Source organism: Gnatocerus cornutus, chromosome 4, assembly GCF_029298725.1.
Source record: "Gnatocerus cornutus isolate USDA-ARS CGAHR chromosome 4, icGnaCorn1.1, whole genome shotgun sequence".
NCBI classification, from domain to species: domain Eukaryota; kingdom Metazoa; phylum Arthropoda; class Insecta; order Coleoptera; family Tenebrionidae; genus Gnatocerus; species Gnatocerus cornutus.
In genome coordinates this window covers 20,473,334-20,598,596 of record NC_142236.1, presented here as the reverse complement: position 1 = coordinate 20,598,596, position 125,263 = coordinate 20,473,334, and the positions used below count along the sequence as shown (strand labels likewise).

General features: G+C 34.9%; 8 protein-coding genes across 11 annotated transcripts; 5 read left to right on the top strand and 3 right to left on the bottom strand.

The window, feature by feature from the left end:
• Positions 1–13,399: 13,399 nt before the first annotated feature.
• LOC148176660 (methylthioribose-1-phosphate isomerase) lies at positions 13,400–17,472 on the bottom strand. The gene is made up of 5 exons (XM_088034535.1): positions 17,341–17,472; positions 17,058–17,293; positions 13,881–14,253; positions 13,638–13,839; positions 13,400–13,593 (listed from the first exon to the last, which is right to left on the bottom strand). The coding sequence occupies exons 1-5, from the start codon at positions 17,470–17,472 to the stop codon at positions 13,475–13,477; spliced, it is 1,062 nt and encodes a 353-aa protein (XP_087890661.1). The 3' UTR covers positions 13,400–13,474.
• A 250-nt stretch (positions 17,473–17,722) lies between these two features.
• On the top strand, positions 17,723–28,306 carry emei (transmembrane protein 161-like emei). Its single transcript, XM_088034524.1, has 9 exons — positions 17,723–17,814; positions 17,864–18,220; positions 18,269–18,348; positions 21,454–21,669; positions 21,720–21,836; positions 21,890–22,030; positions 22,078–22,252; positions 27,819–28,073; positions 28,120–28,306. Exons 1-9 carry the CDS (start codon positions 17,812–17,814, stop codon positions 28,237–28,239), a joined length of 1,464 nt encoding a protein of 487 aa, XP_087890650.1. The 5' UTR covers positions 17,723–17,811; the 3' UTR covers positions 28,240–28,306.
• A 273-nt stretch (positions 28,307–28,579) lies between these two features.
• Positions 28,580–40,283, top strand: LOC148176658 (uncharacterized). The gene is made up of 3 exons (XM_088034234.1): positions 28,580–28,907; positions 35,243–40,043; positions 40,099–40,283. Exons 1-3 carry the CDS (start codon positions 28,905–28,907, stop codon positions 40,134–40,136), a joined length of 4,842 nt encoding a protein of 1,613 aa, XP_087890360.1. The 5' UTR covers positions 28,580–28,904; the 3' UTR covers positions 40,137–40,283.
• A 4,750-nt stretch (positions 40,284–45,033) lies between these two features.
• On the top strand, positions 45,034–49,838 carry LOC148176657 (heat shock 70 kDa protein cognate 4). Its single transcript, XM_088034236.1, has 3 exons — positions 45,034–45,164; positions 45,240–45,444; positions 47,965–49,838. Exons 2-3 carry the CDS (start codon positions 45,240–45,242, stop codon positions 49,707–49,709), a joined length of 1,950 nt encoding a protein of 649 aa, XP_087890362.1. The 5' UTR covers positions 45,034–45,164; the 3' UTR covers positions 49,710–49,838.
• Positions 49,839–52,500: 2,662 nt separating this feature from the next.
• On the top strand, positions 52,501–58,438 carry LOC148176656 (uncharacterized). The gene is given in 5 exon segments (XM_088035163.1): positions 52,501–52,584; positions 53,233–53,292; positions 53,345–54,703; positions 54,831–55,320; positions 55,323–58,438. Coding segments are annotated over 5 exon segments (5,109 nt in total).
• Positions 58,439–62,658: 4,220 nt separating this feature from the next.
• LOC148176655 (uncharacterized) lies at positions 62,659–82,305 on the top strand. Of its 4 annotated transcripts, none has more exons than XM_088034241.1 (9): positions 62,659–62,787; positions 62,953–63,164; positions 63,212–63,355; positions 63,404–63,565; positions 68,167–68,346; positions 68,630–68,761; positions 77,519–77,739; positions 81,844–81,867; positions 82,002–82,305. In XM_088034241.1, the coding sequence occupies exons 2-9, from the start codon at positions 63,002–63,004 to the stop codon at positions 82,080–82,082; spliced, it is 1,107 nt and encodes a 368-aa protein (XP_087890367.1). In that variant the 5' UTR covers positions 62,659–62,787; positions 62,953–63,001; the 3' UTR covers positions 82,083–82,305. The 4 variants fall into 4 exon arrangements, with proteins under 4 accessions (XP_087890367.1, XP_087890365.1, XP_087890368.1 ...); XM_088034239.1 differs by having other exon boundaries at positions 68,630–68,836; XM_088034242.1 differs by lacking the exon at positions 68,630–68,761.
• Positions 82,306–94,787: 12,482 nt separating this feature from the next.
• Positions 94,788–103,282, bottom strand: LOC148176654 (uncharacterized). The gene is made up of 3 exons (XM_088035162.1): positions 103,194–103,282; positions 100,677–100,751; positions 94,788–100,624 (listed from the first exon to the last, which is right to left on the bottom strand). The coding sequence occupies exons 1-3, from the start codon at positions 103,200–103,202 to the stop codon at positions 95,171–95,173; spliced, it is 5,538 nt and encodes a 1,845-aa protein (XP_087891288.1). The 5' UTR covers positions 103,203–103,282; the 3' UTR covers positions 94,788–95,170.
• Positions 103,283–111,123: 7,841 nt separating this feature from the next.
• LOC148176653 (uncharacterized) lies at positions 111,124–124,840 on the bottom strand. Its single transcript, XM_088035161.1, has 3 exons — positions 124,748–124,840; positions 119,032–119,106; positions 111,124–118,980 (listed from the first exon to the last, which is right to left on the bottom strand). The coding sequence occupies exons 1-3, from the start codon at positions 124,838–124,840 to the stop codon at positions 113,566–113,568; spliced, it is 5,583 nt and encodes a 1,860-aa protein (XP_087891287.1). The 3' UTR covers positions 111,124–113,565.
• Between the last annotated feature and the right edge of the window lie 423 nt (positions 124,841–125,263).

Genomic DNA, 125,263 nt, shown 5'->3' with positions numbered 1-125,263 from the left:
TTAACAGTCAATCTGACTGAGCGAGCCGAGTCGTTACTCGAAATTGTTCATTTTTCCTTGTGATTTAATGTCCAATTGGAACAGTCAATAATTAAAAAATCTCAAAGTAATCGGAATTCGGTGAAAATATGACTAAGATTCAGGACCGTATCAGACAATTTTGAGGCAAAATGTTTAACAGTCAGTCTGACAGACAGTGCTACCAACATGCTCCAATATTTTCGTTGGGCAAATCTGACAAAACTTGGGAAACTATATTGGTTTTCAAGGTCATATAAAGTCACGAGCACTAGCGAGCCGAGTCGTTACTCGAAATTGTTCATTTTTCCTTGTGATTTAATGTCCAATTGGAACAGTCAATAATTAAAAAATCTCAAAGTAATCGGAATTCGGTGAAAATATGACTAAGATTCAGGACCGTATCAGACAATTTTGAGGCAAAATGTTTAACAGTCAGTCTGACAGACAGTGCTACCAACATGCTCCAATATTTTCGTGGTGCAAATCTGACAAAACTTGGGAAACTATATTGGTTTTCAAGGTCATATAAAGTCACGAGCACTAGCGAGCCGAGTCGTTACTCGAAATTGTTCATTTTTCCTTATGATTGAATGCCTAATTGGAACAGTAATTAATTAAAAAATCTCAAAGTAATCGAAATTCGGTGAAAGTATGACTAAGATTCAGGACCGTATCAGACAATTTTGAGGCAAAATGTTTAACAGTCAGTCTGACAGACAGTGCTACCAACATGCTCCAATATTTTCGTAGTGCAAATCTGACAAAACTTGTCAAACTATATTGGTTTTCAAGGTCATATAAAGTCACGAGCACTAGCGAGCCGAGTCGTTACTCGAAATTGTTCATTTTTCCTTATGATTGAATGCCTAATTGGAACAGTAATTAATTAAAAAATCTCAAAATAATCGGAATTTGGTGAAAATATGACTAAGATTCAGGACCGTATCAGACAATTTTGAGGCAAAATGTTTAACAGTCAGTCTGACAGACAGTGCTACCAACATGCTCCAATATTTTCGTGGTGCAAATCTGACAAAACTTGGGAAACTATATTGGTTTTCAAGGTCATATAAAGTCACGAGCACTAGCGAGCCGAGTCGTTACTCGAAATTGTTCATTTTTCCTTGTGATTTAATGTCTAATTGGAACAGTCAATAATTAAAAAATCTCAAAGTAATCGAAATTCGGTGAAAGTATGACTAAGATTCAGGACCGTATCAGACAATTTTGAGGCAAAATGTTTAACAGTCAGTCTGACAGACAGTGCTACCAACATGCTCCAATATTTTCGTAGTGCAAATCTGACAAAACTTGTCAAACTATATTGGTTTTCAAGGTCATATAAAGTCACGAGCACTAGCGAGCCGAGTCGTTACTCGAAATTGTTCATTTTTCCTTATGATTGAATGCCTAATTGGAACAGTAATTAATTAAAAAATCTCAAAATAATCGGAATTTGGTGAAAATATGACTAAGATTCAGGACCGTATCAGACAATTTTGAGGCAAAATGTTTAACAGTCAGTCTGACAGACAGTGCTACCAACATGCTCCAATATTTTCGTGGTGCAAATCTGACAAAACTTGGGAAACTATATTGGTTTTCAAGGTCATATAAAGTCACGAGCACTAGCGAGCCGAGTCGTTACTCGAAATTGTTCATTTTTCCTTGTGATTTAATCCCTAATTGGAACAGTCAATAATTAAAAAATCTCAAAGTAATCGAAATTCGGTGAAAGTATGACTAAGATTCAGGACCGTATCAGACAATTTTGAGGCAAAATGTTTAACAGTCAGTCTGACAGACAGTGCTACCAACATGCTCCAATATTTTCGTAGTGCAAATCTGACAAAACTTGTCAAACTATATTGGTTTTCAAGGTCATATAAAGTCACGAGCACTAGCGAGCCGAGTCGTTACTCGAAATTGTTCATTTTTCCTTATGATTGAATGCCTAATTGGAACAGTAATTAATTAAAAAATCTCAAAATAATCGGAATTTGGTGAAAATATGACTAAGATTCAGGACCGTATCAGACAATTTTGAGGCAAAATGTTTAACAGTCAGTCTGACAGACAGTGCTACCAACATGCTCCAATATTTTCGTGGTGCAAATCTGACAAAACTTGGGAAACTATATTGGTTTTCAAGGTCATATAAAGTCACGAGCACTAGCGAGCCGAGTCGTTACTCGAAATTGTTCATTTTTCCTTGTGATTTAATGTCTAATTGGAACAGTCAATAATTAAAAAATCTCAAAGTAATCGGAATTCGGTGAAAATATGACTAAGATTCAGGACCGTATCAGACAATTTTGAGGCAAAATGTTTAACAGTCAGTCTGACAGACAGTGCTACCAACATGCTCCAATATTTTCGTGGTGCAAATCTGACAAAACTTGGGAAACTATATTGGTTTTCAAGGTCATATAAAGTCACGAGCACTAGCGAGCCGAGTCGTTACTCGAAATTGTTCATTTTACCTTGTGATTTAATGTCTAATTGGAACAGTCAATAATTAAAAAATGTCAAAGTAATCGGAATTCGGTGAAAATATGACTAAGATTCAGGACCGTATCAGACAATTTTGAGGCAAAATGTTTAACAGTCAGTCTGACAGACAGTGCTACCAACATGCTCCAATATTTTCGTTGGGCAAATCTGACAAAACTTGGGAAACTATATTGGTTTTCAAGGTCATATAAAGTCACGAGCACTAGCGAGCCGAGTCGTTACTCGAAATTGTTCATTTTTCCTTGTGATTGAATGCCTAATTGGAACAGTAATTAATTAAAAAATCTCAAAATAATCGGAATTTGGTGAAAATATGACTAAGATTCAGGGCCGTATCAGACAATTTTGAGGCAAAATGTTTAAAACTGTCGCATTTCTTCTCAGTTTGGTAAAATGTGATTTAAGCACAGTTAAAAAATTATTGAGCGGAAAGATTTGGGAAAAAATAGTCTAGGACGGGATTGCACGAAATTGGGCCCAAAATCTGAGGGTTTAAAATTGTAAAATTTGGTATGACTGACAGTATTTGTGATTTTGAGTGTCCATTGTTACAAACTCTATTAACAAACAGAGGCGGGCTTTGAAAATAATGGAAGTATTATTAAACTTCCAGGACCGTATTGAAAAATACTTGACCCCCTATCTTCACACGACTTACATCTTAAATTCTGGCAAAAATCAGAAATGGGCCCAACCTTTTTAGATTTAAAATAGCACATTTTTTATTAAAATTCCAAGGTCGGATTACCGTTAAAAATTCTAAAATTTGTTCTTTTGATGGTTTGTAATTATAAAACTTATAAATAAGTAGAAAAATCTCTTAAAAACAAAGACGGGCTCTAAATTTTTATCAGAGTTTGAGGGCCGTATTAAAAAAATTTTAACCCTAACTTTTACGTGATTAAAGTTATTCAGTTCTGGCGGAAATCAGACATTTTGGCGTCAAAATAGTAAAAATTTTATTAAATTCCAGGGTCGGATTTCTGTTCAAAATTGTAAAATTTGATTTAACTGTGACATTATTTGCGATTTAGAGCCCATAATTACAAAACTTATAAGTAAATCGAAAAATTTCCAAAAAAACAGAGTCGGGCTCTGAAAATAATGGCATTTTTATTAGATTTTTAGGGCCGTATTAAAGAATTCTTGACTCAAATTTTTGCACGATCAAAATTATTAGATTTTGACAGAATTCAGGGACGGGCTCTACATTTTTGGCGTCAAAATAGTAAAAATTGTATTAAAATTCCAGGGTCGGATTGTTCAAAATTCGAAAATTTGGTCTGACTGACATGATTTGCGATTTAGAGAGCCCATAATTCGAAAACTTATATGTAACCTGAAAAATCTCCAAGAAAAAACAGAGTCGGGCTCTGAAAATAATCGAATTTTTATTAGATTTTCAGAGCCGTATTAAAGAATTCGTGGCTCAAACTTGTGCACGATGAAAATTGTTAAATTCTGTTAGAAGTCAGGGACGAGCTCTACATTTTTGACGTCAAAATAGTATAAATTTTATTACAATTCCAGGGTCGGATTTCTGTTCAAAATTGTAAAATTTGATTTGACTGTGTCATTATTTGCGATTTAGAGAGCCCATAACTACAAAACTTATAAGTAAATCGAAAATTTTCAAAAAAAACAGAGTCGGGCTCTGAAAATAATGAAATTTTAATTAGATTTTTAGGGTCGTATTAAAGAATTCTTAACTCAAATTTTTGCACGATCGAAATTGTTAGATTCTGGCAGAAGTCAGGGACGGGGTCTACATTTTTGGCGTCAAAATAGTATAAATTTTATTAAAATTCCAGGGTCGGATTTCTGTTCAAAATTGTAAAATTTGATTTAACTGTGTCATTATTTGCGATTTAGAGAGCCCATAATTACAAAACTTATAAGTAAATCGAAAAATCTCCAGAAAATAGAAACGAGCTCTGAAAATAATGGGATTAGTATTAAACTTCCAGGGCCGTATCAAAAAATACATGACCCAAACTTTTACACGATCAACATTGTTAAAGTTCTGGTAGAAATCAGAGATGGGCCTAAAATTTTACGTTTCATAATAGTATGAATTTGATTCAAACTCCAGGGTCGGATTACAAATTAATTAATTAATTATTTTGTTAGTTTGCTCGATTTGATAAATAATTACTTAATTGAGACGTTCGTTGGAGTGATCAAATCGAGCAAACTAACAAACGGAAAAATTTAAAAAAAAACCAGAAACGAACTGTGAAGTTTTAGTTTTAGAATTATATAACTTTCATTGAAATTGCAGGAGTGGTTTAGGAAATATTAGGGCCGCTTGCAAAACTGTTAAATTTCTTGTTATTTCGACTGCACGTGAATTTGAGTTGCTATAATTGGGAAAATAATAATCGGAAAAATTAAAAAAAAATCAGAGATGGACTATGAACTTTTGACTTTAAAGTTATATAATTGCCATCAAAATTCCAGGACCATAATAGGAAATATTGGGCCCAATCCCAAAACCGTTAAACTTCAGGTTTTTTTCACATGACGTGAGTTTAAGTTGCTGTAACTGATAAACTAACCAATGGAAATTTTCTAAAGAAATCAGAGAGGGACTCTGAAGATTTGGTTTCGAAGTTATATAACTGTTACTGAAATTCCAGGACCATATTAGGAAATATTGCGCCCAATCTCAAAACCGTTAAATTTCTAGTTATTTTACTAGAGCCAAGTTTAACTTGCTGTAATTGGAAAATTAACTAACGGAAAAAATTGAAAGAATACAGAAGAGGACTGTAAAGTTTTGGCTTCAAAATTGTATAACTGTCAATGAAATTCCAGGACCGTGTTAGAAAATATTGGGCCCAAATGCCAAATTGTTAAATTTCTTATATTTTTGACTATATGTGACTTTGAGTGACTATAACCGGAAGACCAACAACCAGAAAAATCTCAAATAAATCAGAGACGGACTTTGACTATTTGGCTTTAAAATGCTACAAGTGTCATTTTAATCACAGGGGGGGCTTAAAAATAAATGGCACTAAACTCTGACTCCAACAAAATTATGAAATATTTTGTAACTTCCATTACCCAGATATGAGTGGTCATAACTAAGCAACTAAGACTTCTAAAAATATGAAAGAAAGCAGAGACGGACTCTTAATGTTTGGCTTTAAAATGATGTGACAATCACGACCGTATTATACAATTTGGGGCCCAAATAGTCACTCCTTCAAATTATTAAAATACATCCATAAAAAGAATAATTGTGAGATTATCAGATGAGCACTTTGAATTTTTGACTTTAAAATGATGACGCAATATTTACAAAATGGCGGATTTTTCAAAATGGTGTCGAAAAATATGTACACTTTGGGATTTGAAGGTTTTGGAAATTAAAATAAGTTGGCACCAATGAATTTTTGACTTTAAAATGATGACGCAATATTTACAAAATGGCGGATTATTTAAAATGGTGTCGAAAAAATGTACATTTTGGGATTTGCATGAGGTTTTGGAAATTAAAATAAGTTGGCACCATTGAATTTTTGACTTTAAAATGATGATGCAATATTTACAAAATGGCGGATTTTTCAAAATGGTGTCGAAAAATATGTACACTTTGGGATTTGAAGGAGGTTTTGGAAATTAAAATAAGTTGGCACCATTGAATTTTTGACTTTAAAATGATGACGCAATATTTACAAAATGGCGGATTTTTCAAAATGACGTCGAAAAAATGTACACTTTGGGATTTGTAGGAGGTTTTGGAATTTAAAATAAGTTGGAACCACTGTTTATTAGTTTTGACACTTCAGAACGGCCCGTCAACGATCCCAGCTTTGCACACGTATAAATTAGTGTTTACCCTCAAACTGTCATAATTTGACATAACAAACACGGTTACCAACACATAAAAAAAAATAATGATCCCCCGCGTTTGTCACGGGAATTTTATTCGTCTTTCAATGAAAGTTATTCATTTCTTTCATCCCAGGAAAACGCAACCTACTTGGATTTTTACCAACATTGGCTTGCTGCCGACAAAATCAGTCATTGACACTTAAACATTTGAAAGCTGTCATTGTCTTTTGTTTTAATTTAACCCAACAAAATTGCCTCTATCGCCTCTTTTGTTCCGCTGACTGACAACAACTTGGCATTGTGCGTCCAAACGAATTTGAACCAACTTTAGAATGTAAATTAACCGTAAAACGTACAAGAATAGGCGGCCAAGAGCTGCCCTAAATTTAGCCGCACTCGACAAAGTGAATAAAAATATTTCCCACACGCATCTTTCCGAAATCCATACGAGAATCTTCGGTTCAGTCACCTTCTTTCTTATTTTGCAAACTTTGACGGGTTATATAATCGCGCCAACAGTTGCTGGGATAAATCACGATCGGTTTCGGGCGGACGCCGCATAAGAATTGTATTTTTAGAGGTGTCGGTGAAGACAGCGAAAGAAGCGACTTTGGAGGAGCTCCAATTCGAGCGCGAGGTGAAAAACTGATTGGAAAGATAATTGGGAGAAAGTGACACAATTGCACGTTTCTGTTTTATTGAAGAGTTCGCGTGTCGCTTAGGCAACCAGTAATGACTCGGGGGTAAAATCGCGATTTTGCGGTCTTGGTGCGCAAAATACTGCCTAGAGCGCGGGGATTTAAATAAAATTGAATTACAAAATGAGAAAGGAAGAGGGGAGAGAATCCTCAAAAATAACGAATTTTTTTTCCAGTGTCATTTTATTGTTTCCAGGTCCGTACTTTGACCCAAATCGTATGTCCTTCAAAATTATTAAATTTCTTGTAAAACGTGAATGAGAAAATCTAGAAAAAATCAGAGATTGGGTTTAAAATGATCTAACTCTCTTTGAAATTCCAGGACAGGATTAGAAAATATTAGGCCCAATTGCAAAACCGTTAAATTTCTAGTTATTTTTACTTGGCGTGAGTTTAAGTTGCTATAACTGAGCAACGGAAAAATTTGAAAGAACTCAGAGACGGACTCTGCAGATTTAGCTTTAAAACTATATAACTGTCGTGGAAATTCCAGGACCGGATTGCAAAATATTAGGCCCAATTGCAAAACTGTCAAATTTCTAGTTATTTTCTTCAGACGTGAGTTTGAGTTGCTATAACTGGAAATAAAACAAACTAAAAAAATTAAAAGAAATCACAGGTCGAGTCTGAAGATTTAGTTGTAAAATTCTACAAATGTCATTGAAATTTCAGAACCGGATTAGAAAATATTAGGTCTAATTGCAAAAGCATTACATTTCTAGTTATTTTCACTAGACGTGAGTTTAAGTTGGTTTAATTGAGAAACAAAGCAACGGAAAAAAATGAAAGAAATCATAGACGGACTCTGAAGATTTAGTTTTAAAATCATTTAACTTTTATTGAAATTCCAGGGCAGGATTAGAAAATTTTAGGCCCAGTTACAAAACCGTTGAATTTCTAGTTATTTTTACTTGACTTGAATTTAAATTGCTGTAACTGAGAAACTAAGCAACGGAACGATTTGAAACAAATCCAATATGGACTCTAAAGATTCAGCTTTAAAATGATTTAACTCTCATTAAAATTCCAGAATTGGATTAAAAAATATTAGGCCCAATTGCTAAAACGTTAAATTTCTAGTTATTTTTACTTGACGTGAGTTTAAGTTGCTATAACTGAGAAACTAAGCAAAGGAAAAATTTGAAATAAATCAGAGACGGACTCTGCAGATTTAGCTTTAAAACTATATAACTGTCGTGGAAATTCCAGGACCGGATTGCAAAATATTAGGCCCAATCGCAAAACTGTCAAATTTCTAGTTATTTTTTTCAGACGTGAGTTTGAGTTGCTATAACTGGAAATAAAACAAACTAAAAAAATTAAAAGAAATCACAGGTCAAGTCTGAAGATTTAGTTGTAAAATTCTACAACTGTCATTGAAATTTCAGAACCGGATTAGAAAATATTAGGTCTAATTGCAAAAACATTACATTTCTAGTTATTTTCACTAGACGTGAGTTTAAGTTGGTATAATTGAGAAACCAAGCAACGGAAAAAATTGAAAGAAATCATAGACGGACTCTGAAGATTTAGCTTTAAAATGATTTAACTTTTATTGAAATTCCAGGGCAGGATTAGAAAATTTTAGGCCCAGTTACAAAACCGTTGAATTTCTAGTTATTTTTACTTGACTTGAATTTAAATTGCTGTAACTGAGAAACTACGGAACGATTTGAAACAAATCCAATATGGACTCTAAAGATTCAGCTTTAAAATGATTTAACTCTCATTAAAATTCCAGAATTGGATTAAAAAATATTAGGCCCAATTGCTAAAACGTTAAATTTCTAGTTATTTTTACTTGACGTGAGTTTAAGTTGCTATAACTGAGAAACTAAGCAACGGAAAAATTTGAAATAAATCAGAGACGGACTCTGCAGATTTAGCTTTAAAACTATATAACTGTCGTGGAAATTCCAGCACCGGATTACAAAATATTAGGCCTAATTGCAAAACTGTTAAATTTCTGGTTATTTTCTTTAGACGTGAATTTGAGTTGCTATAACTGGAAAACAAACAAACTAAAAAAATTGAAAGAAATCACAGGTCGAGTCTGAAGATTTAGTTGTAAAATTCTACAACTGTCATTGAAATTTCAGAACCGGATTAGAAAATATTAGGTCTAATTGCAAAAGCATTACATTTCTAGTTATTTTCACTAGACGTGAGTTTAAGTTGGTATAATTGAGAAACCAAGCAACGGAAAAAATTGAAAGAAATCATAGACGGACTCTGAAGATTTAGCTTTAAAATGATTTAACTTTTATTGAAATTCCAGGGCAGGATTAGAAAATTTTAGGCCCAGTTACAAAACCGTTGAATTTCTAGTTATTTTTACTTGACTTGAATTTAAATTGCTGTAACAGAAACTACGGAACGATTTGAAACAAATCCAATATGGACTCTAAAGATTCAGCTTTAAAATGATTTAACTCTCATTAAAATTCCAGAATTGGATTAAAAAATATTAGGCCCAATTGCTAAAACGTTAAATTTCTAGTTATTTTTACTTGACGTGAGTTTAAGTTGCTATAACTGAGAAACTAAGCAACGGAAAAATTTGAAATAAATCAGAGACGGACTCTGCAGATTTAGCTTTAAAACTATATAACTGTCGTGGAAATTCCAGGACCGGATTACAAAATATTAGGCCTAATTGCAAAACTGTTAAATTTCTGGTTATTTTCTTTAGACGTGAATTTGAGTTGCTATAACTGGAAAACAAACAAACTAAAAAAATTGAAAGAAATCACAGGTCGAGTCTGAAGATTTAGTTGTAAAATTCTACAACTGTCATTGAAATTTCAGAACCGGAATAGAAAATATTAGGTCTAATTGCAGAAGCATTAAATTTCTAGTTATTTTCACTAGTACGTGAGTTTAAGTTGGTATAAATGAGAAACCAAGCAACGGAAAAAATTGAAAGAAATCATAGACGGACTCTGAAGATTTAGCTTTAAAATGATTTAACTTTTATTAACATTCCAGGGCAAAATTAGTTCAGTTGCAAAACCCTTTGAATTTCTAGTTATTTTTTCTTGACTTGAGTTTAAGTTGCTGTAACTGAGAAACTAACAAAAATAGCGATTTGAAAGAATCCAATATAGACTCTAAAGATGCAGCTTTAAAATGGTTTAACTTTCATTGAAATTCCAGAATCAGATTAAAAAATATTGGCCCAATTGCAAAACCGTTAAATTTCTAGTTACTTTTACTTGACTTGAGTTTAAGTTGCTATAACTGAGCAACTAAGCAACGAAAAAATTTGAAAGAACTCAGAGACGGACTCTGCAGATTTAGCTTTAAAACTATATAACTGTCGTGGAAATTCCAGGACCGGATTACAAAATATTAGGCCCGATTGCAAAACTGTCAAATTTCTAGTTATTTTCTTTAAACGTGAGTTTGAATTGCTATAACTGGAAAACAAACAAACTAAAAAATTTGGAAGAAATCACAGGTCAAGTCTGAAGATTTAGTTGTAAAATTCTACAACTGTCATTGAAATTTCAGAACCGGATTAGAAAATATTAGGTCTAATTGCAAAAGCATTACATTTCTAGTTATTTTCACTAGACGTGAGTTTAAGTTGGTATAATTGAGAAGCTAAGCAACGAAAAAATTTGAAAGAACTCAGAGACGGACTCTGCAGATTTAGCTTTAAAACTATATAACTGTCGTGGAAATTCCAGGACCGGATTACAAAATATTAGGCCCGATTGCAAAACTGTCAAATTTCTAGTTATTTTCTTTAGACGTGAGTTTGAATTGCTATAACTGGAAAACAAACAAACTAAAAAATTTGAAAGAAATCAAAGGTGGAGTCTGAAGATTTAGTTGTAAAATTCTACAATTGTCATTGAAATTTCAGAATCGGATTAGAAAATATTAGGCCCAATTGCTAAACCGTTTAATTTCTAGTTATTTTCTTTAAACGTGAGTTTGAGTTGCTATAACTGGAAAACAAACAAACTAAAAAAATTGAAAGAAATCACAGGTCGAGTCTGAAGATTTAGTTGTAAAATTCGAGTCACGAGCACTAGCGAGCCGAGTCGTTACTCGAAATTGTTCATTTTTCCTTGTAATTTAATGCCTAATTGGAACAGTAATTAATTAAACAATCTCAAAATAATCGAAGGAAAGCGATGGAATTCGGTGATATTTTCTAAGATTCAGGGCCGTATCAGACAATTTTGAGGCAAATATTTAAAATTGTTGCATTTCTTCTTAGTTTGGTAAAATGTGATTTTGAGCACAGCTAAAAAATTATTGAGCGGAAAATTAATATTAACAAACAAAAATGGAAATATTATTAAACTTTCAGGACCGTATTGAAAAATACTTGACCCCCTACCTTCACACGACTAACATTCTTGAATTCTGACAAAAATCAGAAATGGGCCCAATCTTTTTGGATTTAAAATAGTACATTTTTTATTAAAATAACAGGGTCGGATTACCGTTAAAAATTCTAAAATTAGATCTTTTGAGGGTTTGTAATTATAAAACTATACAAATAAGTAGAAACATCTCTAAAAAACAGAGGCGGCCTCTGAAAATAATGGAATTTTTATCAGAGTTTCAGGGCCGTGTTAAAAAATTCTTAACCCTAACTTTTACATGTTTAAAATTGTTAAATTCTGGCAGAAATCGAACTCTACATTTTGGCGTTAAAATAGTAAAAATTTCATTAAATTCCAGGGTCGGATTTCTGTTCAAAATTGTAAAATTTGATTTAACTGTGACATTATTTGCGATTTAGAGCCCATAATTACAAAATTTATAAGTAAATCGAAAAATTTTCAAAAAAAAACAGAGTCGGGCTCGGAAAATAATGGAATTTTTATTAGATTTTCAGGGCCGTATTGAAGAATTCTTGGCTCAAACTTGTGTACGATCAAAATTGTTAAATTCTGGCAGTAGTCAGGGACGGGCTCTACATTTTTGGCGTCAAAGTAGTAAAAATTTCATTAAAGTTCCAGGGTCGGATTTTTGTTCAAAATACGAAAATTTGGTCTGACTGTGTCATTATTTCCGACTTAGAGGGCCCATAATTACAAAACTTATAAGTAAATCGAAAAATTTCCAAAAAAGCAGAGTGGGGCTCTGAAAATAATAGAATTTTTATTAGATTTTCAGGGCCGTATTGAAGAATACTTGGCTCAAATTTTTGCAGAAGCAAAATTGTTAGATTCTGGCTGAAGTCAGGGTCGGGGTCTACATTTTTGGCGTCAAAATAGTAAAAATTTCATTAAAATTCCAGGGTCGAATTATCGTTCAAAATTGTAAAATTTGCAATTTTAGGGGTCCATAATTACAAAATTTATAAGTAAACAATAAAATCTCCAAAAAACAGAGACGGGCTCTGAAAATAATGGGATTATTAATGAAACTTCGAGGGCCGTATCAAAAAATACACGATTAACATTGTTAAAATTCTGGTAGAAATTATAGATGCGCCTACAATTTTAGGCTTCATGATAGTATGAATTTGATTTAAATTACAGTTATTATTACATTTAAATTAGTTAGTATTACATTTAAATTACAATTAAAAAAATTTGAAAGAAATCAGAGATCGACTTTCAAAATTTCGCTTTAAACTTATATAATAGTCATTGAAATTCCAGGTCCGTGTTAGAAAATAGTAAACCGAATTGTAAAACTGTCAAATTTCTAGTTATTTTCACTAGACGTGAATTTAAATTTAAAAGAAAACGCAGAAGTTTTGGCTTTAGAATTATAAAACAAAACTTTTTTGGTGATCGCTTATTGAAAAAAATCACCAAAAAAATAAAATTGGTACAAAGGTGGTTATGCAACCAAAAATACGACACCAAAGTGAGGTTATGTGTACGATGTGTCCGCAGTTGCGTGTGTAATTGGTTGCCTATAATGAACACATTAAATCATTTATTAATGCATGATTTCAGTCGACAAATCATGCATTAATAGTAGCATAATAAATAGTTTTTACATCAATTTCACACAACAGAATTCTTGAAATATCTGTTTTTTAAATTTACCTTTAAAATTAGGGCAAAACCTTTGAAAAATATTAATTTTAACTTTTTTAAGGATACATTGAAAAACTTAACTTTTTAAAAAGACCGTTACAAACAGGGGTAAAATGCTTAAAAAACAAAGTGTTCTGAAGGGGCCTTACTAGTTGTCAAAATTGTCAATTTTTTGTTATTTTAATAAAATATCTCAAAAAAGTCAGGGCCGTACTGTTAGCACCGGATTAGAAAACATCGAGTCTGAACGAAATTTGCGCCCTAGTCAGACAAAACGCTCTTCGTCGCGCGGGAAATTCAAATACAATAATTAAAACCTTGTATTAAAATACCAGGAAATAGCAAAATACATAATATACAAGTAAAATTTCTCGAAAACTGTTAATCCTGCTGGAACTGCTTCTGAATTTCTTGTGGCCGGAAGACTCCTTTCTCTGTGATGATCCCCGCGATCAAACTCGCAGGAGTCACATCAAACGCGGGATTCCAACAACTAATTCCTGCAGCAAAAGGAGTTATAAAGGAAATCAGCGAGTGGATTCACCTTTGGCCGCAATTCTATGCTCCCCCACGTGCGTCATCTCGTGATCCGGCCGCTCCTCGATGACGATATGATCCCCACTCAAAATCTTCATATCAATGGACGTAAAAGGGGCGGCGATGTAAAACGGCACCCCATGGAACTTCGCCAAGACCGCGATTTGATACGTTCCTATCTTATTCGCCGTGTCTCCATTCGCTGCAACCTTAAAAGACAGTTTCGAGGAGGAGAGCAGCAAAGAGTTACCCGATCGGCCCCCACGACGACGGCGGAGATGCTGCGCGTCTTCATCAGCGCCGCCACCATGCTGTCCACGATGAGGGTGGCGGGGATCTTCTCGTGGACGAGCTCGTAGGCGGTGAGGCGGGCGCCTTGGTTGTACGGGCGCGTTTCGGTGCAGTAGACGTGCTCGAGGCGCTTGAGCTCGTGGAGGCGGCGGATGACGCCGAGGGCGGTGCCGTAGCCGGCGGTGGCTAACGAGCCGGTGTTGCAGTGCGTGAGGAGGCGGACGAGGTTGTCGCCGGGGACGCCGGAGAGGATTTCCAGGGCGCCGAAGTTGCCGATGGCTTTGTTGTCGGCGATGTCTTTGCTGAGCATGGCTTCGATTGCGCTGATGAAGCTGCAAAATTCATGCAGTGACTTTAATGTCTCTAAAACCAACAAACTTCTAAACTGGTTAAGGTCACACAATAGAGGAGAGCGTTAGCGAGCCGAGTAGTTACTTAACTATTCAGAACCGTCTTTGGAATTTTTGACTGACCATAACTGGATGACGGACAAGAAGAAAAATCTAGAAGAATGCAGAGGTGGACTCTGAAGATTTGGCTTCAAAATAGTATTAATGTCATTGTAATTCCAGGTCTGTATTAGGAAATTTTGGGCCCGATTTAAAAAATACCAAATTTCTAGTTATTTTCACTAGACGTGAGTTTAAGTTGGTACAACTGGAAAACTAACAATCGGAAAATTTTGAAAAAAAAATCAGAGAAGGACTGTGACGTTTTGGCTTCAAATTTATATAACTGTCATTGAAATTCCAGGAGCCTATTAGGAAATATTAGGCCCAATCTCAAAACCGTTACAGTTATTTTGACTAGACGTGAATTTAAGTTGGTATGACTGGAAAACTAACAATCGAAAAAAATTGAAAAAAAACAGGGATGGACTGTGAAGTTTTGTCTTGAAAATTATATAATTGCCATTTAAATTCCAGGACTGTATTAGGAATTATTTTACCCAATTTGGAAACCTCTAAATTTGAAGTTATTTTTACTAAATGTGAGTTTAAGTTACTACAACCAGATGAAACTATCCTGCAGAAAAATTTGAAAAAAAATCAGAGACGGACTGTGACGTTTTGGCTTCAAAATTATATAACTTTCATTGAAATTCCAGGACCGTATTTGAAAATATTGAACCCGATCTAAAATCCGTTAAATTTCTAGTTATTTTCACTAGATGTGAGTTCAAGTTACTACAACTGGGAAACTAACCCGCAGAAAAATGTGAAAAAAAGTCAGAGAGGGACTGCGAAGTTTCAGCTTAAAAATGATATAACTTTTATTAAAATTCCAGGACCATATTTGAAAATATTGGGCCCTACTTGGAAACCACAAAATTTCTAGTCATTTTTACTAGACGTGAGTTTAAGTTGGTATAACTTGAAAACTAACAATCGTAAAAATTTGAAAAAAAAAATCAGAGACGGACTGTGACGTTTTGGCTTCAAATTTATATAACTGTCATTGAAATTCCAGGGGCCTATTAGGAAATATTAGGCCCAATCTCAAAACCGTTAAATTTTTAGTTATTTTCACAAGACGTGAGTGTAAGTTGGTACAACTGGGAAACGAGCCAGCGGAAAAATTTGAAATAAATCAGAATTGACTGCGAATTTTCAGCTTCAAAATTATATAACTTTCATTGAAATTCCAGAATCATATTAGGAAATATTGGGCAAAATCTCAAAACTGTTAAATTTCTAGTTATTTTCACTAGACCTAGTTTAAGTTGGTATAACTGAAAAACTAGTAATCAAAAAAATTTGAAAAGAAACGGAATTAGACTGTGAAATTTTAGCTTCAAAATGATATAACTTTCATTGAAAGTCCAGGACCATATTAGGAAATATTGGGCCCAATCTCAAAACCGTTAAATTTCTAGTTATTTTCACAAGACGTGAGTGTAAGTTGGTACAACTGGAAAACGAACCAGCTGAAAAATTTAAAAACAATCAAAGATGGACTGTGAATTTTTAGCTTCAAAATTATATAACTTTCATTGAAATTCCAGGACCAAATTTGGAAATATTGAGCCCAACTTGAGAATCACCAAATTCTAGTTATTTTCACTAGACCTGAGTTTAAGTTGGTATAACTGAAAAACTAGTAATGAAAAAAATCGGAGATAGACTGTGAAGTTTTAGCTTGAAAATTATACAACTTTCATTGAAATTCCAGGATCTTATTAGGAAATATTTGGCCCAATCTCAAAACTGTTAAATTTCTAGTTATTTTCACAAAACGTGAGTTTAAGTTGCTATAACTGGAAAATTAACCAACTGAAAAATTTGAAAAAAATCAGAGATGGCCTGTGAAGGTTTGTAAAAATTACTGAAAAGTTTTAGCTTCAAAATGATATAACTTTCAGTTAAATTCCAGGACCATATTTGGAAATATTGGGCCCAACTTGAAAACCACGAAATTTAAGTTTAAGTTGCTGTAACTGGAAAACCAACAAACGGAAAAAATTGAATGATATCCAGGTATGGACTCTGAAGATTTAGCTGTAAAGTTATATACTTGTCATTAAAATTCCAGGACCGGATTAGAAAATATTAGAGCAAATTACAACACCCTTAAATTTCTAGTTATTTACACTAGACGAGAGTTTAAGCTATAACTGGGAAACTAACAAACGAAAAATATTGACAGAAATCAGAGATGGACTGTGAAGTTTTGACTTTAAAGTTGTATAACTGTCATTCAAATTCCAGGCCCGTACTAGAAAATATTGGGCCCAATTACCAAATTGGTAAATTTCTAGTCATTTTGACTACATGTGACTTTAAGTTACCATTCCTGGGAGACCAACAACCGAAAAAGTCTCAAATAAATCAGAGGCGGACTTTAAACATTCAGCTTTAAAATAATAGGACTGTCATTGTAATTCCAAGGTTGGATTGGACAATAATGGGCCTAAATTGTGACTCCTTGAAAATTGTAACTTCTCTGACTTTAAGTGGTCATAACTGGGGGACTAATAATTCAAAAAATATGAAAGAAAGCAGAGACGGACTCTGTAAATTTGACTTTACAATGATGTGACTTTCGCTGAAATCACACACAATTTGCAGGACCGGCTTAGAAAGTATTTAGTCTAAACACAAACACCAAGTTTTGACAGCCAGTGCTACCAACTCACTTCGTCCTCATCTCCTCCAACGCCACCGCCTCATCCTCGTGCAACTTATTCGCCAACGTGATCAGCTCGTCCGCCGCTATCTTCATGTTCACCGCCGTGGGCCTCGAAGACACCAAATAATTCAACTTCCCCTCGACATCCTGCCGCAAGTCCTTCTTCGACGCGTAACTCTGACCCCGCAGCTCCACCGCCAGACTCAAACAGCCGACAATCGCGATCGCCGGGGCCCCCCTAACCTAGAAAAGCTCGATTTTCACCGGCGCTGCGTCCTCTCTTCACATACCTGCATTTTATTGATCACTTTCCAGCCATCCTCCACTCCTTTCACTTGCACGTATTTGGACTGCGCCGGCAGCAGCAGCTGATCGAGGATCTCCAGCGCGTTGGCCTCGTACTTGATAGCCCTCAGAGACATGTCTGCCCTAACCTCAAAGTGGCAACTGCGGTCATGTGGTTCTCCGTGGTGAATCTGCAAGAAAACGACGAATGGCGCGGTGCTAGCTTTGCGTTATCACCGAATTGAGATTAATTACGCGACCGGAAACGGCGCTCCAACTGTCATTGGGGCCGCGTCGCCGGAAGTGGGACTCGCGATTTCGCCGGTAATTTGATTGATTTTCGACTGTTTTCGTTGCACCATTGATATTATGTAAAGTTTCGTGGCTAAAAATACGACCATTTATAGGTTAGGTCCGCTATAAATAAAAACTCTCGGAACCAGCATGGCTTAGTTCGGTACAAGAATCACGAGAAAATGGTGAGTTTTGGGGGTTTTCCTTCGTTTTTTCGCAAGGGGGCTGTTGCAGGCGCTGCTGGGGGCTCAGTTGGTCATCACGCTGGTGATGATCAGCGTGATCCAGAAGTTGGGGCAGCACTGGTCGTTCGCGAGGTGGCTGCTGTGCTCCACGGGGCTCATGAGGTATTTGTACCCCACGGACGCGGAGTTGAGGCAGTTGGCGAGCATCCCCAAGACGAAGAAAGGGGGCAAAGCGCAGGCGAACGGGAAGGCGGCCGAGACGTTCCACATCCCCAGGAGTTTGGATGTGGCGCTGGAGACGGCCAAAGTGACGAGACTGGACGTGGTGCATCTTAGGTATTACGCGGAGTACCAGTGGCTGGTGGATTTCACAGTCTACGCGGTCGTCGTCTACGTTATTAGTGAGGTATTTATGCGATTTTTGGAATTGTTGTTTGTGTATCAAGCGTTGTAGGTCTACCAGACGTGGTTTCCGCTCAAGGATGAGGTCAATTTGAGCATGATGTGGTGCGGACTCGTCCTGCTGTTCTCAGTGTATCCTTTATTTATACTCACTATCGCAGTTGGCCTGGGGTTATCGTGACGTCATAAAACAGTACTACCAACTTTGGTCAGGCGAGCGGCAGCGAGCCGAGTAGTTACTTAACTGGGAAAGTCTAGGAGAAGGCAGAGATTGAGATTACAGGGTCGGATTTGCCCAATGACCAGCAACAGAAACGTCACAACAGGACCGGACTGCAATATTGTTAATTTTTCTACTTTGACGTTTGGGTGGTTATAATTGGAAAATTAAAACACAGAAAAAATTTGAGCGGGATCGACTGAAATTTTGGCTTCAAAATTTTCAATTTTTTCCATTGGTTCATTTTCTAGTTATACCAAACCAACACGTTTAGTGAAAATAACTAGAAATTTAACGATTTTGAGAATGGGCCCAAAATTTCCTAATATGGTCCTGGAATTATCTAATGACGGTTATATAACACTTTGACGTTTGGGTGGTTATAAATGTAAGATTAAAACACAGAAAAAATTAGAGAGAGACTTTGAAAATTTGACTTCAAAATGGTGTAACTGTCATTACACCAGGACTGTATTAGAAAATATTGGACCGAATTGCAATTTTCTTAAATTTCTGTGTGGCTTCAAGTTCGTAAACTAATTAACGAAAAATGTTCAAATTTTTGTTTAAATTGCTGCAATTGCAATCAGAGATGGACTGTGAAGTTTTAGCTTCGAAATTATCTAACTGTCATTAAAGTTCCAGGACCATATTAGGAAATATTAGGCCCAATTTCGAAACCCTTTAATTTCTAGTTATTTTGACTTTACGCCAGTTTAAGTTGCGATAACTGGGAAATTAACCAACGAAAAAGTTTGAAAGAATTCAGAGATGAACTCCCAATATTTAGCTTTAAATTTATATAATTTTCTTTGGAATTTCAGACCCGTGTTAGAAAATTTTGGGCCGAATTGTAAAACTGTCAAATTTCGAGTTACTTTTGGTTGACGTGTGTTTTAACTTGCTATAACTGGAGAAGTAACCGACGGAAAATTTTTAAAGAATTCAGAGATGGACTCTGAAGATTTAGCTTTAAAATTATATAATTATCATTAAAATTTCAGGCCCGTGTTAAATATTATTGGGCCCATTTGCAAAACTGTCAAATTCCTAGTTATTTTTTTAGACGTTAGTTTAAGTTGCTGCAACTGGCAAACTAACCAACCGAAAAATTTTAAAGAATTCAGAGATGGACTCTCAAAATTTAGCTTTAAACTTACATAATTGTCATTGAAATTCCAGACCCGTGTTAGAAAATATTGAGCCGAATTGTAAAACTGTCACATTTCGAGTTATTTTTTGTTGACGTGTGTTCAAGTTGGTATAACTGGAGAAGTAACAGGCGGAAAAATTTGAAAGAACACAGAGGTGGACTCTGAAAATTTGCGTACTTTTATTGAGATTACAGGGTCGGATTTGTCCCATGACCAGCAACAGAAACAGTCAGAGTTGGACTCTTATTATGGATGTAGAAATTCGAGGACCGGACTGTAAAATTCTAATTTTTCTACTTTGACGTTTGGGTGGTTCTAATTAAAAAAATAAAACAGAAAAAAATTGAGAGATCGACTAAGACATTTTGACTTTAAAATTTTAAAATTTTTTCGTTGATCAAGTTTCCCAGTTACGCCCACGTCTTGTGAAAATAAGAATTTTAACGGTTTTGAGATTGGGCCTAATATTTCCTAATATGGTCCTGAAATTTCAATGACAATTAAATAATTTTGAAGCCAAAACTTCACAGTCCATCTCTGATTTTTTTAAATTTTTTTCCATTTATAACAACTTAACTTCTCGTTTAGTGAAAATAACTTGGAATTTAACGGTTTTGAAAATGGGCCCAATATTTCCTAATATGGTCCTGGAGTTTTAATGGCAGTTATATAATACTTTGACGTTTGGGTGATTATTTATGGAAAATTAAAACACGGAAAAAATTAGAGAAAATTAAAACTCTTAAAATTTAACTTAAAAATAGTGTAACTGTCATTGTTACACCAGGACTGTATTAGAAAATATTGGACCGAATTGCAATTTTCTTATATTTTGTATTATTTTTAGCAGATGTGGCTTCAAGTTGGTATAACTGGCAAACTAATTAACGAAAAATGTTCAAAGACATCAAAGACGGACTCTGGAGATTTGGCTTTAAATTTATGTAATTATCATGGTAATTCCAGGCCCGTGTTAAAAACTATTAAGCCCATTTGCAAAACTGTCACATTTCTAGTTATTTTCACTAGACGCGTGTTTAAATTGCTACAACTGGAAAACTAACGAACGGAAAAATTTGAAAGAAATCAGAGATGGACTGTGAAGTTTTGGCTTCGAAATTATCTAACTGTCATTAAAATTCCAGGACCATATTAGGAATTATTGGGCCCAATTTCGAAACCCTTAAATTTCTTGTTATTTTGAGTCGACGCCAGTTTAAATTGCGGTAACTGGGAAACTAACTAACGGAAAAAATTGAAAGGATTCAGAGATGGACTCTTGAGATTTAGCTTTAAACGTACATAACTGCCATTGAAATTCCAGGGTCGTGTTAGAAAATATTGGACCGAATTTTTAAAAATTTTTTATTATTTTTAGTAGATGTGGCTTCAAGTTAGTATAACTGACAAACAATTGAACAAAAAATGTTTAAAGACATCAGAGACGAACTCTGAAGATTTAGCTTTAAAATTATGTAATTATCATTGAAATTCCAGGCCCGTGTTAAGTATTATTGGGCCCATTTGAAAAACTGTCACATTTCTAGATATTTTCACTAGACTAACCAACGAAAAAATTTGAAAAAAATCATAGGTGGACTGTGAACTTTTGGCTTTGAAATTAACGAACTGTCATTGAAATTCCAGGACCATATTAGGAAAAATTGGGCCCAATTGCCAATTTCTTGTCATTTTGACTCTACGTGACTTTGAGTGACTATAACTGGGAGACCAACAACCGGAAAAAATTCAAATAAATCAGAGACGGACTTTGAAGATTTATCTATAAAACAATACAAGTGTCATTGTCGAAGCTCCTAATTGAATTGTAAATAATCAAAATCTTCCTTAACGTGGCCCCAGAAAACTGCTGCTAAGTCTCACCGTGCAGTACTTCAAGGGGGAGGAATCCGTGGGGGAGCGCTCCACCTGCATCGTCATGGGGTTCACTTACCTCCTTATCGCAATGATGATTTTGATTGTGGACGAGAATACTCTAGAATTGGGGCTGGAGGAGGCGTACAACAGTTTTAACAACAGCGCATCGACGTTCCTCACCAAACAGGGCCTCAATTCTTCGTAAGTTTGTTTTGTTTGTGTTGCTAGTAGCCATCTTGATTATTTTCCAGCGGCCCCGCGTCGAAAATCGTCCTCAAGTTCTTCATAGCTCTCTGGTGCGGAATCCTCGGCGCGCTCTTCACCTTCCCCGGACTCCGCGTGGCGAAAATGCACTGGGATTTGCTCAAGTAAGGCGCTCCGCCCCTTGAACAACCCCCAGTTTACCCTCCTCTTCTTCTAGGTACTTCAGAGAGCGCAAACTGGTTCAAATCGTGTTGAACATCAGCTTCGCCCTCCCGTTCGTCTTGGTCGTCTTCTGGATCAAACCGGTCGCGAGGACTTATTTAACAGTGCGGGTTTTCTCGGGGATGACTGGACCACTGTAAGTCCAAATTTTGGGGGTTGAAGTACCGAAATGGGTTTTTCCAGTTTGACTCCGCACGGCTTCGAGACTCTGAGGATCGTCAGTATTGTTGGTACGGCTGTTTTTAAGTTGGTACTCATGCCGTGGTACCTCCAGGCCTACTTGGATATGGCCTACAATAGGACGCAGGAACAGAAGAAGGAGGCTGGGAGGATTACCAACATTGAGTACCAAAAAAAGGTAGGCGGCGTTACAGAAAAACAATTGAAGAATGAGTGTTATCAAGATCTCCTTGAAAGTCATGGCCTATTTCATTTTTTTTTAAATTCGGTTTTCCAACGCCTGATGTACAGTCGCCGGGAAAAAATATGTCGTTTGATTGGTCTATTTTACGTTCTACATTTTTTTGTTCGGGACTGTATAAAAAGAGGGGATAATTAACAGAAAATCTAAATTATCACAATAACCACTGAACTAACAAATTTTAATAAATGACCGAAAATGGCGGATGCTAAAACTGACGATTTTGAATAAAAAATTCCAATTTTTGCTCTCTAGTTTCGAAAAAAATAAGTCTATTTTCTTGGACTTTTGACCCATTTGGATGTGGAAACGAGGATTTATTAAAATAACCACAGAATTAACAAAACTACGCGTTTTCAAAATTGACCAAAAATGGTGAACGCTAAAAAGTGTCGATTTTGAATAAAAAATTCCTATTTTGCTTCTCAAGCTTCGAATCTAAAAAATAAGTCGATTTTCTTGTACTTTTGACTTATTTGAATGTAGAAACGAGCAAATATTGAAATAACCACAGAATTAACAAAACTACGATTTTTCAAAAATGACCGAAAAATATGGGCACTAAAAAATGTCTATTTTCAAGAAAAAATTCCAATTTTAGTTCTCAAGCTTCGAATCTAAAAAACAAGTCGATTTTCTTGTACTTTTAGCCCATTTGGACGTAGAAACGAGGGTTGATTGAAATAATCACAGAATTAACAAAACTACGAATTTTTAAAAATTACCGAAAATTGTGGACGCTAAAAAGTGTCGATTTTCAATAAAAAATTCCAATTTTGGTTCTCAATGTTCGAATCTACAAAATAAGTCGATTTTCCTCTATTTTTAACCCATTTGGACGTAGAAACGAAGATTTATTGAAATAACCACAGAATTAACAAAACTACGAATTTTCAAAAATTACCGAAAATTGTGGACGCTAGAAAGTGTCGATTTTGAATAAAAAATTCCTTCTTTGCTTCTCAAGCTTTGAATCTAAAAAATAAGTCTATTTTCTTGAACTTCTAACTCATTTGGACGTAGAAACCAGGAATTGTTAAATTAACCACAGAATTAACAAAACTGCAAATTTTCAAAAATGAACGCAAATTGGGAACGCTAAAAAGTGTTGATTTTCAATAAAAAAATCCAATTTTGGTTCTCAAGGTTCGAATCTACAAAATAAGTCGATTTTCCTGTGCTTTTAATCCATTTGGACGTAGAAACGAGGATTTATGAAAATAACCACAGAATTAACAAAACTAAGAATTTTCAAAAATGACCGAAAATTGGGGACACTAAAAAGTGTCGATTTTCAATAAAAAATTTCTATTTTGCTTCTCAAGCTTCGAATCTAAAAAATAAGTCGATTTTCTTAAACTCCTAACTCATTTGGACGTAGAAACCAGGAATTGTTAAATTAACCACAGAATTAACAAAACTGCAAATTTTCAAAAATGAACGAAAATTGGGAACGCTAAAAAGTGGCGATTTTCAATAAAAAAATCCAATTTTGGTTCTCAAGGTTCGAATCTACAAAATAAGTCGATTTTCTTGTACTTTTAACCCATTTGCACGTAGAAACGAGGAATTGTTAAAATAACCACAGAATTGACAAAACTACGAATTTTCAAAAATTGCCGAAAATTGGGGACACTACAAAGAGTCGATTTTGAATAAAAAATTTCAATTTTGGTTCACCAGCTTCGAATCTAAAAAATAAGTCGATTTTCCTGTACTTTTAACCCATTTGGACGTAGAAACGAGGATTTATTTAAATAACCACAGAATTAACAAAACTACGAATTTTCAAAAATTACCGAAAATTGTGGACGCTAGAAAGTGTCGATTTTGAATAAAAAATTCCTATTTTGCTTCTCAAGCTTCGAATCTAAAAAATAAGTCGAATTTCTTGAACTTCTAACTCATTTGGACGTAGAAACCAGGAATTGTTAAATTAACCACAGAATTAACAAAACTACAAATTTTCAAAAATGAACGAAAATTGGGAACGCTAAAAAGTGTCGATTTTCAATAAAAAAATCCAATTTTGCTTCTCAAGATTGGAATCTAAAAAATAAGTCGATTTTCTTGAACTTCCAACTTATTTGGACGTAGAAACTAGGATTTATTTAAATAACCACAGAATTAACAAAACTACGAATTTTCAAAAATGACCGAAAATGGTGGACGCTAAAAACTGACGATTTTGAATAAAAAAATCCATTTTTAGCTCTCAAGCTTCGAATCTAAAAAATAAATCAATTTTCCTGTACTTTTAATCCATTTGGACGTAGAAACAAGGAATTGTTGAAATAACCACAGAATTAACAAAACTACAAATTTTCAAAAATGATCGAAAATGGTGGACGCTAAAAAGTGTCGATTTTCAATAAAAAATTCCAATTTTTTTTCTCAAGCTTCGAATCTAAAAAATAAGCCGATTTTCTTGTACTTGTGACCCATTTGGACGTAGAATCGAGGATTTATTGAAATAACCACAGAATTAACAAAAATACGAATTTTCTAAAATGACCGAAAATTGTGGGCATTAAAAATTGTCTATTTTTAATAAAAAATTCCAGTTTTGATTCTCTAGCTTCGAATCTACAAAATAAATCGATTTTCTTGTACTTTTAACCCATTTGGATGTGGAAACGAGGAATCTTTAAAATAACCACAGAACTAACCAAACTACGAATTTTCAAAATTGACCGAAAATTGTGGACGTTAAAAAGTGTCGATTTTGAATAAAAAATTCCAATTTTGGTTCTCAAGGTTCGAATCTACAAAATAAGTCGATTTTCCTGTACTTTTAACCTATTTGGGCGTAGAAACGAGGATTTATTGAAATAACCACAGAATTAACAAAACTACGAATTTTCAAAATTGACCAAAAATGGTGAACGCTAAAAAGTGTCGATTTTCAATAGAAAATTCCAATTTCGGCTCTCAAGGTTCGAATCTACAAAATAAGTCGATTTTCTTGTGCTTTTAACCCATTTGGACGTAGAAACGAGGAATTGTTAAAATGAGCACAGAATTAACGAAACTACGAATTTTCAAAAATTATCGAAAATTATGGACGCTAAAAAGTGTCGATTTTGAATAAAAAATTCCAATTTCGGCTCTCAAGGTTCGAATCTAAAAAAGGAGTTGATTTCCCTAAGCTTTTAACCCATTTGGACGTAGAAACGAGGAATTGTTGAAATAACCACAGAATTAACAAAACTACGATTTTCCAAAAATGCCCGAAAATAGTGGACGCTAAAATGTGTCGATTTTGAATAAAAAATTCCAATTTTGGTTCTGAAGCTTCGAATTTCAAAAATAAGTCGTTTTTCTCGTTTATTTAACCCATTTGGATGTGGAAACGAGGAATTGTTGAAATAACCACTGAATTAACCAAACTACGAATTTTCAAAGTTGACCGAAAATGGTGGACGCTAAAAAGTGTCGATTTTCAATAAAAAAATTCCAATTTTGGCTATCAAGCTTCAAATCTCAAAAATAAGTCGTTTTTCTCGTACATTCAACCCATTTGTATGTGAAAACGAGGATTTATTGTAATAATCACAGAATTAACAAAAATACGAATTTTCTAAATTGACCGAAAATTGTGGGCATTAAAAAATGTCTATTTTTAATAAAAAATTCCAGTTTTGATTCTCAAGCCTACAATCTACAAAATAAGTCGATTTTCTTGTACATTTTACCCATTTGGACGTAGAAACGAGAAATTATTAAAATAACCACAGAATTAATTAAACTACGATTTTTTAAAAATGACCGAAAATTTTGAGCACTAAAAAATGTCTATTTTCAATAAAAAAAATCCAATTTTGGTTCTCAAGCTTCGAATCTACAAAATAAGTCGATTTTTCTGTACTTTTAACCCATTTGGACGTAGAAATGAGGATTTATTAAAATAACCACAGAATTAACAAATCTATGAATTTTCAAAAATGACCAACAATTTGGGACGCTAAAAGTGTCGATTTTCAATAAAAAATTCCAATTTTGGTTCTCAAGGGTTAAATTAATTAATTAAAATTAAAATTAATTAATTAATAATTAAAAAATAAGTCGATTTTCTTGTACTTTTGACCCATTTGGACGTAGAAACGAGTATTTATTTAAATAACCACAGAATTAACAAAAATACGTGCTTTCAAAAATGACCGAAAATGGTGGATGCTAAAAACTGACGATTTTGAATAAAAAAAACATTTTTAGCTCTCAAGCTTCGAATCTAAAAAAATAAGTCGATTTTTCTGTACTTTTAATCCATTTGGACGTAAAAACAAAGAATTGTTGAAATAACCACAGAATTAACAAAACTACAAATTTTCAAAAATGACCGAAAATCGTGGACGCGAAAAAGTGTCGATAAAAAAATTCCAATTTTGGCTATCAAGCTTCGAATCTAAAAAATAAGTCAATCGAATCTACAAAATAAGTCGATTTTCTTGTATTTTAACCCATTTGGATGTGGAAACGAGGAATTTTTAAAATAACCACAGAACTAACCAAACTACGAATTTTCAAAATTGACCGAAAATTGTGGATGTTAAAAAGTGTTGATTTTGAATAAAAAATTCCAATTTTGGTTTTCAAGGTTCGAATCTACAAAATAAGTCGATTTTCCTGTACTTTTAACCCATTTCGACGTAGAAACAAGAATTTATTGAAATAACCACAGAATTAACAAAACTACAAATTTTCAAAAATGACCGAAAATGGAGGACGCCAAAAAGTGGCAATTTTCAACAAAAAAATTCCAATTGTAGTTCTCAAGCTTCGAATCTAAAAAATAAGTCGATTTTCTTGTAATTTTGTCCCATTTGGACGTAGAAACAAGGAATAGTTGAAATAACAACAGAATTAACAAAAATACGAATTTTCAAAAATGACCAAAAATTGTGGGCATTAAAAAAATGTCTATTTTTAATAAAAAATTCCAGTCTTGATTCTCAAGCTTCGAATCTACAAAATAAGTCGATTTTCTTGTACTTTTAACCCATTTGGACGTAGAAATGAGGATTTATTGAAATAACCACAGAATTAATAAAAATACGAATTTTCGAAAATGACCGAAAATGGAGGACGCTAAAAAGTGTCGATTTTAAATGAAAAAATTCTAATTTTGGTTCTTAAGCTTCGAATCTAAAAGATAAGTCGTTTTTTACGTACATTTAACCTACTTGGACGCAGAAACGAAGAATTATTAAAATAACCACAGAATTAACAAAACTACGAATTTTCAAAAATGGCCGAAAATGGCGGATGCCAGTGTCGATTTTGAATAAAAAAATTCCAATTTTGGTTCTCAAGCTTTGAATCAATTTTTGTTAAAGAATTCTTTCTACATTCTAGAAAAATATTCTGAGAAATATCTAAAAAGAAAATCTTAAAAATGCAATAAAAATTGAGAGAATTTTAGGAAAATTCGAAAAAAATTTAACGCCCAAAATTTTTCTCCTCGACTGTATAAAAATAATGAATACTAAAGCCCAAATTAAAGATTGCAGCCGTCTTCTACTACCTCTGCGTGGTAACCCTCCAGTACATCATCCCCATCATCATGTGCCTCGTCCTCTCCTTCATGTACAAGACTTTGGGGGAGTACACCTGGAGCGGCCTCTTCAAAGACCCCCCCGACCCCAACGAGTGTCCTCTCAGCCCCCCAGCGCCCAAATCTCTAGACCCCTTCAGTTCATCCGAATCAATCATCCAATCAGCCGCGGAGTTTCATCTGGCACTCGAGAATTTAAAAGCGGTGAGTCCCAAAAACTCCCTTTTTTATACTCAACGTCTTTTTTCAGGTGTTTTCGGCCGAAGTCTTCAGGGGGCTGTTGGGGTTTTCGACGTGGTGGTGTTGTTTTGTGTACTTTGCTACGACCTCCGTGGGGCTCATTTACCAGACGTACTTTTCCGTGATGTAAGGATTTTTTATTGTAGGGTTGGTATTTGTTTGAAATAAAGTGGACAAGAAAAAGTATAGTTTGTGAACGGATTGCTTCAATTCGTTGGTTAATTTTCCTAATCATGCAAAGGTTGACAAAATAAATTTATTGAATTAAAAAAAAAGTGAAATTTTGATGGAACTGGGTAATTTTCAGTGACATGTTATAATATACCTAGACGGTGAAAAGCTGGTGGTGGGGGTAGAAATCCGTGTTCCTAACATGGGCCATGTTTAAAAAATCAACATTGTGTAACTCTGCTAACAGCCAATCACATAGCAGTATTTTAAATTTGGCGCCTACAAAAATTCTCGCCAGGAAAAATAGTGTTGTGGTCGGCCTAAGACGTTCAATTTTTTCGTTATTAAGGAAGAAATAAAATTTAAAACAAAGATTATTGTTCAACGTTAAAAATGTAAAAATAAAGTTTTAGTTTTACCGCTTTTAACGAGAGATAAGATTAGATTCGATTAGTCGAGTTGTGTTTTATATCAGTCGGCTTAGTCAGTCGGTTTCGGATGATAAACTGTGCACAATGTCTGAACATGATTTTCTCCCAACAAAAAAGAAAACAGTAACTAAAACCACAGGCCTATTTCGGGGAATCTAAGGAATTAACGACCCCATCAAGTTCGACATCAACAATGGTAACGTTTTTACTTGTATTACAGATGGAAAGATGTAAAAAGGCCTAAACAAACGGATGCGCATTAGCAAATCGCGTTAATGCTCATGCGCCAGAGAACATCTGATGTGATGCAGTGGCGTCGTGTCAACACTAACATTGGTTCTAAAATAAAACCACAATTATGGGACGTGATTATAATTTAGAAACTACGCCCAAGGTTTAAAAATCTTATTTTAGATAATTTTTAGAAACCTTTGCACTCTGATTCCGTAATAGATATTTGCGGGAATGTTCATTCAAACAGTCCGTCTGTGACGCCTATGGTTGGGAACCCCGTCAAATGTCAAAAATACCCCTCTACCATGCGCATGTTTGGGTTTATTTAGATATTTCTAACTATAATTATATTTAACTATAAAAATTTTGTATACACTCTTGAAAATAGCTTTTTTGGCCACATGAATTGTAAACGTCAAATTAACATTCAAATTACATCTTCGGAAACATTATATTTACAGCGCCCTCCTGGACGTTTAAAGTCCGTTTTTTTATTAAAAAAAACACCAACACCGCACTCTCCCACCACTTTACAACCGGCAACATCGTCGATGGTGATTTTTTGGTCATAAAATCAAATAGGTTAGCTGCCTAATTGACAATTTGATTACACAAAACGGCCTTTCAGGCTGTGCCGAGTCTTTTCACTATTAAATCCTTTGATTTGCAATCTAACAGGCTGTAAAAGAAACGTGTTTGACGTTGCCTAATTTTCCGAAATGTCAAAAATTTGACAACTATTTTTTCACCAAAAATCTCCCTAGGCAACGTTGCCGGTTGTAATGCAGGGGAAGATTGCGGTGTTGGTGGTTTTAAAAAAAAAACGGACTTTACACACGCCGTCGTCCGCTCTTCAGATGCGTTTATAAATTAAAATCATTTTACCATAATGAAGATTGATCACCAAAGTGATATTTACCTAAATTATTATCTCAATTAAGACAATATTTCTATTTTTAATTTCATATTGAAACATTTTTTATACAGCGCCATCTTGTGTAATTTTTGTGCACCAACGACAGAATTGACAGATGGCATAGAGTAAACACATATAGAGGAATCATGCTTATGGGAGATTTGTAACGAGCCAACTTTTGCAAACTTGACAATTTTGTGCTTAAAAAATAGTACCGTTACAGTTATCTGTAATAGATCGGTAGCAAACCCAAAAACGGACGGTACTAAACAAAGATAGATTATTCGGAAAAGCGTTTATCGAATAATATGCTGACGATTCAATTCCTGGTATCGGTTTTATTGCAGGATTGTTTTCGTTTCTTTTTTTAAACAAAATTATTTGATAAGCTGAAAAGCACTACAAAAATCTTTGTCTCTACTTATAAAGGGAACTAAAATCAAATCACATAATATACTCCTCATTTATTTTGAAAGCCGCATTTCAAGGTCATAATTTGTGAAAATTGTGGAGCTCTACGGCAAATTTGAGAAGATTTATCCATTGAATTGAACATAAACGAGTACTGGAACACCCAAAGACCTGTTCGTGATTGTTTTCAATACATAAATCCTCTTAAATTTGTCGTAAAGCTCCACAACTGTCACAAATTATGACCTTGAAATGCGGAATTCAAAATAAATGAGGAGTAACAATTTTTATTTCAACTTTTTGTAAATACATACACTTTCAATACTACATTGAATTATATTATATCGTATACATAAAGTAACAACTACACTAAATTACACAAACCATATTTTTGGATCGATGGTAAAACATTCTTACTTTTACGTTTATAATAATTTATTTCGTGTACGAACTAAACAAACCTAATTACCTATATCTTAAAAAATATATAAACACTTAATTATGAATGAATTTACAAAATGTTATTTATGAGTAACATTCTTAATTTTACGTTGGACTTGTTTTGCATCTGTTTCACTAGACGATTTTGAAATACTGAACAACTTCTAAACCTGTCAACCTGATGGAATTGTCACAATTTGTTTTATTTTTTTAAAATCCTTTAATATTTGATAAATGAGGTTCTCTGCTTGTAACTTGGTAATAGATTTTTAACATTTTTTTAACAATTTGATAAGTGTCGATCCGAGGCCTAGTGAGATATTTGATCGAACTGTCACTGTAGTCTCTATTAAGTATAAGCAATTCATTAGTATCAATCTCTTGTTCATTAGCCAGTGTTAATTTAGTTCTGCAATTATTGCATTTAAATTTTTTTATAGACCGTTGTATTACAAAACCAGCTACATAATTAACTGAGCAGGTTTCTAAGTTTGGAATATTGATAGTTTCATCTGTATTATGAGATTCGGAAGACGATGAAGATGAAAAATGTGTGGAAATATTTATTTCCGATTCCTGAGAATATTCTTCAAAATCACTTTCAGTTGCTTTACTGTCAAAGTTATCTGATTTGAACATGTAAACATCTTCATCGTTTTCACAGTTAGAGCTTTCAGTAGATTTATTTAAAGACGCTGAAATTATAGTTTGTAGTGCAAGCCGAAAATGTTTTGTTGAAGGATTTGGATCGAATCCTCTCTTTTGCCTAATTTGGGAAAACAAATTTTCCAACGGGTCTTGATTTAGACGACTTGTAAGCAGATATCTTTATTATCACGCCATAAAGTTAGTATCCCTTTTATTGATTGAATTAAACCATCGAAACAATATGGTCTGTTTTTCTCTACAGTCCACGTTTTAATCCATTTTACTGCACTTTCCAAATTATTTTCAACTTGTGGATTTTCATCAGAAAAAGCACATTTAATTGGGTTTCTGTCAAATTTAAATTTAGAATTCAAATTGTCAAAAATATCGTTAATTTTTAATAAAAAATCTGCTGTTGCTTCACCTGATTTTGACTTTAACTCTTTTGTCGCAATACAAGTATTCATTGCCGATGAAAATCGTCTACTAAATATCTGCGCTGCCAGTGACACACTCATTTTTTGAAAATTGTTAGGAGAAATATGTTTGGGCGTAATTTTTGTTATTGAATCGGACAAAATACTCCTCTTATTAATGTTATATATTTCAACTACATCGTTCCAAGATACGCATTTAGAATCACAAATGATATCACGTTTCAACATGTAGCATTTAAGTTTTTAAATGTAGATTTGGGGTAGTAACCCTAGTAATTAAAAATTAAAATAATCCCTTTTTCGAACGTTGTTTACTTTAAGATGGTGAGATCGAGCAGGTTCTCACAAAAATATAAACATACAGCCTCAAGTGGCCGGAGTCCGTGCCTAATCAGCGAAATTTATGCGTCTGGGACCCATAAAAATCTAGTGAAGGGCTGGGAACATGTAAGTTTTAGGGAAGAATTCATTATGTAAAGAAATTTTCATTACATTTTTTTTTTTGTGTAAAAGGGGCGTTACCGTTTTAATTACATTTATTAATCTACTCAATCAAAGACTACCAATCTTACTTTACGATGTCAGGATTAAATGTGTCAGCTGAGCGCCTTGCCAGGACTTGTCAGAATTTGATGTCAAAGAGGCCAGCCAGGATGATGTACTTTTACAGGAAATTATTCCTGTTGAATAAAACGACTGTGAGCAATCTACCCTCGAAATAACGGACATTAGTGAATATGTGATAATTGGCCTTAAACAATTTTGACATGAAGTCACTCATTAACTTTAACTTTAAGAGACAACTGTTAACTTTAATCATTGACTATTTAATTTATTCGTTCGATTGAGCTCTGCCCAGGTTGGATACAAAGAGGACCTTTCCGACTAGTACGGCGCTGTGCAATGGTGTGAGGAGATCACGCTGCACACCGGCCCACGTACTATCGTAGCAACTAGTAGTACTTGACACGTGCAATGGTACAATGTGTTGATGACAGATGCTGGAAGTGGCAGACTGCTGACACCGGTCCTTCTCTTGTCCTGCTGCTGATGACCACCACATTTCCATTCGCTAACACACATTGTACCCGGCCCAAGCTACTAATCTCAAAGTTACGTCATCGAGATGTGCAATGACCACCAAAATACATAGATAATGATGGCATCCCAAATAACAAACTCCTTGTCCAAAGACTCCCGCATTTTAAGCACACAGACAGAGTCTACTAACAGCTAGTTCTCAAATGGAATAGTCCGAAATGTGCAATGGTTACGAGGAGGTCATACTACACAACCCTATCACGCTGCGCAACCCTTTCGCTACTATCCATCCTCAAATGGAGCAGTCCGAAACGTGCAATGATTACGAGGAGGTCGTACTACACAACCCTATCACGCTGCGTAATCCTTTCGCTACTGTCCAACGTCAAATGGGGAGTGCAATGGGCCTTCCGCCCAGTCCCATTGACCACAACAAAACAATACAATCGTCACACCACATATGACACAAAACAGTCTTGGGGGCGTGCAATGATTATAAATCTCCCAAGAACTGCCCCAGCTGCCGTCAGGATTCATGGAAAGACGGCAGTCTAATAATTTAGCTTGACATGTCAAGGCTCAACCTCAATTTGAAATTATTAATTCGATATCTGCATTAATTACTCAAATTTGGCCAATCACGTATACCAAAACACTTTGACAACTCTTAAACATTTAGTCCAATTGTGATTACAATTCTAATTAGCATCATTTAAATTAGAACGGACTCACCAAATTGTTGTCTTCAATTAAAAACAGCTAAATCCACAATTATCACCAATTCGACACTCAAAAATATCACATAACAACGAGGAAGATTTGCTCAATGATTTGACTCACTACTCAGTGAGATTCAACTCACCTTAATCAATTAAAGTCGCACAATCGGAATTATTTCAACTTTACTCAACGCTGGTTGAATTCAGACTAATGAATTCTTCCCTAAAACTTACATGTTCCCAGCCCTTCACTAGATTTTTATGGGTCCCAGACGCATAAATTTCGCTGATTAGGCACGGACTCCGGCCACTTGAGGCTGTATGTTTATATTTTTGTGAGAACCTGCTCGATCTCACCATCTTAAAGTAAACAACGTTCGAAAAAGGGATTATTTTAATTTTTAATTACTAGGGGTTACTACCCCAAATCTACATTTAAAAACTTAAATGCTACACGATATTGGTTAATGACTGTTAATGACTCAAGAGTGTACCAGCAAGGCATTAAAGCTTATTTTGAAGTTTTGGCCTTTTTAGAGGTCTCTGAATTTCAACATTTCAATTTAGTTACAGACCGTCCAAACTAAATGTGAATAAACACGCGCATAGAAAAGGACAGTCGCTACCATAGGCGTCGAGAATAGGAAATTTGAAGTCATAATAAAGTTGCAGTTGCAGGCTTTCGCAGACAACAAGAAAAAAACTCTTAAGATGAGTAGTTTTGATTGCGCGTTTTTTAATTTATAATTTAAAGGTGCCATTAGTAAAGGTTTGAAAACGTGTAAATGAAAAATTATAGTGTTATGCTTCTCATAACACGACGCCACTGCCACTACTAAACGCGGCGAACAGCTGATTTGCGAGACTGCGTATTGTGAAATTTGTTGGTGCGCATCCGTTTGTTTGTTCACATTTAGTTTGGATGGGCAATAACATTGTTCGCTAGGCGGATTTAGTGTCGCCCCCTGGATGTTAGTGGGTTCGTTTTGTTACAAAATTTAACATTGGACGATTCCTCTATATGTGTTTACTCTATGCAGATGGGGAAATTTATAATTCAGATGACAGTTCTCATGAATTTTGAAAAACCCAATTATTATTTAAACGTTTTTCGGCCTTCATAAGTTCATAAGCCTTTTTTTCTGGGACTCTTTGTAGGTATATTTAGAAGTAAAAATTCGTTCAAATTCTGCTGTTTTAGGATCAAAACTGAAAAAACAAAATTTCATAGACAAAAGGAATTATTTTGACTATTCAAAAGAAAAAATTTCTAAAAATTATATTTTTTGTCCGAAAATTTTGTAATTTAGCACAGTAGACGACTAGATCTAAAATGATAGCGCTACAAAGCTAGAAAATTTAATAGAATTCTGTTGAAGTTTTTTGTTCATTCAAAAAATGGAGATTTCAAAAAAATCACATTTATGCTCTAAAATTTCGAGTTGTCACAATTATTATTGAACCACTAGTAGTAGTAGTAACTGCTCCAAATTCTGCTGTTTTGGGATCAAAATTATATCATAGAGCTCAATTTTTCTTTAAATCTCAAAGTGATCCTAAGATTTTTGGTAAATTATTCTAAAATTTCTTTACTCTCTAAAGATATTTTTGGTGGCCAACACCACGACAATATAAATCGCCAAAACCTCCATATTAACTGAGTATTTTTGTTATCTATTTTCAGGAACAGTTTTCTAAACGTCCCGGTACTGCCAATTTAGGCACAGAGTACGAAAAATTAATGTCTGGATTATACGCTTTGAAACTGAGCCTCGATGATGATGTCGCTGACTTCAAAATGACTGCAAACAATCAAGAATGCGGTGACTTTGATGACATAGAAATCAAAGTCTCGTATAGAAATGGTTTGAAAAGAAGGTTTATGTTTCAACTTAAACACAGCCAGAATAAAAGAGTTATAAAGCTGAGTCAATTAAAAGGCGAAAAAGGAAATTTTTCTGTTAGCAGGTATTTGAAATCAGTTTCAAGTATTCATGATGAGACAAAAGTTTGCATTCTTTGTACCAACAGTGCAGTTTGTTTAGATGATTCGATTTTATCAGGCAATTTTGTGGTCAAACGATGTTATTATAATCTTGATAAAGGATATTTTCTGTTCAACACAGCGACAGCACCAGAAAGTTCGATTTTTCAGTTTACATCCATCGAAACAGATGCAGTATTTTATCTGTTTGCACAACAATACAGTGTAAATGATATCGAGTTTCATTTAAAAAACATGTTGTCATATCTATTGGTACGTGACATTTATAGTTCTCTCATTTATTATTTAAGTAAATGGTGGAGCCTGAATAATGTTCTGGACAAGCATGATTTTATTGCGAAACTCTCTGAGCTCGCTCTTTCTCCATACATTCAATGCCTTTCGAATAAGATATCCACTCCAGCAACAGAAAGTATCAAAAAAGCAGTTATGCTTGCCGAAATGACAATTGTATCAAACGATGAAAATGTTATTCAAAATATTTGGGATCTTAATGAACTCAAAGGTGTTAATCAACTAATAAACAAGTTTGCACTGAATAGAAACGACGTTTTAACAATCTCGAAAATGTTTTGGTTTATTGATGACGTACCTCTTGTCGTGAAGATCGACGAGACTAACAAAACAACAGTGAACTGTGTCATGAAACTACTGAAAAGAGATTTGCAGAACAAAAAAATTGTTCTGATTGGTGAAGTGGCGAGACAAGATTTTACCAATTGGATTCTTTTCGAAAAACTTTCGGACGTAATATGCGAAATTTTTACAAACGAGATGCGCTGTCAAATCAACGAAGACGTTGTAAGTCTCCAGCAGCTCATTGAACAAGACCGCTCCTTTCTAGACAGCTTAACTGTCTCAGATTTATTAAAATTATCCGAAGTTCCTTATTACGTCATTCCCCTAGAAAAAGAAAAGATTTCTGACCATTACATCCCAAGATCGTTGTCATTAAATTACATTTCCTTTAAATATCTGGAAACGGTCGCTGAATCGACTCTAATCTTCATCGACTCTGTGGAAAAGATTGAAGCTTTCGCACTGAAACTCAAACGCTTTAATCTGATTCAACTTGAAGACCGCGAGAAAGAAGAAACCAAACACACTTCTTCCTGCAGCCCCGAAGTTCTAAAACTGTACGTCTCAACAAAAAAATGCTCGTCCGAAGATTTTCGAGAAATTGTCGTCACAAATCCGGGCAAAGTCAGTTACCACCATTTTCGTTTCGTTGACGAAGAGAACTTGGAATGGCTCAAAACCAACAGTCCAGTGGATGATTTACAACAGTTTCGCTCAAAGAGAACTGCTCTCAAGAACGAGAGCTCATTCTACCACCAAGACACCGGAAACAACATCAATCTGATCAGTGGAGACTCCGGGATGGGCAAATCCGAACTCTTAAAGCACTTGAAAAACAACTACAAACTTCGCACCGTGACTTTGTTCCTCGAGCCGAAAATCATCGAAAAACTCGCTGGTTGTGCTTCCATGCATGGGTTTCTCGACATGGTGGTGGACTTGAAATTCAACCAGCACAGCAGTTTTGACAAGAAAGTGTTGAAGTTGTACATCAAAGAAGGTAAAGCGGCGTTCTTTTGGGATGCTTTGGACGAAGTCAGCTCGAAAACTCTCGACGCGGTTGTGCGCGTTATTCGCGAAGTTGCCAACACTGGGTGCGTGCAGTGGTTGAGTTGCAGAACGAATCTGAAAGCACGTCTTCAAAGAGAATTGAGCGTCCTCGCCCGACGATTGTGCCAATTTGATGAAAACGACCAAACTGAATATTTGCGACTTCGACTTCCAAATATTACGCCAGAGTTGACTACAAAAATTCAAAATTCTCTTAGGACAATCAAACAGGGTGAAGTCTTGGAGACGCCTCTTCAAATCTTCATGGTCGCTGAAGTCATGAGTCAGAATTTGGAAACTGATCTGGAGGTCTTGGACAGTGTCATGATCCTCACAGACTTGTACCAAAAGTTCTTGGAGAAAAAGTTTGACGATTTCTTTCGAGAGCGCGCCAGAATCGACCAGTCGAATCAGAGTTTGAAGAAAATTCTACGCACGTATAAAAACACAATTTGTGAGAAGTACCAAGAAGCAGCTTTGTTGCTGCTGGCTGTGGACGTGTCCAACAAATTTAACATTCGTTGTGACAAGTTTTTACTTGATATTCAAGAAGAGAAGGACGATATTGGTCTAATCACTGAAATTCAAGATGAGAAGGTTCCGCGTTTCCTCCACATCTCTTGGGCGGAATACTTTGTCGCAAAGTTCTTTGTTGATCAAGCTCATGAAATTCTCCAATTTAAAGAGTTTTTGTTTAACGAGAAGAACACAAACGTGCGACTCTTTTTCGATTTGCTGATGAGTAACAGTTCGGAACACAGAGCTGTTCTTTATAAAGACATCAATTTGCTTAAAACTTCAACAAAGAACCTCAACGAGCTACGAGACGAAGGTGGAAGAACTTTGCTGCATTTCGCATGTGCGTGGGGTCAAAGGTATCCTCCTCTGGCGGTGCAACAAGAAGACAGTGTCCTCACAGTCGACGACACAAACGATTCCATCATAACACCGGAAACTGAAGAATACAAGCAAGTGTTGTCTTACTTGTTGCAAAAGTGTGATCCAACACAAAAGGACGATCTCCTCCAAGAAACACCACTAAACTACGCCAGGAATGCCAACTGCTTGTTTGCTCAATTGAAAACAATTCAAAAGTTGGGCAAAGGGTTGTTTCAGAGTACCAATAGAGAAGTTGTGCCAAAGAGTACCAATAGAGAAGTTGTGCCAAAGAGTACCAATAGAGAAGTTGTGCCAAAGAGTACCAATAGAGAAGTTGTGCCAATCACTGCAAGACCGCCACAGCTAAGAATTGCGAACATTGAAGAAGACAGCGAACACGAAGATTTCACAGTGGCGGCGAATATTTTGTACTACTCAGTCAAATTAGGCTACGACGAAGCCTTCGACTGCTGCAGGCACGTGCCGTACATTAAGACCAAAAGAGACAATCTCTCCATTCTGCATCTGGCGGTCAAATTCGATCGAGAGAACTTTCTGCGAAGACTCTTGAACATTGAAATTTACCGCGAAAAAATTAACGAAAGAAACACGCACGGGGAAACCATCCTCTTCAAGGCTTGTGAGTACGGGCGCACCACTTTACTTCCTTTGCTGTTGATGAACGGGGCGGACCGTGACATTGCCAGAAACGACGGTTGGTCCGTTCTTCACATCGCTTGTCACAGAGGACATCTTGAGATAGTTGCAAAGCTGGTAGAAGACGGAGAAAATATAAAAGAAGCTGCGAACGACGACACGACACCTCTTCATGTCGCTTGCTCGAGCGAACAGGTGGAAATTGTGGAGTTTTTGCTCAGCAAAGGAGCCGAGGCTAATGGCTGTAAACGAGGAGGATGGACGCCTCTTCACGTGGCTGCGGAACAGAAAAGCGAAAACTGCGTTGAACTCCTGCTTAGCCACCACGCTGAAGTTAATAAAGCCGCTGAGAATGGAAACACGCCGCTTCATCAAGCTTGTCAAAAAGGCCATTTGAGGATATGCCAGGTGCTACTCGACCGCGGAGCAGACAGCAGCAAAAGAGGACACGATGGAGCGGCACCCCTCCACGTTGCGTGTCAATATGGCCACGTTGAAGTCGTCAAGCTGTTGATCGCAAACAACAACAGAATTGATTTTGTTGACGACAAAGGAAGAACACCTCTTTTTGTAGCCTGCGAAAACGGTTATGAAGAAATTGCCATCGTTCTCATTGACAATGGGGCTTCTGTTGATCGGCAAACAAGCGATGGTAGAACACCTCTTCACGCCGCCTGTGAAAAACAAAACGAAAACATTATCGGGCTGCTTTTATCCAAAAGCGCCAACTTCGTTCCTGACAACAGTGAAGACACACCTCTGCATTTGGTCTGTAAAAATGGAAGCGATGCAATTGTGGAAATCTTCCTCAACCACCCCCAAGTACAAGTAGACCAGAAAGCACAAGATCTAGCTTGTCAACATGGTCACACCAGCATCGTTCAGCGTTTCTTACCTTTCATTAGTCAAAGTTTGACTTTGGGAAAAACAACACCTCTTCATACAGCGTGTCGCTACGGTCAATACGAAAATCTGGAGGTTTTGCTTACTTCCCAAATTCCCCAAGTTTCGGACGAAAATGGTCAAACTCCTCTCCACATCGCGTGCCGTGAAGGACACGTGCAAATTGCAGAACTGTTGATAGCAAAAGATGCACAAGTAAACGCCACAGACAACGAAGGAAACACTCCGCTTCACCTTGCCGCTCGAGAAGGACGATTAGCCTGTGTTAAACTCCTTTTGGATAAAAACGCTGATGTTAACACCGTCACCGGAAATGGCAGTTCGGCTACGAAATTGGCTTCCAGGAATGGACACGACGAGGTGGTCAAAGTGTTGAGTGAATTCAGAAGCAAAGGTGTCGTCAGCAAATATGGTATGTCTTCTGTTTTTTTTTGTAGTGATTACACTCAAAATCGTTTGTTTTTCAGTGCTTGACGTAGAAAGGGACCAAACTTCGTCAAGTTAGTGCGGCGCTGGATGGAATGAAAGCCAAATCTTAATTTTAAGCAGACGAAGAATTACTTTGTACATTGACTCTATAATTACAAATACGTGTAACTATGTTTTATGAACCCTCGTTGTAATGTAAATTGTAACGTTTTAAAATTAAAATTATCTGTAACCATATAATACAGTACTCTCGTTCTATAGATATGTAGGAGACTTGGCCACGCCACATGTGAGTTGGTGAAAAAGTTATTCCAAATCAGATACAAAGAAGTGAGGATGTTAAAACAGAGAAATAGAAAATTAGTTAGTAAAAAAATCTCTGCAGAAGGTTGTTGGCGCATTTAAAGTCTAATTAATTCAATTTTGGTAAGTATTCATGATTTAAAAATTTAAATAATACATACTTGAGCTAAATTCATTGCATTTTCTTTAAAGTTTGTGTCAACATAAGAAAATAAGATCAAGAGTAAATTAACAAGTCCTTGAACGAAATAATTCAAAAAAGTACACGTAATTCATTGCAATATTTCGAAATTATGTTTACCCAGACAAACCAATCATGAACTTCGGAAAAATTTGCATAAGACTGATTTTTTGCGTGGGCCTTCATTCTATTCTACCACTTTAAAATATAAAATTGAGTAATAGTTTATCTAAAATAGGTGAAAGCACAGTTTTGATTGTCTCCAAAATGTTACATTTTGGTCTCCATCACCGTCTTTAGAAGCAACTTTGACACTTAATAATATTAAGATCTGCTTTCTCTAGTGTGATAAGAATAATTTAGTTATCAAGAAGGTTAGATTGCACTATTTGAGCAATTATTTGTCTACAAAATGACAAAAAAGTGTGTTTCATGTGAATGAAGTTGTTGACTGAAGGTAAAATTTTTGATGTAAACAGAGTGTCCTAGAATATATGACCTACAGAGCAAGGGAGGGTGCCAACAGCTGATGGTAAATTTCAAAACAAAAATTGATTAACTTTAATAGTATTCGAGAAAAGATAAAGAAATAGCAACCAATCCTAGAAGCTTATTCTAGAGATGGAGTAAAATATCCTAGGCAACGAGAGTACAATGTTTATCTGACAAATGAATGATAGCATCTGTCCATAGTTACCGATTTTCAAATTCTGTTTAAATTCGGAATTATTAACTACCGTTTTTTCGTCTTAACTCGATTATTTTGTGAGCTAGAAAATTTTTGTTTCGAAATTTTGGTTCAGAATTGTTGCCTCCATAAGCCTTTTTTCTCTGGGTCATGAGTTCTGGGACATCCTGTATAAGAGAATACTTTAAAGACCTTAGAACTGCTCTTAGAATTGACAGATTCATGAAAATTTAACTTTTTTTTCATACGTACTTGTAAATGAATATTTCTCAGAATCGATTTTGAACAGAGAAGTTTTACTTTGCTGCTCGTAAATCACTTCTCTACCTGGACAAATTTCCATAGAAATGCAAATTATTTCTTACTAATTTATTATTTATTAATTTTGTTACATTAATAAAGAATCAATTTTTTGTTACATCATGGTCACCAAAATTAAATGTAAAATTACAATGAAGAGCGGAATTAATGTTTGTAGGTAAATCAACAATTTCATTATTTTTTGGAATTTCGCCGAGTTTCTTCTTGCTTCTTCTTGCTCGTCAAATAAATTCAAATGCACACAAATGTGGGTTTCGATTTTTCAACTGATATGGAGTGCGGACACTACCGCCTGTAGAGTATGCAACCTCCCACTCTGGAGGATCAACAAACCATTTAAAAACCATTTAAATACCATTGAAAGCGTTGTTTAGATGCAGTATTTAATTATTTTTGACTGTGTTTTTACTATGGTTGGGTTTAAATCTTTTAATATGTATTATCTATACTGCCATTGAGTAGTAATTGTGTATTTTAGGACACTTTTGGCGGAATTAGTGGTCAAGAAACGCCAACGAATGACGACTTTCCAAATTTGCTATTTTAAAAATCGCAAAAAAAAAGTTACAAGCGTTTGTCGTTGACAATGAAAATTAAAATAAAATTGAAATATCTACAGATTAGACGAAAAATAACACAATGCTTTGTACTTTAAATGAATCAGCTTTTATCTTCCTAAATTTTAGACGAAAGAAATTGAAAATGAAAGATTGTCCACGAGTTTTTGAATAAAGTGAACTTTTCCTTGGTGTTGGACATCTTCGATTTTAAAAAAAAATTGCTCCGAATACATTCCTTACAAAATTTCAACTTAAAATTCTTATTTCGATTTTTTTTTAAATATTAAAATCTTTAAATTCGATCGTTAATTATTATCGATAATGAAATATTATTATTTTGTTCATTTCTGCTAAATAAATGATTTTCTTTATTATTTAGTTCGCATAAAATTATACTTAATGGGAACTCAAAATGTAAAGTTAAAAGTGGTTCCAAATTGTGTAAGAAAGCATAGACAACATGTATACCAAAGCTCATTATTATCGGTCCACTCATTAAAAAGTTAAGTTGGCAGCAGCCCCTAGCGATTTTTATCAATAATAGTTGGCAGCAATAGCGTTTGACCTTGGTCAAAGCTAATCGTCTTGCGGAAGGTTGCCAAAACTTGTTAAATCTCTATTAAAACCATTCTTTTGCATTAAATTTTCAATTAATTATTGATTAAAACACCCAACTTTGACAATGTGTTAACCTCAAAAATCGCTACATTCAATTTTCCCCTAATTTTCTCCCTAAAGAATTGAAAGCCTGATTTACACCCAAGAATTTTCGAAAATTTACACAGGAGAATGGACTGATAGCAATGAGCCGCACTTTATGTACTGAAGAATTCATGGCTCATTTTGGTTCGCCAATTATTATACCATGTAATACTGCTTAAAAGAACTGTATGTGATAAAATAAAAATTGGAAAATTTTCGTTTAAAAACTCCTCATTCTCATTTGGTATAAATGAATTTAAAACTCAATTCTAAGCAACTTCTCTTAGAATAATACCTAACTTTTAGTATCATCATGGATTTAGCAAAGTTGCATATAAATATCCCTAAAAAAAAACTTTACGATTTTATCAAAATTTAACTTAATAAGCCAAAAATTAGTAGATACCAGCTTGTATTCTGGCTGAAATTAAACATTAACCATTCACTGATCAAAATTATCATTAAGGCAATTCATTTTAAGAAGTTGCAACCCAACTACAATACAAAAAATAATTAAATACTGCATCTAAATAACTCTTTCAATGGATTTAAATGGACCGACACGGTTTGTTGATCCTCCAGAGTGGGGGGTTGCATACTTTACAGGCGCAGAGTTACTTAAAAAAAAACAGTTCAAGTTGTGGTTTTAAGTCTGAAAATCTTTGACACAAAACCACAACTAAAAAGTTATTGACGTAAGCGACAAAATAATCGTGAACGTAGCTATATTCACTATGACAACAAAGCGGCAAAATAGTGCTAAACAGGAATTCCAAAGCCCCTTTGATGCTAGAAACATTTCTGTACCGAGAGCAAAAATCGACCAACTCCAAAATTCGTATTTTTTCAACATATTTGGCTGCTACAGTTAAATGCAGAAAGTAATAAACACACTTTTTTTAATAATATAAAACACAAAAGGCTTTAATTATAAACAAAATATTAAAAAATTGAACAACAGAGAGATATCATAAATGGCGTAAATGGAGTTAGTTTGTTTTCCTTCTAAACGATTGTGGCTTAGTTTGGAAATGCTAATACCTAACCTCATTTTCTTCTTCAAATAATTTTTATCTAACTTAATATAAAGTGAATATCAAATATTTCTCAATATAATTTGCTGATAGAAAATGCTTACAGGTCCTAATGCTTGAAATTGTTATGTCACTACTCTTATTTTATTTAAGTAAAAGTTTTGGCAAATTTTTATCATTTTAACAATGACGTAGCAACAAAATACGCAAAACAACATTGAAAAATCAAACAATAACAAACTAATTAACAAAAAAACTCTTTTGCACGGCTACTTTGATTTAAGAATGGAGTTAATCATTTTATGCTCTCAATGGAGGATGGAGTTAATACTTTTTCTAATTTGTATTTTTGCGATATATTGTTTTTTTAGGTTTTTTTTCGTATCATTGCAAACACAATGTTTTCGCTCTCAAGTACAGATTTATAAACACCTCGTATATGCAACCCACATCTCATACAACTCAGACAGGTGGCATCAATACAACCGATTTTTCTTCCTCGTGTTTTCATTCTTAGAGCCACAATTCCCACTGGAATTGTCAACAGTTGGAAAGCAATTTCTGCAAGAAGTTCGCAGCAAAAACGACAAACTCAGAAACACGTGTTACATTTCCATCTTCACTTTCCAAAGAAGGAAAACTTTGCAAGTCACTTATCAGGCGCCGGACGCAAATCCTCCCAATCAATGACTAATAAACTAAAATTACCCAGTTCGCCCAAAACTAATATTTTATTCAAACTCTTCCACGTGGGAAACCTCCACAGCACCGTAACCTTGCCCCAGGTCCACGTGCAACACGTGGAAGTTATCGACACCACTTCGACCTTCGAACTGTGACGAAAATCGCAATGATTCGCAGAAATGCCTCAGCTCCATCGAAATTTCGCGATTTGATCGGACCAAAACGGCTTTGAGTTTCAAATTGGGGGGATTTCGCGCCAAATTACCAATGAAGTTGGCGCTTTTCTCACCGTGGAGATGGAACGAGGAATTGATGGAAGCACGCCGAGGGGATTGTTTGTAAAATTACCAAACGATTTTTCACGTGTTTAGAACGGAAGTTCCGGTTGTACGGTCCCTGGAAAAAATTCCCAAAAACCTTGACGTTTCCGGGAAGTTTCTAGACCACGCGCGTCAGCCAATCACACGCACGGCAGCTGCGCTCTCATTGGTCGCGCGGTGGAATCTTCTAGAAACATCATTGACCCCGTATAAAGCCGGCCATTTGTGATTTCCGGCGATTCCAGTGCTGTAGCTCGACAAGATAACACGAAATTTTCAAGACTTGACCACCGACTTACACACAACTCAAGGTAAGACTCTTCACCCTTAAAATCTCGACGAATCGCTCGCTAACGCGTCATTCTAACCCCCTTTTTGCTGTACAGATGGCTAAAGCACCCGCAGTTGGTATCGATCTGGGCACGACTTACTCCTGCGTTGGAGTTTTCCAGCATGGAAAGGTGGAGATCATCGCCAACGATCAAGGAAACCGCACGACTCCTTCCTATGTTGCATTTACAGACACGGAGCGTCTCATTGGAGACGCCGCCAAGAACCAAGTGGCCATGAACCCCAATAACACAATTTTTGGTGAGTCACCGCAGTTTTAAACCCGTTTTTTGTGGCAAATCGATGGTGACCTTGAGCACGGGCTCGGTTGGGGAATTTCACGTTGGGCGTGTACCCGCCATTTTGTGAGGTTAGGTGGAGAGCATGAATGCGGAAATCGTCACGTTTTCGGCCAATCAGACACTCGCTCGGCATCACGTGACGCCGCCAAATTTGGCCAAAATCTTGAATTTTTCCAATGGAAGGTCACTTCAAGTATACAGCGTGGCTCACTACTTTGCGTAGGAACACGTAATTGCAATTTCAACATTTTATCTTGCGATTAGATAGCGTTTATCAGAAATGTGTGAAACGTAGTAATCTTATTAGCATGCTTTCAATGTAAAATGACCAATCGCGTGAATCACTCTGTATATTCATTCAAGAGTGGGGTCAATTATTTTTCAAGTTGGCTGTTGTACTATGAACGGATCTCTTGACATCTGTGAGTCATTTGATGTTTTTATGTCAAGTTCGCAAAGTGCCAGCCTACTTGATTAATCTATTGATTACTGTGTTTTGTTATTCCTTGGAGGATTTTCTTGTTTCTTTATGTTGGATCAGATTTTTTCCAGTTGTTTCTCTTCATTTCTACTTATTTTGATCTTACATCTTCTTTTTCTTCACTGTTTAGAACTTTTTTTGTCTTTTAGATGTGGTTGCTTTTTGCAGTAGTTACATCCTTTTTGATTTTTTAGACTTTCAAGTTAATTAATTTTTCTTATTCTTCAGATTTACTAAATTTTGTAGATTCTGGATTAGCTATTTTTTTTAGATTTTCTTAATTATTACTTTTAATGTGAATTGATTATTGATTTTGTGCTTTTCTTTGTTTATTTTTTATTTGGATATTTTGCTTGTTTCTACCTTTTCTGGTTACCACTCTTTGGAAATTTCTTTTTTTTTTGCTATTTTGTTACATTTTAGAGCTTTTTCTTGTTTTCGAATTTATTTTGATTCAGTCAAATCGCAGTTATTGGAATTTTTATTGAATTTTCTCCTTACAGATGCCTTTTTCTTAATTTTTGTTTATTTTGAGCATTTATTTTGATTCTATTTAATCACTTTTTAGTTTTTTACATATTTCTTTACTCTTTGGAGCTTTTTTTTGTACGTATTTCTTCGAGTTTTTTTTTGATTATTTGTGATTATTTGATATTTTTATATATTTTTTTTGCATATTTAGTTGAATCTTAGAGTGGATTTTATTTGTTATTTTTTAAATTTTTGCCAAATTGCAGTTGTTGGATCTGTGTTGATTTCTCTCGTTTTTACAAATGCGTTTGTTCGTTTCTTGTGGCTGTTTCTAACTTTTTTTTGTTATTCTTTTCATTGTTCTTCAGCTATTTTACTCTTCTTTGCATGTTTCTCCAAGTCTTAATTTTATTGTTTGGATTATTTGCTACTGTTTGATCTTCTTATGGAATTTTATTCATTTTCTTTTGTCTATTTTGTTAGTTTTTAGAGTACCTTTTTCTTGTTTTTTTGACTTTTGATTCTGTCAAATCGCAATTGTTAGGTCTTTGTTTTTACAAATGCGTTTCTGTTCTTTTCTTGTACCTTTCCTTTTTATTCTTTAACTATTTTACTACTCTTTGGAGTGTTTTTTACGTTTCTCCACGCTTTGAAGTCTTATTTCCATTCTTTCTTTGGGATTCTTTTGATTATTTGCGATTGTTTGATCTTTTTATGATGTTTTTGTAATTCTTTTTTAGCTATTTTGTTGGTTTTTAGAGTAGCTTTTTCTTGTTTTTTTTTTTACTTTTTGTCAAATCGCAGTTGTTGGATCTTTGTTGATTTTTCTCGTTTTTTAACACATGCGTTTCTGTTCTTTACTCTTTGCTTTTTTAATACATTTTCTTCTTTTTCACATTGTTCTTTAGCTGTTTTACTATTTTTTGGAGTCTTCTTTGCATGTTTCTTGGAGCCTTGTTTTCATTTTTTCTTTGGGATTCTTTTGATTATTTGCGATTTTGATCCTCTTCTGAACTTTTTTTGCCTGTTTTGTTAGTTTTTAGAGGAACTTTTTCTTGTTTTTTGAGTTTTTTTTAATCTTTGAAGTTATTTCGTGACTTGATTTTTTTTAGTTTTTGCAAATGTTATTCCGTTTTTAGATTTTTTTTATTCTCCGCAATTCATTCTTTCCTTCTGGTGCCTTTCTTCTTATTATCTTTAAGCTATTTTACCACTCTTTGGTGTCTTATACTAATTTCTTTCCTCTTTTTGTTTGTTTAAATTCATTTAACTGGTCTGATAGTACTTGTATTCTTTTTCGTTATTTTCTCAGTTTTTCGTTTTGTTGCTCTTAATCTATACACAGTGACCACTAAACCATCTCTGCCACGTGATTCCCACCCCTTAAAATGATGAGATTAAATGTCACGCCAGACTAGAGTTTATGAGCTACTTTGTGATTATTTAAACGTCTGAAACAAATTTTATTCCCATTTTGATGACTCTTGATTGTTGAGCATTTTTTTAACATTTTGTTTCTTCTTCCAGATGCCAAACGTCTTATTGGGCGTCGTTTCGATGACCCCGCCATCCAAGGCGACATGAAACACTGGCCCTTCGAAGTACTCAACGACGGCGGCAAACCAAAAATCAAAGTAGAATACAAAGGCGAAGGCAAATCCTTCTACCCTGAAGAAGTCAGTTCCATGGTCTTGACAAAAATGAAGGAAACCGCCGAGGCATACTTGGGCAAGAACGTGACGAACGCCGTCATCACCGTCCCGGCGTACTTCAACGACTCCCAAAGACAAGCAACCAAAGATGCTGGTACCATTTCGGGCCTCCAAGTCTTGCGTATCATCAATGAACCCACTGCCGCCGCCATCGCGTATGGTTTAGATAAGAAAGGAACCGGGGAGAGGAACGTGTTGATTTTCGATCTGGGCGGCGGTACCTTCGATGTCTCCATCCTGACCATCGAAGATGGGATCTTTGAGGTCAAGTCCACTGCTGGTGATACTCACTTGGGCGGTGAAGATTTCGACAACCGCATGGTCAACCACTTCGTGCAGGAGTTCAAGAGGAAGTACAAGAAGGATTTGACGTCGAATAAGAGGGCGCTGCGTCGTCTCCGCACGTCGTGCGAAAGAGCGAAACGGACTCTGTCGTCGTCGACGCAAGCCAGCATCGAAATCGACTCTTTGTTCGAAGGAATCGATTTCTACACCTCCATCACCAGAGCGAGATTCGAAGAGTTGAACGCCGATCTCTTCAGATCCACCATGGAGCCCGTAGAGAAGTCCATCAGAGACGCAAAGATGGACAAGTCGCAGATCCACGACATCGTCCTCGTCGGAGGGTCGACACGTATCCCCAAAGTACAAAAACTCCTCCAAGACTTCTTCAACGGGAAGGAGCTCAACAAGAGTATCAACCCCGATGAGGCCGTGGCGTACGGCGCCGCCGTCCAAGCCGCCATTTTGCACGGGGACAAGTCCGAGGAAGTCCAAGATCTGTTGCTGCTCGACGTCACTCCCTTGTCGTTGGGTATCGAGACCGCCGGTGGGGTCATGACGGCGCTGATCAAACGCAACACGACCATCCCGACCAAGCAGACGCAGACGTTCACCACGTACTCGGACAACCAACCTGGAGTACTCATCCAAGTGTACGAAGGTGAACGTGCCATGACGAAGGACAATAACTTGTTGGGGAAGTTCGAACTCACCGGCATCCCCCCGGCACCTAGAGGAGTTCCTCAGATTGAGGTGACGTTCGATATCGACGCCAACGGCATCTTGAACGTCACCGCCGTCGAGAAGAGCACCAACAAGGAGAACAAGATCACCATCACCAACGACAAGGGCCGACTGAGCAAGGAGGACATCGAGCGCATGGTCAACGAGGCGGAGAAGTACCGCAACGAAGACGAGAAGCAGAAGAGCACCATTTCGGCCAAGAATGGGTTGGAGTCGTACTGCTTCAACATCAAGAGCACCATGGAAGACGAGAAGGTGAAGGATAAGATCTCCGAGTCGGAAAGGAACAGCATCATGGAGAAGTGCAACGAAGTTATCGCCTGGTTAGACGCCAACCAGTTGGCCGAGAAGGAAGAGTATGAACACAAACAGAAGGAATTGGAGAACTTGTGCAATCCCATCATCACCAAGTTGTACCAGGGAGCTGGGGCGCCTCCTGGTGGCATGCCTGGATTCCCAGGCGCTGGAGGTGCCGCTCCGGGTGCTGCACCTGGAGCTGGCGGCGCCGGACCAACCATCGAGGAAGTAGATTAAATTGTTTCCATTCCATTTTTTTACTTCAAGTCAGTATTAATTTGACAAGTTTTGAATTGAGTTTGTTTCAAATACCACCCAGTGTTTGGCTCTACTACAGTTTTCTCAAATAAATCGTTTTGGAATCCATTTTTTGGCTTTTATTTCACTTTTCATGAATAAGTAGGAACAAATACCTAGAAGGAGGCTTTGACTTTGAATAGATTTCAGGTTTCAACTTTCAATTCTAGGTTGGAAGTGTGAACTTTTATTTGAGGTTAATATAACAAATTCCAACTAAAAGCAACAGCCTAGAAGCCTAAACAAGGATTCAAATGTAGTCAGCCTGGTTTCCAAAATTTACTTAAAGTTTTTTCAGGTTGCAGATTTCAAATTCGAGGTTTTTAGCTTCCACTTGTGTCTACTGCGTAAAAACCAACCTAGATAATTAAGGTTTTAATCAACGTACTTTACTTTTTAGGTTGCAGGTTTCAACTTTCAAGTCTAGTTTTTAAAGTTTGATATTACATTAGGTTTCAAGTTTCAAAACCTGTCTATTCAATTTTCGCTGTCAGGCGGCATTTCCATCATTACTCTAGGTTCTAACCCACAAGTCACTTTCTAGGTTTTAGGTTTTGACTTGGTGGGTTTTAATACAAACAACTTTGATCGTCTAGGTTTCAGGTTTCGTAGTTTTATAATTGCAATTTTACAATCAGGTTTTGGGCAACAACCTAGATAATTTAGGCTTTATATTTATTTCTTAGGTTTGGCAATTCTTTTCAATTTTTGTTAGGATTCTAGGCAACCTTAACCTTCCAAGTAAGAAATCCAACTTTAGGTTTCGAACTTCAAAATTTCTTCGTTCTTGGGGTTTGATAGGTTTTAAACCTAAAACTTTAACGTTTAAGGTTTCAAATATGTAAGTTTAGATAAAGTCGAGGTTTTATGTTTTAAATAGAAATCGGAAGCAAACTGTGGCACATACTACTTACTGATGACTGAATTATCTAGATAGCTAGTTAACGCTTTTGTTTTGTTTAAACGTCATGTTGAAGGCGTCATTTTGTTTTTGTTTATTTTTGCATCACATTGTCACTTAAAAAAACATCAAATATATTATTTGTCTTTATTTTCATTTAAATTTTTTTTATGATTGTCCGGGATGCAAATTTTTTCAAAATTTTTATTCCAAGGCCTATCGTTTTGGTGAATTTAAATCTATAGGTATGAAATTTGGAAAGGTTGGACTTCTTTACTTGATCTTTATATGTGCAAAAAGACAAAATTGTACAGTGCAATTCTTTAGTGATTTTTGTGTTCTATTGTTGTCGGTGTTCACATTCCTAGTTGCACCCTGAGAGCTGATCTAACACTCGGCATAAAAAAAATTTGGAGTACATGAAATTTTGGACGCCTAGTTTAGAATTTTTTATTGGGGAATTTTGAATGTAAGGCCTGCATTTTCGTAATTTCGTAATTACTTGCCTGAAGTTGTTTTTCATGTTACCAGTGGATAAAATTATAGAAGAAAGAAATACAGATTTTAATAAATTTTATTCTTTGCAAAATGCAAAATTTTCAAATTTGCATTCTAATTTTCTTAATTTTCTTTAATTTTTAAACCATACACATGAAATTTAGGGCAGGTGCTAGCTTTAAGTTGCCTTTCATTGGTACTAAATGGACAAAAATATAGACTAAAAATTCAGGTTCTAGGAATTATTATTAAGATCTGTCGTTTTCACAATTTTTAAACCAGAAACTTGAAATTTAGGGAAATTATTCCTTTTGAGTTGTTTTTTAATTGCACCAAAGGAAAAAATAATAAAACAAAAAATACAGGTTTAAAAAAAAATCCAACAAAATAAAAATTTTCAAAATTTTATTATAAAACGCCTGTTATTTTCGTAATTTTTAAACCAGTAATATATAATTTGAAAAAATTATTCTTCTTGAGCTTTTTTTTTAATTGTTTGGGAACACAGAACACTAGTTAAAAAAAATATATTTAGGAATATTGCATTCAATACCTCTTAATTTCGTCATTTTTAAACCACAGAGTTGAAATTTGGAGAGGCTGCTGCTTATTTTTAGTTCTGTGGTTGTGTTATAGGGCAAAATTATGCGATAAAAAATTTAGAAATTTTTATTCATGAAAGGGTCAAACATTTTCAAAATTTTGAATCTAATACCTGTAATTTTGCAATTTTTAAACCAGAGACGTGGAATTTGGGGAAATTACTCGTCTTGAGTTGCTTTTTAATTGGGGCAAAAGACAAAATTATGGAACAAAAAATACATGTTTAAAAAAAATCAAAATTGAATTTTTTTCCTATATAGTTATCATTTTGTAATTTGGTGTGTCTAAAACAGAATCGTGACTTATAAATTCCCAAAATTTTGATTCTTTAGGGCAAAAATTGTTTAATTTACAAACCTGAATAAAAAGTTTTGTGAAAATTTGCACCCTAATTACAATCCCGTTTTGTCAAATTTCTAAGTAAATCTAATAAATAAATAATAAATTAATAATAATAAGTAATTTATTAGAAGTTTTTTACACAAAAAACTCTCTCAAACAATGCTAAAGCGATAATTAAAAGTTTGATGATGATCAATAAATTAAGCTTTAATAAGCGCTCTCTTTGAATGCAGGAAAACATTTTATATTTAGCGATTTTCGTTAAAATTTAATTTGATATTGTTGTTTGTTCTTGTTATCTTTGTTGAAGTTTTTAATCACTTTTTGAATTTTTGACTTTTAACGTTTGTATGGTGATGAGCCAACATCGGCTTAAAATCGTCCGTTATGGAGGGCAACGAAAGCGAGTTTATTCCAAATGAAGAAGAGCAAAGTGAAAAAGTGCAATATCATAATCAATCAGCAAATGAGGTAGGTGGTTTTCTGTTTATTTTTTATTTCAATTGTGCATTTTTTAACGGGTAAATAGCTAAAGTATGTAACGAAGGCTAATAGCTATTAGATGCGAGTGAAAGACACTATTTTATCTACGGCCCTATCAGTATAGCCTCGATTACATCCCAGGGTACTCCTAGTTAAATTAGTTTGAACGTTTGTCCGAAAAGGACATAGAACTTTCACTAATGGGCGCTATGGCCAAAAAATTACGTTAAAATTTGGCAATGCTGCTCCACACTTTCTTAATTTTCTGTTAAATAAAATTGTTACCCAAATAGAGTTTGATCGTTTAAAAACGAAATCTTCTATCTTAATTAAAAAAAGCACAAAATTCGTTTTGGTTTTCAACTTTGAGCTAAGGAACGATTTAGCTGGAACAGCAGCATGGGTATCATGGGCGCCTTTTCTTCATCACCTTGTATATATTTCAAAATTCGGGGATTCCAAGTTCAGTAGTTCAAATATGAAATAAAATAAAGATTTGTCGTTTCCCTGCCAAAATACATATTTCAGTTTAAATGGTCGTAGATAAAGCATAGTATTACACTTGCACGTTATGACCCTTATGCTTGACTCGCCCGTAGATTGAGGCTACTATTTTGTATTTTCTTTCATTTCTAGAAGAGTAACCTGGATAGTGTAAAAACAGAATCAGACACCGATGGATTTCTTTTTCCAGATGTAAGCAAAAACTATGTAATTTTTTCCTAATTCCAAGCTGTTTGAATTTTAGGAATTTGAGAAACGAAGTGGCACCACTGACCGTGGAAAAGACTACGAACACATTTATATAACACAGTTAATTTTAAAACTGATAAAAAGCGACCAAATTGAAGACTTTCGTCTTTCATCAAATGATGAGAGATTTGGGGCGTTCGATGATGTTGTGGTTGAAATAAAATATAAAAACAAGAAAAACACAGAAATCTACGCTTTCCAGTTGAAACACGGGAAAAAATGTCTACGAACGAGTGGTTTAAGTAACCCAAGTTCCAAAAGCGGCGATTTTAATTTAGCCAAATATTTGAAAGATTTCCATGAGAAAATTCAATGTATGCAAAGACCTATAAAACTGATTCTATTCACCAATAGACTTGTAAGTTTGGATAAAACGACTATTATTGTTCCTGGTAATGAGGAGGAGTTTGCGATGGAAATTTCTGAAGGAAAATGTGATGATTTATTTACAACGTCCACAGAAGGGCGATGTTTTGTATTCAAAGAAGCGAAAAGCGAATTGTTTTTTCGAAATTTAACGTTGTACACAGACCAAGCAAAAGTTTCTGATTTAGAAAAGGATACACTAAACAAAGACTTTATTTTCAACTGGAGTATGAAAGAAGGCAACAAATTGAAGCTCAACAAAGCATTTTTAAAAACACAACTGTTTCTGTGCGTTTCTTCAGTAATGATCGCACCATTGTTGTTTTCAGACGAAGGATTAAAAGAAGAAGAGAGAGTTTTCCAAGAGTGTGTTAAAATTTTTGACGTTACACTATTCCACAAAAAGAGTTGTAACAGATTGGAAACGATGTGGAGAGATGGTTTGAAAGGGTATTCGCTAGAAAAAGCAAAAACTGAAGATTTAATACAAAGACATTCTCTTCAAATAGACAAAATATCCCACGAAACTCTTAAGCAGAAGAACCAAGAAGTAAGCAAACTTTTGTGGATTCTAAACTTATGTCCTCTACTTGTGAAAAGTTGTCCACAAATATCCAAAGCAATAGAAATCTGCACTCCAAAAGCTGTCATCGTTCTGTACGATAGCGACACCTTTATTCCAACATTGCCAGCATTTCGGACACTCTCAGATTTAACAGTGCACTCCTCAATATACGAAGAAGTCATAAACATGTTTCACTACACGATCGAAGGCCAAAAACCGGAACTTTTGAAACATATCACTGAAAACTTTTCTGTAAATCTTACAACTGATGATTTACTTCTCATGGTTGATGGTCCTTTGCAGATCGGTGAACCCAAACAAGACCTTCCTCCTTGTCACACTGAACGAAAACTCTCCAAGATTTTAATAGACTCCCAGTTTTTGACAACAATAGATTGTCAAACCATCGCTGTCATCAGCTGCGTCAAGAATCCTGAAGAACTCCACTTTACGATGACTAAAATTAACGAATATTTTCGAATACGAGAACAACATCTGCTTTACCGAGAATGAGTGGTCAGAAGGGGACTTTAACACGTTCTGTTCTAAGAACAAGTCAAAAACAGTCTACCAATTTAAGTATTTCAATCGCAAATGTCTAGAATGGATACGCAGCAACATAAAAAGGAGCTGCTTTAGTGACGGATTTGCAGAAGTCAAGAAGTTTCGCCTAGAAGATGAGTACAACCCTGATAACATTAACGAAATATTAATGTTAAATGAGCGAGAGAATTCTATCAATATCATCTGTGCTAATCCCGGAATGGGTAAGAGCACATTAGCTCATAGCTTAAAGAAAAACTGTTCTTCGTTGATTTGGACGGTCGTTATTACTGCTCGGAACCACGCTGGTCATTTTACGCGTCATGGGCCAGACGTGGAAAAGTTTATGGAATACCTAGCCAACCAAGACGTACCAGAAACACTTAAAGTTTTCGTGAAAGAAAAACAACTTCGAATCATCTGGGACGGTCTCGATGAAGTTTCCGACAAAACTTTGAATGTTCTTTTGAGTTTGATAGAAGAGGTGTCCAAGAGAGGCTCAAGCAATGGCTAACTTCACGAAACAATTTGAAGAACAAACTGGAAAATTATTTCAACGTTTTCGCTAGACACATCATGGAGTTTAACGAAGAAGAACAAGAAACGTACATTAGAAATCGACTGAAGATGACTTCAGAAAAGATAATCACATCAATTCGATCCAATATTCAGAGCTACTCTAACACGGATATCCTTGGAGTTCCTTTACAAATCTACATCTTGACCGAAATCATTTCTAATAACCAATCGAAGTATTTGGAGCAACTGGGGGGCATTTTCACATTGCTGGATCTCTACAAAAGTTTTGTTGAAGAAAATTTGAAAATTTTTTATGTTGATAAAAAGGAACAAAACATCAACAACGAGCTCAATCGAAAAGAATTTGAAAACGAGAAGAACTACACGATACGCTGTTACAAAAAAATTGCGTTCAACGTACATTTCAGACAGTCGTACAGTTGGATTGTTGACAGGTTGACAGGTCAAAGCAGTGATCGAGAAGTGGAGCGATTTATAAAAAACATACAAGCAGAGAAAGATAACTACGGATTTATTAATAAAGCAATAAGTGCAAATGACGTAGAGTTCACCCACAATTCCTATGGTGAGTTCTTCGCCGCTTGGTATCTCTTTGACAATAATCCAGAGAAGACGAGAGACGTTGGTTTTATACAAAACGACAGATACAATAATATTCGCTGTTTTCTGGATTTGATGTTGACGAAAGATTCAAAGGCTTCTTTGGCTGTGTTGTACAAGAATTTTTCCTTGATTAGCCAGTGCAATAAAGAGGACTTGGCTTACAAAGATAAGATGAGCCGTTCTGTCCTTGAATTATCCTGCGCTTGGAGCAAACGAAACGACATGAATTTGCTTCAAGACGGTGAGCATATTCATTTCGATCCCATGGAGCTTGCCAAGAAGCAAAACAAAATTCTGGTTTACGACATTGTTCAAGACTACCGAGAGATTGTCCCATCGCAAGATCTATTCAGAAGACAGCTAATGATCTTCTTTCCGTTTTTGATCAAATGTTACGACAAACACGTTTATGGTTTTGCTAGAAGATATTTACCCACAATTCTGCATAATGCACTAAAACTTGATGACACGCTGCTGTACAGCTGCACGGAAGATTTGAAATTGTTGAGGACTGGTTATATTAAAGTGAAACCAACAGTACTTCTCTTGGGTGGGATAATTTGTAACTCCCGCAAAATTCTGACCAAGGTCATGTTAAAAGAAGAGTACCATCATGCTCTCGTGGATCATGCCGACAATGTTCTTAAAGACCTCAGTTTGAAACATCAAGAAACTCTAACGTTTGTGCTAAATCTAAAAGATGAGAACGGAAACATGCCAATCCATCACGCTTGTCGTAAAGGCAACTTTCAAGTTGTCCAGATGTTCGTAGAAAGAGGCTCCAAGATTGATATTCCTGATTCTGAAGGTTTGTTACCGATAAGTCATGTGTGCCGCAAAATCAAGAAGAACGATCTTTCTATGGACCTTTTAAACCAACTAATGATTGATAGTGTTAACACATCTGATGGGAACAACTCTTTACCGAGTCACTGGGCGTGTCAAAACCCCCATGGACGCAAAATTGTTCAACTTTTGATGGGCGGTGGAGGGAAATGGAACATCCCTGATTCAAGAGGATATCTTCCATTACATTATGCTTGCGAGAATGAAAACGGTCAAGATTTAGTACCCGTATTGCTAGATTGTGACCCTGGATGTGTGAACGTTCCTAATTTAACCAAACAGTTACCGATTCATCTCGCTTCAAAAAACCTAAGCGGAACTGACATTGTCCAATGTTTGAGAAAAAGAGGTGCTAACATTCACGCTTCTGACGAAAAGCAACGTCTTCCGATTCACTATGCTTGTCAGAATTACAACGGTACGGCAATAATACGACTTCTTATGCCTGATGGACATCAAAATCAAGCGAATGAAGATGGTTCTTTTCCTGAAACCGTCAATGCCCTCGATTCTGAAGGTCGCTCGCCTCTTCATTATGCGTGCCAACTTGAAAGAGGCCACAAAACGGTAGCTCTGCTCGTGGAGAATGGAGGCAACATCCATACACCTGATGCCAATGGTCTTCTACCGATTCATCACGCTTGCAAGAACGTCGATGGTTTTTTAACAGTCAAGTTATTGCTAAAAGAGCGCACAGTATTGGACGTCCCCGACTCAAAAGGTATGCTACCTTTGCACTATGCTTGCTTGAACATCAATGCGTACCACACAGTGAAGCTTTTGTTGGAGCAAGGGGTGAAGACTAACCTTCCAAACAACGAAGGAGTGCTACCATTGCATTACGCCTGCAAGAACAGCAATGCTTACTACACTGTACAACTGCTCCTTGACACAATGCAAGATTTCGATGTTTGCAACGATACAAATTTGTTACATTTTGCTTTACAAAATCGAAACGGTTTCAACACAACAAAGTTTCTATTGGGGAGAAACTTGAGGCTAGATGTGCCCGATCAAAATGGTTACCTCCCAATTCATATAATTTGTAAATCCAACTGGATCAACAACACAATCTTAGACATGGTACTGCAGAAGGGGGCTAAAGTGGATGTTGCCGATGGCCAAGGTATGCTGCCAATGCACCACGCCTGTGCCAACGAAGATGGTGCCACAAAAGTGGAGAAGCTGCTGCGGGTCGAAACACCACAAATCAACGTCAAAGATGGAAATGGGATGCTGCCTATACATCACGCTTGTAAGAATGAACAAGGATCTTCCATTCTACCATACCTGCTAGAAAACGGATCCTTGATTGAAGTCCCCGATGACCACGGCTATTATCCTCTGCACTACGCGTGCATGAATATTCGCAGTTGTTTTGAAATTGCACAGAAATTAATTTTTAATGGGGCAAACCTCATTGTTTATGACAAAAGCGGTTTCTTACCCGCTCATCATGCATTTCTTAACAAAAGTGGATATAAGCTTATCGACTTATTCATTAAAAAAGGTTTGAATATGCAAAGTTCAACTCGATATGATCGATGCATTGATTATGTGGGAACATTTAAAACCTTAGACGAAGTAAAACAGTCAAAATTTGTTAGGAACTTGAGGCTTTCCTAATACCTATGTATTTATCATTTTGTGTATTAATATTTACTATTGGAAATACTTCTCCATGAAGGATTTCACGCCCTTCTGGCCACCCCCTTATGTATTTACCTTACTTTAATTTTAAGATGTAAAAGATATTTAGTTGTACTGGTTAGTTGTTCAAAGTATTCAAAGTTGAAGAGAAATAAAAATTCAATTAATAACACGAATTCTTCGTCGACCCCCGAAAAAACGCAGCACGCCACTTTGAGGCGACTGAAGTGCAAACATGGTCCATCGAGCCGGATAAGTGATACTAATCAAAGAAGCCTCATCTACGAAAAGCGACTCTGAGGTCATCCGCCAAGTGAATGTTAAGCTCCTATATGTATAGGCCGAAACCTCGCTCATTTTCAATGCAAACTTAAACGATTAATGCTCGGTTTACAGAGAATTTCACGCAGAATTCAAAAGTGTGCGGATTTTTGACGTACGTCAATAAATAACCAAATTAGAAGCGTTTAAAATTGCGGATAGGAAAATTTTGTTTTCATATCTATCAACCTACAATAACTGTCAAATTGAAACAATAGAAAGATGGGGTTTTTACCACCATCTTTCTCGTGCTTTATTACCTAAAAATCCGGTCTTACATATCCCGAATGCAAAAATTTAATATTGTTTCAACCTAGAAGGTAGAGCCACTTTAGGATTAAAATGATCTGTGTTTCTTAATCTAATTCGATTGATACCTTTAGTATTTTTAAAGTAAACTTAAATTATTGAAACTCATTTTAAGCAGAATTTAACGCAGAATCTAAAACTGGGCAATGTTTTTACAAACGTCAATAAATAACCAAACTAGAAGCGTTTAAAGTTTCCGTTCAGTATCAAAGCGCCTGCTATGCGTGCAACCAGTAATACACACTCGCGTATTTTCCAACCGCTTGACGTAGCACAATGCAATTATTACCGCGAACGTTGCACTCTGCAAAAACCTACCGCAATGACCCAGTAAGCGACTGAAATTATTTCAGATCAGTTCGCTCCGGTCGTTTACCTCCTCATAAGAATATCCTGGCTTGACCCGTTTCGAGAGCAAAACAAGAATAGAATGTTAATAACGCAACAAAGAAGGCGCGATGACATTTGATGAAGTGTCATAATCGGCAGTGACAGTCGGGCTACCAACTGAAATAATCAATTCCAAGCCTGAGAAAGCCATGACGTCAATCTAAAATGACAAAATTTGGAGTGACAAATGAAAACTGACCCGGCGCCTCCACCATTTCAGCAACTACGAAATCACATATACAGGGTGACACACGTTGTTGCTTTAAGTCTGCTTAAACCAGTAATATTATATACAGGCGTACTAAAAAAACGAATCAATCAAAATGTTAGCCTACTTTCTGGCATTTCTATTTAATTTTGTTTTGAAAATTGAATGTCAAAGCTGGCATTTCTGACAACTCTTTAGAGTGCAGGACTACCAACATGTATTTTTTTGTATTCAGTCATATAATCTTCCCGGAATTTGTGACAGCGGAAGAATATACGGAGTGAACTAAGAAAAATAATCGACGAGCGAAAGAGATCCTGTTCTCACGCTTTTTTCTCGAAATAACAGTTTTTTTGATTTTACGAACGAGTCTTCACTCAATTCAGCTTTCAACACTAATATATACAGGGTGTACTAAGAAAAACAAAACAATTTACCAGCGAAGGAGGCCCAATTTTCACTTAATTATAACACTTTTTTTTAATATTGTGGTAGTTTGAAATCACAAATTAATTTTAAAGCTGTAATATATACAGAGCGGCCAATAAAGTAACGGTAATTCAGCTAGGAAACTAACCCAAACCTTACTTTCATCTCATAAACGTCCATAATAACAAAAAATGCTTAAAAGATATCGCAAAAGTAAATCAGTTTATATACATTATAATACATATACATTATGATATACACATATATGTGTCAACAGGGTCAATTAATAAAACCATTAAAACACATTTGTAAAAAAAAACATTCCCGCTTTTTTCTTACAAAAATCCACAAAACTGTTACACATTTCGTTTCATTGCAGCCCACTTGATACAATAAAATATACAGGGTGTAGCAGGAAAATGCAAACAATCAATATGCGACACTGACCCAATTCTCAACATTAGTCAAAAAACGATTTTGCGAGACATCGGAGAAAATTTTGAAACAGTATTATATACAGGGTGAGCAAATAAAAAAAATACTTTGCCATCTGGTTCCCACATTTTTCCTACAAACGTATTTACAGCTTTCGCGGGCAATTCAAATCTTCAAATCTCAATTTCAAACACTTACATATACAGGGTGAACTAAATAAAAATTAGTAAAAAGTTCCAATCGAATTCTTAAAATTGAAACGCGCGAAAGGAGCAAATTTGATTCCCATATTTTTCTCACGAATATGTTTTTACAGCCATCGCAGACAAATTAAACGTTCAGATTAGTTTCAAACACTGACATATACAGAGTGAGTCAAGAAAAACGGAAAAAGTCGCTACTTCCGCATTTTAAAATTGGTACAATTTCAATTCCAGATCCAAAAATTAAAATTTTTCAAAGTTTTAAGCTTAAATCAAATTGGAAAAAGTAGAATATACAGAGTGTACTAAAAAAACATATTCAAGGGAAACTAAATAAAAATTAATAACAACTTTCAATCAAATTTTCAAAATTGAAACAAGCAAAAGGAGCCAATTTCGAAAAGAAAACGTCGATTTTTTTATTTCCACACACCTCAATATACAAGGTGTACTATGAAAAGGCAAAATAATCGACCAGCGAAAGCGATTCTGTTGTCACATAGCTTATACTACAAATGACGAACGTTTTTCAAATTCTAAGCTTAAATAATTTTTAAAACAATTTAATATAATACTGAGCGTACCAACAAAACTAAATAATCAACCAGCAAAAGAGACTCAATTCCCACGCTTTTAAATTATAGATAATAACAAAAAAACAGTTTTTAAAATGGAGTAGTTAAAACGGTTATTTATTTAAAAAAAAATGACAATTATGTACAGGCTGTACTAGGAAAAACAATTCAAACCGTCTGCGCTTTTACACCAGAACCGCCCAAAATAACAAAAAACAATTTTTTACACGTATCACGAGTGATTGGAGTTTTGATTCAATTCTAAAACGATACGATATACAGTGTGATAAAAAAAACTTAACTTGTCACCTCTTGATTACTAACACCGACATATACAGAGTGGCCCAAGAAAAACGTTCGAAGAACTGACAGTTGGAGGTCAAAAGCATTCTGTTGTTTTAAATAAAACGTCAAAAAACAGAGTTACTAACATAGAACTTGCTTAGATTTCACTTATGTTAACTGTGAAACTAACAGGGGTACCAACCCGCTTTCAAATTATATAGAATTCTATTAGATGACAGCCAACTTCTCTCATAACCTCAAATTGTTAAACTGGTTGTGAGTACGAAAAAATTAGCAGTTTGAGGTCAAAAACAAAGTGACCAACATAGAATCGCTTCAGTTTGGGTTGGTAGCATTGTTCCAAATCAATAAACTGTCAAAAGTAAGAAAACAGAACTACCAACATGGAAAAAACGGAAGATTGAAGATGAGTTGGTAACTCTGACAGATTGAACTGTCAACAACAAACACAGCTACCAATTTTGCATGTTTTCGCATGAAACAAGTCACTACTCCGACGTGTGAGGCGATTTGATTAAACCCCACAAATCTCGAGAAATACAGAAAAACAACCTTGAAAAAGAATCAACGCCTACTGCATAAAAAAGTAAAACCACCCGGCGCATCCACCAATTAACAAAATGCCAAAAAAAATGAAAGTAACGTAACCCAATTTTGTTTCAAAATAGTTACATATACAGGTGTACAAAAAAACAAACAAGCAACGAATCGACGATAATAATTAATTGAAAAGCGACCCAATTCCCACGACTATTGATAGCAATGACGTCATTCTCAAGTGTCACAACTTAAAAATGACCAACCTTGAAACAATTTACCGCCTACTGGATCTAAAAAAGCCGCTTTTAGTTTCTCGTCGCGAATTTGCGCGAACCACCCTGTAGATGCGTTTGTTCGCTCATTGCCAATTTGTCGGCCACAAATAGTCAATTGTCCGTCGAAATCAATTTTTCCGCCCCGTAGATAATAGTAGATTCGCGCCGCGAAATAATCAAACAGCGGCTCCGGTGAGCATTTAGGCAAACTCCGGGCGTCTGCGTTGTGACCCTCCGTGACCGGCAGCTCCTCTCCACGCACTTTATAGCAGTTCAGTTGTGATAACGACTCAGTGCCGGTTAGCCGATGTTGACATCAATCGTCTGAAAGCTGGTAAGTCGTGTTTGGGGTTGACAGCGCCCCGCTGATGACCGCCAAAAGCCCCCCAAGCGGCGCTTCTATTGATCCGGGGAAGATCAGATTTGGTTACGTCGGCATGCAGTAACCAAATTTCGCTGTCCGATGATCGATAATCGCGTAAACAAAGTCGCGTTTCAGTGAAAATGCTAACGAATGACGACGAAGAGGAGCTGCCCAGCCTCTGGAGATGAAAATCTTGGCTGTTGTTGTGATGCTACTTTTCTACTCCCCTTTACCTCGACTGGGACAACGGCTGGTGCCCCCCAGGAACACGCAGAGTAGCGACGATGACGACGACGAGGAGGTGCGACAGGCGCTCAGCCACCACGAAGAAGAGGACAACGCAACGGGTAAGACCTCCAGGAGGCAGCACTTGGTCTAACTCTCTGGATTGTAGAGACGGGGCTGTACTTGGGCGCCCCCTGCGAGCACTTCTGCAGCGCCAAGCTCATCCACGTCTACTGCAGCCCCGTCAGCGGGGTGTGCGAGTGCGAGAAGGGCTACCCCGTTAAACTCAACCCTAGTACAGGGTGCGGAAAACGTGAGTTGGGGGGAGGGTGCTGCCAGACACTGAATTGGGGTGTTTTAGCGAAACGCTTAGGAGATCAGTGCTACTACAGGGAAACTTGTCGGTACACTGACGCTCATTCTGCCTGTGTGCAAGTGGACCATAATGCCATCTGTCAGTGCGAACCTGGTTACCATTTTGTGTCTATACAAAAACCGTCGAAGAGGGTTTTTTGTGCCGAGGGTAAGTTGGCAACACGTCAAATGTCACGCTGGCGTCACATAGTTTGAGGTTATGGCAGCGCCGCCATTGTTGTGTGACCTTGATCAAGCAAAGTTGGTAGCTCTGTACCAATCCATCTTCGTCACAAATACAAACGATCTTTATGTTGACGGCTCTGTTTTTGACGTTTCATTGGAAAAAACTGACATTTACTTCGAATTCGAATTGTCATTTTTTTCTTGCTTAAAATATGCAGTTTAACAATTTTAGATTATGGGGAAGCTAGCTGTCATTTCTATTGTTTTTGTGACGAGAGTAAGTTGGCAACACGTCAAATGTCACGCTGGCGTCTCATAGTTTGAGGTTATGGCAGCGCCGCCATTTTTGTGTGACCTTGATCAAGCAAAGTTGGTAGCTCTGTACCAACCGATCTTCAAACTTCAAACACAATTTCAGTTAGAATCATTTAGAACTTTTTTCATGTTGGTAAATTTGTTTTCTCATTTTAGAAAGTCACAAATACAAGCGATTTTTATGTTGGCGACTTTGTTTTTGACGTTTGATTTGAAAAAAATCAATTTTAGTTTATGGGGGAATCTAGCTGTCATTTCTATTGTTTTTGTGCCGAGGGTAAGTTGGCAACCCGTCAAATGTCACGCTGGCGTTTCATAGTTTGAGGTTATGGCAGCGCCGACATTGTGACTTTGATCATGCAAGTTGGTAGCTCTGTATTGTGAAATTGTCGACAGTTGAATCTGTCAGAGTTACCAACTCATCTTCAAATTACAAACACAATGTCAAATAGTTATTTAGAACTTTTTTCATGTTGGTAAATCTGTTTTCTTATTTTAGACAGTCACAAATAGAAGCAATTTTTATGTTGGCGGCTCTGTTTTTGACGTTTGATTGGAAAAAACTGACATTTACTTCGAATTCGAATTGTCATTTTTTTCTTGCTTAAAATATGCAGTTTAACAATTTTAGATTATGGGGAAAGCTAGCTGTCATTTCTATTGCTATAGTCACATTTTATAATAGAATTCGATACAATTTGCAAGTGTGTTGGCAGCCCTGTCGGTTTGACAGTCAACTTTGACACACAAGTGAAAGCTAAGCGATTTCTTTGTTGGTAACTTTTTTTTGACATTTTATTTAAAATAACGACTAATTTTAATCTCTAACTGTCATTTTTTCGTACAATTTGAGGTTATGAGATTTGTCAATTTATCACAGTCAATTTACTATAACAGAATTCGATAAAATTTGCAAATGTGTTGGTAGCTCTGTCGATTTGACAGTTTAATTTGACAAATAAGTAAAATTTAAACGATTTCTATGTTGGCCACTCTGTTGTTTTGACATATCATTTCCAATAACTAAAGGATTTTGACGTCCAACTTTACTATTTTCGTACGATAATGAGCCAATTTGACAATTTGAGGTTATGGAAGAAGACGGCTATCACTTCTATTATTATCATAGCCAAGTTTTTAATAGAATTTGATGAAATTTGCATGTGTGTTGGTAGCCCTGTCGGTTTGACAGTTACCTTTGACACACAAGTGAAAACTAATTTCTATATTGGTAACTTTGTTTTTTGACATTTCATTTAAAACAACGAATGATTATGACCAACAACTGTCATTTTGACAATTTGAGGTTGTGGAAGAGTGAGCTGTCATTTCTATTATTATCACATTCAATTTACAAATAGGATTCTATAAAATGTGCAAGTGTGTTGGTAGACCTGTCGGTTTGATAGTTAAGTTTGACACATAAGTGAAAACTAAGCGATTTCTATGTCAGCCACTCTGTTTTTTTTACATATTATATCAAATAACAGAAGGATTTTGACGTCCAACTGTTTTTTTTATCGTACAATAATACGTCAGTTTGACAATTTGAGGTTATGGTAGAGGTGGGCTGTCATTGTTATTATCATAGTCAAGTTTTTAATTGAATTTAATTGACAGTTAACTTTGACATATAAGTGAAAACTAAGCGATTTCTATGTTGGTAACTTTGGTTTTTGATACTTCATTTAAAATAATGAATGATTTTGACCACCAACTCTCGTTTTTTGTGCAATGGCTCGCTATTTGACAATTTGAGGTTATGCGAGAATTGGCTGTGATTAATATTATTACCGCAGTTAATTAATAATAGACTTTGATAAAATTTGCAAGTGCCTTGGTAGCCCTATCGATTTGACAGTTAAGTTTGACACATACGTGAAATTTAAGCGATTTATATGTTGGCCGCTCTGTTTTTTTGACTTATCATTTCAAATAAAAGAAGGTTTTTGACATCCAACCATCATTTTTTCGTACTATAATGAGCCAGTTTGACAATCTGAGATTATGGGAGAAGTTGGCTGTCACTTTTATTATCAAAGTCAAGTTTTTAATAGAATTCGCAATAAAATTTGCAAGTGTGTTGGTATCCCTGTCGGTTTGACACTTAACACAACACAAGTGAAATCTAAGCGATTTCTATGTTGGTAAATCTATTTTTTGACATTTCATGTAAAACAACGAATTATTTTGATCTCTAACTGTCATTTTTTCGTACGATTATAAGTCAGTGTCAATTTGAGGTTATGGGTAAAGTTAGCTATTCAATAAAATTTAAAACTAAATTCGCAACTGTATTTGTTTTGACAGTTAACTTTGACGCATAAGTATTGATCTGTCAGCGGTTACCAACATGTAAATATATCTATGCATAGCTAACTTTCTGGCATTTTTATTTAATTTCGTCTGGTCAAATCTGTCATTTCCGGCATGATCGACATGACAAAAATCACCAAATTGCAGGTCTACCAACATGTCATAAATTCCTAAATCAATGACATTTCGTATTCAACCACACGATTTTCTCACAATTTATGACAGCGAAAGAATATACAGGTGTACTAAAAAAAATAATTGACCAGCGAAAAAGATTCATTTCTCTCGTTTTACACTCTAAATAACAAGTTTTTCTAGGTTTCACGAATGGTTCTAAGTACAATTCATACAAATGTACCACTAATATATACAGGGTGTGACAGGAAAAACGATACAATTTACAAGCAAAAATGCCCCAATTCCTACGCCTTCTACTTACGAATGCTCACTAAAGTTCTAATAAAAGTTTAGACTTTCGTTTTTCGAATCTTAACTAACTCACTGCAATATACAGGGTGAATTATAAAACGGACGCGCCACCAAAAAAGCCCATGTTTCAACGGTTTTTTTCGTCTATAATTGTCAAAAATTACAAGTTTTTCGCCAGACAAATGGTTATAGACGCAATTTACTGTCAATCAAAAGAATATACAGTGTGTACCAGGAAAAACAAAATATTGCTCTGGTAAGAGACCCAATTCCCACCTGCATTATGAACATCTGCATTAACAAACAAATATAAATATCAGAAATTATTAGACACAGAATTCAATTTTAAAACACTAATCTGTACAGAGTGTTTTAGGAAAAACGGTACAATCAACAAGCGAAAGTGACCCAATTCCCACGATTTTTTCACAACGGATGTCAATAATCACTAAAAAGTGATCGTTCACGTCTTAATTCAATGTTTCCATAGTAAAATATACAGAGTGTGCTACTAAAAATGAAGTAATTCTCTTGTGAAAAGGGCCCAATTCCCACTTATTTCTACTATAACCGTGCATAATGAGTAGTTTGAAGTCACAATTTAATTAAAAAATAGTAATATATACAGGGTGTACTAATAAAAAATTAAACGTTTTCCATGTTTTTGTGTTATCCTTATTATAAATATTCATTATAACAAAACAAACGAATGGTAAGAATCATAATAATTAAATTGTAAAACAATATGTACAGGGTGTACAATAAAAATTAAAAAATATACCAGTCAAAGGGCCCCAATTCCCATTGCAATATGAGCTTAAAAACAAAAATATGTTTAGAGGTCTCGGAAATGATTAGAATCAAAAGTCAGTTTATATATACAGGGTGTACAAACAAAATGATACAATCCACCAGATAAAAAGTGACCCAATATCTTTTTTTTTTTCTCGTAACTTTTTACAAAAGGGCGAACAAAACTTTCACACATTTTATTTTTTTCGTGCAGTTCTGTAGATACAGGGTGTTTTTGAAATGCATCTACAAAAAGCATGTAGTAATGCCTTGACACAATTTGAGCCTATTAAGAGAAAAAAGTTTTAGTAAAAGTCTTGTTGTTTTCGAGTTAAAATTACACAAAAATTTCAATAAATTTGCTTGTGCGCCACTGATTTTAAAAGTTAAGAAACTCAAGTTACTGGTTGCTTAGGAAACAAGCCATTCCAGCTGCGGTTTTTTGCCAGTGGTGTAGAAAGTTCGTGGATTGGGGTTAATTATGCCTTGTCAGTTTTTGACCTAAAAATTGGTTTTTCATACTTCATACTCCTTCTAGAATGACACAAAAAAAATTTCTCCATGGATTTCAAAAACACCCTGTATACAGGTGTACTAAAAAAACGCATCATTTTTTAAAACTCGTGGAATTTTCAATTGAAAATCTCAAAATTTAATTACAAAAATTGATTTGAAACATTAATATATACAGGTGTCCTAAAAAACTCCTAGAGTAAATTGTCTTATTCCCAGATTTGAACGTCATGACCACCGACTTCTCCACGTTCGCCGGCGTCCTCTCCGGCATCGCCCTCCTCTCCGGCCTCCTCTGCTTCGTCCTTCGCCTCTTCAATCAAAACTTGTACGGAACAAGACGACATCGATTTGGTAATGCTAATTTGGCCCCTCCCATTTTGTTTTCCAGCGATCCAGGTAAGAACCGCTCATTTCGCCGCCGTCCTGTAGCATAGACTCTTGTTGTTACCCGTCGGGGACTGAAATGTCGCTGGGCCGGCAAAGCAGCCACTTTTCGCCTCAGCGCGCAATATACCACTGGCTCCTCCGCCGGCCCGGCTCTGTTTGGTGTAAACTTTTCTTGGTGTTTACAGTCGACAGTAATAAAAAGTGAAATTGCCGAGGTGGCAACCTGCAAAAAATGCAAGGCCACCCGCAATTTTGTTTAAAACTGGAATCTCCAACTTTTGATGGTGTGCAGGATCCTTACCGATGCCTATCATCGAGAGGAGCTTGACGTCGCGGACGTCGAGTCGCAGGACGATAGCGTCGCTGCCGTCGCGACGGGCCAGCAGTGCCCAGGGATGCCGCGGAATTTCCGCCTCCCGTGCAGGTGCGGCCCGCACCGCCGCCATCTTGCTACTCTCTTGTCCCTCCGATCCTTCTGACGTAAAGCCCTCTAGATTCGGTACATCTATGTGTTGTACTAGAATAGTACGGTTAGTACACTTGACACTCGACCACATGATCTGACGTTTTATTGGACACTTCGGCCGGGGCGGGGGTTCCCAACTCTATCTATCTACATAATTTACAAAACGTATCTTTAGAGATTCTAGAGAACTAATTTTGAAAGAATCTAAAGAGAATTGACAGCACAAATCTTGAGAGAATCAATAGAGTTTCTAGAAAGATTTAAGCGAAAATGTAGGGCGAATATAAAAAAAGTATCTAAAAACAGCAAAAGCAAAGGAAATTATCAAAAAAAAATATCTATAAAATCTAGAGAAAGTTAAAGAAGTCCCTAGTTTGCAGAGCTGTTTTTTGACATTTTATTGGAAACAATAGAATAATCTTAACCTTAAACTATCATTTTTTCGTACAATTGAGGTTATGTGAAAAGTAGCTGTGATTTCTATTATTATCACATCAATTTTATAATAGAATATGATAAAATTTGCAAGTGTGTTGGTCGCCCTGCGGTTTGATATTTAACTTTGACACATAAGCGAAATCTAACCGTTTTCTATGTTGGTAACTCAATTTTTTGACATTTCACCTAAAACAACGAATGATTTTGACCTCCAACTGTCATTTTTTTGTCCGAAGATGAGCCAGTTTGTATTTTGGGGTTATGGAAGAAGTTAGCTGTCATTTCTCCTATTATTACAGCCAAGTTTCTAATAGAATTCGATGAAATTCGCAAGTGTATTGGTAGCCCTGTCGGTTTGACAGTTAACTTTGACACTTATGCGAAATCTAAGCGTTTTTTAAGTTGGTAAGTCTGTTTTTTGACATTTTACTTAAACAACGATTGATTTTGATCCAACTGTTATTTTTTGTACGATAGTAAGCCAGTTGTTGAATTTGAGGTTATGAGAGGAGTTAGCTGTCATTTTAATTATTATCACGCCAATTTTCTAATAGAAATGGCTAAAATTTACAAGTGTGTTGGCAACCCTGTCGGTTTGACAGTTAACTTTAACACATAAGTGAAATCTAAGCGATTTCGATGTTGGTAACGCTCTGTTTTTGACATTTTATTTAAAACAACGAATGATTTTGACCTCTAACTGTTATTTGCTGTATGAAAACGAGCTATTTTGTCAATCTGCGGTTATGAGAAAAGTTAGCTGTCATTGCTATTATTATCATGTCAATTTTCTAATAAAATAATATTAAATTTGCAAGTGTGTAGGTAGCCCTGTCGGTTTGACATTTAACTTTGACGAATAAGCGAAATCTAAGCGTATTCTGTTGGTAACTCAATTTTTTTGACATTTCACTTGAAACATCAATTGATTTTGACCTCCATCTGTCATTTTTCGTACGAAAATGAGCCAATTTGTCAATTTAAAGTGATGGGAGAAGTTAGCTCTCATTTCTATTATTATCACAGCCAAATTTCTAATAGAATTCGATGAAATACGCAAGGGTGTTGGTAACCCTGTCGGTTTGATAATTAACTTTGACACATAAGCAAACTCAACAATTTCTATGTTTTTCGCCTTATTTTTTTGACATTTCATTTAAAACAACGAATAATTTTGACCTTCAACTGTCATTTTTTCGTACGAAGATGAGCCAGTTTGTAATTTGAGGTTATGGGAGAAGTTAGCTGTCATTTCAATTATTATTACAGCCAAAAATTTCTAATAGAATTCAATGAAATTTGCAAGTGTCTTGGTAACTTTGTCGGTTTGACAGTTAACTTTAGCACATAACTGATATCTAAGGGATTTCTATGTTGGTAACGCTGTTTTTTGACATTTTTTTAAAATAACGAATTATTTTGACCTCTAACTGTCATATGTTGTATGATAACGAGCCATTTTGTCAATCTGCGGTTATGAGAGAAGTTAGCTGTCATTTCTATTATTATCAGGTCAATTTTCTAATAAAATAATATTAAATTTGCAAGTGTGTTGGTAGCCCTGTCGGTTTGACATTTAACTTTGATACATAAGCGAAATTTAAGCGTTTTATATGTTGGTAAGTCTATTTTTTTGACATTTCACTTAAAACAACGATTGATTTTGACCTCCAACTGTCATTTTTCGTACGAAAATGAGCCAGTTGTCAATTTAAGGTTATGGCAGAAGTTAGCTGTCATTTCCTCTTATTATCACAGCCAAATTTCTAATAGAATTCGATGAAATTCGCAAGTGTGTTGGTAGCCCTGTCGGTTTGACATTTAACTTTGACACATAAACGAACTCTAAACGATTTCTATGTTGATCACTCTGTTTTTCGACATTTTATGATTTTATTCTCCTACTGTCATTTTTTCTACAAAGTTGCGCCAGTTTCTCAATTTGAGGTTATGGGAGTCATTTCAGCTGTCATTTCATTATGAAATTGAAGCCTAAATAGACTTGAATTGTTTTATTACAACCTAGAATAGAGTGTGTAAGCCTTAAAACCCGAATGTTCAACGCCGAAAAGAAACCTAAACCTAAAACCGATATCATCAAACCTAGAAATTGTCGCAACCGTGAAAATAAAAATGTAACTAAAAACCTTAATTGTCTAGGTGGGTTTTTATACCTGAAATTCCTTGACTGCTACAACAATTACGCAATTTTGAACTATGAAGCCTTAAACCCAACCAAAATTAGTATTACACGATAGAATTTTCGGTTTGGTGAAACCGAAAAATCTAAAAACCTAAATTCGTTGAAAATTAGAATAAGAAAAATTTTATGTTTAAAACCCGAAACCTGTCAGTCAAAGTGGGAACTATTTCTAGGTTTCCTATACAATTCTAAAATTTGGTTCTCCAATTGTAAAACTTAGAAACCTGAAACCTAGACGAACCAAGTTGTTTGTATGTATTAATGCCCCCAAAGTCGAAACTTAAGAAGTGAAAGTTGAAACCTTAAACCTAGAAAGTGACCTAAATCCTAAAATAAAACAATTCTTGTCGTATATTGTATGAAAACCTAAAATAAAGAAAAGTCGCCTAAAAGCACAAATTGAATAAACAGGTTTTGAAGCCTGAAAACTAGACAGTCGAAGTTGTTTGTATTAAAGCTTAGAAAGTCGAAATATTGAAGTAAAAGTTGTAACCTAAAACCAAGAAAATAACCTCAATCTTAAAATAAAAAATACTTAAAGTTTGAATGTAAACTTAGAGTTGTTGGTTCAACCTAGAATAAAAGAAAGTCGCCTATATGCGAAAATTAAATAGGCACGTTTTGAAGCCTGAAACCTTAAAATGAAATCAAACTTGAAAATCTAGACTTGAAAGTTAAAACCTGAAACCTTGAATTTATTTAAGCTTACATATTTGAAACCTTAAACCTAAAAGCCTTAGGTTTGAAACCTAACAAATTCAAAGAACAAATTGGTGGAAGTTTTGTAGTCCAAATTACTTAAATTGTCAAAATTGCCTATAATTTTAATGAAATTTGAAAAGAATTGTGAAAACTAAGAAATCGAAACAAAGCCTAAATTATCTAGGTTGTTGCCTAAAACCTTAATTAAACAACAATCTTGGAGACGTAGATTTAAAAGTTGAAACTTGAAGCCTTAAATTTATACATATTTGAAATTTTAAACCTCAATTTTGTAGTTTGAAACCTAAAGTTGTATTTCTACTTGATATGTCAAAGTTGCCTAGAATCCTAACGAAAATTAAAAAGAATTGTCAAACCTAAGAAAGCAAGATAAAACCTGAATTATCTAGGTTGTTGCCTGAAACCTTAATGTAACATCAAATCTGAAAATTGAAACCTGAAACCTTGAATTTATCTAAACTTAAATATTTGAAACCTTCAGCCTCAAAATTTTAGGCCTGAAACCTAACAAACTAAAGGACAAATTTGTCGAAATTTTGTAGTTCGAAACCCAAAGTTGTATTTTGACTTGGAATGTCCAAGTTGCCTAGAATTCTAACAAAAATTGAAAAGATTTGTTAAACTTAAGAAATCGAGGTGAAGCCTAAATTGTCTTGGTTATTGCCTGAAACCTTAATGGAACATCAAATCTGAAAATTGAAACCTAAAACCTTGAATTTATCTAAACTTACATATTTGAAACCTTCAGCCTCAAAGTTTTAAGCTTGAAACCTTACAAACTAAAGGACAAATTTGTCGAAATTTAGTAGTTCGAAACCCAAAGTTGCATTTTGATTTTAAATGTCAAAGTTGCCTAGAATCCTAACAAAAATTAAAACTGTCAAACCTAAGAAAGCAAGATAAAACCTGAATTATCTAGGTTGTTGCCTGAAACCTTAATGTAACATCAAATCTGAAAATTGAAACCTGAAACCTTGAATTTATATAAACTTACATATTTGAAACCTTTAGCCTAAAAGTTTTAGGTTTGAAACCCAACAAACTAAAGGACAAAATTGTAGAAATTTTGTAGTTCGAAACCAAAAGTTGTATTTTGACTTGGAATGTCAAAGTTGCCTATAATCCTAACAAAAATTAAAACTGTCTAACCTTAGAAAGCAAGATAAAACCTGAATTATCTAGGTTGTTGCTTGAAACCTTAATGTAACATCAAATCTGAAAATTGAAACCTAAAACCTTGAATTTATCAAAACTTAAATATTTGAAACCTTCAGCCTCAAAGTTTTAGGCCTGAAACCTAACAAAACTAAAGAACAAATTTGTCGAAATTTTGTAGTTCGAAACCCAAAGTTATATTTTGACTTGGAATGTCCAAGTTGCCTAGAATTCTAACAAAAATTAAAAAGAATTGTCAAACCTAAGAAAGCAAGATAAAACCTGAATTATCTAGGTTGTTGCCTGAAACCTTAATGTAACATCAAATCTGAAAATTGAAACCTAAAACCTTGAATTTATTAAACTTACATATTTGAAACCTTCAGCCTCAAAGTTTTTGGCTTGACGAAATTCGACGAAATTTTGTAGTTCGAAACCCAAAGTTGTATTTTGACTTGGAATTTCAAAGTTGCCTAGAATCCTAACAAAAATTAAAACTGTCAAACCTAAGAAAGCAAGATAAAACCTGAATTATCTAGGTTGTTGCCTGAAACCTTAATGTAACATCAAATCTGAAAATTGAAACCTGAAACCTTGAATTTATATAAACTTACATATTTGAAACCTTTAGCTTAAAAGTTTTAGGTTTGAAACCTAACAAACTAAAGGACAAAATTGTCGAAATTTTGTAGTTCGAAACCAAAAGTTGTATTTTGACTTGGAATGTCAAAGTTGCCTATAATCCTAACAAAAATTAAAACTGTCTAACCTTAGAAAGCAAGATAAAACCTGAATTATCTAGGTTGTTGCTTGAAACCTTAATGTAACATCAAATCTGAAAATTGAAACCTAAAACCTTGAATTTATCAAAACTTAAATATTTGAAACCTTCAGCCTCAAAGTTTTAGGCCTGAAACCTAACAAAACTAAAGAACAAATTTGTCGAAATTTTGTAGTTCGAAACCCAAAGTTATATTTTGACTTGGAATGTCCAAGTTGCCTAGAATTCTAACAAAAATTAAAAAGAATTGTCAAACCTAAGAAAGCAAGATAAAACCTGAATTATCTAGGTTGTTGCCTGAAACCTTAATGTAACATCAAATCTGAAAATTGAAACCTGAAACCTTGAATTTATATAAACTTACATATTTGAAACCTTTAGCTTAAAAGTTTTAGGTTTGAAACCTAACAAACTAAAGGACAAAATTGTCGAAATTTTGTAGTTCGAAACCCAAAGTTGTATTTTGACTTGGAATGTCAAAGTTGCCTATAATCCTAACAAAAATTAAAACTCTCTAACCTTAGAAAGCAAGATAAAACCTGAATTATCTAGGTTGTTGCCTGAAACCTTAATGTAACATCAAATCTGAAAATTGAAACCTGAAACCTTGAATTTATCAAAACTTAAATATTTGAAACCTTCAGCCTCAAAGTTTTAGGCCTGAAACCTAACAAAACTAAAGAACAAATTTGTCGAAATTTTGTAGTTCGAAACCCAAAGTTATATTTTGACTTGGAATGTCCAAGTTGCCTAGAATTCTAACAAAAATTAAAAAGAATTGTCAAACCTAAGAAAGCAAGATAAAACCTGAATTATCTAGGTTGTTGCCTGAAACCTTAATGTAACATCAAATCTGAAAATTGAAACCTGAAACCTTGAATTTATATAAACTTACATATTTGAAACCTTTAGCTTAAAAGTTTTAGGTTTGAAACCTAACAAACTAAAGGACAAAATTGTCGAAATTTTGTAGTTCGAAACCAAAAGTTGTATTTTGACTTGGAATGTCAAAGTTGCCTATAATCCTAACAAAAATTAAAACTGTCTAACCTTAGAAAGCAAGATAAAACCTGAATTATCTAGGTTGTTGCTTGAAACCTTAATGTAACATCAAATCTGAAAATTGAAACCTAAAACCTTGAATTTATCAAAACTTAAATATTTGAAACCTTCAGCCTCAAAGTTTTAGGCCTGAAACCTAACAAAACTAAAGAACAAATTTGTCGAAATTTTGTAGTTCGAAACCCAAAGTTATATTTTGACTTGGAATGTCCAAGTTGCCTAGAATTCTAACAAAAATTAAAAAGAATTGTCAAACCTAAGAAAGCAAGATAAAACCTGAATTATCTAGGTTGTTGCCTGAAACCTTAATGTAACATCAAATCTGAAAATTGAAACCTGAAACCTTGAATTTATATAAACTTACATATTTGAAACCTTTAGCTTAAAAGTTTTAGGTTTGAAACCTAACAAACTAAAGGACAAAATTGTCGAAATTTTGTAGTTCGAAACCCAAAGTTGTATTTTGACTTGGAATGTCAAAGTTGCCTATAATCCTAACAAAAATTAAAACTCTCTAACCTTAGAAAGCAAGATAAAACCTGAATTATCTAGGTTGTTGCCTGAAACCTTAATGTAACATCAAATCTGAAAATTGAAACCTGAAACCTTGAATTTATCAAAACTTAAATATTTGAAACCTTCAGCCTCAAAGTTTTAGGCCTGAAACCTAACAAAACTAAAGAACAAATTTGTCGAAATTTTGTAGTTCGAAACCCAAAGTTATATTTTGACTTGGAATGTCCAAGTTGCCTAGAATTCTAACAAAAATTAAAAAGAATTGTCAAACCTAAGAAAGCAAGATAAAACCTGAATTATCTAGGTTGTTGCCTGAAACCTTAATGTAACATCAAATCTGAAAATTGAAACCTGAAACCTTGAATTTATATAAACTTACATATTTGAAACCTTTAGCTTAAAAGTTTTAGGTTTGAAACCTAACAAACTAAAGGACAAAATTGTCGAAATTTTGTAGTTCGAAACCCAAAGTTGTATTTTGACTTGGAATGTCAAAGTTGCCTATAATCCTAACAAAAATTAAAACTCTCTAACCTTAGAAAGCAAGATAAAACCTGAATTATCTAGGTTGTTGCCTGAAACCTTAATGTAACATCAAATCTGAAAATTGAAACCTGAAACCTTGAATTTATCAAAACTTAAATATTTGAAACCTTCAGCCCCACAGTTTTAGGCCTGAAACCTAACAAAACTAAAGAACAAATTCGACGAAATTTCGTAGTTCGAAACCCAAAGTTGTATTTTGACTTGGAATGTCAAAGTTGCCTAGAATCCTAACAAAAATTAAAACTGTCAAACCTAAGAAAGCAAGATAAAACCTGAATTATCGAGGTTGTTGTCTGAAACCTTAATGTAACATCAAATCTGAAAATTGAAACCTGAAACCTTGAATTTATATAAACTTACATATTTGAAACCTTTAGCAGGTTTGAAACCTAACAAACTAAAGGACAAAATTGTCGAAATTTTGTAGTTCGAAACCAAAAGTTGTATTTTGACTTGGAATGTCAAAGTTGCCTAGAATCCTAACAAAAATTGAAAAGAATTGTCAAACTTAAGAAATCGAGGTGAAGCCTAAATTGTCTTGGTTATTGCCTGAAACCTTAATGAAACAACAATCTTGGAAACGTAGAGTTGAAACCTGAATCCTCAAATTTATGTATATAAGTTTGAAACCAGACAAACCTAAGAAACAAAATCAAGAAAATTTTGTATTTCTATTTAGAAGTAGAAGTTGCCTATAATCCCATCAAAAGTTGAAAATAATTAGATGTTAGTATGAAGGTAACAAAGTTGGCTAAAAACCTAGAAAACAAACCTGAAATGTAACAAATATTGAGCAAAATATATCTGAAGCCTGAATTGTCTATTTGGTGTGTGTTTCTTACAATCTAGACACAGATTTCAGGTTTTGAGTTCTGAAACCTAGTTGATGCATGGTAAAGAGACAAACGTAAAGCCTAGAACAAGGAGATTTCAAGGTGTGAAACCTAAAACCTAAACGTTTTGAAGCCTGAATTGCGCACGTTGTTTCCAACCTAAACCAAAAAACCTAGGGAATAGGTTGGGAAACCCCGACCGCCATCATTCTTACTCATTCCATCATTTCATTCCACGCACGGGAACGCAAGATGGCAGCGGTTTAATTCGACTTAACTCAGAGAGTCTCCAGCACTAAGAACACTCCACACGCACGCACACTCTGACCTGCATGTATGTATCTCTCTGTCTTCGATTCCAGCATGCTAAGTGTTGAATTTCGGCAACCCTCTTGGAATCTTTGCATGTCCGCACCTTCACTGTGTGCAAGCTGTTAAATTCTTTGTACTTTGCGAAGGCTCCCGAAGGCCGAGTTTAACCTCAATTCATAGTACCAACTCCGTCAAGAGCTATAGTCAACGAAGGTACGAACGAGAGAGGGAGCAGAAGGAGGAGCGCGAGATGCAGAGGCGGCTGGCCAGGATGACCTCTTCTGCGAACTCGAGTGGGCGGGTGGCGCCGACGCCCAGCCCCCACTCCACGGACGATCTTCTCCCGACGCTGGAAGAAGACAAACAGGTGAGGAAAAAATTGGGTACACAACACGAAATTTTGGTTTTTTCCTTATAATCCTGTCATTTTTGACATACTTGAGGTTCTAGACCTGACATATAGATGGCGCCTAAACTACGTCAAATTTTGCCGAAAATTTAAGAATCCCATTTTTTCTTAAAACCCTATAATTTTTGACATATTTGAAGTAGTAGACTTGACACTTAGATGGCGTCACTTTGAAGTCAAATTTAAAAAAAAAGATTTTGAGTAAAATTCTGTAAAACAGCGAATTAATGGAAATTTTGTTTTTTGAAACCTAAATTTGCCGGAAATTTGAATTTGCCTTGACGATTTTTAAAATTTGAAGCCTAAAATCCTAAATTTCACAACATCTAGAGGAAAAAACAAACCTAAAATCTACGTAGAAAGTTATAAGCTGTGAAACCTGAAACCCAAACGAAGAAACTTTAAGGTCTGAAACCTGAAGCCTAACGTCAACTGAAAAATATTATGGAATTGAAGCCTAAATCGACTTGGAATTGGTTGTTTGCTACCTAGAATAGAGTTTTTGAGGCTTGAGACCTTAACAAAACGATGGAAACCTAATTTAATTAAATAATTAAACCTAAACCTAGAACTGACATCAAACCTAGAAACTGCCACAACGCTAAAAATAAAAAAATAACTGATAAACCTGAAACCTTAATGTTACATTAAAGTTGGAAACGTAATTTGAAAGTAGAAACCTGAATTTGTCTAAACTTACCTATTTGAAACCTTAAACCTAACGACAGTTTGTCAAATTATGAAGCCTGACAGAGAATCTTAAAATCTAATTTAGTTCAAAATAACTCGCAATCTTAGAGAAACTTTTGGTTTAAAACCTGACAAACCTAAAACACCAAATTGAAAACATTTTGTATTTTGAAACTTAAAGTTGCGGGAAATTTGAATTTACATTGACGATGTTCAAAATTTGAAGCCTAAAATCCTAAATTTCACAACATCTAGAAGGAAAAAACAAGCCTAAAATCTACGTAGAAAGTTGTAAGCTATGAAACCTGAAACCCAAACGGAGAAACTTTAAGGTTTGAAACCTGAAGGCTAACGTCACCTGAAAAATATTATGGAATTGAAGCCTAAATCGACTTGGAATTGGTTGTTTGCTACCTAGAATAGAGTTTTTGAGGCTTGAGACCTTAACAAAACGATGGAAACCTAATTTAATTAAATAATTAAACCTAAACCTAGAACTGACATCAAACCTAGAAACTGCCACAACGCTAAAAATAAAAAAATAACTGATAAACCTGAAACCTTAATGTTACATTAAAGTTGGAAACGTAATTTGAAAGTAGAAACCTGAATTTGTCTAAACTTACCTATTTGAAACCTTAAACCTAACGACAGTTTGTCAAATTATGAAGCCTGACAGAGTCTTAAAATCTAATTTAGTTCAAAATAACTCGCAATCTTAGAGAAACTTTTGGTTTAAAACCTGACAAACCTAAAACACCAAATTGAAAACATTTTGTATTTTGAAACTTAAAGTTGCGGAAAATTTGAATTTGCATTGACGATTTTTAAAATTTGAAGCCTAAAATCCTAAATTTCACAACATCCAGAAGAAAAAACAAGCTTAAAATCTATGTAGAAAGTTGTAAGCTGTGAAACCTGAAACTCAAACGAAGAAACTTTAAGGTTTGAAACCTGAAGCCTAACGTCAACTGAAAAATATTATGGAATTGAAGCCTAAATCGACTTGGAATTGTTTAATTGCCTACCTAGAATAGAGTTTCTGAGGCTTGAGACCTTAACAAAACGATGGAAACTTAATTTAATTAAATAATGAAACCTAAACCTAGATCTGACATTATCAAACCTAGAAACTATTACAACGCTAAAAATAAAAAAGTAACTGATAAACTTGAAACCTTCATGTAACGTCAAACTTGGCCACGTAATTTAAAACCTTAATTTGTTTAAACTTATATATTTGAAACCTTAAACCTAACGGCAGTTTGTCAAATTGTGAAATCTAACAAGTAATCCTAAAATCTAATTTAATTCAAATTAACCCACAACCTAAAAGAAACTTTAGGGTTTGAAACCTGACAAACCTAAAATACCAAATTGAAGGACATTTTGTATTTGGAAACCTAAAGTTGCAGAAAACTTGAATTTACATGGACGATTTTTGAAATTTGAAGCCTAAAATCCTAAGTTCTTCAACTTACAGAAGAACAAATAAACCTAAAATTTACATTGAAAGTTTTGAACTGTGAAACCTGAAATACAAACGGAGAAGCTTTTAGGTTTGAAACCTGAAACCTAACCTGAACGGAAGAATATTATGAAATTGAAGCCTAAATCGACTTGGAATTGTTTGATTATACTCTAGATGACAGTTTTTGAGGCATGAAACCTGAACAAAACGATGGAAACCTAATTTAATTAAATATTGAAACCTGCAACTAGAACTAACATTATCAAACCTAGAATCTGTCATAACGCTAAAAATAAAAGAAATAACTGATTAAACTGAAACCTTAATGTAACATCAAAGTTGGAAAACTAATTTGAAAGTAGAAACCTGAATTTGTCTAAACTTACCTATTTGAAACCTTAAACCTAACGACATTTTGTCAAATTATGAGTTTTGACTGAAATTATGAGTCCTAAAATCTAATTTAGTTCAAAATAACTCGCAACCAAAAAGAATTTTTTTGGGTTTGAAACTTGACAATCCTAAAATAGCAAATTGAAGGACATTTTGTATTTTGAAACCTAAAATTGCAGGAAATTTGAATTTACATTGACAATTTTTTAAATTTGAAGCCTAACATCCTAAATTCCTCAACTTCCAGAAGAACAAATAAACCTAAAATTTACATTGAAGGTTTTGAACTGTGAAACCTGAAATGCAAACGGAGAAACTTTAAGGTTTGAAACCTGAAACCTAACGTCAACTAAAGAATATTTTGAAATTGAAGCCTAAATCGACTTGGAATTGTTTAATTGTACTCTAGATAACAGTTTTTGAGGCTTGAAACCTGAACAAAACGATGGAGACCTAATTTAATTAAATATTGAAACCTGAAACTGGAACTGACATTATCAAACCTAGAATCTGTCATAACGCCAAAAATAAAAAAAAACTGATAAACCTGAAACCTTAATGTAACATCAAAGTTGGAAAACTAATTTTAAAGTTGAAACCTGAATTTGCCTAAACTTACATATTTGAAACCTTAAACCTAACGAAAGTTTGTCAAATTGTAAAGCCTGGAGATCCTAAAATCTAATTTAGTTCAAAACAACTCGCAACCTAAGAGAAACTTTTGGGTTTCAAACCTGACAAGCCTAAAACACTAAATTGAGGGACATTTTGTATTTGGAAACCTAAAGTTTGCAGAAAATTTGAATTTACATGGACGATTTTTGAAATTTGAAGCCTAAAATCAACTTCCAGAAGAACAAATAAACCTAAAATTTACATTGAAGGTTTTGAACTGTGAAACCTGAAATACAAACGGAGCAACTTTGGGGTTTGAAACCTGAAACCTAACGTGAACGGAAGAATATTATGAAATTGAAGCCTAAATCGGCTTGAAATTGTTTGATTGCAACCTAGAATAGAGTTTTTGAGGCTTGAAACCTGAACAGTCAATGTCGAAAACAAACAGTCGAAAACCTAAACCTAAAACCGATCAAACTTAGAAATTGTTACAACTAACTGAAAACCTAAATTGTCTAGGTTGGTTTTTTTACCTCAAATTTCTTGGTGCTTCTAGAATGACGAAATTTTTGATATATTTAATGTTCCAGACTTGACACACAGATGGCGCCACTTTTCAGTCAAATTCTATGGGAATTTATAAAAAAAACATCTTGAATTAACCTAAAATTTTGTCAAATTTTTGAAGTTCTAGACTTGGCACATACGTAGATGGCGCCACTTTTAAGTAAAATTCTGCTCGAAATTTAACAAAAATCCTGCATTTTTTGGCATATTTAAAGTTGTAAACTTGACACATAGATGGCGCCACTGTGAAATCAAATTCTGCGGGAAATTTAAAAAAAAATCCCTGATTTCTCTGAAACTCCTGTAATTCTGTTATTTTCCAGAGAGAATCTTCGTGGATCGCTATAGTAAGTCCGAGTTTGCTGCGAATGTCTTTTCGGCTTCTTTTTCACTTCTTAGATTAGCTTACCAGTTCACGCTTCTTCCCCTACACGCCCCGCCCCAAGTTCCGATCGTGTTTTATTTCGTGTGTCTTCCGCAGGTTCCTCCCCTCGCGATCCAAGAGGAGTCTTCATCGAGTTTTCACGAAGAAATGCCCTCGACGTCGAAACAGTTTCCATGAACTCGTTTTTTAAGTGATTAAGTTGGCCTAGCTTTCTTTTGTGCGGACTTGGGTCCCGCTGGATCGAAATCGCACGGGCTCAAATCGACGGCGGTGGGGCCCAAGTCTTGTTGGATGTCATGTGCCGGTGGATCCCTGAAATGTTTATCATTGTGAATTATGTTATTCTGAATTTCGATGTACATTGCAGTGTTAATTCATGTTAATAGAATTATATAACTTACGTTGGATTTTGTTGCACACTTCCCTACGGGGATAACATAACCTCACAAATTTTCATGGCGTTTAAAGTCTTAAATCTTAAATTCCACAACTTTCTGGAGAAAACACAAACCTAGACAACTGAAAGATGGAGAAATTTTGAAGTTTGAAACCTGAACCTTTGAATGTTATGAAATTAAAGCCTAAATTCACTTGGAATTGATTGATTGCAACATAGAATAGAGTTTGAGGCTTGAAATCTAATTTAATTGAAGATTAAAACCTAAACCTAAAACCGATACTATCAAAGTTAGGAATTGTCACAACCCTAAAAATGGATGAAATAAAATCTTTATTTTTATTGATTCGGAAGGCGACTTTCCGATTCGCTTTGTAAATCAAATTGAAATATGAATTAGAAACGAACAAATAAAAAAAATGATCAATTTTTTTTGGAAACCGTGACGCTTATTTCGTTTTTTTTAGTACACTCTGTATATTCTATTTTTTCGAATTTGATTTGTGCTTAGAACTTCGAAAAAATTTAATTTTTGGATCTGGCAATTGTAGAAATTTTAAAATGCGGGAGTAGCGACTTTTTCCGTTTTTCTTAATTCACTCTGTATATGTCAGTGTTTGAACCTCACACACACTCGAGAGAAAAATATGGGAATCGAAATAGTAAAAAATTGGCTCCTTTCGCTCGTTTCTATTCTGAGAATTCGATTGGAAGCTTTTACTAATATTTATTTAGTTCACCCTGTATATTCAGTGTTTGAAATTGAGATCTGAAGATTTGAATTGTCCGCGAAAGCTGTAAAAACACGTTTGTAGAAAAAATTTCTCTGTTTTTTGACGCTTAATTTGAAACAACAGAATGCTTTTGACCTCCAACTGTCAGTTTTTCGAACGTTTTTCTTGGGCCCCTCTGTATATGTCGGTGTTAGTAATCAAGGGCTGACAGTAAAAAGACAGTTTTACCCAAGAAGTGTGGGAACTACGTTACTTTCGAAGGTGGATTGTTAAGTTTTTTTTGATCACACTGTATATTGTACCGTTTTAGAATTGAATCAAAACTCCAATCACTCGTGGTACGTGTAAAAAATTGTTTTTTATTATTATGGGCGGTTCTGGTGTAAAAGCGCAGATTATTTGAATTGTTTTTCTTAGTACCGCCTGTATATAATTTTCATTTTTTTTTAACTAATCGTTTTAACTACTACTCTCCAAAACTGTTTTTTTTGTTATTAACTATAATTCAAAAGCGTGGGAATTGAGTTTCTTTTGCTGGTTGATTATTTAGTTTTGTTGGCACAATCTGTATATTATATTGTTGCAAAAATGATTTAAGCTTAGAATTTGAAAAACGTTCATCATTTATAGTAACTGAATCGCTTTCACTGGTGGATTATTTTGACTTTTATAGTACACTCTGTATATGGTGTATGGGTGTGTGAAAATTGAAAAATCGACGTTTTCTTTTCGAAATTCGCTCCTTTCGCTCGTTTAAATTTTGAAAATTTGATTGGAAGTTTTTATTAATTTTTATTTAGTTTTTCCTAAACATGTTTTTTAGTACACTCTGTATATTCTATTTTTTTGAATTTAATTTAAGCTTAGAACTTCTAAAAATTTTAATTTTTGGATGTGGAATTGAAATTGTACCAATTTTAAGATGCGGGAGTAGCGACTTTTTCCGTTTTTCTTGACTCACTCTGTATATGTCAGTGTTTGAAACTAATCTGAGCGTTTAATTTGTCTGCGATAGCTGTAAAAACATATTCGTGAGAAAAATATGGGAATCGAAATAGTAAAAAAATTGCTTCTTTCGCTCGTTTCTATTTTGACAATTCGATTGGAAGCTTTTACTAATTTTTATTTAGTTCACCCTGTATATTCAGTGTTTGAAATTGAGATTTGAAGACTTGAATTGTCCACGAAAGCTGTAATAACACGTTTGCAGGAAAAATGTGGGAACCAGATTACTTTTGCTGGCGGAGGATTTTTTTTATTTGCTCACCCTGTATATAATACTGCTTCAAAATTGAATTCAGATGCAAAACTTTCTCCGATGTCTGGCAAAATCGTTTTTTCACTAATGTTGAGAATTGGATCAGTGTCGCATATTGATTTTTTGCATTTTCCTGCTACACCCTGTATATTTTATTGTATCAAGTCGACTGCAATGAAACGAAATGTGTAACAGTTTTGTGGATTTTTGTAAGAAAACAGCGGGAATGTTTTTTTTTACACATGGGTTTTAATGGTTGTATTAGTACACCCTGTATACACATATATGTATATCATAATGTATGTGTATTATAATGTTTATAAACTGATTTACTTTTGCGATATCTTTTAAGCATTTTTTGTTATTATGGACGTTTATGATATGAAAGTAAGATTTGGCCTAGTTTCCTAGCTGAATTATCGTTACTTTATTAGACGCTCTGTATATATTATAGCTTTGAAATTAATTTGTGATTTCAAACTATCACAATATTAAAAAAAATGTTATAATTAAGTGAAAATTGGGCCTCTTCGCTGGTAAATTGTTTTGTTTTTCTTAGTACACCCTGTATATGTTAATGTTGAAAAGCTGAATTGAGTGAAGACTCTGGATTTCTTTCGCTCGTCGACTTTTTTTTTCTTAGTATACTCTGTACATTCTTTCGCTGTCACAAATTCCGGGAAGATTATATGACTGAATACAAAAAAATACATGTTGGTAGTCCTGCACTCTAAAGAGTTGTCAGAAATGACAGCTTTGACATTCGATTTTCAAAACAAAATTAAATAGAAATGCCAGAAAGTAGGCTAACCTTTTGATTGATTCGTTTTTTTAGTACGCCTGTATATAATATTACTGGTTTAAGTAGACTTAAAGCAACAACGTGTGTCACCCTGTATATGCGATTTCGAAGTAGCTTAAATGGTGGAGGCGCCGGGTCAATTTTCATTTGTCATTCCAAATTTTGTCACTTTAGGTTGACGTCATGGCCTGCTCAGGCTTGGAATTGATTATTTCAGTTGGTAGCCCGACTGTCACTGCCGATTATGACACTTCATCAAATGTCATCGCGCCTTCTTTGTTGTGTTATCAACATTCTATTCTTGTTTTGCTCTCGAAACGGGTCAAGCCAGGATTTTCTTATGAGGAGGTAAACGACCGGAGCGAACTGATCTGAAATAATTTCAGTCGCTTACTGGGTCATTGCGGGAGGTTTTTGCAGAGAGCAACGTTCGCGGTAATAATTGCATTGTGCTACGTCAAGCGGTTGGAAAATACGCGAGTGTGTATTACTGGTTGCATGCACAGCAGGCGCTTTGGTACTGTTCTGCTATTTTAAACGCGTCTATTTCGGTTGTTTATTGACGTACATGACAATAGTGCTCAGTTTTAGATTCTGCGTGAAATTCTGCGTAAAATGAGCACCAAGAGTTTATGTTTGTTTCGAAAATAAGCGAGATATCGGGGTTTATGCATACATAGGACCTAAAAAATTACCACTAGCAATTTTTAACGCTTCTAATTCCGTTATTGATGAAGGTATGTTGAAGTGTCGACCAGTTTTGGATTTTGCGTGAAATTCTGCGTAAGATGAGTACAAATTATTGAAGTTTCCTCTGTAAATAAGCGAGATGTCGTCCGAATTAGAATTTAAAAACCTGATCTTTTCGCAAAATTTGAATATTCGAATTCGGGACATGGCATGTGATTGTAATCGGCCGAAGGTCGAGAAAATTGTTGGTTAAAATTGCTCCTTTATCTTTATTTTTATCGTATTTATCTGTCATACATCCGGAGATATAAAATTTCAAATACTGCAAAAAAGTTCCTTCTAGGTTGAAAACATTATCAAAATTTTGAATTCAAGATATGTAAGACCTTAAGAAAACAAAGCACGAGAAAAACGATGGTAAAAACTCATCTTTATGTGTCACAATTTAGGAGTTATCGAGGTTCACTTTCCGCACCTTTAAACGCTTCTAATTAACGTACGTAAAAAGTAATAGAGTTTTCAATTATGCGTGACATTCTACGTAAAATGAGCACAAATCATTTAATGACAAATTCTGCTCATCATGAAATAGCTGTGTTTTTAACGAGTCGTAACGAATACCAGTTGATCGGTTTCGAGAATACGGAACCAAATCCAAGTTTTTTGGGTCTCCCCGGTTTTAGGGTTTGTGCGCATGGGAAACCTTGTATTTATGCTTTTGCGCCGGCCGCGGCGAGCCAATAGGAACGCGCCGATTGTGCTCCAATGTCTGATTCGTTCCCAATCGGGGATTCACAACTCGAGTCTTATAAATTCACGCGTCGCTAAACTTGATTTAGTACTTAGATTAGTTGGAGTGATTTAGTACAACACCAACCATGAATGAAAGTGAAATCCATCACCAATATCACCACCCGTGTTACAATTTTTTCCCGACGATGAATTTGCACAATTTGGTCGTCCTTATCTTTTGGGTTATCTGTATTATCATACATGTTGTCTTTGCCATCCGACACACAACTGAGACTGAACCGATGGACTGGGACCCTTTTTCAACAAGGGAGTTTCCACCAAAACCACTTTGTTACATTTATAACCGCAATTATAATCATTTTACTCCTGTTTACGAAGAATCAGCATTTCAATTCTGGCAAGAGCTTTCACCGATTCTAACGAAGGCTTTTCACGGTTTCCCTTCGTTCTAGCGTAAATGCGAGAATCACGACTTACCTAAGTCGGCCGTGACCGCCTTTTTTTTTGTTGTACCTTTTTTTTTATAATAAACGACGTTTATTGTATCTTGCATTGTATTATTTTCGAAACCTTAACACAGTGAGTTAGAGATGGCCAACTCAAAACCATGTGGCATCTTTTTTGAATTTCTTAGACCACATCGGAGCCACAGTTTTTTGTTGTAGGGTCCAAAAAGAGCTAATGTAAAACAATTTTTTTATTATCTTATCACTAAGTATTGCAAAGCTAATCTTCAAAATTGGTTTTTCAGATAAAAAATTTCTTAAAATTTTTTTATTGCCCCCAGAAATAATCTAATCTAATCTTATCATTTAAAAATCGGACAAACAAGTTTAAAGGTTCTATCTAAGGAGTATTGAATATCGATCACAAAGTTTTTTAATAAAGTTTTTTGCCCGATCGTCATTTTCATCACTTTACCATTTTTGAGATGATATGTCTGGACACTTGTCTCTAAAGAAGGTGCTTCTCTTTAGAGCCCTAGGACGATAAATAAAACTTTGGGGATCGAAAAATTGTGCAAATTACCGTATTAATCAAAATTTTCGCTCATATCTTCAAGATTAGCCGTTTTATCACACGAAAACGGAGAAAAGTACCTGTTAACCATTATCGACGCATTCACAATCTTTCAAGCGGTCCACAGAAAATAGGCATTTCAAATGACATTTATGCAGTGATGTCAATTGGCAAATTAAAACTATTTGAAATGTCACGTTTGCCTAGACTTTTAAAAGAAGAATTTTTCTTGCAAATGAGTATCGTAAATGCCATGAAAAATGACGGGGCACTCAAGAGTTATTTATCTTGAAGTACATTTTTGAAATCCGCAATTTCATAATTTAAGAAAAATTGTCACATTTTTGAGTTTTGACCAGTAATTTTGGATAACTCCACCGATGCGGAAGGTAAAATTAACAAAACCAAGTTCAATATTTGAACGATTTTAATAAGAATATTCAATTTATCCAAAGGTCTCTAAAACTAATGCTAAGTTGGACACAAAGTCCTAGTGAGAGATTGCAATGAAGGTTTTTGAAGAAGAATGTGAAAACTTATTTACAACTTCCACAAAAGGGCGTTGTTTTATATGCAAAAGGACAGCAACGAAATGTTTTGTGTTGACAAAACTTTCTATTTAGCATGTGAATTAAGCAATTTTTGACCTAGAGAATCAAAATTTTGAGAATTTACTATAAAGTACCCAAAATTTAAAAAAGTAAAAATATCACCGGGAAATGATTAGAAATCTCTAATAGGAACAAGAGAACTGACTTATTAGGTCAATTATTACCTCCAAAATGTGAAAAAGATTTTTCTTACCATTTTTTTCAAGTTTCATGCAGTTTATCATTCTAAAGAAATCAAATGTAATTTTTTTCTCTAACGAAAAAGTATATAATATGTTTTGGGAAATTTATGAATTTTAAAATGTTCAAAGTTACGGATGAAATAGAATTGGACCAAAAATTAATTAAGCTTTTCTACTACTAAACTAAACGTACTAGGTGATTAGTTGAAATTCCAGAGTCAGAGTTAGAGTCGGAAAACGAGCACCTCACCCCTGTCAATATCTGGTTTACGTACGGAGCTAACTTAAATGATTTGTGCTTCTTTTACCCAGAATTTCACGCAGAATTAAAATCTTTATGCCTTTTTTACGTACGCCAATTAGAAGCGTTTAAGTGTGCGAAAAGTGAACTTTTAGATTCTATACGTATAATAAACCTTAATAACTCCTAAACTAAGGCAGATATAAAGATGGGTTTTTACCATCATTTTTCTCGTGCTTTGTTTTCTTAACAATCTGGTCTTACATATCTGGAATTCAAAAATTTGATATTGTTTTCAACCTAGAAGGTAGAGCAATTTACGATTAAGAGGAAATTTTTATATAAACGTTTATATCTCCGAATGTATGACAGATAAATATGATAAAAATAAAGATAAAGAAGTAGTTTTAACAAACAATTTTCTCGACCTTAGGTCGATTAGGATTATATGTTACACGTCCCGAATTTTAATATTCAAATTTTGCGAAAAAATCAGGTTTTTAAATCCAAATTCTTACGATATTTCGCTTTTTATTAATGTGTGCTCATTTTACGCAGAATTTTACTGAAAATCCAAAACTGTACGATTCTTTTATATACGTCAATAAATAACCGAATGAAAAACCCAGAACTGGTCGACACTTCAACGTTTGTATGTTCATAAATATCAGAATTAGAACTGTTAAAAGTTGCTGGTGGTAAACTTTTAGGTATAAACCTCGATAACCCGCTCACTATTGAAACACATTAAAACTGTTAATGCTCATTTTACGCAAAATTTTATGCTACATCCAAAACTGGACGAATTTTTCACATTCGTCCACAGGGAGAAGAATTAAAAGATGTTATTTCATTATCGAGGAAAAAGAAGCAGTTATTTCACAAAGCTTTCTACTCGGTCCTGTAAATTGGAAAATGTTTGACTTAAAAAATCAAATTTTGGGAAATTTCAAGTCACGATTTCTGTTTTAAACATACAAAATTGAACTATACAGAAAAAGAATTTAAAAAAATTCCAAAATCGAGGAAAAAGAAGGAATTTTTCACAAAACAGTCTATTCACGTTTGACTATTTTGGTCTTAAACAATCAAAATTTTGGGAATTTAATAGTCAGCGCGTCTGTTTTAGACCCATTAAATTACAAAATTGCAACTTTAGAAGGACAAAGTTTAGTAGTATAGTATTCCCAGTTTCCTAAGGTTATATCGCTTACGCTATTGTTGTGGAGTCATTCCTCTTTCAATAGGCGAAATTATCCAAACTACCCCCATCATAAATAAAAAATTTTTGCCTGGCTATCTAGTTTACATCTGGCTGTTTCCCCGGATTACAGCAGGTCTTTGATTTACAAGCAAGCCCATCATTTTAACAATGGTACAAATTATGGTGGGTTGCTACCTCTAAAACGAAGTTAAATAGGTTTATGGAGGCCATATAACCTTATTCCACTGGGAATTCTATACATTATATCATTAAGAGTAAAAATGAAGCTTTGTGTGCTGAGCCTGTTCGTGTTCACTACATTTGGCAGACATTAACAAGCAAAGCACACGAAGCCATTTTTGCTTTGAATGACATACGATTTTTTTTGCAAACGATAGAAAAATTGCCCTATTTTACTTTAAAAAAAATAAAAATGACAAACTTAAAATAGAAAATTGAAGGACATTTTGTATTTTGAAACCTAAAGTTGCAGGAAATTTGAATTTACATTGACGATTTTTTAAATTTGAAGCCTAAAATCCTAAATTCCTCAACTTCCAGAAGAACAAATAAACCTTAAATTTACATTGAAAGTTTTGAAGTGTGAAACTTGAAATACAAACGGAGAAACTTTGAGGTTTGAAACCTGAAACCTAACGTCAACTAAAGAATATTTTTAACTTGAAGCCTAAATCGACTTAGAATTCTTTGATTATACTCTACATAACAGTTTTTGAGGCTTGAAACCTGAATAAAACGATGGAAACCTAATTTAATTAAATATTGAAACCTGAAACTAGAACTGACATCAAACCTAGAAACTGTCACAACCCTAAAAATAAAAAAAATAACTGATAAACCTCAACCTTAATGTAAAGTAAAAGTTGGAAACGTATTTGAAAGTTGAAACCTGAATTTGTCTAAACTTACATATTTGAAACCTTCAACCTAACGACAGTTTGTCAAATTATGAGATTTGACTGAAATTATGAGTTCTAAAATCTAATTTAGTTCAAAATAACTCGCAACCTAAGAGAAACTTTTGGGTTTGAAACCTGACAAACCTAAAACATCAAATTGAAAGACATTTTGTATTTTGAAACCTAAAGTTGCGGGAAATTTGAATTTATATTGACGATTTTTGAAATTTGAAGCCTAAAATCCTAAATTCTTCAACTTCCAGAACAAATAAACCTGAAATACAAACTGAGAAACTTTGATGTTTGAAACCTGAAACCTAACGTGAACCGAAAAATATAATGAAATCGATGCCTAAATCGACTTGGAATTGTTTGATTCCAACCTAGAATAGAGTTTGTAGGTTCTCAACTTGTGAAACGGCCATACCGCCCTAAATGCTCAAATAACTATACCCAGCTGATCAGTTTTGAATCCAAACAATGGACTTTCTCACAATATGGCTTAAGGTTTATTATTCTGATTAAAATTAAACTCAGATATCAGAATTTCGTGCTTTTGTAAGGTTTTGCCGAAACGTTCCCAAATCAGTTTATTTTTACTATTTCCGAAACTAGAACTGATGGATATACAAATAAGAAGAATCAACCGAAATTCGACGGTCTACCGTAGCGTGTTGGTGGCGCTGACTCTAGAAAATTAAAATTCGTGCGCATGCACTTATATTCTGACCAATGGCGCGTACTTTTCACATTTATCTGTCAAAATGAGCATTTGAATTCGATCCGACTTTGCACGAGGTCTTACGAAAGTTCCCAAAGTTTAAAAAATTAGAGATAATTAGGGTCACTAGATGAAAACGTCTCTTTTATAAGGTAGCGACAAGTAATTTTGTGTTTAAAATATTAAAGAGATAGACATAGTATAGAATACAATGGTTAGAAAGAGATTGACATAAAGTTTGTCATCGACAAAATTTAAGGTTATCTTAAAATTGTTTGTTTAAAGTACACTGAAATAAACTGGGGATACAAAAAGAAAATTGGTTCCAACATAATAACAGACTACCTGAATCCGTAAGACTTAAGATCAATTCCACTTTGCCGTGTGAAGGGAGAGATTTTATTGCCACACAGAAAAGTTTCTCGGACCTCCTCAGGTACTGTCTTTGGCAATATCTCAATAATTTGACGTGTATGCAGTAACGTCCTAATTGGAATATGGAATCAGCACTTTTTATATTGCAGCTTTTGCCGTCGTTGTAATAATAATAATGAGAAGTAAGAAGAACTGAGAGAAAGCATTGCTCAAATGAAAGAAGAAAATGCATTAGCAGAAAATGATGTACATGAGATAGTCTAAAGAGGAATAATGCAAACGAAATACGAATGCAATCAAGAAGAGAGAAAGTTTATAAGTTTGAAGAGGTACACCAAGTCCAAGTACATAAATGAGTTTATACAGAACAATTGCAATCATCAAAATGGGAAGAATATAAGTAGCGCTTATTTAAAATTGCAATGTATTGGTCAAAGGCGTGAGAACAGGAATCTATAAAACATTGGTAGGTCCTGTTATGGCATAATTTAAAATTATAAGAAACCATCAGAAGAATGTGTTGTACCTGCTATCTCAAGATGGATAAGACAAAGGAGAAACGAAGCGAACCAACACGTCATCCACAATGCCGGATGACAGAATCTCTAAAGTAGAGTCGGAAATTCAATAAAGTGATTTTTCAACAGACCATCAAAAAGGTGGAGAGAGTGTTGAGCTAACAGATTTTGAAGCAACAATACTATGAAATTTTCACAATAGATAATCCTGAAGAAAGAAAAGAAGAAATTTAAATAATTACAATTATAAATAAAAATAGATCAGAGTATTAATGTTCCTACTATTTATGGTAAAAATGTATAATTATGTACATATGAAGTATTCACAGGTCTTTGCATTCCTAGGTGCCTTTTATCCATTCTTTTCTGCCCTTTGCAGTCTTCCTCCAATGTTTGTCTCTCTTCTTTTTGGTCCTTCAACACTACTCCACTTCCTTCTTAGTCTGTTCATACTACATTTTCATTCCAGATTTCGAGACTCCACATCGTTTATTACTCTGTCGCTTCCAATTCTTCCCAGATGGATCAACATTGTATTCTTCTTGACTATTACATCGGAAATGAGCATGATATAAAGATTCCTAAGATATGATACTCAGGCAACCCGAACGCGTCCAGCTCGCGCAGTGATGTCACTCGGAGAGTAGCAGTTGGAAGAATTGCCATTGTACTGTGCTCAAAAGCAGGAATAAAAATGTTATATTCGTGTTATTAAATAATATTAAAAACAATGTGTTACACAACATCGATTTAATTAAGGAACAATTTAAAATTCTTTTTCCATTTTAATGCTGAATGAAGGCAGTTAAAAGAAGTGAAGGTTTATAGATTTACGAATCAGGACAGTCCAAATAATTGTCGCTTGTGAATATTTTGTTGAAATGAGGTTCTAAACATATCATTAAGCATACGAGCGTAGATATGTCAGTTTAGAATAATGAAATGACTAATCAATGGTGTGAGTTTTTCAGATTTAGAAATAAAATATTTTGGTTTTGATGTAATTATGGTATTTTTTTGCAACTTCTCAAACCCATGATGCGAAAAAAATTTCAAATTACGTGTTTTTAAAATTAAAATTGTCAACATAATACAGGGTGATTTTTTTAAAACGGCAGGCGTTGCAGAATTTTTATTTATGAACCGATTTTAAAAATTTAAAAAACAAATTAAATGGTTTTTAATTTCCTATAAACTGATGATTTTAAAAATTTTCTAAATGTTTTAGTATCTTTTGGGCGATACTCAACTTTCTTATTTTAAATTGACACCCATATTTTTTTTCCATAATTTAGAAGATATTAATTTTCTTGATTCAGAAATGTGTAATATTTTCTACTTTTACAAAAAATATTTAAAAAAAAAATATCAAAAATGAAAAAAATTAGGTAATAAAAGTTAATAAAATCTAGGTGCGTGGTGTCAAATAACACAATATCGATATTGTAATGTCAAAAAGCAGCAAATAACAGAAAGAACAAGTTTTCTTTCAACAAGATGGGGCTACACCTTACAATGCATTTCTCGTAGGTGTCAATTGTGCAATTAAAAAAAACGGGATGCGTTTCAACAGTATTTTAATTAAATTAGGTATGTAGTTGTTTTTTCTGATTTGTAATTATTATTGTCTTTTGTTATTAATAATTTAAAAAAAGCGATCCTTTCTGTTATTTGCTGCTTTTTGACATTACAATAACGGCATTCTTTTATTTGACACCATGCACCTAGATTTTATTAACTTTTATTGCTTATTTTTTTTTTCAATTTTGATAATTTTTTTAAAAATATTTTTGGTTAAAAGTAGAACATATTACACATTTCTGGATCAAGAAAATTAATATCTTCCAAATTATGAAAAAAAAATATGGGTGCCAATTTAAAATAAGAAAGTTGAGTATCGCCTAAAAGATACTAAGACATTTAGAAAAATTTTAAAATTATCAGTTTATAGTAAATTAAAAACCATTTAATTTGTTTTTTAAATTTTTGAAATCGGTTCATAAATAAAAATTCTACAACGCCTGCCGTTTTAAAAAAATCACCCTGTATATTCGAAAACTATGGTTTTGAAAACATAGAAATCCGCGGAGATATTCAGGGCAATAAAAACATTTTTTTTTGTTGAGTTGTGTTATTATTATTCATATTTCATTTTTTTAAAAGATATCTCATTGTGATAAATAATTAATATTTGATTTTGTTTGAAAACCAATTGGATTTTTGTAAGGTTCAAACGTCTCGTTCAAACTGGATGAAAAATACAGAATTTTCCCATTTCAGTTAATCATATTTTTATAATTATACAAGACATTTTTTTTAATATTTTGTTATTGTGCTTGATTTGCTCAGATTATTTAGGTGGGTATTTTTCCAAATTTGGCAGAATTATCAATATCACAGTAAGAAAATAAAAAAAAAATTGTTTTGTTTATTTTATTATATGTACCTAATTATACCTAGTTAGTATATTCATCATTACATATTAATGTTTTATAAATATGACCGTAAATATGTTTTTTTTATTTTTCACATGTAAAATGCACATTGAGTTGTTTCGTAACTAATAAACTTAAATTTACTTAAATCATAACTAAAGCTAATTCCTCTTCGTTAGTTAAAACACAATAAGAAAATGTTATTTGTCATGTCAAAATTTGTAACTGATTAGTGTAACCGAAAAAATCGTATACTTACTTCACCTTTAGGTATTTGAATTGTAATAACTTCCCTTCGGATCATGAATAATAAGTCCATCCGTGATTAAAATTCAACTTACCTCATATGTTGAGTAATATTCTACGTAATATAATATTATATGTATAGGATGTTATAATATGTTTTACTTGAATGTGTTTAACTGCGACTTTGTTATGATAATTGACTGCTTCACTTCATCTAGGGTTTTAAATTTTCCCACATAATCAATGCATTTATCATGTCGAGTCGGACTTTGTATATATAAACCTTGTTTGATGAATAAGTCAACAAGTTTATGTCCACTTTTGTTAAGAAATGCATGATGAGCGGGTAAGAAACCGCTTTTGTCATAAACAATGAGGTTTACCCAATTAAAAATTAATTCGGTCACGATTTCATAACAACAACGAATATTCATGCACGCGTAGTGCAGAGGATAATAGCCGTGGTCATCGGGGACTTCAATCAAGGATCCGTGTTCTAGCAGATGTGGTACAATGGAATATCCTTGTTCATTCATACAAGCGTGATGTATAGGCAACATCCCATTTCCATCTTTGATGTTGATTTGTGGTGTTTTGACTCGCAGCAGCGTCTCGACTTTTGTAGCACCATTTTCGTTGGCACAAGCGTGGTGTATTGGCAACATACCTTGGGCATCGGCAACATCCACTTTAGCCCCCTTCTGCAGTACCATGTCTAAGATTGTGTTGTTGATCCAGATGGATTTACAAATTATATGAATTGGAAGATAACCATTTTGATCAGGCACATCTAGCTTCACATTTCTGTCCAACAGCAATTTGGTTATTTTGAAATCACTTCGATTTTGTAAAGCAAAATGTAACAAATTTGTATCGTTGCAAACATCGAAATCTTGCATTGTGTTAAGGAGCAGTTGTACAGTGCAGTAAGCATTGCTGTTCTTGCAGGCGTAATGCAATGGTAGCACTCCTTCGTTGTTTGGAACGTTAGTCTTCACACCTTGCGCCAACAAAAGCTTCACTGTGTGGTACGCATTGATGTTCAAGCAAGCATAGTGCAAAGGTAGCATACCTTTTGAATCCGGGACGTCCAATTGTGTGCGGTTTTTTAGCAATAATTTCACTGTTAAAAATCCATCGACGTTCTTGCAAGCGTGATGAATCGGTAGAAGACCATTGGCATCAGGTCTATGGATGTTGCCTCCATTCTCCACGAGCAGAGCTACCGTTTTGTGGCCTCTTTCAAGTTGGCACGCATAATGAAGAGGCGAGCAACCTTCAGAATCGAGAACATTGATAATATCATTTTCGTAGAGATTTTGAAAAACTTGATGCATAGAAAGAACACCATTTTTATCCGCTTGATTTAGATTCCCATCAGGCATAGAGAGTGATCTTAGTATTGCCATACTGTTGTCATTCTTGAAAAAATTGTGTATCGGTTGACGTTGCTTTTCGTCTGAAGCTTGGATGTTACCACTTTTTTCTATCAAACATTGGACAATGTGATATCCGTTTTGATTCTTTGAAGCCAAATGAATCGGTAACTGTTTTTTAAAATTTGGTACGTTTGCAGCTTCAGCGTCATGACTTAATAGTAACGAAACTATATCTGTACCGTTCTTATTTTCACAAGCATAATGTAATGGGAGATACCCTCTTGAATCAGGGATTTTCCATTCGAAAGATCCTCTTAAATCAGGGATGTCTCCTTTATGCCGGATTTCCCAACTTTTTTTTATCAAACATTGGACAATGTCATATCCGTTTCGGTTCTTCGAAGCCAAATGAATCGGAAACTTTTTCGCTAAATTTTGAATGTTTACAGACTCAGGGTTTCGATCTAGCAGTAAAGAAACTATATCTTCACCGTTTTGATTCTCGCAAGCATAATGTAATGGAAGATATCCTCTTGAATCAGGGATGTTCCACTTCGCTCCACCGTCTATCAAGTGTTGAACAATTTCAAGTCCATGGGGGTTTTGACAAGCCCAATGAATTGGTAAAGAGTTGTTCCCATCAGATGTGTTAACACCATCATTCATTAGTTGGTTCAAAAGGTCCAAGGAAATATCTCTCTTCTTGATTTTGCTGCACACATGACTTATCGGTAACAAACCTTGAGAATCAGGAATGTCAATCTTGGAGCCTTTATCTACGAACAACTTGACGACTTGAAAGTTGCCTTTATGACATGCGTGATGGATGGGCATGTTTCCGTTCTCATCTTTTAGATTTAGCACAAACGTTAGAGTTTCGTTGTGTTTCAAACTGAGGTCTTTAAGAACATTGTCGGGATGATCCACGAGAGCATGATGGTATTCTTCTCTTAACATGACCTTGGCCAGAATTTTGCGGGAGTTACAAATTATCCCAGCCAATAGAAGTACTGTTGGTGCCACTTTAATGTAACCAGTCCTCAACAATTTCAAATCTTCCGTACAGCTGTACAGCAGCGTGTCATCAAGTTTTAGTGCATTATACAGAATTGTGGGTAAATATCTTCTAGCAAAGCCATCAACGTGTTTGTCGTAACATTTAATCAAAAATGGGAAGAAGATCATTAATTGTCTTTTGAATAGGTCTTGCGATGGGACAATCTCTCGGAAGTCTTGAACAATGTCGTTGTAATCCAAAGTTTGGTTGTGCTCTTTGTTGAGCTCCATGGGATTGAAATGTATATGCTCGCCGTCTTCAAGCAAATACATGTCGTTTCGTTTGCTCCAAGCGCACGATAATTCAAGGACAGTACGGCCTATATCATCTTTGTAAGCCAAATCCTCGTTATTGCACTGGCTAATCAAGGAGAAATTCTTGTACAACACAGCTAAAGAAGCCTTTGAATCTTTAGCCAACATCAAATCTAAAATAAAGCGAATATTTTTGTATCTGTCATTTTGTATAAAACCAACCTCTCTCGCCATTTCTGGATTATTGTCAAAGAGATACCACGCTGCGAAGAACTCACCATAGGAGTTGTGGGTAAACTCTACGTCATTTGCACTTATTGCTTTCTTAATAAATCCGTAGTTATCTCCCACTGCTTGTACAATATTATTTATAAAACGCTCAACTTCATGATCACTGCTTTGACACTTGTCTTCGTTCCACCTGTACGACTGCCTGAAATGTAGGTTGAACGCAATTCTTTTGTAGCAGCGTGTCGTGTAATTCTTCTCATTTTCAAATTCTCTGAGGTTGAGCTCGTTGTTGATGTTTTGTCCTTTTTTGTCAAGGTAAGAAATCTTAAAACTTTCTTCAACAAAGCTTTTGTAGAGATCCAGCAATGTGAAAATGCCCTCCAGTTGCTCCAAGTATTTCGATTTGTTTTTAGAAATAATATCGGTCAGGATGTAGATTTGTAAAGGAACTCCGAGAATATCTGTGTTGGAGTAGCCCTTAATATTGGATCGAATTCCTGTGATTATTTTAGATGTCTCTTCTGAAGTCATTTTCAAACGACTTCCAATGTACTTTTCTTGTTCTTCTTCGTTAAACTCCTTGATGTGTCTGGCTGGTACGTAGAAATAATCTTCCAATTTCTTCTTCAAATTGTTTCGTGAAATTAGCCACTGCTTGATCCCTCGCTTGGAAACCTCTTCTACCAAAGGCAAAATAACATTCAAGTTCTTGTCGGAAACTTCATCGAGACCGTCCCAGATGATTCGAAGTTGTTTTTGTTTCACGAAAACTTTAAGTGTTTCTGGTACGTCTTTGTTGGCTAGGTATTCCATGAACTTTTCCACGTCTAACCCATGACGCGTAAAATGACCAGCATGGTTCCGAGCAGTAATAACCACCGTCCAAATTAACGAAGAACTGTTCTTTTTTAGGCTCTGAGCTAACGTGCTCTTACCCATTCCGGGATTAGCACAAATGATATTAATAGAGTTCTCTCGCTCATTTAGCATTAATGCTTCGTTAATGCTATCAGCGTTGTACTCATCTTCTTGGCGGAACTTCTTGACTTCTAAAAATCCGTCACTTAAGTAGCCCCTTTTTATGTTGCTGCGTATCCATTCTAGACATTTGCGATTGAAATGTTTGAATTGGTAGATTGTTTTTGACTTGTTCGTAGAACAGAACCTGTTGAAGTCCTCTTCAGACCATTCATTCTCGGTAAAGTAGATATTGTTCTCGTCACCTATGAGATACTTGTCAATTTTAGTCATCGTCAAGTGGAATTCGTCAGGATTTTTGACGCAACAGATGACAGCGATGGTTTTGCAATTGATTGTCTTCAAAAACTGAGAGTCTATTAAAATCTTGGAAAGTTTTCGTTCAATATGACACTCTGGAAGGTTTTGTTTAGGATCACCGATCTGTAAGGGACCGTCAACCATAAGAAGGAAATCATCAGTTGTAAGCTTTTCAGAAAAGTGTTCAGGGATATGTTTCAAAAGTTCCGGTTTTTGGCGTTCGATCGTGTAGTGAAACATGTTAACGACTTCTTCGTATATTGAGGAGTGCACTTTTAAATCTGAGAGTGTCCGAAACGCTGGCAGTGTTGGAACATAACCATTGCTATCGTTTAGAACGATGATAGCTTTTGGAGTGCAGATTTGTATTGCTTTGTATATTTGTTGACAACTTTTCACAAGTAGAGGACATAAGTTTAGAATCCACAAAAGTTTGCTTACTTCTTGGTCCTTTTGCTTAAGAGTTTCGTAAGATACATTGTCTATTTGAAGAGAATGTCTTTGTATCAAATCCTCAGTTTTTTCTTTTTCTAGCGAATACCCTTTCAAACCATCTTTCCACATCGTTTCCAATCTGCTACAACTCTTCTTGTGGAATAGTGTAATGTCGAAAACTTTAACGGCTTCTTTGAAAACTTTTTCTTCTTTTTTCAATTCTTCGTCTGAATTTAACAATGGTATGATCATCAATGAAGAAACGCATAGAAAAAGTTGTGTCTTTAGAAACTTTTTGTCGAGCTTCAATTTCTTGTCTTCTTTCATACTCCAATTGACGATGAACTCTTTGTAGAACTGGAAACTGGGCAGTTGACAATCAAAGAGCTTGCTAAACAAGCTTAGTAGTTCTTTCTCTAAATAAGAAACATCTGCTTGGTCTGTGTATAATGTTAGATTTTGAAAAAACATTTCGTTTTCTGCTTCTTTGAATACAAAACATCGTCCTTTGGAGGAAGTTGTAAATATGTCATTACATTTTTCTTCATAAATGTCCACTGCAATCTCTCCCTTATCACCAGGAACAATAATAGACTCTTTATCCACCTTTACAGGCTTATTTGTGAACAGAATTAGCTTTGGAGGTCTCTGCATAGATTGAATAGTCTGATGGAAATCTTTCAAATATTTGGATAAACTAAAATCGCCGCTTTTAGAACTTGGGCTAGTTAAACTACTCGTCAGTAGACAATTGTTCCCACCGTGTTTCAACTGAAAAGTGTAGATTTCTGTGTTTTTCTTGTTTTTATATTTTATTTCAACCACGACATCATCGAATGCCCCAAATCTCGCATCATTTGAAGAAAGGCGAAAGTCTTCTACATCTTCGCTTTTTATCAGCTCTAAAATTAACTTTGCGATATATAAGTGTTCATAGTCTTTTCCACGGTCGGTGGTGCCACTTCGTTTCTCGAATTCCTGAAATACAAACAGCTCGGATTTAAGAAAAAATTACAAACTTTTTGCTTACATTTGGAAAAAAGAATCCATCTGCTGAGCGATCTTTGCTTTCTGATTCTGTTTTTACAGTTTCGTGGTGATTAGTCTAGAAAAAAAAAAAAACAAAAAATAGTAACTAAACTCTTAACAAATTTCGTGATTTTTAAACATTTTTATTTTAATAATAGTAGATTTTGTTATACGGCAGAAAAATAGTACTTTTTGTCAAGCAATTAAATTGCAGTAGCAAGGCGAAGCGCAATGTTAAGCCACTTCTCAAATAGTAACCGTCACAAAATAGTATATTATGAAACGCGTTTCACAATGAACATTTTGCCGTACGCACGTTTTTAGGACACGACAAGCGCAGCGAGCCGTAGGCGAGTTTTGTATGGGATGAGTGCAGCAATGCCATTATAAAACAAGTATTTTATACTATTTTTTCGAATTTGCACCCTTTTTTTAATAAAAAAATTAAATTTTCCAATTCTAGGACTTTTCGTTTTACTCGATTGGTGATTTTTTTGTAACCACGACTTGCCACTTGATTTTCAAATTCAATTTAAAATTTGACATTTATTGAGTTTTACTATCACTGAATTTTGACTTAACGTAACCTAACCTCACAGCCAGTATTCACATCTATTATATCAAATTTAATGAATCACACAATATTTAGGTACAATTATTGTTGGCTGCAAAGAACAATTCAATTATATTGATACATTTCTTAAAAATTCTTAAAAAACAAAATTTCCCACTTTGAGTTCTTTTATAGATACCTATAAACGACTCCAAATTGAGTACATTAATGGACCTATTAAAGCGGCAAATTCGAAAAAGTACTTTTTCTGCCTAGGCAGCCATGTCAACGAGCGCCTTTCATTACAAAATTGCCTACTTTACTGTCTAAAAACGACTAAAAAATAGTGACTTTTTGTGACGTTCCCGTAAATTGTTTGGGGGATGGGATAAAATCTGCAACCGCACACCGGTTAAATTCCAGACATGATGTTTAATCGACGATAAATCGGGTGAACGTGAAGGCCATGAGAGTAACTCAATGTGATTAAAGAAAATTTATTGGATCAATACTTGGTGTTAACAAATTATTACAGTTTAATCATCGCTCTGATGATGATAGCATTGCTATCGAAACGCGCGTTAGCATTTTTTGACAAAATTTGGTGTTTGGGAATAATTCAATGTGATTACATCACATATTTTATGCGTCTTCAATAAAATCTAGAGCAACTCTGGCGGTATGTGGACGCGCGTTGTTCTGCTGAAATATAGGCAAAGAAATTTATTGGATCAATTTTTGGTGCTGACAAAAATTACCAAAAATACAATTTATTCCCAAACACCAAATTCCGTTAAAAAAAGCTGACGCGCGTTTCGATAGCAATGCTACCATCATCATACTACAGAGCGATGATTAAACTGAAACTTCGAAACGCGCGTCAGCATTTTTTGACGAAATTTGGTGTTTGGGAATAAATTGTATTTTTGATAACTGAAATATAGGGTATATAAGATGTCTCAGTTGTTGTACAAAGGGAGTTACAACTGTGATAGACAAGTAAGCACTCACTACTGTGCCCTACGGGAGTAATATGCAATTTGCTAGCGTTTTGATCAATGTGCTTCCACTTGCTGCTCGCAAAATCAATTAAAATTTTCAAAATTTACTTATCGACGTAAAACACACAAAATCAAACTTTAGAAGCTAAGAATATATATTTTAGTGTTTTTCGATACCTAGCATCAGAATGTATACATTCAACCAGAAAGACAGAAAAAAAAAAGTTTTTTGGCAACCTGTGTAATCGGAGACCGTAGAATTGCCACCCTCTGACGGGGCTATACGCAATTATGTGGGATTACTAAGTGATTTATTTGTGATTTTTTGATACTAAATTCATCAGGCTTTCAAAAATAATCGGAAACCGTAGATAAGGGTTGAGATTGCCACCCTCTGATGCGATATGTGGGGCTAATCAGTGATTTATTTGCGATTTTTTGGTTTCAAATTCATGAGGCTACGTTACTATTAAAGGTAGAAATGAATAATAAATATCGTTAGTTAGGTTAAGGGTTGATTTTTACTCTTTTGTCCACATGTAGAGGCAGAATGTTGATTGAAACTTAGGCAGAAGAGTATTTCGGTGTGATTTTGCTAAAAATTGTGTGGAAAAAGCATGACGATCGGTGGAAATTCGCATGTGAAAGGCGCGGTCAACGACGAATGACTGCGGCGAAAGTAAGATAAGTAGGTAAACAACATTTATGTTATCAGTATTATTTATCATGTTATTTCATCAGCCCTACAGTTTCAACACTAAATTCTCTCAGAAGCACATGAAAATGGCAAAACCTTAAATTGTAAGAAACTAGTAATTAAACGTCAAACCTTGAGCTTCAAATTTTACATTTTGAATAATCTAAGCTGCATTCAGCAATTTTGTTTTTAAAATCGCCTTTAGAATGGGTTAGAAGATGCTCATGCGTTTGACAGTGATGGAAAAGTTAACCAAGCTAAATTTACCTTAGACATTTTGGAAAGATTTTGAACTCAAATCACACTAGTACTACCCTGAACGGGTTGCCAATTTGCGCACATTTACACGTCAATACTAAAATCGTGTCAACTCTTCATTATTTACTTCAGTTACAAGTGATTGATAAGACATAGATTTTATAAACTGTCTTATCTATTTATAGATATGATGGGAACTTGAAGTTTTGGGGCGGATAAGATTTTTGAAAAAATGTGGTTCAAGATTTGTACTTTATTTTAACAGTCATTGTATATTGAAAATATAATGTTGGGATGGCAACGTTGCATTGTGAGCGATAAAAGCGGTTTAATTTTTCAACAACGTTCCAACGTTAAAATAGTCTCAAAAGGTGTATAGGAACCGAAAAACAACAAGTGAGTGCAAACTCTTCGAGAGAAAATTAATAATCAACGCGAATGAAAAGTAGTATGATTACGCAGATAACGAAGGATGGAGATAATAGGTGAAAAAAAAGTGAAAAATCCAAAACAAGATGGAGCAGTAAGTTATATGTCATCCAAGAGCTGGACATTCACAACTAGGAAGCAAAGGCAACCAATAAAGAGGAATGGAGAAAAATAGTATTTTAAGCAATGGGTCTATAGACGAGGAATACTAATTCTTATTATTTTTATGTTGGAAATTAAAAATTCGTAAACAATTGTATTTTTGAAGATATTCGCTGGAGGTATTTCAAGATGATAAGATTAATTTATTTCGAAATAGTTAGTTATAATATCACGAGAGCACAGAAAATAATCGAAAATACTAACCGATTAACAAGACGAATAATCTGAAAAATCACGAGACCGCAGGTCGAGTGGTTTTTTTGATTATTATCGAGTTAAGAAGTTAGTATTTTCGATTATTTTATAATGCTCGAGTGGTATTCGTTACGATTATATAATAAATTGACAGTACACCGGCTTACCTTTTTCCTTAATTCCGTTGCTTGCAAAGCTTTTGAAATGACATTTTTTGAGTGTTGCAAGCAACGTAACTATGAAAACAGGAAGTTGAATACTTGATTTGTGTCTAGAAAGGACCTAGAGAAGCACCAAAACGATTATAATTTATAATATACCGTCGTCAAGCGTATGACCGATTATTAATACGATGGAATCTAAGGAAATTAAAGAATCTGATTCGCTTAAAGGATGATGTATTATATAATCGCGTTTACTTTAGATAAGTTTAAGGCAAAGTTCAATCATTTTTGCTTGAAGTGCGTGCTTTGATTAAAGTTGCAATGGAAAGTTTAAAGTATGTGTTCAATGACTAATAATTGAGCGTAGTTATGCAAAAACCATCCAATCCACAAAATTGCAAAAAATGAACTAATACGATTTTTAATATACTAATTCACTTTTCTTTATTATAAAAGATTTGTTCAACCAGTATCCTAACTCTTAAGGCCACAATTTGAACCGTGCGGTACTAACCTCTAAAACCGTTACCTATAAATTTTAGCAGAAAATATCCAACCCACATGCTCTTTTTTGCTGTTTACGGTCTAAACGATCAAATGAGCAATCCGTGACTATTTATACTTTTGAAAATATTTTAAAAAACCGTACCATTTGATTATTTTTTAATCTAAACTGTCTTAACGAAAGTACTTCTGTTGGAGAAGATGTTGACGGTTACAACGTCCAAACTTCAGATTTTGAAATTGGTGTAATATGATTTCTCTGTGGATATTATTGTTAATTGTGTAAGACGATAAAAATGTGGTATTTGTAATAATGATGATGACGTAACTGGGAGTCATTAATGTTGTAATTAAGAGCCCTTGGATTGGCTCAGTAACTTATGCGCACACTCAGTGGGGGGAAACGACGCCAGAATGTGTGGCTTAAGTCAGTAAGGAATTGGGCGGTGAAAGTGAAGGGTAGAATGAGTGTCGTGCGTGAAGGTGTTCTGGATGGGAACAATTTCCAGAACACCGGTGTGTTTACCTGGATGGGCGTGATTTCCAGGTAGCGTTCTGGATGGGCACAATTTCCAGAACGCTGGTGTAATAACTTGGATGGGCACAATTTCCAAGTGGCGCTCTGGATGGGCACAATTTCCAGAGCGTCGGTGTATTGACTTGGATGGGCACAATTTCCAAGCAGCGTTCTAGATGGGTATAATTTCTAGGACGCTGGTATGGTGACTTGGATGGGGATAATTTCCAAGTTGCGTTCTGGATGGGGATAATTTCCAGAACGCGGGTATTATTGCTTGGATGGGTATAATTTCCAAGTAGCGTCTGGATGGGCACAATTTCCAGTACGCGGGTGGGTACGGTGATGGTAGATTTCACCGTACTCGAAGAAAGAAAAAGATGCCGAGATGCTGCCAAGACGTGGATGATGACCAGCCGTTCGAGTAACTCTCCAGGGTCGGAGTAAGGACATGAGTGTCTTGCCGTTGCAGAAAATGGAGTCAGTGCCAGTAATCCGAGCCGCTATCCAGCGATGGGGCAGGGGGCGAAACTCCCCCGGTAAGTTAATCCATTATAAATGATTAAGGCCGATAAGGCAGGTGGCAATATGTTTTATTGCGAGAATTCCGTGACTTCCCAGTTGAGCTAAGCCCGGACCTGACTAAATAAGGGTGTTCCGGAAGTACCCCTTTCAAGGAAAGAAAATGAGTACAACCCTGTAATGAGGGTTGGTTTCGTAAATTCAGCATTTAAGCGTAAAAAATCGATTTACAATTGTTATAAAAATTAATAAATTCCAACGCGTTAAAGACGTTTTTATTTATTTTGCAAAAAAATCTAACCCCCAAAATGTCAAGAAATTCATGTAAAGTGTTGAAAATATCCTCGAAAATAACATACAGTCTATTTTACAAACTTATCTCGATCTCCCATAAACATTTAAGAGTATGGTTCAAGTACCGACACCCCGCCCTGACTGTATTTGACAGCGTACTGTCAAATATTACTTTATTTTTAAAAATTTAAATTTTCATGATTTTGTTGTTAAGTCAGGAACGATGTGTCACCGGTACTAATCCCTCAGGTAATCAATAAACTTAAGCTAAGGGTGAAATTTTGAATGCTTTCTTAGAGTAAATTTTGGGCAATTCTTTAGTGATTTTCGTTTCCTATTGTTGTCGGTGTTCACACTTCTAGTTGCACCCTGAGAGCTGATCTAACACTCAGCGTATTTGAGAGCTTCTGTCTCTGTTCACTTCTTAAGTTAGAAAAGAACAAAAAGAAGCACAATCTTAATGCGATGCGTTCTAGGTTGGCTTTACCTTCAGTTATTGGATAGAAAGAGATAAAACTATCAACGTACTTCATTTCTTGCTTTGAACGCTTTTATGAGAAATCGGGATAAGTTCGTGAAACAAAGTGTAAAGATTTTTTAGAAAAGTGACTCAAAGGCAGAGAAAAGATTACAGTAAACTTCACTTGTTCATTACTCTTTTAAGTTTAAAAAATGTTTTCAAATCTTTAAGGTCGATTATCTCAAAACTATCTCAATGTGGGTTGGATGTTTTCTACATAATTGCGCCCAATTAGTGCACTTACTTAATGTAAACATAATTGATATTGACCCAAGAGCAAAGAAAACGATGGTGAAACTTTATTATCAAACGGTTGTATATTGGAGGCGGGTGTAGGGATTAATTAACCACAGAATATTAGGAAATATCTATTGCTGACTGGAGTACAATACAGGTGTCCGGAAAGTCGCGCACCATCGTAATACTGTATCATCGGACAATGCCATAGATCACCGGAAAAATGTTGAAAAAAATCCATGTCTTCAATTTTTCGAGATATGATGAATTGAAGAGTAAAAGTTTAATGCAAAAATTAACGATTTCTGTGCAATAATTTTGCTTTCAAATGAATTTGTTACCTAAAGAACATTTTGCGCAAAATCATGGTGCAAAAAAAATCGGAAAACTCTTGTAAGAAATGCCTGAAAATTGTTATCAAGATTTTTAAATCAACAATGTCGTTCAGTGTGGCATCGTTCACATGAAACCATAGTTACATTACTCGTTCATGAGTCGACTTGACTAACGCCAACAATACAACAGCAACGTTACTATGGCTTTGAATACTGGAAATTTAACTTATTGGGAGAACAGTTCAGCAATGATGCCATTTTCCTAATTTTATTTTGGTCCTCCTGCGAAAACAGAGTCAGGAATTTTTTTTAACATTTTTTGGTACTTTGGGGGACCACCCAATTACCCCCTTTCAAGGTGGTGCGCCACTTTCCTGTGTGTGTCATTACAAGGTGGTGGTTAAGGCGAAAGTGCCGTTCCGCTTCCGTCGATGGCCGACAGCCGCGCAGGCGCACACGTGCCTCCCTTCTCGGAGTACATAACCCGTAATAAGTAGAATGGGGTTCTCCGAGTGTGTCTGGTTAGGGTTGAACTTTTACTCTTTCTTTAGTTCTAAAAAGCATTTCCGTTCCAGAATTTAATTTACCGTTTCAGGGGGGTCGCAAATGTTGAATTCGCAAATGTCGAACCCGCGAATGTTAAGGGTTTACTGTATACAGGGTGTCCCAGAACTCACGCCTAGCCGAAAAAGGGCGGATGCCGACAGTAATTAGGAGGTAAAAAATGCAATTTGTTTTGTCCTGATGTGCATTAAAATTGAGAAATTGTTTAACGAAACTGACCAATCCCAGACGCTCAAGCACAAATAATATTAACGTTGCTAGGTTTCATAATTAAATCCTAAAAAGGAAAATTGATTTGGTCCACTACATTTTTATAACTGACATCCAAGATAGATAGAAGACTGGTACGCCAACTCGGTAGCCATTTTGTGTCGTAATTTTGGGCCCAGGTCAAACACTCGCTAGGTGTCGCTAGGATAGTGTAGGACTGTCATCGTACTGACAATTGTCAATTAACTGTCAATTTTAAACTGAAAGCCGTTATTGCCCATCCAAACTAAATGTGAATAAACAAACGGATGCGCACCAACAAATTTCACAATACGCAGCCTCGCAAATCAGCTGTTCGCCGCGTTAAGTAGTGGCAGTGGCGTCGTGTTATGAGGAGCACAACAGTATAATTTTTCATTTACACGTTTTCAAACCTTTACTAATGGCACCTTTAAATTATAAATTATAAAACGCACAATCAAAACTAATCATCTTAAGAGTTTTTTTCTTGTTGTCTCCGAAAGCCTGAAACTGCAACTTTATTATGACTTCAAATTTCCTATTCTCGACACCTATGGTAGCGACTATCCTTTTCTATGCGCGTGTTTGTTCACATTTAGTTTGGACGGTCTGTACCTCAACCCGTAACTTAACCGTTACTAATAAAGGACACAGTTTTTGAGTTCTCTGTACGGTGATTTTGTGTTTAAACATTAAACAATAACTATTAACCTTTTCACTGCGCAATGTTTTTTGGAAAATTTTGTAACTCTGCGCGGTTTGTCAACTCCTGCGTTAATATACGTTCCGAGCAGTGGATCGCTGTTTTGCCTTGGCGTATATTAACGTCTTGAGCACTGGGCCGATTAACTAGTTTTACAAATGTTCATAGAGATTTTAATTTTCCACAACGTCAATATATTAAACAAGGTAACATTGAGATGAGAGCTGATTATTATGGTGATATTACCTGGCCCTTAGTTCGGACCTACTTTTAAACTGCGTGGATAAAAAAATGCATGGAATAGATTTCAAATGAATTTTAGTCGTAGACGGATATATACTTTCTGAGCAGGGAACGGTAAATAAAATGTATTTAAAAAAAAAAAAGGTATTGTGACTGTGTTTGTTTTGAGCACTTGACCATTGCAAACAATGCGAATATATCCGTTCGGAGCAGTTTGAGCGAAATATTATTTTGTGGATTTTTCCGGGCCGAGCAGTGTAAAGGTTAAAAATGAAGAAGTGCGTCATTTGTGGACACGTTAAACTTTTAAACAGTGATGTTTCTATTTTTAGAGTTCCTTCGATAATATACACCTACATATTTATTTGAAAAATTACTCCTTAATCAACATGAAGATTAGTACAAAATTTTCTTAACCTCAAAATCACAAATTGACAATTACCTGACAGTCCTTCGCTAGAGTGTCGCCATCTATGTGAGGTTTTATCTGGACCCAAAAATACGACACATTTTTACAGTAGGGAGTTGACGTACCAGTCTTATACAGGGTGTTAGGTAACGTTACGGCCATAGAAAAAGGGGTGATGGAGACAGCCGTAAAAAGTAATGTTTCGAAGTTTTTTTCGGGTTTTCTTGAACCGTTTAAGAGCTGGAAGGCTTTGAATGTGACCAATCAGGGAACAATTTGCATAAGGTTACAAAAATTTGAATCTGAGTACTGAAGGAAATTTTTTGTTTGACGTCAAACTGACAGTTCTTATTTTTTATCAGTGGCGTACTTGTTCAAGTTCATCCAAGGGAAAATGTGTTGGGCACAATAAAGGAAACATTGTTGCAACGTTTACAATTATGTGTTCGAAAAGATGGTGGCCATTTTGAACATCTAGGGTAGTGTTGCTTTATTGTCTGTTTTTTGAATAAAATTGCGTTATTGTTTTCCCTTTTATTGACGCCACTGATTTAAAACTTCAAATGTGACGGGAAAGTGACAAATTATTCGTTTGGTCCGAAAGCTACTTGGATTTCTGTAAAATTGAAAAATTATTTGAAGCCATTCTATTGGTCAACTTTAAAGCCTTGTAGCTTTTTAACTAAAACGAAAAAAATAAAATTAATTGCGGATTCCAAGACAGTTTGCCTTCCTTAATTACTGATTAGTCTATGGCCGTAACGTTACCTAACACCCTGTATGTATCTTGCTGACATCTAATGTCAATTTGACAGATAAAAACCACACAATGACGGTTCTAAAAAGATCCCTTTTATTACAACAAGAAACAGAACAAGGCACATGATGTAATAGTTAAATCAAATGCTTGAACAAACCACCATTATTTTGGACACACAGATGAGCTCTTCTAACCAAACTTTGACATGGTGCGGGTGCCGGTGATCTGTCGCGAGAATTTTTTGTACAGAAGATTTTCCGATTTCTAACTGGCGTGCCACAGTTCAGATACTTTGCGTGGTGTGTTTATCAACCGCTTCCAAAACGGCTTCTTCATTTTGAACAGTTCTGGCCTGTCTTGGTGCTCCACCAACTTCGCGCCGATCTGTTAATAACTGATCAGTGTGTCCAGCCCGAGAAACAACACTAAGAATCGTTTTGTTGTCCGGATAATAATCACGACCTGGAAAACGTCCTCGGTACGTTCTTGCTGCTAATACTAATTTCGATAGCACTCTTCAAAAATAAGACGCATTTCGAGGCATTCTGCCGCCGAGTACTCCTGAACCGTTTTAGGATATTTGTTACCACCAAACACCAACTAGGAAACCAGCAAGCAAGGGAAACCAAAAGAAACGCCGCTTCTGCACACTAAGTTCAATATGAGTTAGATTTATTGAAGCCTGTCATTCTAACGTCAGTGAAATTTATAGTGGACCAGATTGTTCATACAAAATTCAAAGGAGAAAATTTAAACTGGTTTCTTAGCAACACGCCAGTGTATCCTCCAGACCATCTCCACGCGGCCTTGTGATTGGCCAACTTTGTCATGTCTTTTCTCAGTTTCTATTGGAGCTGGAACTGGAACTTTTTTTTCAGCAATTTACACATTCACACCTTTTCCCGATATCCCCGGTTTTCGGCTAGGCATGAGTTCTGGGACACCCTGTATTTATATTTATATTAATAATAAAAATGCAGTTTACTCAGATTAATTAAGTGTTTATTTTTGTAAATTAGACTAAAATACTACCATCATGGTCAGGTCAGTCAAAAGTTAGTTATTTTTACTGTTTTGGTTATTTGATTATAAACATTATTACATATTATTGTATTATAATAATTGTGATCGTAAATAATTTTATTTTTTTTTTAAGTTTTGATATGCACTTTGAGTTGTTTCGTAACTAATAAACTTAAATTTACTTGACAATTGATTAGCGTTATCGGAGAAAATCGTTTACTGTTCTTTTAGGTAGATACTTTAAAATTTAATAACTCGAATCATAAAACAGTCCATCCGTAATTTAATTTCAACTTAACTCACATGTTATGTAATTTACTATATTATTCGTAATTATATTATGTACTTAATAAACCCTAGTTTAATTACGTAGTATAGAATTCACATGTAAAAATACCTTACACAGAAATGTATACACCGTGGACCAGAGTGATAATGAGCCTGACCGAATTCAAACTGCAACCCAAAATACATTTTCATAGCATTCGTTGCCAAATTTATATTTACAAGACAACTGTCAGAATTTCGACAAATCCTTTCACTCAAGACAGTTTCTAATTGCATGTGGAATGGCATCTCCTCCGACAAAACCTTAAGCAGGAAAAAGCAATGCTAAAACTTAAGCAGTCTTCATAAATTAAAAGCATAATAGCGTGAGTAGATTGTTATGAAAAATTTGTCAACTTTGACGTTCATTTCAAATATCTACGACAGCTATGAAAATGTATATTGGGTTGCAGTTTGAGTTTGGTCAGGCTCATTATCACTCGTGGACTGGACCACGGTGTATAGGTTTTGAGAATATATTTAGGGTCCGGCAACACTTGTGCCACTCCCAAAATCGTATTTAATTTTAAAGAAAAAATTTTGAAAAATTGCATACGCTTAATAGTTGACAAAGCTCTAAAAGCTGACGTAAAATTTTGTTTTTTATCACGGTTCGTTTGGCGTCGCGACGCCTAAAAATTCTAGTTTTTCGCGATTTTTGAGTTTTTGCGGAAACACTCGCGAGTTCAAATTTTTTTCAACATAATTGTGATACAAATACAGGGTGTTAGGTAACGACTAATGGGTAATTAAGGAAGGCAAACTGTCTTGGAATCCGCAATTTAATTTTTTTCGTTTCAGTTAAAAAGCTACAAGGCTTTAAAGTTGACCAATAGAATGGCTTCAAATAATTTTTCAATTTTACAGAAATCCAAGTAGCTTTCGGACCAAACGAATAATTTGTCATTTTCCCGTCACATTTGAAGTTTTAAATCAGTGGCGTCAATAAAAGGGAAAAACAATAACGCAATTTTATTCAAAAAACAGACAATAAAGCAACACTACACTAGATGTTCAAAATGGCCACCATCTTGTTGAACACATAATTGTAAACGACGCAACAATGTTTGCTTTATTTTCGTTTTGACGAACTTGATTTGTGATGTCCACAAAAATGGAACAAGTACGCCACTGATAAAAAATAAGAACTGTCAGTTTGACGTCAAACAAAAAATTTCCTTCAGTACTCAGATTCAAATTTTTGTAACCTTATGCAAATTGTTCCCTGATTGGTCACATTCAAAGCCTTCCAGCTCTTAAACGGTTCAAGAAAACCCGAAAAAAACTTCGAAACATTACTTTTCACGGCTGCCTTCATCACCCCTTTTTCTATGGCCGTAACGTTACCTTACACCCTGTATTTGAGTTTTTATTTTAAATTTAATGCAAATTGTGTTTAAAATTTCCGAAAAAAAACGCTGTTTTATCAAGTTAGTATTCAAAATTATGATGGCAAACTACGTTTACACCAACTTGTCACTTCATTCACTCGTATGAATTAAATTAGCGGTTGATTTCACAAACTCTCACAATTAGCTAAAAATTTCATTTTTAGAAAACAAAATTTTGCTCCAGCTTCTAGAGCTTTGTCAACTATGAGCGTAAGGAAATTTTCAAAATTTTGTCACAATTTTCAAGGTGGACACAAGTGTTGCCGGACCCTGTATACAGGGTGAACCCGAATAAAGTGCAAAGATTTTAACGACAGTATCAGAGACTGCTGTAGAGACAACAATTCTTCAAAAAAAATCGAAAAAATCGAGTGGACCAAAACCCTTCTGGATTACCCGTTATTCGACGCTCATGGAACAGAATTTAAACGCTGTTTTTCAAAGTCTGCAAAAACCGTTCAAACAAAAAACGTTTACGTTCACTCTACCATTTTATCTACCATACTTTAAAACTTTCACTTAATTACTGATTTAAAAAAAAAAATTAAAACTGTCGGTTGCGAAAATTTAATTTGTTTGAAATAAATTGGGCCCTCAAAAAGGTTTTCTTTAATCATTTTTTTCTCATAAACGGTGACTTTGCGGAACGCGAAATTTGGTCATTACATGTCAAACTGTGTTGTCTGATATTAGGGTTAAAATCGTTTATTCGGGTTCACCCTGCATATATACTTAATTAACCCAATATACAGGGTCTTAGAGAATGCTACTAACAAAATGTATATGCAAATTGTGGGAAAATCTATAGTTTTTTCGATTTAATTTATTGCTTTTTAAACTAATGTGTTAACTTAGAATTTTTTTATGACCATTGACTGCTTCACTTCATCTAGTGTTTCAAAATTTCCTACATAATCAATGCGTCGATAATATTGAGTTGGACTTTGTATGTTTAATCCTTGTTTAATAAATAGGTCAACAAGTTTATATCCACTTTTGTTCAGAAATGCATGATGAGCGGGTAAAAAACCGCCTTTGTCAGAAACAATGAGGTTTGCTCCATTAAAAACTAATTGTTGCGCTATTTCAAAACAACAGCGAATATTCATGCACGCGTAGTGTAGAGGATAATAGCCGTGGTCATCGGAAACATCAATCAAAGATCCGTTTTTGAGCAGATGTGGTACAATGAAATAACCTTGTTCATTCTTACAAGCGTGATGTATAGGCAGCATTCCATTTCCATCTTTGACGTTGATTTGTAGTGTTTCGACCCGCAGCAGCTGCTCGACTTTCGTGGCACCATCTTCGTTGGCACAAGCGTGGTGTATTGGCAACATACCTTGGCCATCGGCAACATCCACTTTAGCCCCCTTCTGCAGTACCATGTCTAAGATTGTGTTGTTGATCCAGTTGGATTTACAAATTATATGAATGGGCAGATAACCATCCCGATCAGGCACATCTAGCTTCACATTTCTGTTCAACAGCAACTTCGTTGTGTGGAAACCGTTTCGATTTTGTAAAGCAAAATGTAACAAATTTGTATCGTTGCAAACATCGAAATCTTGCATTGTGTCAAGGAGCAGTTGTACTGTGCAGAAAGCATTGCTGTTCTTGCAGGCGTAATGCAATGGTAGCACTCCTTCGTTGTTTGGAACGTTAGTTTTTGCTCCATGCTCTAACAAAAGCTTCACTGTGTGGTACGCATTGATGTTCAAGCAAGCATAGTGCAAAGGTAGCATACCGTTTGAGTCGGGGACGTCCAATACTGTGCGCTCTTTCAGCAATAATTTCACTGTTAAAAATCCATCGACGTTCTTGCAAGCGTGATGAATCGGTAGAAGACCATTAGCATCAGGTATACCGATGTTGCCTCCATTTTCCACGAGCAGAGCTACTGTCTTGTGGCCTCTTTCAAGTTGGCACGCATAGTGCAGAGGTGAACGACCATTAGAATCAAGAACATTGATAATATCATTTCCGTAGAGATTTTGACAAACTTGGTGCATAGGAAGAATACCATCTTCATCTGCTTGATGTAGATTCTCATCAGGGATAAAGGGTATTGCCGTATTATTGTCATTCTTGAAAGCATTGTGTATCGGTAGACGTTGCTTTTTGTTTTGGATATTACCACTTTTTTCTATCAAACATTGAACAATGTTATATCCGTTTTGATTTTTTGAAGCCAAATGAACCGGAAACTGTTTTGTAAAATTTTGAACGTTAGCAGATTCAGCGTCATGATCTAACAATAACAAGACAATATCTTTACCGTTCTTATTTTCGCAAGCATAATGTATTGGGAGATATCCTTTTGAATCAGGGATATTCCAATCGACAGATTCTCTTAAATCAGGATTATGTCTTTTACCTCGGGTTTCCCAACTATTTTTTATCAAACATTGAACAATGACATATCCGTTTCGGTTCTTTGAAGCGAGATGAATCGGTAACTGTTTGGTTAAATTAGGAACGTTTACAGATCCAGGGTCACAATCTAGCAATAACGGGACAATATCTTTACCGTTTTCATTCTCGCAAGCATAATGTAGTGGAAGATAGCCTCTTGAATCAGGGATGTTCCATTTCGCTCCACCGCCAATCAAAAGTTGAACAATTTTGCGTCCATGGGGGTTTTGACACGCCCAGTGACTCGGTAAAGAGTTGTTCCCATCAGATGTGTTAACACCATCAATCATTAGTTGGTTTAAAAGGTCCATGGAAAGATCTTTCTTCTTGATTTTGCGGCACACATAACTTATCGGTAACAAACCTTCAGAATCAGGAATGTCAATTTTGGAGCCTCTTTCTACGAACATCTGGACAACTTGAAAGTTGCCTTTACGACAAGCGTGATGGATTGGCATGTTTCCGTTCTCATCTTTTAGATTTAGCACAAACGTTAGAGTTTCTTGGTGTTTCAAACTGAGGTCTTTAAGAACATTGTCGGGATGATCCACGAAAGCATTATGGTATTCTTCTCTTAACATGACCTTGGCCAGAATTTTGCGGGAGTTACAAATTATCCCAGCCAATAGAAGTACTGTTGGTGCCACTTTAATGTAACCAGTCCTCAACAATTTCAAATCTTCCGTACAGCTGTACAGCAGCGTGTCATCAAGTTTTAGTGCATTATGCAGAATTGTGGGTAAATATCTTCTAGAAAAACCATCAACGTTTTTGTCGTAACATTTAATCAAGAACGGGAAGAAGAGCATTAACTGTCTTCTATATAGATCTTGCGACGGTGCAATGTCTCGGAAGTCTTGAACAATGTCGCTGTAATCCAAAATTTCGTTGTGCTCTTTGTTGAGCTCCATGGGATTGAAATGTATATGCTCGCCGTCTTCAAGCAAATACATGTCGTTTCGTTTGCTCCAAGCGCAGGATAATTCAAGGACAGTACGGCCAATCTCATCCATATAATCTAAATCCTCGTTACTGCACTGGCTAATCAAGGAGAAATTCTTGTACAACACAGCTAAAGAAGCTTTTGAATCTTTAGCCAACATCAAATCCAAAAAAAAGCGAATATTGTTGTATCTAGCGTTTTGTATAAAACTAACGTCTCTCGCCATCTCTGGATTATTGTCAAAAAGATACCAAGCTGCGAAGAACTCACCATAGGAATTGTGGGTGAACTCTACGTCATTTGCACTTATTGCTTTATTAATAAATCCGTAGTTATCTTTCTCTGCTTGTATGTCAGTTATAAAACGCTCAACTTCTTGATCATTGCTTTGAAACTTGTCTTCGTTCCAACTGTACGACTGTCTGAAATGTACATTAAACGCAACTTTTTTGTAGCAGCGTGTCGTGTAGTTTTTCTCATTTTTAAATTTGCTCAAGTTGAGGTCGTTGTTGAGGTTTTGTTCCTTTTTATTAACATAAAAGATCTTAAGTCTTTCTTTAACAAAGCTTTTGTAGAGATCCAGCAATGTGAAAATGCCCCCCAGTTGCTCCAAGTATTTCGATTTGTTGTTAGAAATAATTTCGGTCAGGATGTAGATTTGTAAAGGAACTCCGAGAATATCTGTGTTGGAGTAGCCCTTAATATTGGATCGAATTCCTGTGATTATTTTAGATGTCTCTTCTGAAGTCATTTTCAAACGACTTCCAATGTACTTTTCTTGTTCTTCTTCGTTAAACTCCTTGATATGTCTGGCTGGTACGTAGAAATAATCTTCCAATTTCTTCTTCAAATTGTTTCGTGAAATTAGCCACTGCTTGATCCCTCGCTTGGAAACCTCTTCTACCAAAGGCAAAATAACATTCAAGTTCTTGTCGGAAACTTCATCGAGACCGTCCCAGATGATTCGAAGTTGTTTTTGTTTCACGAAAACTTTAAGTGTTTCTGGTACGTCTTTGTTGGCTAGGTATTCCATGAACTTTTCCACGTCTGACCCATGATGCATAAAATGACCAGCATGGTTCCGAGCAGTAATAACAACGGTCCAAATCAACGATGAGCTGTTATTCTTTAAGCTCTGAGCTAACGTGCTCTTACCCATTCCGGGATTGGCACAGATGATATTGATCGAGTTCTCTCGCTCATTTAGCATTAATGCTTCGTTAATGCTATCAGCGTTGTACTCATCTTCTAGGCGGAACTTTTTTACTTCTAAAAATCCGTCACTTAAGTAGCCCCTTTTTATGTTGCTGCGTATCCATTCTAGACATTTGCGATTGAAATGTTTGAATTGGTAGATTGTTTTTGACTTGTTCGTAGAACAGAACCTGTTGAAGTCCTCTTCAGACCATTCATTCTCGGTAAAGTAGATATTGTTCTCGTCACCTATGAGATACTTGTCAATTTTAGTCATCGTCAAGTGGAATTCGTCAGGATTTTTGACGCAACAGATGACAGCGATGGTTTTGCAATTGATTGTCTCCAAAAACTGAGAGTCGATTAAAATCTTGGAAAGTTTTCGTTCAATATGACACTCTGGAAGGTTTTGTTTAGGATCACCGATCTGTAAGGGACCGTCAACCATAAGAAGGAAATCATCAGTTGTAAGCTTTTCAGAAAAGTGTTCAGGGATATGTTTCAAAAGTTCCGGTTTTTGGCGTTCGATCGTGTAGTGAAACATGTTAACGACTTCTTCGTATATTGAGGAGTGCACTTTTAAATCGAAGAGGTTCCGAAATGCTGGCAGTGTTGGAACATAACCATTGCTATCGTTTAGAACGATGATAGCTTTTGGAGTGCAGATTTCTATTGCTTTGTATATTTGTGGACAACTTTTCACAAGTAGAGGACATAAGTTTAGAATCCACAAAAGTTTGCTTACTTCTTGGTCCTTTTGCTTAAGAGTTTCGTAAGATACTTTGTCTATTTGAAGAGAATGTCTTTGTATCAAATCCTCAGTTTTTTCTTTTTCTAGCGAATACCCTTTCAAACCATCTTTCCACATCGTTTCCAATCTGCTACAACTCTTCTTGTGGAATAGTGTAATGTCGAAAACTTTAACGGCCTCTTTGAAAACTTTTTCTTCTTTTTTCAATTCTTCGTCTGAATTTAACAATGGTATGATCATCAATGAAGAAACGCATAGAAAAAGTTGGGTCTTTAGAAACTTTTTGTCGAGCTTAAATTTCTTGCCTTCTTTTATACTCCAATTGACGATAAACTCTTTGTACAACTGGAAACTGGGCAGTTGACAATCAAAGAGGTCACAAAACAAGTTTAGTGTATTCTTTTCTAAATCAGAAACTTTTGCTTGGTCTGTGTACAACGTTAAATTTCGAAAAAACATTTCGTTTTCTGCTTCTTTGAATACAAAACATCGTCCTTTTGTGGAAGTTGTAAATAAGTCATCACATTTTTCTTCAACAACTTCTAACGCAAGTTCTTCCTCATCACCATGGACAGAAATAGACTTTTTATCGAAAATTACAGTTCTATTGGTGAATAGAATCAGTTTTGGAGGTCTTTGCATAGATTGAATATTCTCATGAAAATCTTTCAAATACTTGGCTAAATTAAAATCGCCGCTTTTGGAATTTTGGCTTGTTAAACCACTCGTCCGTAGAGATTTTTTCCCGTGTTTCAACTGAAGAGCGTAGATTTCTGTGCTTATCTTGTTTTTAAATTTTATTTCAACCACGACATCATCGAATGCCCCAAATCTCGCATCATTTGATGAAAGGCGAAAGTCTTCAACATCTTTGTTTTTTATCAACTCTAAAATTAACTTTGCGATATATAAGTGTTCATAGTCTTTTCCATGGTCTGTGGTGCCACTTCGTTTTTCAAATTTCTAAAATACAAACAGCTTAGAATAAGAAAAAAAGACTTATTTTTTGCTTACATCTGGAAAATGGAATTTGTCTGCTGAGGGATCTTCGGTGTCTGATTCAGTTTTTACAGTTTTTTGGTTTTTAATCTAGAAAAAAAAAAGAGAATACAGTTTAGTAGCTTAACTCTAAGCAAATTTTGTAAATTTTTTTTTAATAGTTATTTGAGCATCCAGGGCGTTAGGTTAAGGGCACAATCAGAGAGATGATTAAACTGTTTCAGTTCGCTCTGATGATGGGAGCATTGCTATCGAAACGCGCGTCAGCATTTTTTGACGAAATTTGGTGTTTGGGAATAAATTATATTTTTGATAATTTTTGTCAACACCAAGAATTGACCCAATAAAATTCTAAAGTGTATTTAATTAGGTAAGTTGGTTAGTTAGCACTGACAATAATCCTCCACTAATTTTTAATAATTGTTCCAACGTAACCATTAATTATTATACTAAATGAATTTTCTTGTAACTGTGTGCACTTACATAATCAGCTAACTTCAAATATCAGTCCTAAAACTATGAAATTTGGAGGAATTGCTATTCTTAACTTTTTTTTCAACTGTGTGTGCCAAAGCATATAATTTTTGAAGTTTTTATTTTGATCGTGAATCAAAAATTTGCAATAGTTTTTGTTAAAAAACTACTTTTTCTATTTCGCTTTCATAATGAAGATATTTTTAATAATTTTTTATAATTTTTTTAATAATTCATTGGAGAAAAACTCTTTGGATGCAAGAGAACCATCATGATCATGATCAACATCTTCGCTCTCTTGGCTCCCTTGCGCTCCGATAACCTCAAAACGTCACACCTGTTAAACTGACTGAAATTGGATTTGGCTACTTTGATTTTTTTTCCCGAACATTTTGCAAATGCCAACTACCCTAAAATTCCCTAGATTTCGAAATCAAGCTTTTTCGTTTAAAATAACGCGAAATAGAAAAAATAGCGTATGATACTTGTTCATAATGCATTTTGCCGCACTTACTACTTTATTAAAAATGTGCGTGCGGCAAAATGTTCATTATGAAACGCGTTTCATAATATACTATTTTATCCTAAAGCTATAAAATTTACGAGAGTTACACGCGATTTCAGAATTGGTGTCCTCTAAGCCATAAAATAATAGAACAGTAGTAACAAAACTGGTCCAAAAAAGGTTGTGAAGAATAACAGCGTTTGCTCTGTCCAAATTTTCATTTAGACGAAGAAATAACAAAATAATAAATAAATAAATTATTGAAGTAGCGGCGATGTTAACGGGAATGCATGAAGTTACAAAATTTGTCCAATCTTTTACGGTCATGGGTCTCAATCATTTTATGACTTAGCGGACACCAACTCAGAAATCGCCTGTGCTTCTCTTAAGGGTCTACGAGCCTGCCCGAAAATTTCGTGTTTGAAAAGTATGCAACTTTAACAACACCTTTGATTGACAGCTGCCAAAAGGGATTACCGAGGATTTGGTAATGAGGGAATCATAAACTTTATGGAAACGGTCGCTTGACCTGCACATTTCCTAAGAAACCCAGCGGTTGGAACAATAAATTCGTGTTGGACGAAAGATGAGTTAAAATATCAGGATTTGAGTTTCTCTGCGTTTTGAGCTTGTGAAATTTCTGGTTCTAGTAGACAAAAATTTTACGGGCGTAATTTTTTTTCAATTAATGGAAAATGTATGTATAAAATCCCCAAATTTCCAGTTCCCATAGTACGTAATGGAAGAATGTTTTTTTTAATTGAAAAATGTAATTTTCGTAAATGTGATCCAAAATTTTTCCTCACTGGTCGCCGGGGAAATTTTAAAATTACTTATTATTTTAATATTTTTATTTGAGAAAAACGCATTTAATTTTTTTTAACCAAACCTTTTACCTGACACATGAGTTTTTGGACCTTTTAGACTCTGTTGTTTTCTGTGATTTAAAAGTTAACTCTTCATAATAATACATCTCACTAATCAATAAAAATACTTCCCTAATTAATATTTTTTAAGCCAGAACCACTCAGGAAAAGCAAAATTGGCGTTTAATGTTATTATGCAAAAAAACTATTTTTTAAAAAATCTGAATCCACTTGTGTCTTTAATTGTACGAATTTTACACAATGATCCTCGTCTCTAATCTTACCTGCTACCGGTGGATTTTATAGGTTACCAATAAGACAATTAGCTTTCAAATATGTCGAAGCTAACACCACAATTTTCATTTCAAGAAAAGACTGTAAAACCCAAAACCTATAAATAAATACCTTGAAAAAATATTTAAATTCTTTCAATTTTTGGATACTTGTGTTTTTGACTGGGCTCGACTTGTAAATCAATGTACTTTTTTAAATTTCTAGAGTTTTATCGATTAAAGTTCAATGTTGTTTTTTGATGTTTTGCTAGAAATACGGGTTTTTGTTGAAAAAAATGCATAGAAAATAGGAAAATGACTAAGAAAACTAGGCATAATAATCTGAGTTAGAATATATCATATATTTAACTACTTATTGTTTCAACATATAGTGTATTAACTTAAAAAAATGTATGTTTGAATAAAAAATAAGTACCTTCAACTTTTAACTTTTTTAAAAACAAGGGAAAGTCTGAAAAATATACTTGAAAAGGTAAAATCTCTAATTTTGAGTGTTTTTGAAAGGGAAATTCGCTTCGCTCATGGAGATTTTGTCCGAAATTTGTTTGAACGAAACCGTATTCATTTTTGTTCTGAAGTAGCCCAACAGAAAAAACAGGGTAAAAAGACGAATTTTAAGTATTTTTAAATGGTAACTTTTCTTGGCCGAAACCGTATTCACGTTTGATAAAACAAGATATATTTCTTAAAATTTTGACTTTTTTAAAAAGGGTGACTTCGAAAAACCGAGCGAATTCTTTAAAAATTTTAACTTTTTAAAAACTTTTGAAAACCAGAGTAAAAGCATTAAAAACAAAGTGTTCTGAGAGGGCCTACTAGTACAAAATTCAAAACAGGGTAAAATCTTTGAAAACAGGACAAAAGACGAATTTTAAGTATATTTAAATTGTAACTTTTCTTGGCCGAAACCATATTCATATGTGTGCTGAAGTGGCTCCATAGAAAAACTGAGCAAAAAAGGCAAATTTTATCTTTTAATTAAGAAGACTGTTAAAATAGGACTAAACTGCTTAAAAAACAAAGTATTTCGAAAAACCGGGCAATTTCTTTAAAAAATTTAACTTTTTAAAAGCTACTTTGAAAACCAGGCCAAAACCGTATTCATTTTTGTTCTGAAGTAGTCCAACAGAAAAACAGGGTAAAAAGACGAATTTTAAGTGTTTTTGAAAGAGAAATTTGTTTGGACCAAACCGTATTCTTGTTTGAAAAAACGGTGTATTTTCCTTGGAATGTTGACTTTTTAAAAAAAGGGTGACTTCGAAAAACCGGTCAAATTCTTTAAAAACTTTAACTTTTCAAGTTAGTTTGAAAACCAGGCTAAAAGCATTAAAAATGTGTTGTGTTCTGAGGGGGCCTACTAGTACAAAATTCAAAACAGAGTAAAATCTTTGAAAACAAGGAAAAATTCCTAATTTTAAATGTTTTTAAAAGGGAAATTTGTTTGTACGAAACCGTATTCACGTTTGATAAAACAGGATATACTTCTTAAAATTTTGACTTTTTTAAAAAAGAGTTGGAAAAACCGGACAAATTCTTTAAAAAATGTTAATTTTAAAATATACCTTAAAAACGGGAGTCTTTTCACGATTTTTCTGCTTTTCTGTTAACCCTTGAAAATCGGGGTGTTTTTCTTAAAAAGTAGCTGTGTTCTCAAGGGGCCATCTTAGTAGTTTAATTATACGAATTTTAAAAGCAATTAAAAATGTATTTCGGAAAACCTATAAATAAATATCTTGAAAAAATATTTAAATTCTTTCAATCTTTGGATACTTGTGTTTTTGACTGTGCTCGACTTGTAAATCAATGTACCTACTTTTTTAAATTTCTAGAGTTTTGTCGATTAAAGTTGGTCAGTTGCTTTTATCAAACTTGCACGTCAGCAGTTTTTGACAAAATTTGGTGTTTGGGAATAAATTGTGTTTTTGATAATTTTTATCAACACCAAGATTTGAGCCAACAATTTTATTAAAAAACGGTGATGAAAAATATTAGGAATAGTTCCGAAAGTAAAAATGTAAGTAGCGGTTTTAAGTCAGAATTATCGGATAAAGTTTTTGAAATAGAAAATGTTCCCAATAATACACATTTTATAATTGCGGAAAAAAGGTCTTCTAATTTCAAACTGGAAAATACGAAATGTAAAATTAATGCGTAAATAACAAAATTTTGTGTGAAAAACAGTGAATTATACCGAGTCCGGCAACAGTAATAATCACCCTCAAAATCGTTTTTAGTTTCAAAAATAGATATTTGCAATTTTGCATTCGCTTTATCAAGCTTAACAATCTAAAGCAAAAATTTGCGATGCGTTAGAAGAGTAATTTTTAGCGATGTTTGAGTTTTTGCGTAAATACTCGCGAATTGTTTTTTTAACATAACTGTGACCAGCTTCATCTTAAATTTAATGTAACTGAGCATAAATTGCTGTTTTAACAAGTTAGTTTTTAAAACTATGACGGACAGTGGCAAACTACATCAATTTTTTACAAGTCACTTCAATTTTGATTAACGTTGATTGTTGCACCTTTTGGACACTAAATAGAAATAGTTAATTATTTACATTGAAAAATAAGAACTTAGGGCCCGATTTTAAATCAGTGGCGTAAAATTGCGTTGTCGCAGTTGAAGATACCTTTGCTCCCTACCATCGCTAAAGAATTATTTACAATGTCAGGATTAATATGAAGGTTTACTGCCTTAATTACTTAAATATTTTTAACACATTTATATTAAAATATATATATATATATATTGAATGGTTCCAAAAACCCTCACAAATAGATAAAAATTACACTTTTAAGGCGTCGCGACGCCAAAACTATCGGTGATAAAGAACAAGTTTTTGCGTCATCTTCTAGAGCTTCTTCGATTATCCATTAGAGTATGTAAATTTTTAAAATTTTATCTCTAAGACAATTTTGGGGGTGACCACAAATGTTGCCGGACCCTGTATCAGAGATAATAAAATATTATTTCTCAATACACTAGCTACAAGTACCTTCGATATTTGTTGCCGAGAGCGACCAGTTGGGTCTTTACCTGCTTTTACCCGATAGCAGTTTATTACAATTGGGCGGAACGTCAGTGACCCCCTAGTGAGCGGTCGTAAATCATGAGATTTGCATAAGATAATTTGCGTTAGTTGTACTGTTGGTTGCCTATTTTTGATTTGTTTTTTTATTAATAACTTCAAAATTATAGCATAATGACAAAAACAAAAATGTCACCTCCATAGAGGTTTTAATTCTCCACATGTTGGTATTTTTTTTAACTTCGTAGGTTGCTTCATATTCCTTAAAAACGAAAAATGGGAATTTCAGTTTTTAATTAATTAAAGTCAAATTTTTCACTTTTTCAAAATTCGAAGATGTCACCTCCATAGCTCTACCTGAGACGCATACATACAGAGGTCGAGCGATTTTTCAAAGTCCAAAATGCGCTTCAAAAACGAAAAATCGTAAGCCATATACGGGTATATGCGTAGCGTAGACCCTTAACTTGTTTTTCAACTGTGCTAAGCACAGAATTTTTGAGCAAAAAAAAAACAAATTTTATGTTTTGAGAGGATTAAAAATAAATAAGTATCCACCCACCTCTTTTGCAGATTGATTTCGCTCTTCTTTATGTTCACCTGACATTATTTGTTCTTCCTCGTGTGGAATAAGCTCACTTTCGTTGTCTTCCATAACTTACGATTTTGAGCAGATGATGGCACATCACAATACACACGTTTAACTTTTTAACAACGTTAAAGTCAAAAATTCAAAAGGTGTGAAATCAAACGACAAATAAATATGTGCTAGTGAACCGATAAGCATGAATCAAGTGCAAAATCTTTAAAGGATTTAATGTTTGTACAGATAACAAATACAAGCAAAGATACCTAACTGAATTTGTTGATAAATCTGGCGAAATAAAATCACAGCAATATTTAATTAGCTATTTACATCAATATAGAAACTCAAAATTCTGAGTTATTGTAAAACTGTAAAATTACTATTTTATAAGCAATTCCACTAATTTTAAGTGAAATCGACAAAAATAAAGTTTTAATTGTTTAAAAAAACGTTTCCATGTTTTTTGTGTTGTCATTTCGATAAGAGATAGCA

Excerpts from the sequence above, each read along its gene's own strand:
- LOC148176655 (XM_088034239.1), top strand. The coding sequence starts at position 63,002 with ATGAAAATCTTGGCTGTTGTTGTGATGCTACTTTTCTACTCCCCTTTA. Across the intron at positions 68,347-68,629 it reads TTTGTTTTCCAGCGATCCAG|GATCCTTACCGATGCCTATC; the intron begins GTAAGAACCGCT and ends GATGGTGTGCAG. Across the intron at positions 81,868-82,001 it reads AATCTTCGTGGATCGCTATA|GTTCCTCCCCTCGCGATCCA; the intron begins GTAAGTCCGAGT and ends TGTCTTCCGCAG.
- LOC148176657 (XM_088034236.1), top strand. The coding sequence starts at position 45,240 with ATGGCTAAAGCACCCGCAGTTGGTATCGATCTGGGCACGACTTACTCC. Across the intron at positions 45,445-47,964 it reads CCCCAATAACACAATTTTTG|ATGCCAAACGTCTTATTGGG; the intron begins GTGAGTCACCGC and ends TTCTTCTTCCAG.
- LOC148176660 (XM_088034535.1), bottom strand. The coding sequence starts at position 17,472 with ATGTCTCTGAGGGCTATCAAGTACGAGGCCAACGCGCTGGAGATCCTC. Across the intron at positions 17,294-17,340 it reads AAGTGATCAATAAAATGCAG|GTTAGGGGGGCCCCGGCGAT; the intron begins GTATGTGAAGAG and ends GAGCTTTTCTAG. Across the intron at positions 14,254-17,057 it reads TTGGAGGAGATGAGGACGAA|CTTCATCAGCGCAATCGAAG; the intron begins GTGAGTTGGTAG and ends TGAATTTTGCAG.
- LOC148176658 (XM_088034234.1), top strand. Across the intron at positions 40,044-40,098 it reads AGGTGTCGTCAGCAAATATG|TGCTTGACGTAGAAAGGGAC; the intron begins GTATGTCTTCTG and ends TTTGTTTTTCAG.
- LOC148176654 (XM_088035162.1), bottom strand. Across the intron at positions 100,625-100,676 it reads ATGGATTCTTTTTTCCAAAT|GAATTCGAGAAACGAAGTGG; the intron begins GTAAGCAAAAAG and ends TTTGTATTTCAG.
- emei (XM_088034524.1), top strand. Across the intron at positions 18,221-18,268 it reads TCGTCTACGTTATTAGTGAG|GTCTACCAGACGTGGTTTCC; the intron begins GTATTTATGCGA and ends CAAGCGTTGTAG. Across the intron at positions 22,253-27,818 it reads ACATTGAGTACCAAAAAAAG|ATTGCAGCCGTCTTCTACTA; the intron begins GTAGGCGGCGTT and ends CCCAAATTAAAG.
- LOC148176653 (XM_088035161.1), bottom strand. The coding sequence starts at position 124,840 with ATGGAAGACAACGAAAGTGAGCTTATTCCACACGAGGAAGAACAAATA. Across the intron at positions 119,107-124,747 it reads GAAATCAATCTGCAAAAGAG|ATTAAAAACCAAAAAACTGT; the intron begins GTGGGTGGATAC and ends TTTTTTTTCTAG. Across the intron at positions 118,981-119,031 it reads ACAAATTCCATTTTCCAGAT|AAATTTGAAAAACGAAGTGG; the intron begins GTAAGCAAAAAA and ends TTTGTATTTTAG.